The 144,179-nt window shown below is 38.6% G+C and overlaps 2 protein-coding genes, 1 long non-coding RNA gene and 1 other non-coding gene across 12 annotated transcripts; 2 read left to right on the forward strand and 2 right to left on the reverse strand.

The window, feature by feature from the left end:
* Positions 1–20,330: 20,330 nt before the first annotated feature.
* LOC132518988 (U6 spliceosomal RNA) lies at positions 20,331–20,433 on the forward strand. The gene has a single exon (XR_009540093.1). It is a non-coding gene; the product is annotated as a U6 spliceosomal RNA (small nuclear RNA).
* An 8,303-nt stretch (positions 20,434–28,736) lies between these two features.
* On the reverse strand, positions 28,737–41,875 carry LOC132517187 (uncharacterized). Its single transcript, XR_009539619.1, has 3 exons — positions 41,271–41,875; positions 29,809–29,965; positions 28,737–28,980 (listed from the first exon to the last, which is right to left on the reverse strand). It is a non-coding gene; the product is annotated as an uncharacterized LOC132517187 (long non-coding RNA).
* On the forward strand, positions 41,529–101,872 carry TCERG1 (transcription elongation regulator 1). Of its 9 annotated transcripts, XR_009539618.1 has the most exons (24): positions 41,529–41,606; positions 47,515–47,740; positions 50,077–50,229; positions 51,279–51,732; positions 52,043–52,162; positions 56,051–56,293; positions 60,503–60,565; positions 62,103–62,303; positions 63,017–63,129; positions 64,252–64,340; positions 74,548–74,708; positions 75,750–75,806; positions 76,176–76,242; positions 78,747–78,882; positions 79,696–79,785; positions 85,656–85,774; positions 90,352–90,502; positions 94,669–94,833; positions 95,095–95,277; positions 97,239–97,418; positions 98,109–98,192; positions 99,505–99,605; positions 100,425–100,518; positions 100,795–100,932. XR_009539618.1 is itself a non-coding variant. In XM_060143910.1 (23 exons), the coding sequence occupies exons 1-23, from the start codon at positions 41,548–41,550 to the stop codon at positions 100,994–100,996; spliced, it is 3,417 nt and encodes a 1,138-aa protein (XP_059999893.1). In that variant the 5' UTR covers positions 41,529–41,547; the 3' UTR covers positions 100,997–101,872. The 9 variants fall into 9 exon arrangements, 8 of the variants coding, with proteins under 8 accessions (XP_059999893.1, XP_059999894.1, XP_059999897.1 ...); XM_060143910.1 differs by lacking the exon at positions 100,425–100,518 and having other exon boundaries at positions 100,795–101,872; XM_060143911.1 differs by lacking the exons at positions 60,503–60,565; positions 100,425–100,518 and having other exon boundaries at positions 100,795–101,872.
* Positions 101,873–105,239: 3,367 nt separating this feature from the next.
* On the reverse strand, positions 105,240–106,511 carry GPR151 (G protein-coupled receptor 151). The gene has a single exon (XM_060146452.1). It carries the CDS (start codon positions 106,509–106,511, stop codon positions 105,240–105,242), a length of 1,272 nt encoding a protein of 423 aa, XP_060002435.1.
* Positions 106,512–144,179: the final 37,668 nt, after the last annotated feature.

Here is a 144,179-nt window from a genome sequence, read left to right on the forward strand (position 1 = left end):
AGCTCCAGACCTAAAACTTCCCCAGTCTCTAATCCAGCAGGAAAAAAAAAAAATGTCAACAGTTTTTGTCCCAGGAGGAGACGTGTGCAGCTTTATTGTGGTCATACGTCCATCTTTGAGACACTCTTGATGTGACAGGTTGACTGGCTTAGACCTGAGCTCTATATTCCTCCCTGAGCCGGAGGTGAGAACAGCTCCCCTTTAATCATGAATTGAGATTGAAGTTGGGGTGGGTTTTCAGGGTTGATACTTATTTTAAAATGTACCTAGGGGACTTCCCTGGTGGTGCAGTGGTTAAGAATCTGCCTGCCAATGCAGGGGACAGCGGTTTGAGCCCTGGTTCGGGAAGATCCCACATGCCACGGAGCAACTAAGCCTGTGTGTCACAACTACTGAGCCTGCGCTCTAGAGCCAGCGAGCCACAACTACTGAGCTCACACGCCACAACTACTGAGGCCCACACGCTCTAGGGCCTGTGCTCCGCAGCAGGAGAAGCCACCACAATGAGAAGCCTGCTCACTGCAACTAGAGAAAGCCCGCGCACAGCAATGAAGACCCAACGCAGCCAAAAAATAAATTCATTTAAAGAAATGTACCTAGGATTTTGTTTTTATACAGATATGGACAGGTCGACACATCAGGAGGTGACTGCTGTTGAAAAGATAGTTTGTTACTCAGAGTTCCCAAGAGGAGGGGGCATGCCACGCCATGCAGGGCCACAAAGGGGAAGCACCAGGAGTCAGACGGAGCAAGGGCAGAGCATGAGAAAAAGCCTTTACTGTGGTTTCCACAGGAAGCAATGGGCTAGGGAGGGTAAACAGCTGAATAGGTTTAGAGTTTGAATAATTTGAATAATTTTGGAGGGCTCTGGACTGCAGGGGTGGTCCCTAGTTACCTGGTACCTAGCCCTGGGTGATTTAGGGTAGGGGGATGGTGTCCGGGAAGGCAGGAGCCTAGTAAAAGGAGGTAGATATGGGGCATGGGCTCAGGATTGATTGGTTTGCATATTAAAGATGCACTCGCTGGTAAATTGTTTGCTATTTCTAGGAATTAGCTACCCCTGGGAGGGGCCGTTCTTCTCGGGGTCCACAGGGCCTCAAGATGTCAAAGCATCACAAAATATAGAAAGTTAAAGACATGATGAATACAGTATGGGGTGATAAAAAGCCACAGATATGTACTATGAAAACCAAGGTCTAACATAGGGCTGTCGTCTCATTGATTTAGCCATTCATTCATTCACTCATTCAGTTATTCACACAGCATTTACTGAGCAACTTTAATGGACCACACCCTGAACTAGGTGCAAGGGACACAGAAGTGAACAAACCAGGCATGCTTCTGCCCTCCCGATAATTAGAGCCATTGATCCAATAGTTAGAATTCTTTTTTTTAGCGCTGACTTTATTTATCTATCTATTTATCTATCTATTTATTTATTTATTTTTGGCTGCATCGGGTCTTCGTTGCTGTGCGCGGACTTTCTCTAGTTGCGGTGAGCGGGGGCTACTCTTTGTTGTGGTGCGCGGGCTTCTCGTCGCGGTGGCTTCTCTTGCTGCGGAGCATGCGCTCTCGGCGCGCGGGCTCAGTAGTTGTGGCTCTTGGGCTCTAGAGCTTAGGCTCAGTAGTTGTGGCACACGGGCTTAGTTGCTCCGCAGCATGTGGGATCTTCCCAGACCAGGGCTCGAACCCGTGTCCCCTGCACTGGCAGGCAGATTCTTAACCACTGCGCCACCAGGAAAATCCGTTAGAATTCTTAAGAATGCTTCGTTCTGTCCTACTAGGACCTATTCTACGTGATCTGGGATCCAACAATTCATTTTTAAAGGCTTTAATACACTTACTTATTTTAGGCTACAGTGAGATGTTTGGCCTGGAAGTATATCCTGGGCCACTGGGAAAAGAAATCTGATACCCATAAATAAAAGCACTACAAGCGAGGCTAATCCTTCATTACATGTACAGCATTTCAGAGATTACAAAATGTTTTAACTATTCTCATGTATTCCTCACAACATCCCCATTACAGAGATTATTATCATCTCATTTTACAGCTGGGGAAGCTGAGGTTTTAAGAAGAGGTGAAGTGATTGGCCCGAGGATTTATAATCAGCAAGTGGCCAGGCCAGGGCTAGAAACCAAGTCCAACTCTCCTTCCATTTTACTGGTACTTTCCAAACCAGGGACCGCTACCAGTGGCACACAGGCAAGAGCATCAGAGTACATGACCTCACCTGGTGAGAAGTTTATTTCTGCTCCACTTCTCCTTCAATCTTAGTTGCCCTTTAGTTCTGCCAAGGGCAAAGTCTCCTGTCTGTGCTAATATATCTTTAACACCTTTTACTTGCTAATCTCCCTCTCTCTTTAGAAACCAAGAAAGTGCAGGACTCTGTCTCAGAACCTTTGGCAGATAAATCTAGAATCTAATAACATTGTTTTGCTTTATTTATGACAAGCGATATTGGTTTTTCCATTGATGGTTGAGGTACTCAGTTTCCCTTTGAAATAAATTTATTTTTGAAGTTAAGACAAGTGTTGATTTAAAACAAATGCTAAATAAACAATATATAGATGATTTGTGGAGATGGGCAAGTTGTGAAAACGATACCCAAATTACTGCAACCTGGGAACACTGCATAGACCAAGCGAGTAGGAAGAGACACCTGGAAGGAATTAGAGGGTCTCTCTCACTTCTCTCTTTTCCAGGGTGGGAGAGGACTGGGTCAGATCCCGCTCCCCATAGAAGACATGGTCATGAGCCTGGAAGACAGTGGTTCTCAAGCCAGGGTCGACAATCCAAGATGCTGTTTCCAAATCCTTTGTGAGAAGAAAAATAAGGACGCTGTGTATGTCAGGGCAGGAATGCCAGTTGTTCTTTCTTAGGTAAGAATGTACTTTATTCTGGAATTATGTTCTTATATTGGTATGAGTACATGTGTGTTAAATGTTCATGCTTTAGTGGTTGCCTGATGATAATAGATTGCCATTGTTTCTTGTGATTGTTTCAATAGCTTTACTTGGCAAAACAAAAAGCCGGCAATCTTATCTTAACAATCTCCTCCTCTATTTTTTTTCTATATATCACTGAATCTCTGTTCTAGGAGACTTCAATTGCAGGAAACAGCTTGCCTTCTATAGTTAGAGGAAAAAGGTATTGATAGACCCACCATTATAATTGTGGTTAATAGCAATGCAAAAAAGCAAGCCATAAATCCTTGTTGAACCTAGGAGCTGCTGTTTATCATTGAAGAGATCATTCTTTCTCTCCAGTGTAACTAAATAAAGATGGGAGATTAGCGAAATAAGATAGCTGTTAAATTAAAGAGGAAAAAAGTTCAAGTTTCAAGGAGGCTGTTACAAAAACAAACAAATATACAAATAAACCAACCCCCAAACTCCTAGACCAATATGTAGCTCTCAGTGGCCTTGAAGACCATCTCACTTGAGATGGGCAAGCTGATAGCCCATTAAAGATGGCAGCCCCACCCCCTCTCATACTCTGATGATGGAAATGCAAACTGGTGTGTCAGGCTAACTCCTTGACCTAGTGATTCCTTTTCCACTCATTTGCCTGAGAAAATATCATAATTAGGCACAAGTAATTAATTACAAGGCTACTCATCAAAAACATCACTTACAGTAAATAGTGAAAAGCTAAATACAACTTAAATATCCAATCCCAGGAGATTGGTTGGGTAAGTCATGGTACATCGATAGACTAGAATAGTGGAAATATATAAAAATATGCTGTAGAAAAATACAAAATGTTGTATAAAGATGTTAAGAATATATTGTTAAACGAGAAAAGCAAAAGAGTGAAACAGGTACAGAATGTCGGATACAGAATGATTTAATTTTGACTTAAAAGATTGGTACATTTTATCTGGATGGTGACATTATGGGTGAGTTCTCTTTTCTTCTTTTAGTGTAAAGGTATTTTCTAAAAACGTCTACAGTGAAAATGTACTACTTTTACTTTAAGGGGGAAAAAAAGGTGATTTCTTTAAATCGGGCCCCACTTAACCTGTTTAAATGGGTCAGCAACCATACGCCTAAGCTTAAAGTTATGTATTTGTGGACTTGCATTTTGCAGTGCTGACGTGCTTCCCCTAGAACCAAAGGGAGACACTAAACCTCTCTGCAAACTCTTTGTAGATTCCCATCTGTGACTTGATAAATATTTGATGCAGTGGCCAGTCAACATCCCTACATTAGTGAAACTTCTGCCCAGGAGCAACTGCACAGCTCTCAGCGATGAGATCGGAATAAGTTAAAAAGAGTGTATTCATTAGCTACTTCAAAAGGTTTGGTTTTTTTAGCTGGCAACTTCACAGACTGGATTATTGGCTCTGCTGTCTACTGCGTGACAACCAAAAAACATACTATTGCAAGGAGGAGCCTGCTTCTTCCCTTAACAATATTTTCTTTCCTTTTTGTTCACAGCCCAGGAGGCAAGTGCAGCATGACTCACCCCCTCCCTTCCCCTTGGTTAAACAGCTGTGAATATCTAAAATGAGTTTAGGGTCTGCCCAGTAACTTTGATGCCCCAAACCTGGAATCTGGTCCCCCTGTCTGATATAGTTTTACATAATGAGATGGACCACTTATTCTCTCCACACATTCATGGTTACAATGGATAATTAAAAAGTCAGCACTTTTGTTCCCAAGTAGCTTGAGTTGACAAGTAGAATGGGTGAACAAAATGTAGCAGGGCAGAGAAGGGGCCCGAAAATAGCTGAAATTAATTGCAACTGTAGGGGCCTCCAGAAGGACCTGGGCAAACTCCTACTCATTCCTCAAACCTCAGTTTAAATGTCACCTCTTCTTGGAAGCCTACCAGGATCCATCTCCACTGTTTCAGGCTTGGTGTCCCTCCCCTGAGCTTCCATAACTACTGTGATTCTCCTGCAAGAGCACCTAGGCTGTATTATAGTTACATGCTGGTTTCTAGCTTCTGTAGCCAGCTGAGTTTCAGGAAGACTGTCCCGTTCACCACTGCCTAGCATAGTATCTGGCACTTTGAAAAGTGCTGAATAAACAGTTATGGAATTGAATACATTTGTCTGGAAATTACTGCTGCAGAGGACTCAGAACATTGCAGGATCATATGGCATCACATTTGAAAGTTTCCTCCATTCAGTGCTCCATGCCCTACCTGTCATAGCTCTCCAAGCAAGCAGTTGTTCAATCTCCTTGCACACTTCTAATGACAAGGAGTTCACCTCCTTCAAAATAGAGGTAGACTTTGAGTGACTTAGGAAGATGAGTAAAATAAAAGATGAGCATGACCAGTCCTGAGCTAAATCAGGAAGTAGTTAATCCAGCTTCTCATTTTTCTGCTGGACCTTTATCTCAATGGGGAGGTCAAGTAAACCCCACCCACGTGCCCACTGATAGCAGTTTAAGGCTCTGCTTTCTAAGCCAGAGGGCTGGACACTACACCAAGGAGTTCTTGAGCTCTAAGAGGAACATGGAGTGAAGCATCATCTTTACTTGGAGATCTGGAGGGAAACATTTTTATATTAAAAAATATATATATATATAAAAAATAGAGAAAAATATATGCATGATTTTAAAGAAATAACACAAGACTTAAAAGAAATTGATCAGAATCTTTTGGGCTGAGGCTTCAGACTCCTGTGGGTTAAGAATTCAATTTTGGTCTGATGGGTTACTTTGGTGGAAAAAATATGAGAAATACTCCTGGCTTCACATGTTAGCATCTTTTACCCGCTGGGAGGATTTGCATTTCCATTGGTTTCTTCTGGAGACTGGAAAGGCTTTAGAACTAAAAGGAATCACTGTATATAATGGTGGAATTTCAGGTGGCATGAATTGGGATAGAGTGACAGACATTTCCCAGAAGAGGCCTTGCATTTATAAAGCCCATTCCCTAGTACTCTGTCAGCCCTAACAGTTAGTCCCAGTTCAGGATGGGTACAGTAAATGTCCGTTTGATTCACTTTTGACATGGTTTGAGCAGCGACTTTAACCCCTCTAAAGCCTCAGTTTCCCTAGCTGTAAAATGAAATGAGAGTATTTGCCTTGTAGAGGTATTGTGAGCCTACTGTATAAAAAGTACCTAGCTCGGTGCCCAGTACATGATAAGCACTTAATGGTAGTTCTTGTCAGCATTGCTTATAAAATGAACCTGTGCTGAATTAGACCCACCCCTGAATTTGTGGACCTGGGCAAAAATATAAATGGAGAAACATATGTCTAAATATTTAATGTTATAAACAAGCTAACAACTGTTAAATAATAGTAAAATATGTCCTATCCTCCTACAGTTAAAACAAAATTGAAAATAGGTCTTTTTTGTCCTTAAACATTAAAAAAAATTTTTTTTTTTTGTGATAAGAACATATAACATGAGACCTAGAGAACAAGTTTGCTTATTTATTTATTTGGCTGCATCGGGTCTTAGCTGAGGCATGTGGGATCTTTTTTGTGGCGCATAGGCTTCTCTCTAGTTGTGGCGTGTGGGCTCAGTAGTTGCGGCACACGGGCTTAGTTGCCCCACGGCATGTGGGATCGTAGTTCCCCAACCAGGGATCGAACCTGCGTCCCCTGCATTGGAAGGTGGATTCTTAACCACTGGACCACCAGGGAAGTCCCTACAGAACAAGTTTTATATGACTGAATATCAGCAGGCTTAAAAGTTGACTGCTCTTTTTTTAAAATTTGTTTAATTTTATTTATTTATTTTTCTATACAGCAGGTTCCTATTTGTTCTCTATTTTATACATATTAGTATATACATGTCAATCCCAATCTCCCAATTCATCCCAGCCGCCACCCCCACGCTTTCCCCCCTTGGTGTCCATACGTTTGTTCTCTACATCTGTGTCTCTATTTCTGCTTTGCAAATCGCTTCATCTGTACCATTTTTCTAGGTTCCACATATATGTGTTAATATACGATATTTGTTTTTCTCTTTGTGACTTCACACTGTGTGACAGTCTCCAGGTTCATCCACGTCTCTACAAATGACCCAATTTTGTTCCTTTTATGGCTGAGTAATATTTAATTATATATATGTACCACATCTTCTTTATCCATTCATCTGTCGATGGGCATTTAAGTGCTTCTGTGACCTGGCTACTGTAAATAGTGCTGAAATGAACATTGGGGTGCATGTGTCTTTTTGAATTATGGCTTTCTCAGGGTATATGCCCAGTAATGGGATGCTGGGTCATATGGTAATTCTATTTTTACTTTTTTAAGGAACCTGCATACTCTTCTCCATAGTGCCTGTATCAATTTACATTCCCACCAACAGTGCAAGAGGGTACCCTTTCCTCCAAACCCTCTCCAACATTTGTTGTTTGTAGATTTTCTGATGATGGCCATTCTAACTGGTGAGGTGATACCTCATTGGAGTTTTGATTTGCATTTCTCTAATAATTAGTGATGTTGAGCAGCTTTTCATGTGCCTCTTGGCCATCTGTATGTCTTCTTTGGAGAAATGTCTATTTAGGTCTTCTGCCCATTTTTTAAAATAAATTAATTAAATTAATTAATTAATTTAGGCTGCATTGGGTCTTTGTTGCTGCACACGGGCTTTCTCTAGTTATGGTGAGCAGGGGCTACTTTTCATTGTGGTGCACGAGCTTCTCATTGCGGTGGCTTCTCCTGTTGTGGAGCATGGGCTGTAGGTGCATCAGGCTTCAGTAGTTGTGGCACACGGGCTCAGTAGTTGTGGCACACAGACTTAGTTGCTCCGCGGCATGTGGGATCTTCCCGGACCAGGGCTTGAACCCGTGTCCCCTGCATTGGCAGGCAGATTCTTAACCACTGCACCACCAGGGAAGTCCTTCTGCCCATTTTTTGATTGGGTTATGTTTTTAATATTGAGCTTCAAGAGCTGTTTATATATTTTGGAGATTAATCCCTTGTCCATTGATTCATTTGCAAATATTTTCTCCCATTCTGAGGGTTGTCTTTTTGTCTTATTTATAGTTTCCTTTGTTGTGCAAAAGCCTAATGAAGCAAAAGCTTCATTACATCCCATTTTTTTATCTTTGTTTTTATTTCCATTACTCGAGGAGGTGGGTCAAAAAAGATCTTGCTGTGATTTATGTAAAAATGAGTGTTCTGCCTATGTTTTCCACTAAGACTTTTATAGTATCCGGTCTTACATTTAGGTCTTTAATCCATTTTGAGTTTATTTTTGTATATAGTGTTAGGGAGTGTTCTAATTTCAATCTTTTACATGTAGCTGTCCAGTTTTCCCAACGCCACTTATTGAAGAGACTGTCTTTTCCCCATTGTATATCCTTGCCTCCTTTGTCATAGATTAGTTGATCATGGGTGCATGGGTTTATCTCTGGGCTTTCTATCCTGTTCCATTGATTTATATTTCTGTTTTTGTGCCAGTACCATATTTTCTTGATTACTGTAGCTTTGTAGTATAGTCTGAAGTCAGGGAGTCTGATTCCTCCAGCTCAGTTTCTTTCCCTCAAGATTGCTTTGGCTATTTGGGGTCTTTTGTGTCTCCATACAGATTTTAAGATTTTTTTGTTCTAGTTCTGTAAAAAATGCCATTGGTAATTTGATAGGGATTGCACTGGATCTGTAGATTGCTTTGGGTAGTATAGTCATTTTCACAATATTGGTTCTTCCAATCCAAGAACATGGTATATCTCTCCATCTGTTTGTGTCATCTTTGATTTCTTTCATCAGTGTCTTATAGTTTTCTGAGTACAGGTCTTTTGTCTCCTTAGGTAGATTTATTCCTAGGTATTTTATTCTTTTGGTTGCGATGGTGAATGGGATTGTTTCCTTAATTTCTCTTTCTGATCTTTCATTGTTAGTGTATAGAAATGCAAGAGATTTCTGTGCATTAATTTTGTATCCTGAAACTTTACCAAATTCATTGATTAGCTCAAGTATTTTCTGGTGGCATCTTTAGGATTTTCTATGTATAATATCATGTCATCTGCCAACAATGACAGTTTTACATCTTCTTTTCCAATTTGTATTCCTTTTATATCTTTTTCTTCTCTGATTGCTGTGGCTAGGACTTCCAAAACTGTATTGAATAACAGTGGCAAGAGTGGACATCCTTGTCTTGTTCCTGATCTTAGAGGAAATGCTTTCAGTTTTTTTTTTTTTTTTTTTTTTGCTTTCAGTTTTTCACCATTGAGAGTGATGCTTGCTGTGGGTTTGTCATATATGGCCTTTATTATGTTGAGGTAGGTTTCCTCTTTGCCCACTTTCTGGAGAGTTTTTATCATAAATCAGTGTTGAATTTTGTCAAAAGCTTTTTCTGCATCTATTGAGATGATCATATGGTTTTTATTCTTCAATTTGTTAATATGGTGTATCACATTGATTTATTTGCATATATTGAAGAATCCTTGCATCCCTGGGATAAATCCCACTTAATCATGGTGTATGATCCTTTTAATGTGCTGTTGGATTCTGTTTGCTAATATTTTGTTGAGGATTTTTACATCTATATTCATCAGTGATATTGGTCTTTAATTTTCTTTTTCTGTAGTATCTTTGTCTGGTTTTGGTATCAGGGTGATGGTGGCCTTGTAGAATGAGTGTGGGAATGGTCCTTCCTCTGCAATTTTTTGGAAGAGTTTGAGAAGGATGGGTGTTGACTCTTCTCTAAGTGTTGGATAGAATTCACCTGTGAAGCCATCTGGTCCTGGACTTTTGTTTGTTGGAAGATTTTTAATCACACAGTTTCAATTTCATTACTGTGATTGGTCTGTTCATATTTTCCATTTCTTCCTGGTTAAGTCTTGGAAGGTTATACCTTTCCAAGAATTTGTCCATTTCTTCCAGGTTGTCCATTTTATTGGCACAGGGTTGCTTGTAGTAGTCTCTTATGATGCTTTGTATTTCTGCAGTGTCCGTTGCAACTTCTCCTTTTTCATTTGTAATTTTATTGATTTGAGTCCTCTCCCTCTTTTTCTTGATGAGTCTGGCTAAAGGTTTATCTTCTCAAAGAACGAGCTTTTAGTTTTATTGATCTTTGCTGTTGTTTTCTTTGTTTCTATTTCATTTATTTTTGCTCTGATCTTTATAATTTCTTTCCTTCTACTAACTTTGGGTTTTGTTTGTTCTTCTTTCTCTAATTGCTTTAGGTGTAAGGTTAGATTATTTATTTGAGATTTTTCTCATTTCTTGAGGTAGGATTGTATTGCTGTAAACTTCCCTCTTAGAACTGCTTTTGCTGCATCCCATAGGTTTTGGATCATTGTGTTTTTGTTGTTATTTGTCTGTAGGTATTTTTTGATTTCCTCTTTGATTTCTTCAGTGATCTCTTGGTTATTTAGTAAGGTATTGTTTAGCCTCCATGTGTTTGTGTTTTTTACATTTTTTCCCCCTGTAATTGATTTCTAATCTCATAGCATTGTGGTCAGAAAAGATGCTTGACATGATTTCAATTTTCTTAAATTTACCGAAGCTTGATTTGTGACCCAAGATGTGATCTATCATGGAGAATGTTCTGTGTGCACTTGAGAAGAAAGTGTATTCTGCTGTTTTCGGATAGAATGTCCTATAAATATCAATTAAATCTATCCGGTCTATTGTGTCAAAAGCTCATGTTTCCTTATTAATTTTCTGTCTGGATGATCTGTCCATTGGTGTAAGTGAGGTGTTAAAGTCCCCCACTATTACTGTGTTACTGTCGATTTCCTCTTTTATAGCTGTTAGCATTCGCCTTGTGTATTGAGGTGCTCCTATGTTGGGTGCATATATATTTATAATTGTTATATCTTCTTCTTGGATTTTGATCCCTTGATCATTATGTAGTGTCCTTCCTTGTCTCTTGTAACATTCTTTATTTTAAAGTCTATTTTATCTGATATGAGTATTGCTACTCCAGCTTTCTTTTGATTTCCATTTGCAAGGAATATCTTTCTCCATCCCCTCACTTTCAGTCTGTATGTGTCCCTAGGTCTGAAGTGGGTCTCTTGTAGACAGCATATATATGGGTCTTGTTTTTGTATCCATTCAACCAGTCTTTGTCTTTTGGTTGGAGCATTTAATCCATTCACATTTAAGGTAATTATTGATATGTACGTTCCTATTACCATTTTCTTAATTGTTTTGGGTTTGTTTTTGTAGGTCCTTTTCTTCTTTTGTGTTTCCTGCTTAGAGAATTTCCTTTAGCCTTAGTTGTAGAGCTGTTTTGGTGGTGCTGAATTCTCTTAGCTGTTGCTTGTCTGTAAAGCTTTTGATTTATCTGTCGAATCTGATGAGATCCTTGCCAGGTAGAGTAATGTTGGTTGTAAGTTCTTCCCTTTCATCACTTTAAATATATTGTGCCACTCCCCTCTGACTTGTAGACTTTCTGCTGAGAATCAGCTGTTAACCTTATGGGAGTTCCCTTATATGTTATTTGTCTTTTTTCCCTTGTTGCTTTTAATAATTTTTCTTTGTCTTTAATTTTTGTCAATTTGATTACTATGTATCTCAGCATGTTTCTCCTTGGTTTTATCCTGCCTTAGACTCTCTGCGCTTGCTGGACTTGGATGGCTATTTCCTTTCCCATGTTAGGGAAGTTTTTGACTATAATATCTTCAAATATTTTCTCAGGTCCTTTCTCTCTCTCTTCTCCTTCTGGGACCCCTGTAATGTGAATGTTGGTGCGATTAATGTTGTCCCAGTGGTCTCTTAGGCTGTGTCCTTTTCTTTTCATTCTTTTTTCTTTATTCTGTTCCACAGCAGTGAATTCCACCATTCTATCTTTCAGGTCACTTATCCATTCTTCTGCCTCAGTTATTCTGCTGTTGATTCCTTTTAGTGTTTTTTTCCTTTCAGTTATTGTATTGTTCATCTCCGTTTGTTCTGTAATTCTTCTAGGTGTTTGTTCTTTAACTCTTCTAGGCCTTTGTTAAACATTTCTTGTCCTTGCAAACAGTTCTAGATCTTTGCCTCCATTCTTTTTCCGAGGTCCTGGATCATCTTCACTATCATTGCTCTGAATTCTTTTTCTGGAAGGCTGCTTATCTCCACTTCATTTAGTTGTTTTTCTGGGGTTTTATCTTGTTTCTTCAACTGGTACCTAGTCTTCTGCCTTTTCATCTTGACTATCTTTCTGTGAATGTGGTTTTTGTTCCACAGGCTGCAGGACTGTAGTTCTTCTTGTTTCTCCTTCTGCTCTCTCATGGATGTGGCTATCTAAGAGGCTTATGCAAGCTTTCTGATAGGAGGGACTGGTGGTGGGTAGAGCTGGGTGTTGCTCTTGTGGGCAGAGTTTAGTAAAACTTTAATCCTCTTGTCTGCTGATGGGTGGGGCTGAGTTCCCTCCCTGTTGGTTGTTTGGCCTGTAGGCTCCAGCACTAGAGCCTACAGGCTCTTTGGTGGGCTAATGGTGGATGCCTTCAAAGTCTGATTCTCTGGAAATTCCTTCTCCCATTGCCGGACCCCCAGGTTGGGAAGCCTGACATGAGGCTCAGAACCTTCGCTCCAGTGGGTGGACTTCTGTGGTATAATTGTTCTCTAGTTTGTCTTGACTGATCTTTAATTTTTTGCACATATCTGAGAGTTTTGTTGTTTGGCTGACAAAGGCATATGTAGTTCATACATTATGATATATGTGTACTCAGCCATAAAAAGAAATGAAATTGAGTTATTTGCAGTGAGGTGGATGGACCTAGAGACTGTCATATAGAGTGAAGTAAGTCAGAAAGAGAAAAGCAAATACTGTATGCTAACACATATATATGGAATCTTAAAGAAAAAAAAAAGGTTCTGAAGAACCTAGGGGCAGGGCAGGAATAAAGACGCACACACAGAGAATGGACTTGAGGACACGGGGAGGGGGAAGGTTAAGCTGGGATGAAGTGAGAGTGTGGCATGGACATATATACACTACCAAATGTAAAATAGATAGCTAGTGGGAAGCAGCTGCATCGCACAGGGAGGTCAGCTTGGTGCTTTGTGTCCAGCTAGAGGGGTGGGTTAGGGAGGATGGGAGGGAGACGCAAGAGGGAGGAGAAATGGGAATATATGTATATGTATAGCTGATTCACTTTGTTATACAGCAGAAACTAACACACCATTGTAAAGCAATTACACTCTAATAAAGATGTTAAAAATTTTTTTTCTTATTTTCACTTTAGCAGTATTGCTAATTATGTTGTTATAATTAGGATTTTTACATAATTTGTGTTCCAATGATAGTAATGCCAAATTAGTCAACCTTGCTTAAGTCATTGTATTTTTATTTTTAAATCAATTTTCCTATAGAGAAAATTTGCTGTTTAGTCAATAGCAACTGAAATAGTCAATAAAATTATTGTAGTAACATTTGCATTCAGAAATCAACAATGAATTTTAAACATAAAGTTCAAGTAGTGTGATGGGGTCTTATGTTAATTATTATCATAGAAATATTATAAAATATTCTAAGTTCATCATGTAAATCATCACTTGTATTGCAATTTTCACCTTCTGTAAAAGCAGTATCTAGATCCATAAAATATTGAAGTCCTTTTTTAAAAATTTCAAGTCTGAAATATTGTAAGGAAGACCAAAAATTGGTAATATGTTCTACGATTTATTCAAATCTCTATTTAATTGATACTGTACCTCGATCCATAGTAACCCAAAAATAGTCTCATTAGAAGTTAGTTTGGAGATTATTTATATGTGAATACTCTTTTAGAGTGGTGCAAATATTTTTATTTACTTGTTTTGATTTTCTTATATTTTATAAGAATGTCACATTTGTTACCTACTTCACATACTGTTTATTTCAATTTAGGGAGAATAGTTTCTCTAAATTAAAAAGAATTCATCTTAAAAAGGCAAAACAGCCAAACTTGTATCAGTTTGAGTTTTTGGAGTTCTGCAAGCTTTGGCTAATATTATTATAGCAAGCAGCAGTTCACAGATAAATGTGGGTAGTGCAAATTCAAAAATAATTTTTTGTCAAAGATCACCATTCTCTTTACTTAAGGATCATCTTTTCTCTCTTGTACAATTCTAGTGCATCTTGTCATCTTGTGTAAATTAACTTTTAATGCTTTAATGGTATTTAGTCAGCATTCCCTTTGTGTGTCTGAAAGTGGTTGTAGTGGTAAATATGACATGTTTTTCTTATCAAGATATTTCATATTTGGGCAAATATAGAAAATATCTTATGTAATCATTGAATTGCTCCAAATATGCCATACTTAGTACAGTTGAGAACGTGTCTCTGAATAAGGAATTCAAATGATGCATTGTCCATGGATCACAAAAAATGCTTGTTCCTTCCTAATGGCTATTATTGTTAGCTTGCCCTCACTAGTCTTTCAATCAATACCTGAAATTCAAAGTTATTTTTGCAGTTCAACATTTTAACAGTTAGCATGAAACCAATAAAATGTTCATTAATTTTGACTTCCTCGATTTTCATCTTTTGATAGTTTGACAGTACATGTGATGAATGTTATTTGTTCAATATGATTTGTCCCAGTGTGCACTAGTTAAATTAGTTATCATTAATGTTAAAAATTGTATGTGTAATTTCTTTTCTCACTTTTAATACTATTTTGAATTCTCTATTTTTATATGATTTTTTTAAATTAGTTTTTAATCTATCTTATATTCTTGGCCATTCTGGCATCAAATTTGAAAGTAATTTTTTCTACCAAACTAGAAAATGTCCATTGTTTTCTATCAATGTTGTACTGTTGCCACACAAGGCTTAGCTAAATATGGAACACCTATGATTATTCTTTTTTTTTACTTGAAGTATAGTTGATTTACAATGTTGTGCTAGTTTTAGGTGTACAGCACAGCGATTCAGTTACATATATATATACGTATATACATATATACATACATATACATACACACACACATATATATTCTTTTTCAGATTCTCTTCCCTTATAGGTTATTACAAAATATTGAGTCCTATGACTATTCTTTAAGAATCAGAGCAATATTTTATATCAGTATTTACATGTTTACCGGTTTCTTGGTTGATTACTATTTGCTATTCTTTTAGGTTTTTTTTTTTTTCAGTTCTAGTATTTGCATATGCTGGGGTTTTTGTTTGTTTGTTTTTGGTACAGGTAACATTTTGTATTCTTTTAGTTGAGAACCTCAGCATTTCCAGTCACAAATAGTTTCACTGGCCAAAGCTAATTGTGAAATATGTAACAATAGTAACAAAATACTTCGGTCTTTTTCAACTTAAAATATTAAAAAAGTTTCTGTGGTTTCTTTCTCTATTTGAAAAACATTTTATTTTGATGTGAAATAATTAAAATAATTAAATTTTCTGCCATGTTTATTCAATGGAAAATTCATAGCCAATAATTTGAGTCATCTTACATTTTTCCTGAAGTAGTCTCATGATTTCAGAAGGGTATGACAGACTTTTTCCAGGATACTTTCCAACAAACAGTAAAGAGCCAAAGTTTTCATATTTCTCATCCAATTTGCCAATTTTCTTGCAAGTTCTTTATCTTCTGATGGGCAGGCCAGAATTGCATGTGTTTTTTCTGAGTTGTGAATTTTATAGGAAAAGTATATTTTTCATTGTTTTCTTTTGATCAGGAAAAAAATTTCATTAGTAAAGAACATAAGGTAACAGGTGTTTCATTCAACCTTTTCGAGTCGTGGATGCTAAGAATACTTTGGTTGCATATTTTCCTTGTTTTGCTCAGTAACTAAAATACATTAAATAAAGAACTTGTCATGCCTGTTTGTGAATTGTGTGTGGGTCATGCTCAGCAAAAGTGTGTTTACTTTCAATGTCTGCAATTTAAAAAATTGAAGCAGACCACCTCTTTGAATGTATTTTACTTATATCTTTTCAGTCCTTAGTATCCTGAGCCCCACTTTCATATTTTGTGGTTCTACCCCAATCTCAACTTGTTCTCATTCTCAGTGATCTGCAGAATTAAAAGATAAAATGTAATCATATTCAAAAGATTCCAAAATTGAATATGTGTCAGCAAAAATATAATTAAAGTAAATGTTAAAATATTGAAAACTTAAAATTATTTTTCTTATTTGCTGTGTCTCACAGAATAGGGATCCCTGAGGAGAGGGACCTCCTCTCCTCAGAAAGTCACTTTTTTTCTAAAATATCCAAAATAATCTAATAAAATTAAAAAACAAAATAAAAATAATAATTAATGATCATTAAAATTTAAACAAAAATTCAAATAAAGCTTAGTTTTTACTTTAGTTTTAAAATGTAATTATATCTTATAAAATATTCTCATAAGCAAAATTATTTGCAATTCTTGCATTCAATATCCATCAGTTGCTAATGCCAAAAAGTGGTATTATGCTTCATGCCTCAAACATGTTATATCTAGGGTATGCATAAAAATGATTTAAGGATAATATTGTTTAATATTGCAAAATGTTCTCTGGCTGCCTCGTGTAACTATTGCAAATACTGCAGTAATTTGCGAGTGCATACAGGTCTAGAAACTGGAACTCGAAGAAAGGAAGAAAGTAGATGCTCAGCACTCCTGGGAAATGATACTTTATTATGCAAGAATCTATAGCATTCATGACATCTGAAAGGAAGGATTTGACAAGTGAATTAATTTGTCTTTTCTCTTACCTAAATGCTTCCACAGCTCAAATTCTCCTTACACTCCTAAGCAGTGTCCTTCCACAATGCTGGCAGCAAGACAACCAATGATTCTTCTTGACATTTGAATCAAGTCACCTTTTGCTTTCAGGACAGAGGGCAAGAGCTGTGGAGAAGCATTTCCTGTGGCCTGAATGGTGTTAGTCATCAGTGTGGATGTTTAGGGTGATGGCTGCTCTGTGTCAGCAGTGGGTACCCAATCTCATAGGTTCTTTAATAAGCTTACCTTTTCATTGTGTGTTTGCAATTTTCAGACTCTCTAATACATGAGGTCCAAGGTAGGAGCCCCTCTTGACCAGATCTGAGGGTCATCCTGAGCTCAGTAAAAGAATTCAGGGCTTCCCTGGTGGCGCAGTGGTTGAGAGTCCGCCTGCCGATGCAGGGGACACGGATTCGTGCCCCGGTCTGGGAAGATCCCACATGCCACGCAGCGGCTAGGCCCGTGAGCCATGGCCACTGAGCCTGCGCGTCCGGAGCCTGTGCTCCGCAATGGAAGAGACCACAACAGTGAGAGGCCCGCGTACCGCAACAACAACAACAAGAAAAAAGAATTCAACACTACTTATCTGTGCAACCCATATGTATAAAGTGGAAATAGCTAACCCCCACTAGTACCTGAATAAATTACCATATAAAAAGTTGGGTGTTTCTTTTTCTAGGTAACTTTTACAGTAACGTACACACACATATATTTTTAACGTTTTAAAAAATATATAAATGCTATCATACTATAAAAACTTTGTAAGCTTCTTCTCTGACTTAACATATTATATACTGCTTTCCATATTGTTATATAAAATTCAACATTGACTTCACCTTACTAAAAACCACAATGATATCACTAAATTTTTAAGCCAGTTCCTCCTTGATTGACATTTGTTTTTTCAAATTTTTATTCTAGATGGACAAGATATTCTCATGAACCTCAAAATATGAGCAGGTGGAGGAAAACTACCAATAGCTCAAGAACCACATGGTATCAGTGTCTGCGCAGGAGGGAGCCATGAGGTATCTGATAGACCTGAGAACAGAACTCTAAAACTGGCAATAGTACTCACTGAAAAGCGGGGTAGACCAATTTGAGAACAACTACTAAAACTGGGAGGGAGTTTTCTACACTTCAGTAAAGATGTGGGTGTGTGGGGTCCAAGATAAAGCCTAAAGGAGCTGGTGTGGTTTTTGGCTCTGTGAACTTCAAATTACAAAGCTCCTTTTCAGAAGAAAGTCTCACACCAGAAGAATACTTCTGAGAGTAGAATCCAAATGAAGAAGGATGGGGTAATAGAAGCAAAGGAAAAAGAAAGTCTAGATAAAAGAGCAGAGGAACTACATCTCAGAAAGTACAGGCCATTAAAAAGTTCTTGGTAAGGACACCAGAAGAAGGGAATCTAAAGTAATGAAGCCAGAAAAGTTATCCTGATTCACCCTTCCTTCATAAAAGAAAAAGTAAATCCATATAAAAATGAACAATAGAATAAGATTGTGTTCAAATCCAGCACTAAGGTAGATGTGTTAACTAACCATATTGTGGTGATCATTTTGCAACGTATAAGTGTATCACATTATTACATTGTAACCTTAAACTTACACAACATTATATATTAATTATATCTCAATAAAGCTGGAAAAAAATCCAACACTAAGTCATTATAAGAAAAAAAGAGGACTTCCCTGGTGGCACAGTGGTTAAGAATCCGTCTGCCAATGCAGGGGACATGGGTTCAAACCCTGGTCCAGGAAGATCCCACATGCCGCAGAGCAACTAAGCCCATGCGCCACAACTACTGAGCCTGCGCTCTAGAGCCCGCGAGCCACAACTACTGAGCCTGCATGCCACAACTACTGAAGCCTGTGCGCCTTGAGCCCATGTTCTGCAACAAGAGAAGCCACTGCAATGAGAAGCCCATGCACTGCAACTAAGAGTAGCCCCTGCTTGCCGCATCTAGAGGAAGCCTGCGCGCAGCAACGAAGACCCAACACAGCCAAATATAAATAAATTAATTTTAAAAAATAAAAGAAAAAGAAAGGGCAGAATAACATTCTAATAGTGAAAACATATCAGAAAGACACGCTTATAAAACAGATGAAAAATTTATTATTTCAAAATGAGATAAAAAACTAATAAAATAATATCAGAGAGGAAAGGACTATATAAATCAGAATTAGAGAAGCTCAGAAATGATGTAGGAGAACTCAGAATTAATATTAATCATTTGAGAGATGGAGACTAAAATAGAAAAAAACAGAAGAGTGAATAAATATATCAGATAACAGTAGGTGAAAAGGAGGGAATTCCAACAAATCAAAGAGATCTGTGAGAAAGTGGTAGATGTGGAAAGGTAAACAAATGAACAAACTATAATAGAAGACCCACAAAAAAAAAGCAGAGGAAATTTTAAAATAATTTAAATTTAAAAAGCAAACATTTGAGAAAAGTTTTCCTGAAGTAAAAAAGGATTTGACACTAGTACCTAGGAAAATCAATCCAGAATGACCAATGTCAAGGTATATTCTCAGAAAACTTCTGGACTTTACAAGAAAAGAAAAAACTCTTTTGGGCATCTAGTCAAAATACCAAGTCACCTAAATGGGAAAGAAATGATTGTCTTTGAACTTTATTCCAGAAGAAGTAGAGAAACAGGGACTTCCCTGGTGGTCCAGTGGTTAAGAATCCACCTTCCAATGCAGGGGATGCGGGTTCGATCCCTGGTCGGGGGACTAAGATACCACATTCCACGGGGCAACTAAGCCCGCGTGCTGCAACTACTGAGCCCACGTGCTCTAGAACCCATGCACCACAACTAGAGAGCCCCTGTGCTCTGGAGCCTGCATGCCACAACAAAAGATCCCGCACGCTGCAACGAAGATCCTACGTGCCGCAACTAAGACCTGACGCAGCCAAATAAAGAAATAAAGAGAGTAACATATTGAAGATATTCAAGGAAAGAAAACATGAGCCAACGATTTTATATCTAGTCAACATGCCACAAATGATGAACATGAAAGAACCAGAGACTACTGCTCCCATGAATTTACTGAAGAAAGGTTTTTTAGACAACCAAAATGGAAAGACATTGGCATAAGGACTGATGGTAAGCATAAAATATGTATTTACCTATAAAACTACGATGGTTATAAGAAGAGTACATGACCAGGCAAAGTAGATATTATATAATAATTAAAAGGGAAGAATGGTAAGAGGGATGAAATATAGAATATACTTGTTGCTGATGAGGATAAAAGGATATTTATTCAAATGAGATACTGCTGGATAGGGATAAGAGAGGATAGAATAAATTATTAATTAATTTTAATATTGTTGAGGAACCAATAGAAAATAACAAAAATAAGATGGGAGGATGGAGTTTATTTTAGTTTTATTATAAAAGTAACCATTAAAATAAAAATAAAACCTTCCTAAATACCAAATACATTTGAGAGAACAAATAAGTGAAACACCAGTGCTATAAAACACTTGCATTTGTATAACATAAAACAATATGAAGTGAAAACAATAATGTGCAAAAGAGTATATGCGGTATACTACTATTTGAATAAAAAAGGCAAAAATGAGGATATGTGTATATGCATGCACATATACATATATATTATTTGCTTATTTTTGCAATTAAGAAAGGGTAAACCAGAAACTTATGCGCAGGGATTGAAGAAAACTACTCTGAGTTACATTTTATATAGTTTTGACTTTTTAACTATGCTACTGTTTTACATATTCAAAAAATTAAATTAGCTCTTGCTTTGACAGCATGTATACTAAAATTGAAATGATACAGAGAAGATTAGCATGGCCCCTGAACAAGGATGACATGCAAATTTGTGAAGCATTCCATATTTTTGTCATGGATGTTAACTAAACTTTGGTAATTGTATCAATATATACATGTGCCAAATCATTATGTTGTATACCTTAAACTTACTAATCTTATATAGCAGTTATATCTCAATAAAACTGGAAAAAAATTAAGAAGCCCACTATCACAAAGAAAAAAATTAAGTCAACAAGGAAAGGAAAACTCTAACACTGAATATAAAGAGAAACAAATGAACCTATTTCGAGGTTAAAAGTTTTTTTAACAGATCTTTTTACCTTTAGTGGGCTATATTCAGGGATTAAGAAAAAAGCACTGCAAACAATCTGGAACTTTATTAGTAGATTTGTTCTTGGTAGTGGTACTGATACAGTAATTCTGATACTATTGGGTGTATTGTAAGGAGGAGCAAATGAGTAAATATATTGATGTTGGATTGAAAACCAGGTTTTCACTGTGGGAGAAAAGAGATAAAAAATATGCACTGGGAGGAAAAGAGGAAGAATCCTGTGGTGTTGGACTGGAGTTGGGGGATCAAGATAAATTTATGATTTAAAATCAAACATAATTCCTGGCTCTGTCCACTGAAAGGACCTAGACACAATGACATCCCGATAGCAATGAGCACTCTTACCACCCAGTTTTTGCTTTCTATGAACTACTTCTCACTAAAAGTAATCAAGTTATCTTGGGGAAATGGCTGATTCTAGGTCGAATCAGAGGAAAGTACAAAATGAGCTTGGGCTTTCCTCTGCTAGAGAGCAAAGAAGTGCTCAAACAATGATGGGGTTATGTCGGAAGGACAGAGACCAGCTGGAAGGGGCTCCCACCTTGAAGGGGCCAAATGTGGGACAAATTGAAAATCGAAAAGAAAATGAGTGGTAATGAAAGATCTGAGTTCATAATAATACTCAAGAAAATTAAAAAGTGAGTGTGAGGGAAGAGAAAGCTCTTTTCCTTAAGCAGTAGAATGCCACCTAATAAATGTAGAGAGGAAATGATAAAATCAAAAAAATGTGATCTTTGTAATCACATAGTTGATTCAGGCAAGGTTTACTAATGGCTGCTAAAACTTTGGGTGAAAGTTGTTGGGGAACAAGATATTCTCAAAGTACTATCCCACAGATTACTTATTAATTGTAAAGACATCTTTTCAAACTCTTTATAATGGAGCATTCTAGCAGATAGCATCTTAATCAACTGATTAAACTTAGCACGACCAATAATAGGACACAGTGGCTCCCTGTGCCTCTTGTGATGTGCTAAGAAGGACCCAACATCACCTCTGTAGAGTTTTTGCTAGAAATCTTTAACGAAATCTAATTCTGAAGAAACAACCAGATAAAAACAACTGGCCTGAAAGTGACAGGAAAGACCAAAAAAAAAAAAAAAGCAGAAGAGCTGTTTTAGAATAAAGGAGACTGGACCAAACAAACCAAAGAAAAAATGCTCTAAAGGACATTACTGAGAAAACTGAAGAATTTAGTAAGATTTTTACATTAGAGAATAATCAGTATTAAATCTACTATAATGACTGTTTGGTTATATAGGAAAATGTTCTTGTTTCTTAGGAGATAAATGCTGAAGTACTTTGGGGTGAAGCTTCATAAACTCTCTTACTTTCAAATGGTTCAGTGAAAAAAATAACCTCATATATATGAGAATATTATACAATGAACATATACAGCATTTAGCTGCATATGTTAACAATCTAGGTGAGGGGTATTTCAGTGTTCACTGTATTATTTCCTCAACTTTTCTGTAGGTGTAAAAATTTTCATAATAAAAGTTTGGGGCAGGGGAATAAACACATGGATTGGAGGTAGGTGTGCGACAGGATAGCCTGCTAGTGACCTGGAACCTGAGTGACCTGGCCTGAAAAGATGAGCTATACTGTATCGGTCAGGATCCTTTTGGCTTCATGTAACAGGATACTGGAGTCAAAGTAGCTTAAACTGTAAGGATACCTAATTAGCTCATGTAACAAGAAGTTTAAAGGTACATGGCTCTGGGGTTGGTTAATTTGTCAGCTCAAGGCTTTGTAGCCCGATTCTGCCAGTTCCTCTCTAAGTCTCTTGGCTTTACTTCATGGTTGCAAAATGGCTGCCATGGCTTCATATATCATGTCCTCACATGACATATCCAAAGTAGGCAGGAAGGGGATGGACTAGCTCCTCCTTGGGCTTTGCCTTCTTGTATCAAGGATAAAATTCTTTCCATAAGCCTCCCAAGAAGATTCCTTTTACGTCTCATTGCCCTTAACAAACCAATTCTGGTTCATCACCTTGGGTTGTTCACCTGAACAAAACTGATTGGGAGGGATGATTGTGGGATGGGCAGCCAATAGTGTTTTGCCACATGAGCCAATCAGACTCTCTTGCTCAGAAATCTGAGCCAAGAAACCCAGCCTGGGTTTGCTGTTAGTGAATGGACAGCAAACCAGAAGTTGAGCTGAGGCCATGACACACCAGGCCATGTACAAGCTAAGGTTATGACAAGAAAAATTCTATAGAGAGGGTGAGGAAGCCATTTGGTAGAGAAAGGAGAATGGCACGCATCTGCAGAGGTGGGTGGAACTGCCCTGAGGGTTAGAAACAGTTCCCTAAACTGCCTAGATCCCTGATGTTTTCTGGTTATGATTTCACTTCCAGGCTAGAGAGAATGTACCAGTTAGGACTCAGAAAAAAAGCAAACAAAAACTCTCCTAGCACAAAAGAGGAATTAGTTATCAGTGTCTTTCCTACCCAAGGCAGGAAGTACTGGAACCAGAAAGGAACCAGTCACTGAGGTGACTTCTGTCTGCCTCTTCCTCTGTGTTTCTCCGTAGTTTATTGCATTTTTTTTTGAAGTATAGTTGATTTACAGTGTTGTGTTAGTTTCAGGTGTACAGCACAATGATTTAGTTACTATTTTATTACTATTCTTTTTCAGGTTCTTTTCCATTTTAGGTTATTACAAAATATTGAGTATAGTTCCCTGTATACAGTAGGTCCTTGTTGGTTATCTATTTTATATATAGTAGTGTGTATATGTTAATCCCTACCTCCTAATTTATTCCCCATCCCCGTAGTTTATTTCATTCTTATCTCTGCAGTAGTATATCTCTGCTTCATGTTCCCCACATTATCATACATCCGCCCACATCTTCTAAATTTGCATTTAAGTTTTGTCCCCCTGAAGAACCCAGCTGGTACTCAGTCCCTGGGTCCTAGTTTCAAATTCCCAAAGGAGAGAAGCTGAGAGACCTAAGTTGGGTCAGATGTCCAATCTGCCTGGTCCATAGGCTTCAGGTCACAACACACAAGCATGGGATAGTGAGGAGCAGAACTAGGAGAAAAAGGGGTCATTGACTCAGGCTGGAAAGACACCCCAAAAGATTTCCACCATGATCCTTAAAAGAATGGCTTTCAAGATTGAGGGGTAGGGACTTCCCTGGTGGTGCAGTGGTTAAGAATCCGCCTGCCAATGCAAGGGACATGGGTTCAAGCCTTGGTCCGGGAAGATCCCACATGCTGCAGAGCAACTAAGCCCGTGTGCCACAACTACTGAGCCTGCTCGCCACAACTACTGAAGCCTGTGCGCCACAACTCCTGAGCCTGCAAGCCACAACTACTGAGCCCGTGCGCCACAACTACTGAAGCCTGCAAGCCTAGGGCCCGTGCTCCGCAACAAGAGAAGCCACCGCAATGAGAAGCCCGCACACCTCAACGAAGAGTAGCCCCCGCTCGCTGCAACTAGAGAAAAGCCCGCGTGCAGCAATGAAGACCCAACGCAGCCAAAATTAAATAAATAAATACAATTAAAAAAACAAAAAAGATTGCGGAGTGGGAATTTGCCCCTCGGGGACATTTTGCAATGTCTGAAAACATTTTTGGTCATCACAACTTAGGGGATGAGTACTACCTGTATCTAATGGGGAGAGGCCATGGATGTTGCTAAAATCCTAGAATGTTCTCACAACAAAGAATTATCTCATCCAAAGTGTCGATAGCATTAAGGTTGAGAAACTCTGCCTCCCTTTTGATTCTGGTAACTGTTCTTTCAATCAAATGGAGCATCTGTACCCAGAGAGCACACACCCAGGCTTGGTAAGTCACAGGGCTCAGTAAATATTTGTAGGGCAGAGATCAAATGAAAACACCATCCTGGGATTCTGTGGATTCTGATTCTACTGCTGATTACCTGGATTCAGGGTGCATTCTTGGTGAAGGAGCCCGCAAAGGCAGGAGATGCCGAGGTTCCTGCCCTGGGTGGGGGATTGTTAAAAAGAAAAGGGAAGATGGAATAAGCAGAAACAGATCCAAGCAGAAGACAGAACTAGAAACACACGCACAACTTGCTCTTACAAATGCTCAAAACATAAACAACAGCTGCCTAGCTGGTACCTGCTCCTCCCCAAACACCATAAGGGAGAGCCGTAAATCCTTATGTCCCAAACAGCTGTCGGTGATGACAGAGGCATCTTTTTTTCCACACTAACTTGTCTGGCAGGGAGGTACAGGCTCCAGGCCATTGGGTTTCTTTTTGGCTTAGTCAATACAACATCTGCTATCATCTCCTAAGGAGCATTGTCCCTGGAATCTTAAACAAACAAACAAAACAAAAAACCTGTAAATGACTCAGAGAGGAGAAGGCTTCAGGAATAAGGAGAAGAAAGAAATTTTAAGGCAAGACATTGCCCTGAAATTCCTGATAAACACGACGCTGCTATTTGGCAAAGGGGAATAAGTTTTCAAAAGTTTCTGGAGGAAACCCCAGAAATTAGATAACTTAGGGTCTTTGCTGCCCTCTACTGATTATGATGAAGACTAGCAGGGGGTTCGAGATGGAGAACGGTGTCAGTGGATTGCTTCATTCCTTCATTTGATTTTCAAACACACATTTACTGTGTATAAGTATACTTTGCCTATACCCTGTGCAGGTGCTGTGCTAAGCATTAGTACAACGGTAAAAAATACATGTCCCTGTTCTCCTGGGATGTACATTCTAGCAAATGAGACAGACTATGTGTAAGTCAACAAATAAGAAACATTTAAAGTTTGTTCAGATGGCTCTGAAAGCACTTAACAGGCAATTTAAGACTCGGGGGCTGGGAGGTGACACGTGAGCTGAGACTGGGAGGTTGAGACAAACTCAGCTGAGCTGAGAGCAGAGCCCAGGGCTCTGTGGGCAGATTGAGAAGTGGGTCCCTGAACCTGGCGTGGGAGCAAGGACCAGTGTGGAGGGAAGGCCAGAGGGGCGGGTAGGGGCTGGGTCATGCAGGGACCCTGCAGTCTGCGAAAGAACTTAGATTTTCTTCTGAATAAATCTGACCCAATAGAGGAAGCTGTTGAAAGGTCGCTATTTTTGTTTTTAAAAGATTATTCTGGGACTTCCCTGGTGGTCCAGCAGTTAAGATTCTGCACTCCTAGTGCAGGGGGCCCAGGTTCGATCCCTGGTCGGGGAACTAAGATCCCACATGCTGCGACTAAGCCCCTGCAACTACTGAGCCCGCATACAGCATCAAAGACCCAGCACGGCCAAAAATATAAATAAATAAAATTTAAAAGAGATTATTCTTTCAGTAGGACATTTTCGCTGTACGATTTCCATAAAGATTTTCCCAGAAGTATCAGAAGGTTTACAGGTGCGTACTTGAAAGAAATAAGTAAACATCTAGAGGATCACTCTGTCTCCTGTGTGGATCATGGAAGGTAGGGCAGGGGACAAGCCTAGGAGGCAGAGCCAGGCAGGGGCCGTGTTGGAGGTAGGCTGGACCAGAGTGGTGCCGTGGACATGGGCAGAAATGGATGGACAGAAGATGCCTTTGGGAGCTGCACCTTCAGGACCCACTGATGAGTCAGACGTGGCAGAGGATGACTGACAGCTGGCAAGGCAACGAGGGCAAGCCGATCAGCCATGACACGCGACTGAAGAAATGCGGCACCTGCAAGGCTCCGATCTGGGCTCTTTGCGGGCCGGGGGGCGAGGACCATTACTCGCCAGCCCTTGCTCTCTCCTTCTGCTTGGCCTGGGTGACTATACCTGACAGGTCTGAGGGAGGCAGCCCTCATAAAAATGGCTGTAAAGCCTTTTGCTAATACGCAGCCTCCCATAAATGTCAGGAGATGAGAATTACAGCCCCGCAGGCTCATCAAAGAGAGAGGGGGCTGCAGCTTGAGGAAGCTACAGTGACTGTAAGGGCACTAAGCTGTCTTTCTAAGCTGTATTTTAGTGTCAGGGAAGATGTGACCAGAGGAAGTGGAGTGCTAGCTGAGGCCAAAGTGGCCCAGAGCCTTTCTTGTAAGTTTAGGTATCAAATCTGTCTGCAAAGCTCCTCTTCACTCAGCCCAGTGCTTCTTCAAGGTGGAGAGGAGCATAGTCTTCACTTGTACCAATTGAGCCAGGAGGAGTGGCGATGTTAGGGAACCTGGCCTCGGGGCAGCCTCTCATTCTGGGAAGTAAACAACATACTGTTTCCCGCCTTTTCCAACCCTTGACCCACCTGTCAGCTAATTAGTACCTAGCACCTAGGAGTGTTCCCCTACTCACCAGCTGTCTGGCGGTCCTTTGATGCACCGCATATGTCTAACAGCCCTGACCCCCAACTCCCTTTCTTTCTCCCCTTTCATTTCTCTCTTTCTTTAATATGCACTCAACATACAGCTAAAAATCACTGGGATCATATGATAAGCATGGCATTGTGTTGGGGTCCTGGAAACTGGGCTAGGGAGGGTGGGTAAAGAAATATGATATGAAGACCCTATTCAGAAGAAGTTATTCATCTAGCTGGCTGCCAGCTGTATGAGTAACTTCCGGGAGCACAGACACACTGAAAAAGTAGACCAATAACAAGTAATGGTGGCTAACATCTCTTCCAAGGGCAGACTGAAAGCCAGGTACCTGCCAGGGGCATTGTCTCAAGGGGTCCTCATGATAACCTTACGAGGTGAGTACTATTGCCATTCTTGCTTTCAGATGAAGCTGAGGCTCGGGGAGGTGGTGACTTTTGCAGGGTGACAGCTAGTGAGTGATGGAACCCTTTTTTAACCCAAGTCTGCCTGATCCTGAAGCCTGTGCACTACTCTGTCTCTGGCCCATCAGTTAGGTTAACAGGAGATTACTAATAGCATGGGGGATAATCTGCATGCCACTCCATTTCTGAGGCCATGCTGCCTTTTGTTTTTCCCTAACTTCTACACACTTGTGCACACAAACACACACACGTACACCCCTTGATCCATACCCCCATCCTGACCCTAATTTTTTGGACCCTAATGGCATTTTTGACATTGAATCAAAATTATACCAACACTGTTACAGGTTCATTGAGAAAGCATTTTCAGGATCAAAGTCCAATAAATCATAAACCCCAATAAATAATCCTCCCCCAAAACACCAATACTTTTCTGGATCAGTTTTCCGTATTAGACAGTATTTTTTCATTTTTTGCTATTTTTTTATTTACTAAAGTTTCTTTTTTAAAAAATTATTTATTTATTTTTGGCTGCATCGGGTCTTCATTGCTGCACACGGGTTTTCTCTAGTTGCTGCGAGTGGGGGCTACTCTTCCCCCACTACTACTACTACTCTTCGTTGCAGTGCGCGGGCTTCTCACTGCGGTGGCTTCTCTTGTTGCGGAGCACGGGCTCTAGGCGCGCGGGCTTCAGTAGTTATGGCTCAGAGGCTCTAGAGTGCAGGTTCAGTAGTTGTGGCACGCAGGCGCACGGGTTGTGGTGCACGGGTTTAGTTGCTCCGCGGCACGTGGGATCTTCCTGGACAAGGGATTGAACCTGTGTCCCGTGCGTTGGCAGGCGGATTTTTAACCACTGCTTTACCAGGGTTATTTCTGACAGAATTAGTTCTTCATTTAAATTTCAGAGTGAAGATTTGAGTCATCCAGCAGTTCTGTCTGCATCAAATTTTATCAATTGTTATATAGTTGTGTGAAGTTTCTTCAATGACTGTTATTTCTACCAGGCTCAACTTTGCTGGCTCAAATTTTGCATATTTGCACTTTAAGATTTGATCTTCAGTCAATTTTTAGTCAATATCACATTTTACTACATGCAATGATAGCTATTTTCAGTTTCAATTTGTATTGGTTATTTTTACCAGAAATATCCATTATGAATTGGACATCAGACTAATACTTTGTATTTATTACTTAGCTAACCTATGAGAAAATTGAGAGCAGTATATGCAACAGAGAGAGCCAGGTAAAACAGAGAGAAAGATTCAGACACGAGAGATAAAGACAGCAAGAGGAGGTCAAATAATAAGAAAAAAATATTATATTTATAGAAATGGCAATAGCTAATTTTTATTGAGCACTTACTATAAGCCCTGTTCTAAACACTTTAAATGGGCTTACATTCATTTAACCCCCACAGAAACTCTGCGGAGATACAATTATTATTCCCATTTTAAGATGGGGAAACTTTGGCACAAGGAGTGGAAATAAATTGTCCCAAATTATGCAGCAGGTAAAAGGCAGATCCAGGATCCAAACCCAGGCAACCTGTGACAGAGAAGCTGCAGCAGTCCTTCGATATTGCTTGCTTACTTCTTGGTATTGCAGCATTGAAACATCCCCTGGAACAAAATGGTGGGGTGAGTCAAAATGTCCTTCTTCCATCCCATGCTTTGCTGCTACCTGAAATGCTCACCACATTGTCTGTGCCTAATACAATCACATGCTTCCTACAGGGTAGGCGGCCTGACCTCAGGGGGGAGGGGCCACTGCCCGCAGGGCTGGGTCTCCTTACCCTCTTCTGGGATTCCCAGCATCTGAGCTAATCCTGTTGAAAATTTTATCATCTGTGCTGCAGTTTTTGCTTCTTAGTCTTCCTAAACTAGACCATAAGCTCCTTGAGGGCAGGAGCTGGGTCTCGTTATACTGTTTCCATTTACAAGTGTAAAAATGTATAAGTTAGAAAGGCTATGAATGAATGTGTCATTTCACTAATAGTGAATTCCACTAAAAGTGATTTGCTTTATTATTTACTTTTTAGTATGATTACTTTGGCCTAACAAGTTCTTCTGCATAAAGGGACCTGTGACCTTTCATGTTAGTTCTGGAAACTTCCTAATTCAAATCTCATGAAGTTTTGATGTTCTGATGCAAGTAACTGGGCTGTGGGTAAACCATTTAATTTCCACATTCCTCTGTTTCTGTTTTGTTCTAAAAGTCCTACAGTATCTGGTAAACAAGGAAGTTTGAATATGATACGGAGAGTCCAAACCCAGCAAGTCTATTTAGAATTTATGTCTGTGACTATAACTATATACTTGATCTTTAAGGTTGGAGAAGTTATCCCTATGTAACCCAGGCTGCCCCAGTTAGAAATCTTAATGTGGCCTAAAATTCCCCACCTGTCCCACACTCAAATCCAATCACTCACCTAGTTTTGTTGATCCTACCTTTTAAATAGCTCCTGCTCTGGGGCAGTCGGGGGAACCAGCAATCTGTCAGGTGAGGTGCCCTGGAGGAGGTAGAGCACATGTGCATCTCGCGAGGTCAGGCATGAAAGAGGGCTGGCGGAAAACAGCGCCAGCGAAGGGAGACTGTCGGCATGGCCTTTGACATAAGGGGTGAAGTAATAGATTAGGTATGAAAGCTAGTCATTTCCCTTCAACATGTGTCGCTTTGCTGCCTTCCCTTCTCTCAAATTGTCTTCACTTAGCCATTAGCTTCAGCAACGCGGATCTTCGGGGGCTGAGGCTTGTATAACTGACCATTTTGCGTTTCAACAATCATCATAATCTCATTGAGATTTAAGAACCCTCGGGAGTTCCCTGGTGGTCTAGTGGTTAGGATTTGGCACTTTCACTGCGGTGGCCAGGGTTCAATCCCTGGTCCAGGAACTGAGATCCCTCAGGACGCACGGGTGCGGCAAAAAAATAAAAGAAAAAGGAAAAAACAAAACAAAAAAACCCCTCACTTTGTTTCCACCTGAGTGGAAGAAAGAGAATAGAAGTATGTTCCAAATGGAATATGCCAATATTTCAAGCAAGGGCTACTTGCAGAAAAGTGGACAAATAGCTAAAAGTTTCTACAGTCTTCTCCTTTGATATTACACCTGCAACCTCTCTGTTTAATTACAGGTGATTCCATCCTGTTTTACAAAATATATTTCTGAAAAGTTATATACATACATATATATACACACTTACATGTAATAAGGACGAATCTATAAAAGATTACAAATTCACAGTTACACTTAACTGTTTGTTTAGAGCTTATCTTTGATGATGTATTTGCAACATTTCATATCTCTGGTCTTTGACCAACTCAAATCAAATAACTTCTAATCAGAAAAAAAAAAAAAGCTCCTGAACCTGTCCCCTCTTCTCCAGTCTTGCTGTCATTGTCTTAGCTCAAAGTCTCATTATGGTCAATCACAACAATTTCTACTGTCTCCCTGACTGCAAACTTAACTCTTTTCTAACTCATCATACTGACTGTAGTCAGCAAATCTGATCCTGTCACTTCCCTACTTGAAACCCCTGAATAAAAACTTATTACCGGGCTTCCCTGGTGGCGCAGTGGTTGAGGGTCCGCCTGCTGATGCAGGGGACGCGGGTTCGTGCCCCGGTCCGGGAGGATCCCACATGCCGCAGAGCGGCTGGACCCGTGGGCCATGGCCGCTGAGCCTGTGCGTCCGGAGCCTGTGCTCCACACGAGAGAGGCCACAACAGTGAGAGGTCCGCGTACCGCAAAAAAACCCCACAAAACTTATTACCTATGGAATAAATATAACCTCACCCACCTTTCTAGTTCATCTCCTGCCACTCCCCTGTACATCAGTGCTTTAGTTCCTAAAATTGCTTCCAAAATGCTATCCCTTAATGCATCCTTTCCTGGTCCTTGTTTGCTTCCTCAGTTTCCATCTTCACAGTGGACTTTCCCTCCAATCAGAGCCCCTGCTTCTGTGTTTCTGCCTGAATTCCCAGCAGTATGGCATAAAGATTCAGGGCAAATGCAATAGTGTGGAATTACCTGACTACACCACTTAAACTGTATGAGTTTGGGCAACTCGATGAACCTTTCTAATTCTCAGCTAGCTCATCCGTGAAGTGGGGATAAATTGTTGCCGCATATGACTGTCATGAGGACTTAACTGGGAAGTTCCATATAAAATGCTTGCATGTGGTAATCGCTTAGTCAACACTAGTCATTTGCCATGGCTATGATTTGGTTTATCTACTTCCTCTTCTAGGCTGTGTGCTCCATGGACAGTGAGTCTTGTTTCTTTAGCAACTGTGATAGTTCCTGGCACACAGTAAGTGTTCATCAAATGTTTGCCAAATGGACAAATGAATGGATTTGCCAAATCGACAAATGAATTATCTTCTGAATTCGAAATTAGAACACTTGGTCTGATATGTTTTTGTAATGGAGAGGAGTTCATGTAACTTCTAAGATGGAGTTATTGCTACAGCAATAACAAATTATTACTTTACTTTGTCCTGAGACTGGTGTGGTGCTTAATGATACACTACAGATGTTGAGTTTTGTAAATTTTAAGAGACAGAGCTTTCAAATTGAACTGAGGAAGCACAATGTTGTCAAGACTTGGGTTCTAGTCCTGTTTTTGCCACTAACTGGATATGTGACTGTGAGAAAGTTAATAATCAAACTCTCAGGGTCTCTGCTTCCTCATCAAATTTGTGCAAAGAATGTTGGACTAGATGATCTCAAAGATTCTTTTTACCTTTCCAATTAACTCCTTTTGTAACTTCTCAAGTTGGCAATTTGGGGAAATTGTGTATGACAGTATTTAAAACAATTGCATTATAATAGAGTCTTAAATATTACTTTTACGAAAAAAAACAAAGACTAAGAATGCTCTTTAGCCAACTTGAACCCTTTCCCTTGGGTCCCAGGATTGCTTTAGGGACACACCTCTTCCTTAGACAGTACACCCATTCATTTTACTATGTGTAGGGAAAGTATTTGTTGTTTTAGCTAGCTAATTAAAGTCTGTTAAAATAAAATATCTTTTAGAGCTGTCCTTTCACCGCTTTCAATCATAACGTCTCTTAAAATAAAAAAAATCCATAACTTCCTAATTAAAAAAATAACCATTATGTGAGGATTCCTGAGATGATGTTGTTTTAATTTTGAAAAACAGAAAAACTGGGGCTTCCCTGGTGGTGCAGTGGTTGAGAGTCTGCCTGCCGATGCAGGGGACACGGGTTCGTGCCCTGGTCCGGGAAGATCCCACACGCCGCAGAGCGGCTGGGCCCGTGAGCCATGGCCCCTGAGCCTGCGCGTCCGAAGCCTGTGCTCCGCAACAGGAGAGGCCACAGCAGTGAGAGGCCTGCGTACCGCAAAAAAAAAAAAAGAAAAACAGAAAAATTTTAATAGTATGATTTTAGAGCTGGAATGAAACCCAAAAGACATAATTGTTGTTGCTAAAAGAAGGAAAGAGAAATGCCTCACCAATTTAGTAAGATAAATAGCAGTTACTTTAAACAATGCATTTGATTAACAGTTTATAATAATGAACCAAGAGATTATAAATGTGTCATTGAGTATTTTGGAACAAATCCAGAGTTTCTTGGAATTAAACTAGTAAAATGCATATATAATACAATGGACTTAGGTATAGTCACTTATGTTAATAAACCAAGGGATTGCAAATGAGTGGTTGATTATTCTAGGACAAATCCAAATGAGGGTAATCCTAGGGAATGTGATTATCATTTAATAAGTGGAAGCCTAAATAATTATATGGTATTCTATTGGGAGAAAATTGTGGAAACGAAACATAGATGGTCATCCCAGAGTACTGTACTCTACCCTGTGGCTTGCAGATCCCAGGAGGTCCATGAAATTATCTTAAAGGACTGCAAATTCATGAGCTCACTAATTATTTATTGTTTGTTGACTGAATCAGCCAGTGATGTTAATAATAAAAATGACTTCCTTTCTGTTTGCTTCCTATAGAGCGGAACAGAAAAGAACACACCTCTTTTTAAATCTCCTCTTAGCTAGAGAAGTAGGCTTAGCTATATATGCAAGGAAGAGGTTCTTGGGTGGGACAGAGAGTTTCCCAATGCAAGAGTAGGCAAAGATGCTCTAAGTGGAAAGTATATCTCTATTTGGAATAGTGAATTTTCAGACTATCATGACCCAATCCCACTAAAGATTCAAATCAAATAACTTACTGCCCTTGTTCTGCTTCCAATCACATTGAACTGCTTTCTGATAATTTTGCTTGCTCTGTAATTCTGCCCACAGAGAGGATAGGAATGTCTGGCTCATCGACAGGTGTAATTCTCTGTAAATAAATTGGCATTCTGATTTATCAAATTGGATCTTTGGTTCTAGTCTTTTTTTTAAAATAAATATATTTATTTATTTATTATTGGCTGTGTTGGGTCTTCGTTGCTGCATGTGGGCTTTCTCTAGTTGTGGTGAGCACGGGCTACTCTTCATTGTGGAGTGCGGGCTTCTCATTGTGGTGGCTTCTCTTGTGGAACACGGACTCTAGGTGCGCAGGCTTCAGTAGTTGTGGCACATGGGCTCAGTAGTTGTGGCTTGTGGGCTGTAGAGTGCAGGCTCAGTAGTTGTGGTGCACGGGCTTAGCTGCTTCACAGCATGTGGGATCTTCCTGGATGAGGGATTGAACCCGTGTCCCCTGCATTGGCAGGTGGATTCTTAACCACTGTGCCATCAGGGAAGTCCCTGGTTCTAGTCTTATTTTGCCAAGAAAATATATTTGGAGAACAGTAAAGCTAGGAGTACAATCCTTAACCACACGTATTTCCCAAGGTCAAGGGTACCTTGGGTGCTCTCTTGGCACTCAGGTAACTGAGCCTTTACTAGGGACATTTCTGTGCACTGCTTGCCCTGATCATTGGATGAGCATCTTGTCCAACCCTCTCATTTTATAGATGGATAATAAGGCATACATCACAATATGGCTGTGGTTTCCACCCTCTGCACTTGACATCATTGAGAGTTAGCTATCTGGAAGCTGAAAACATATTTTAAAAACTTTTTATTTTGAAATAATTTTGGATTTACAGAAGAGTTGCAAAGCTAATACCGAAATCCTCTGCACCCAGCTTCCCTTAGTGTCAACATAACCATGGTACATTTATCAAAACTAAGAGGTACAGGGGACTTCCCTTGTGGCACAGTGGTTAAGAATCTGCCTGCCAATGCAAGAGACACAGGTTTGAGCCCTGGTCTGCAAAGATCCCACAAGCTGTGGAGCAGCTAAGCCCATGCGCCACAACTACTGAGCCTACGCTCTAGAGCCCACGAGCCACAACTACTGAGCCCACGTGCCACAACTACTGAGCCCGCATGCCACAACTACTGAAGCCCGTGCACCTAGAGCCTGTGCTCTGCAACAAGAGAAGCCACGGCAATGAGAAGCCTGTGCACCGCAATGAAGAGTAGCCCCTGCTCGCAGCAACTAGAGAAAGCCCACACGCAGCAAAGAAGACCCAACGCAGACAAAAATAAAACAAACAAACAAACAAACCTAAGAGGTACAATACTAACTAAACTACACACTGTATTAAGATTTCCATGGCTTTTCCCGCTAGTGTCCTTTTTTGGTTCCGGGATGCAAGCCAAGATCCCACATTGCAGTTAGTTGTCATGTTTCCTTTGTTGCCTTAAACAGTTTTTCTGTCTTTACCTGTCTTTCATGACTTAGACACTTTTGAAGAATAGTGATCAGGTGTTTTGTAAAATGTTCTTCAATTTGAGTTTGTTTAATGTTTCCTCAAGTTTAGATGGAGGTTACAGATTTTGCGGAAGAATAGCACAGAGGTGAAGAGCCCTTCTCATCATGTCATATTAGGGGTGCATGCTGTCACTGAAGATGTTAATCTCCATCACTTGGTTAAGATGATGTCTGTTGGGTTTCTCCACTGCAAATGTAAGCTGTATCTGGTGGTCACTAAGTCTAACTTACACTCAAGGAGAGGGGACTTAACTCCACCTTCTGAAGGGAGGACTACCAAAGAACTTGTGGACATATGTTAAAACCACCACAGTGATTTATAAATTCGGGGTGGAGATACTTTGAGTAATGCAATATCCTGTTTCTCCTTAAAGTTTCACCCACTAATTTTAGCACTCATCAGTAGATCTTGCCTGCAGCAATGATTACTGTGGTGTTCTAATGGTAATTTTCTGTTTTCCTCATTCCTTTCATGTTTATTTGCAAACAAGGTTGTAAATGGATATCTATTTGTACCCCAGTGTGTTTTGTGACCTGGTGTCTTTTTATCTGGCTCCTCAATTTGGTCAACTTGGATAAGTCCTTCTCTTGAGGATATCTTTTCTTCTAAAAGACAGATTCACAAGTTTCTTTTCCCCTTCCTTTTGTAGTCATCAGATTTTCTACAAGTTTTGGCATTAAAAAAAAAAGCATACAGCATTGTTGGCTTTCCAACAAAAGGTCAAACGAGTTAATTATATCTCAATTTTTAAGAAGTCAAACATGAGATCTTTGTTACCTTAATCTCCCTTATGAAGATGTTTTTACTCTTTACGTGTGTTGGGGTACCTCATATCATCTCCTTTACTTTCTCATCGACTGTCCAACTAAAAACTAACAATGTAAGCAGACACATTTTGCTGTGTATCAGTTTAAGTACTTTTAGGCAGCTTCCTATAGTTGAATGTTTCAAGGGCTTAGAATATTTTCTCTATGAATGGATGATTTCAATATTAAAAAAGTAGAGAGGATAGTATCATAAACCCTCATCTCCCCATCACCCAGCTTCAACAGTTATCAAGGTATAGTCAACCTTTTTTCATCTATAACCTGCTGCCCTCCCCTCACATTCTCTCCCTGACCTTGCTGCTCCCCATTCTTGTTTATTTTGAAGCTAATCCCAGACATTATTTTATCCGAAAGTCTTTAGTAGGTATTAGAATTTTTTTTTTTGGTGTCAACTAGAAATGATAATCATTAACTAATTTGCTCATTGACTTATTTATTAAATGGCACTGAGCTATATTCAGGAGAACCTGATTAAAAAACATGAATGCATTCCTACTCTCTTGGAGTCTGTATTCAACTGCACATTGAAGTTACAATCTGAGCCACCTTAGTAAATTTCTTAGTTACGTAACTTCTCTTTGTCTCAGTTTCTTGATATGTGAAAGAGACAGTGATGTTACCTTACTTAGATGATTGTTGTGAAAAGAAAATGGATAACGTATGAAAATTCTAGCATCAAAAATTATTGATTGTAGCTAATTGAAATGGATTGAATAACTGAAAACCCGTGTGTCCGTAATAATACTTAAAGAAGTCAGAAAAAGGAATCTGTTCCCAGTTGAGATGACTATCAAACCATCATTTTATTTTGAAAGTTAATAAATGAAGGGGAAGAACTAAGCATTTATCCACTTTTAGCATAGAAACTGTATTTGGGGGCCATAGCCCCTGTTGTTGAAGGAAATCTCTAATTTACAGAAGAATTGTTAACTAGTAAATGTAGAAAGTAACATGTAATTAGAAAATCATTATTTTGCTTGCCCTAAGGAAAGTATTGATTCAGGAAAAGATAAAATCATTAAACCATTAGGTCATGGTGGATAGGTAGGGTGACCATTTGTTCAATTTTGCTGGAGATGGTCTTGGTTTATGACTGTTGTCCAAAAGTAATCATTAATAGTGCAGATAACATTCTGATTACAATGTAAGGATTGAGCTGTCATAACCTTAACCCAATGTCAGTGATTAAGGGTGGGAAATTTAGATATTCATGTGTCTCCTGGTATGATGTAACTGAAATACACAGTACTACTTATGAAGTCCTCTTGATAAAAATGTTCAATTTATATCTGATCAAGTCTTCAGCTCTAACTTCCAACTTATAAAAAATACAAAGGTTAGAGGAATCAATCAGACAGATCCAAAAGGTGGAACTGGCCTGGGATCTTCAGCAAGTCAGTGTCATGAAAAAACGGACTGTTCTAGGTTAAAAGGGTCTTAAGTGACATAGCAACCAGATGCATTGTATGGTTCTGAATTGGATCCTGATTGGATCAGAACAAACCAGTTGAAAAGGACATTTTAGCGACAGTTGGGGAAATTTGAATATGGATTTGGTATTACTGCTAATTATGTTAGAAGTGAAAATGTTATTTTTGATCTGTAGAAAACTATGGGATTTTTAAAAAGAGATAAATACTGATGTATTGAAGGATGGAATGTCATGATGTTTATAATTTACTTTAAAATACTTCAGAATTAAAAACAATAAAGTGAGTTGACAGGAAAAGAAATAAGGTAAAATATGTAAAACACATTATACCCATAATGCTCAATGTTACGATAGGTAGTAACAAGTGCTTGGAATGTTACAAAGGCATCTTGTGTGCTATAGGAGAATATGATAGGGGAAATTACCTAGATGGGGGTGGCTAGCGGTCAGATTTTCTCTCTGAAGAATGCTTCCTGGAGGAAGTAATTGTGTAAGTTGAGACCTGAAAGGAAGTGTGGTAGGTGAGATGGCCCCCAGTGATCCCACCTCCTGGTATTCAGCTCTTGTGCAATGCGCTCCCCTTAAGTGTGGGCTGGATGTACTGACTTGCTTTAATGAATAGAGTATGGGCAGAAGTGATGGAATTTCACTCTAATATTAGGTTACAAAATGTCTGTGGCTTCCATCTTGGGTATTCTCTCTCTGTCTCTCTCTCTTCCTCTCTTTCTTAGATTGCTCATGCTGGGAGAAGCAAACTGCCATGTTGTCATCAGCCCCATGAAGAGACCCATGTGGTATGTCCTCAGTCTAACAACCCATGAGGAAGTGACATATGCCAACAATCATGTGAGTGAACTCAGAAGCAGATTCTATCAATACAACCTTGGGTGAGTCTTACCCCTGAGCCTCAGTGTCCCCATATGTAAAATGGGGACAGTATGCCTGCCCTGCAGGGGATTAAAAATAGTGTATGCAAAGTACCTACCATGGGCTTAAGATAAGTGTTCAAAAATGGTAGTTATTAAGAAAAAAAAAACTGACTCAGCATTGGAAACACTTCTCAAGAGTCACTTCTGAAGAGTGACTTCATAACAAAGACTTAGAGCCCTGATGATATTAATCAGTTTTGAGCCAACACTGCCTCTTCAGTTCACTTTGATATACTAAACGTTAGGATCTATAACTCAGTTGCTGCCAATTGGGCAAAGATGGTATTTGTTTTTCTGTTCTGTACAGCTATGCCCATCTGTAGTATCTTAAGAGTTATCAAGCTTTGACTACAGGAAGTCTATCTGGTTTCTTAAAAGATGCACTGAATTTCTTTAATTCTTTTTTTACATTGATTTAATCAAATGGTTCACTGAAGACACAGCTCATATTTGCATTATGTTTTTAATAACTATTGAGTGCAAAATACCTGAATTTCAAGGACATGTTTATGTGAGTAAACTATAGTAGTGAGTAAACTATAATAGTGAGTAAACTATAGTTTACTATAGTAAACTATAGTACTATGTTTATGTGAGTAAACTATTTATAGAATAAAACAATGAAATGATTTTATATCTATCTATATCTATCTAATTATATTTATCAAATTATATCTATCTCTATATCTAATACGTGTGATACGTCTACATATGTATATATGTCTGCCCCACAAGGCATTCTTCCATCCATTCAAACTGACAGTTTGTTGTCATCTTTTATAATATGCCAGTGACTATCTTTCTGTAAGGTATCCATTTTGAGGTGGGTTTTCTTTGTTTCGTTTTGTTTTCCAGCAGTGGGGATTAGTCTGTCTTGAGCCATCTATATAAGTATTATTTTTGGAATAGTTTGCCAGGACTTGGAGATGCATGCTGATGTTGAAAAAGGGATCTAACCATTCACTCTCATTCAAGCTCCAGTTTGTTCAAATGTTACGTATTTAGTGACATTTTAACCATACTTTCCTTTTTCCAAACGATCATGGTCAGAACTGTGTTCAGCCTTTATCACATTTTATCATACTTCGTTGATTTTGAATATTTAACTGGCATTCAGTATAGCATGGTACTTATTGAAATACTGTAATTCACATACAATAAAATTCACTCTTTAAAGTGTACCATTCAACAGGTTTTAGTATAGTCACCAAATTGTGCAATCATCACCGCTATCTAATTTTAGAATATTTTTATCATCCAAAAAGAAATCCCATACCCATTAGCAGTCACTCCCCACCCCCATCCTGGAAATCTACTTTCCATCTCTATGGACTTGCCTATTCTGGCTACTTCATTAAATGGAATCATATTGAGGCAGGAGGTAGATGGGCCCCCCCCCAGGGTTAGCAATTGGAGTTCGTTCCCTGTGAACAGAAACTCCAAAATATCAACAGCAGGACAATTGAGAGAGGAGGCTGGGCCCTGCCCAGATAAAAGATAAGAGACCACACATTTCTCATTTTTGAAGTCAAGGAGACCTTCTTGACTAGAAAGCTCCTTGGAGGTCAAAAGGGGAATGATATCAAGTATACCCATAGGCCTCTTTGCTGGAATCCATCTTGACTGAGAGATGCACGCACACACATGGGAAGATCCTGAGATATACCAAATACGGACTCTGAACCAGGCAAGTCAAAATGATTGGCCAAAGAAAACCCAGAAGAAATACCCCACATAAGTGATTGTAAACTACCACGAGGGCACAACTCTATCAGCCAAGATTGAGGCAGGACATAGTTGGCCACCCACCCTGCCCAGGGTAAGCAACTGGAGTTCGTTCCCTGTGGACAGAAACTCCAGTTGTTTACCCTGCAGGGGGGCCCACCTATCTCTTGCCTCAATATGATATGTAGCCTTTGGTGTCTGGCTTCTTTCACCTAGCATAACGTTTTCAAGGTTCATCCATGTTGTAGCATGTATCAGTACTTAATTATTTTTTATGGCTGAATAATATCCCTTTGTATAAATATACCATATTTTTAAATCGATTCACCAATTGCTTGGACATTTTAGCTATTATGAATAATGCTGCTATGAATATTTTTGTACAAGTTTTTGTGTACATGTATGTTTTCAGTTTTTCTTGGATCACGGTGTTTAGCAATGGGGCTTTGCTGACATACTGTCTCAGGTTTAAGGCCAGGCTCTGCCATTTATTAGCTGTGTAAACTGGGCCAAGTTACTTAACTTCTCTCTGCCTCAGTCTCATCTATAAACTGTGGCTATTCATAGTACTCACCTCTTATAAGGCCTTTTTATGAGGCCTAAAACAGATAATACATGGAAAGTAATTAGGACAGTGCTTGGTATATATGCTTAGGTCTGAGTAAAATATATCTATTATTAGTTTAATATTTTGAGTTCCTTAATGGTAGAATTCATCTTCATCATGACTTTGAAACTCCAGTACCTAAAGTTTTGTTTTGTTTTGTTTTTTTAATAAAAAGACAAATAAATATTCAGAATTCCTTCTGGGTATCAGGGTATGCTAATTTCAGACAAGTGTATTTTGAAATTGAAGGACAGATGGTTTAAACTGTAAATTGCCTGAGGCTTGCCTCCTGCAACTTACTTAATACAGCAACTTACAACACTTCTTAGCCTGCGACTAATTATTTAATACAATTTGAGGTATTCTTGTAGTTAGTAATATATTATTTAATAACACGGGTATAATCCAGTGGTGCCTTAAGACTCCTGATTCTGAAAAGCTGGGAAATGGCTCATTTCCTCAGCAACTCTGTGATTGGTTTACCGGCGACCCAGGTCGATTTTTGATTGGCTCACGCAATGGAAATGGTCTCCACCCGAGCCAATATGTCCAGTATGAGGCCAATATGGCTCCACAACTGACTTTTCTGGAAGCCGGCAGACACGTGGCTACCGCAGGCCCAGGAGTACGTGGGAGGACCCAGTTTCACTTACCGCGAGAGGGCGCCGGCAGTTCCCCGTTGCTGAAGTCTCGTTTACCATAAAGCCTCCGAGCGACCAATCAACTGGCTGTCTCCATACCGCTTTCAAAGTCGGCGGGCCCTTTCACCAATAATAAGGCAGATACCATCCTCAGCTCGAGGATTGATAGAAAGTCTGACCAGTCATTTCACAGATCTCTGCTATCTCCGCCTCTCTCGCGCGAGATTGACGATCCGCCCGGCCAATAGGGAACGCTGAGGCGGCGGGTGGAAGAACGCGGCCCTCTGTAATGGCGGAGCGTGGCGGGGACGGGGGGGACGGTGAGCGATTCAACCCGGGGGAGCTCAGGTAAGGGCGCTGCTCTACCTTACATCTTGGCGCTCCGGCGTCCCAGGGGCTCGGCCCGCCGCGCGGAGGGCCGGGGTGGAGGGTGGGCCGAAGACGCGCGGCGGCTGGGGGCCAGGACCGCATGGGATTGGAGAAGGGGGAAGGGAAGGCAGCTTGAATGAGGGAGCCGGGCCGGGGCTGGGTCGCGGCCTCCTGCACGTTCTCGGGGCGCTTCCTGCGGTTTTCGCGGGGCCCCGGCCCCCTTCGCGGCTTGCGGCCCTTGGGCCGGACCCGGCGTTCCCGCTTTGGGGCCCCGCCTCAGGCGCGGGCCGCCTCAGCCTTGCTCCCGGCGCGACGCCGGCGGGGGCCCAGTTTTCCTCCCGGAAGCCTTCCACGCCTCAGCCAACTCCCCGGCTCGGTCTTCTCCACGCCCTCCGCCGCCCTTTGGGGTCCCCACGTCTGCCCTGTTCCTTCTTCCCCACGTTGCTTGCTTTTCATTAACTTCGTGCGGCCTTCCTTTCTCGTAGCCTTTGGTTTCTTACCCCGTATTTGTGAGTAGTAACAATAGCAGCAGCCGTTTGTTAGGTGCTTCCAGGGGCCAGAGGACCCTTTCCTTAGACTTGTCTCTTGTGATCCTCACACCCATCCTTTGGAGTAGTTGCTGTTCTCATTTTGCAGGCCCCAGTGCAAGAGCCAGCTTCAGTTAAGTGACTTGCCCATCTTACAGGTGAGGAAACTGAGCCTCGTAGATGTTGGGGAAGTAGAACCGGCTCGGTTTGGTGGAATCGTGGCTCCAGGAAGTGGCTTGAACCCAGGCAGCCAGACTCGGTGCACTCTTCCATTCCTCTTCCTTCTGTTTGTCTGCTCACGCCATCGCCCTAAGGATGGCAGTGACCTTTCTTGCCTTGGTTTTTCCCTGCCTCTGGAATTTGTAATTGTCTTGGACAGAAAAATCTTTAGTCAGTGGTTTTTAAGGAAAACGAGGTACTGAGCTTTGCGTGTATTTGATACTTTTTTTTTTAATGTTTCTGGGTGGGAAAAATGTCATGTCAGATGTTCAGCTCCCATTCTGAATTGTGCCACTGTCAGTCTTTGAGAATGAAAAAGCGCAGAATAAGTTATGAGGACTCTAGTATTGTCTAGAGCACCAGATGAAATTGTATAAGAAAAACGGGTATTGTTACTTAAGTTTTCAGGGAAAAAGAAAAGGTCATGTTTTTTAGATTCTGAATGGTCACAAAAATTCTTACTCTGGTAGGAATAAAGTCTTATTTCAGGGATGTATCTCAAATCCTTTAAACCCCACGTGTACACTTCAGTAATGAGTGATCAAAGTGCATTGCCAGGGTCGTTCAGTTTTCGTGATGAAAGGTTCATTCCTGATTCTGACCTTAAGAGAAGGTTACTAGTCTTACAGGTTTATTTGGGAACATTACTTTGCGTTTTAGAGAGTATTTTTCTTCAGTTTTACAATGAGTAGCCTTTTAGACTTTAATAGTAGTCTAGACATTGTTGCAAAACTGATTTGAATAGGACTTTAAATTAGGTGTTCTGTTGGAAATGTTTTATACCTTAGCCTGTTGGGTTGGAAATTCCTTCCAGAGCATATTGTAGACTTTTATTTTAACATTTGTCATGGTTTAAGAGAAATTAGTTGTTTTTGTGGCCTCTGACGGCAGAAATTGGGACTTAATTTTTGTATTTGTATTCTGAACGCATGTCATGGTGTGTCACTATCATAGTGCCTGAAGAATAAGGTGTTCAGTGTATATATATTGTAAATAAATGAATAGAGGAGATTTAGAGATGGTCCGTGTAGTGGACCCACATTAATTAAGTGTGTGCAGTGTGAGAGTCACTGACCTAGGTGCTGGCAGTAGAGTCTTGAACCAGACTAAAAACCTTTTTCCTCAGGGACCTTCCATGCTAATTAAGATTGATCTAAATTCCAAACTAACCACATCAAATGAGGAAATCAGCCTGCAAATGTGAAGAGACTTACACAGGGTCACCGAGGTATTGGCAGGGTCTGGATTAAAACCTAGGTCTCCTCACTTAGTCTTCCTTTTAATTTGCCTGCCATATATCAGCATTTAAAAAATTTTTGCTCTTCCTGTTATATTAAAGTATTTGCAGACTTGTCTTCACCATTGGGAAGATTGCATATCTGGATTTAGTACTTCTAGGGAAATACATTTGTTCTTGTAAAAAAATTTTTTGGGTTTCTGTTCACGCAAGTAGGCTTCTGTTTTCCTAAAGATTGAAAGTGGTAGGAATGCAAATAACCTACAATAGACAGAATTTATTTGGAGTTCCAAATGCCTTTCTATTCCTTTATGGTTGAGGGTCATTAAGATTTAGAGTTATATTTGTATAGATCCTTTACCCAAGGCCTATATTTACTTATTAATGCTTTATGACTTATGATAAGGTACTTGGCAGTCTAAATTTCCTCAGCTGTATAATGGGAATAAGAATATGTTGGTGTTACCACTGACTAACTACCATAAACAAGTTCTTTTTCTGTGCCATAGTTTCCTCTGTAAAAATGGTGCCAAACTTATCTCATTGGGTTGTTGTTAGGATTGAAAGACTTAGTACAAATAATGTCCCTATAACCGTACCAGGTATATAGGAAGTACCCAGGGTTCACTATCATTATTAAAACAATAATTGAACACTACCATCCTGGACACTGAGATGCATCACTACAATAAGGAGAAACTATGTACTAGTGGGTAGAGATAATACAAAAGTAAACAAATAAGTGAGATGTTTTTTCATAGTATTTACCATAATTGTAAACTCAAATTGGGTAATGAAATAGAGAGGGGCTGGGAGAGACTAGGGTGAGAAAGGAGTTTAAGGTGAACTTTGAGCTGAGACTGAAGAGTGAGTCAGTTATATAAAGATCTGGGGAAAAGCATGCCAGGCAGAGGGAACAACTGCAGAGGCTTCAGGGTAATCAGGTAGTTGATCAGAAAGACTAGAGTCTGTAGAGAGGTCAGCAAGGGCCAGGTTATGTAGAGCCTGCTAATAATAATTATAGTAATAGTTAACACTACTAATATTAAAACCGTTTAACAGTAATTTTAGTATTTTACTAAATTATTAGTATTTTACTAATACTCTTACTATACTGATGTTACAGCAACAGCAATAATAGCTAATACTTAACGTGCTGGGTGCTGTTCCAAGTTCTTTATTAGCTCATTTAATCCTCAGTGCAGGTCTGGTGAGGTTGTTGTGATGAAGCAGTGTATATAAAGAGCTCAGCACATGTGCTATACATATCTGACATCAGAAAATGGCAACTTGAGGCTGTCGATAGAGGAAATTATGCGAATTTTGCCACCATTTTCATGGCAGACTTTGAAAGCCATCTAGTCAAATTGGCCACCGAGTGCTTTTCAGGTAGAGCACTATGCTAGGTTTGTGGGGGAATGAAAGTAATGATAGTTAAAATAGTTTACTGTGTACCAGGTACTATCCTAAATGTTTCATGGCGATTATCTCATTGAACAGAGAGGTTTTATTTCTATTCCCCCCCCACCCCGCTCCCCGCTCATTTACATGTGAGTATATTCAGGCTCAGAAAAAATGTGAGCAGCCTGACAACAAAAGGCAGAGCCCTGATTTGACTCTTCATGCTTTTAGAACCTAAAATGCTTAACTTCAAGTTATAACTAGGAAGTGTGAAATTCTAAAGAGAGAAGTAGTATAGATTTTTTGAAAAGGAAGAGGCAGATTCAGGAAATCTTAGATTAAGATACATTGTTAACTGAAGGCTGAAATGGAATATCTTTTCTTGGTGGTTAAGTTTTTTCCTGCCCTAAAGGTTAAGACATTGCTTCAATAACAGTGACCATCTGTCTTTTGGGAGTGCATATAATTTGAAAAAGACTGATTATTCTTTTTGCAATCACTTTTAAACTCATACTTTCTAACATTGAGTGTAGGATCATTTGCAGATTTGGTGAAATATATTTGGTATGGTAGTTCTGGATGTGTTTACAATCCTAGTGCTCTCCTAGAAGGCAAATTGGTTCTTTATTAGGATTTTTTGTGTCAGAATTGAATTACGATGTGGAAAACTTAGAGAACATTGAAACGGGGGTAGTCTTAAGCACAGGATTGAAAAGTGTAGGAAAGTTGGAAGAGCCTGGTGAGGAGAGAGTATAAGAATGATTACCATCAAATGTACATGAGGAATATAATTGTTAATCTTCTCTTGAGCACTGAAATGTAAATTTCATGTATAATGGAGAGATTTATCATAGCTACTGGGAAGACTGTGATAGGTGCTCAGTAAATTGACTGGCAAATTATAGTAAAGATTTTTTTAACATTCTATATACCCTATTTGTAAGATACAGTTACCTAGGTGTTCAATGGTACATTCAGCAAATACTTATTGAGCCTTACTATGGGCAGGCATAACTATGTGCTGGGGATATAAAGGTGAACAGGACAGACAGTTGTTGCTCAAAAGGGGCTTAGATAGAAAGCATGGTATAGCATTTAAGAGCCATTCACCTGTGTTTGAATTCTGGCTTTACCACTGAACCAGCTGTGTGGCCTTGGGCAAGTTATCTTACTTTTGTGCACCTTAATCTGTAAAATGAGTTTGATAAAATCTATCTCAGGGTTGCTGTGATGATTAAATAACTTAAAAAGAGCTTATGATTACTGCCTGGCACATAGTAAGCACTTGTTAGAGTTAATAATTTTTTTAAAACACTTATGAGAGGAGATAGATAATGCCATCTTACGTGATATTGCTTATGTGCTTGAGTGCCATGGAGAAAATAGGGTGTTTAGCTAGAGATTGAAGGGTGGGGTGGGGTGCAGTGTACAGAGGGCTTTCCCTTTAGTTAGAGAATACTAATGATCTCTTAAGCTGCTCCCCTCCCCTGCTATAAAAACCTTGTATTTGGAAGTAATTTCAAACTTCCAAAAAGTTGCAAAAACAAATAGTATGCTTAGTGTTAATATTTTACCTGTTCTGCTTTATTACTTGTCACATACATGCTCTCTGTTTCTCTGAGCCATTTGAGGGTAAGATACACACACACACACACACACCCCATGGCCCTTTACCCCTAAATACACACACACACACACACACACACACACACACACACACACACACACACACACACACACACACACACACACACACACACACACACACACACACACACACACACACACACACACACACGGCTCTTTACCCCTAAATACTTGAGTATTTATTTTCTGAGGGTAGAGATCTTTTCTTACTTAACTACAGCACAGGCATCAATGTAAATTTGCGTTGATAAAATACTTTAATCTGTTGTCCGTATTCCAGTGTTGTCTATTAATCCATTATGTCCTTTATAGCATTTCTTCTCTCTAGTTTAGGATCCTGTCTAGAGTTGGTATTGTGTTGTCTCTTTGGCCTCTTTAATCTAGAACATTTCCACAGCCTTCCTTTGTCTTTTTTGTATAACATCAACATTTCTGAAGAGTATACTCCCTGCTGCCCCCTTTCTAATAGAACATTCTTCATTTTGTGTTTGTCGAATAGCTCCTTATTAGATTGAGGTTATGCATTCTTGCCTGGAATAGGTGATGTTGTGTCCCTCTCAGTCACATTAGGTCAGTTTCTCTGTTGCATAGGTGTTTTGTTCATCCTTCTTTGCAACTGTAAGAAACATGCGGGAAGATACTTTAAGACTATCCAAATAACCTCCCTCATCTAAATTTCCTCCTAGATTTGGTGTCCATTGATCATTCTTACTGATGCACTCTATTGCAGTGTACAATATGACTTTCCAACTCTACTTGCTCTTAAGGGCTTTAAAAATTTGATGTAATTAGAGATTAGTAGCTACATTTTTGTTACGTTGAGAAAGAAAAATTTATTCATGGCTTTCCCACACAGGATGGCTCAACAGCAGGCCTTGAGGTTCCGAGGCCCAGCTCCCCCACCAAATGCAGTGATGCGAGGCCCACCACCTCTCATGCGACCTCCTCCACCTTTTGGTATGATGCGAGGCCCTCCTCCACCACCTCGGCCCCCATTTGGACGTCCTCCTTTTGATCCTAATATGCCACCAATGCCTCCCCCAGGAGGGATTCCTCCACCTATGGGCCCTCCACACCTCCAGGTAAAGAATATAGAGGTAGCTGTTTCTTTGTTGGCATTAGTGTCAATATTATATATGGGTTTTGCCTTTAAAACCTGTGTTCTTGGTTTTATAGGAAAATGGGAACTAAAGAGAACATCCTTTTATTAATGTGTTGCTCTAAAAGCACTGGTAACAATAATTAGTATGGAAATTCAGACTGGAAATGTATATGGTGATAGAAAAATGTGTTAAGTTAGGATTGAATAGGGTAGTTCTAACCTGCCTTAGTCTCTGAAAATTGTCTTTAGTAATCCATCTTCTTTATGGGAAATGAAGTTTGAAATCTTACGTATAGAGTAGGGGAAATTTGTTTTCAGTTATACATATTGCAGGTAAACTTAAATATATATGTATGTATATTCCTGAGCAGTTCTCCCCAGAAATGATGCCTAGTATAGAATCTAGAAAGTGACAACAAACACATTTTGTAAGCACAATATTTGGATTTTTTTTTCCTTCCCCAGAAAAAAAATACGGTTATCTTACAATTTTAGAAATAGAATTGTTGTGGGATTTCTTTAAATAAAAACTTTTGTGGTGTTTTAACCTGAGGCATATATCCCTCTTTAGTGTAAATAGACCCAGTTATTGTCTGAAATGAGGTTATGAAGGTATCAACTCTCAAAAATATCTACTTTTGAGATTATATTCTTTTTGACTGAGTATGTTTCTATGTTTTCTTAGTTTATTCAGCCTGTACCATTCTGAAACGAAATAAATACAGTAGTATCATCTCCCTTCTGTTAGCTTGGATAATCAAGAATGAACTTACTAAAAATAGAAAGAGATAATGAGCTACTGTTTAAATGATGTTAACTCTGTTTCAATAGGGTTATATTTATGGAAGAAACACCAGGTTTTAATACTTTGCTTAGTAATTTTGTTGCCTTCCTAGTAATGAGCAGCCCCCCTTTCCCCCACCCCCTTAAACAAATTGTTAAATGGTTTTATGTTTTCTTCAGGATTAGAATAGGAAGTCACTTTTTGACCTACTGACTGGTATAACTTGTTACATGTGAATTTATTCTACTTTGTGCCTTTAATAGTTAAAGTCCTTGCAGAATATTATAAAATGTAATGGATTAATGTAACCCTCTAATGGAAGCATATCAGATGTTATAATGGGATACTTTCTAATGTTATGATGCTTTTCTTGGTCTTGATGGATGATTGTGTGGTTTTACAGTAAATCCAAGTGATTTCCAGCTCCTGGTGCACGAGATATATTTGGGGTAGATATTTTATAGAACATGGGCCCGTGTGCTGATGCTTGAAAGACAGCGAGCTGAATCCAGAAAGACTGGAATATGGAAAAGAAAACATTTTTAGGAAAATGAAATACAGTTGCACATTATTAGCATAATGTCAATTCCATTATCCAGATTAAGATGCTTTGGATAATTGAATTCTCATGTTACTTGTAGATTATAGAGGAAATCTTTTAATCCCTGTTCAAAATCTGTTTTCAAAGTGGCAGACCTCTTTTCTGGTTTGGTGAGTAAGATATAGCAGTTACAGTTAAATTGTTTGGTTCAGGATCTTTGCTTGGGTCAGCAGTCGTTGAAGGAATTATCAGATAGTGTTGAATCAGTAATGAATGGTTCCAGGAGTTGTTTTTTTTTTAACTATAATATATACCATTTAAATTCTCATTTAAATTAGCCATTTTCCTGGCTAATTTTTTTTTTTTCTTGTAGGAAAAGAGAACAAAGGGTTAGGTATATCTGGTTTTTCCTTTTTAGTTATTGCTATGTTATTTGTAAATAAGAATCAGTTTTTTTCTTTTGAAAGTAATCTAGTGCCCAATGTATGAAATAGGCAGTTAGGGTATAAAGAACAAAGCAAAACTCACCCATAATGCTATAACCCAGAGATGACTATTGTTAGTACTTTTTTGTTTTTTTGGTTTTTTTTTTTGCGGTACGTGGGCCTCTCACTGCTGTGGCCTCTCCCGTAGGAGAGCACAGGCTCCGGACACGCAGGCTCAGCGGCCATGGCTCACGGGCCCAGCTGCTCCACGGCATGTGGGATCTTCCCGGACCGGGGCACAAACTCGTGTCCCCTGCATCAGCAGGCGGACTCTCAACCACTGCGCCACCAGGGAAGCCCTATTAGTATTTTGATGTACTTCTTTCTAGTCTATTTAGTAATCATTTTTATTACAGAGAAACTTCTCTTACATAACCTAGATAAATGTATCTGAATTGACTATAAAACTAGTTTCTCTTACAGTGCTTTACTTTTGGGTAGAATTTAGTAATAATTTGAAGGAAAAAAGATAAACACAAGTGACATTACTTCTTGTGAATTAACAGAGACCACCTTTCATGCCTCCACCCATGGGAACCATGCCTCCTCCACCGGGTATGATGTTTCCACCAGGAATGCCTCCTGTGACTGCTCCTGGTACTCCAGCGCTGCCTCCTACTGAGGAGATATGGGTTGAAAATAAAACTCCAGATGGGAAGGTAAATTATAAAATGTATTTAGGTTGTTAGCTTCTTAGTAACAGAAGAGTAAAACAGGAGTTCTGGCAGATTGAGATCAGTGACTATGTCTTTGCCAATTAGGAATGAGCCTTGGGTAAGCCAGGGTGGGGCAGGAGTCCTGGAAAGCCTCACTGGATTGGACTTATGCACAGACATAAGGTGGCCTGGAGCACTTACATAGGTTTGCCTATGATTCTGGAAGCCTGTATTTTAAGTATGTGCCTTGGGTCCCCAAAACAGCCCTCAGGTTTAGTGTTTGCTAGGAGAACTCACGAGACTCAGCATGTAGTTGTATTTGCAGCTAAGACTAATTACAGAGAAAAGATACAAAGCAAAACCAGCAAAGAGAAGGAGGTGCATGGGCTGCAGTCTGGAGCAACCACACACAAGCTTTCCGGAGTCCTTTCAATGGAATTGTATAGAATGTGTTTAATTCCTGCGACTTGGCATTGTGAACACACAGGTGAAGTGTTGTCTGCTGGGAAAGCTCTCCTGAGCTGAGGAGTCGAGGGTTTTCATTGGGGACTGGTCCTATATCTGGCAACATCTGCCCAGCACATACCACATTCCAGACTCCCAGAAGGAAGGCATGTATTCAGCATAAACTGCATTGTTTGCATAAACAGTTTAAACATAATGAGCCATTCTTATCAGTTAGGGAATGATGGGAACCCTCCTGAAATCTAAGTTTCCAGATGCCAGCCAAGGACCAACATTGTGGGCAGGGCTTTCTAAGGATAGCAGTCTCAGGCCCGCTGTGTTAACTTTGTGCACAAAATATAACCTTGGTTCTCCTTTTTTGGTGTGTGTTAAAAATATAGTGTGCTCATTATAGAAAACGGGGGGGGAAGGAAAAAAGGAGTGAAAAAGTACCTTTAGTCTCATCATATACAAACAGCCAATTTTGGTGTACTTTCTGTTTTGTAAGGTTTTTTTAAATACTGTTTAAGACAAAATATAGTTGTATTATTGTTTATAAATGATAGTTGACAGATTCGTTGATACTGATGATTTTGCTTTCTCTGCAGGTTTATTATTACAATGCTCGGACACGTGAATCTGCATGGACCAAGCCAGATGGAGTTAAGGTCATTCAGCAGTCAGAACTGACACCTATGCTTGCAGCCCAGGCCCAGGTTCAGGCCCAGGCCCAGGCCCAGGCCCAGGCGCAGGCACAGGCACAGGCACAGGCACAGGCACAAGCTCAAGCTCAAGCTCAAGCTCAAGCTCAAGCGCAGGCCCAGGCACAAGCGCAGGCGCAGGCACAGGCACAGGCTCAGGCTCAGGCTCAGGCTCAGGCCCAGGCCCAGGCCCAGGCCCAGGCCCAGGTGCAGGCGCAAGTGCAAGCACAAGCAGTGGGAGCTTCCACCCCTACGACCAGTAGCCCAGCACCTGCGGTATCCACTTCAACGTCATCATCAACCCCATCCTCTACCACTTCTACCACAACAACTGCCTCTTCAGTTTCGCAGACAGTATCAAGTGAGTACTAGTCAGCATGTGTTTTCATTTAGGGGCTAGAGAAATGGACAAGTGGGAATGCATTCCAAAATGATCCTAGTGTTTTAGGTATTATCCTTGATGTTATTTAAAATATGTTTTTGACATTAAGACTTTTGGCTAAAAAGAACAGAAATTTACCTTAGTAGAAGAAATTATTTGCCCAGTTGAAATTCATGAAGCTAAACTGGGGAAGTGTAGAGTTAGCTATTCAACTTGGCCAACAGTAATGCTGGGTGATGTGGGGTTTGCAGAATAAGTGTAAGTCTTGGCCCCTGCCCCTATCTTGCAGAGTTTCCAGTTTTTCTAATTGAGGAGGCAAGAATAATGCATGTGAAACAATTAGAGAATAGCGTGCAAAGTTATGCAGCGAAAATAGAAGATATAAGAATTCAAGAAAACGGAGAGACAAGTGAGTGGACTACATGGGTATTGAGGTTTATCATAAAGGATGTGTGATAGGATTTGAATAGGTTCAAAGTTTCAGAGAGGTGTTTCAGGTAGTGGGAAACGTAGGTCAGGAAATGAGGATAAATGTAGTTTATGAATTGTTAGGTGGGAGGATTTATATTGGTTAATATATTGAATAAGAGACCAGGTTATGAAGAGTTTTAAGAACAAGGCAAATGGATGAGGCAGGCAGGCACTAGGCGGTCTATATGAATGCAGTATTCTGGAAGATTTTTATGGCACTCGTTCTCTGGGTAGTGTTGAAATCAGGGAAACTTAGGAACTTTTCAGTAACCTTGTTTAGAGGTAGATGGGTCCCAGAATGGGATGCAGGCAGATGAAATGTGGAATTGTGTTAGAAGCAGTTCGAAAGGTAAGAGAATTTTCAGGTATGAAGACACAGAGGCCCAAAGGTTACATCTTTTTTATAAAGATGAGAGACAGTTAATAGATTTCAGGGATGAGGAGAGAAGAATATTAATTTGCTTGAAAGATTGTCATTAATATTTATGCTACTAGTTCTGGATTTTATTTTGTTCTTTTTTTTTTGATATAAGTATGCTGCTGCTTTTTCTACAGGCTGAGATTGAGCCCCCAAATATTTACATAATTTTATTTATTGGATTATTTATTATGATACTGGCATGAAGATACATAATTATCCCTACAAGGCGATTATAATTTAGATTATTTTGCTACCTGGATAATGGGAGAGAATTAAAAAAAAAAAAACTGTCTCTCTTCTCTCCCCCAGTAGCTTCAGGGACTAGGGAATTATTAGTGTATATTACCTTGTAAGAAATATGTACATGAGAGAAATTTAGTCATCCTACTGAATTTAAATTCAAATTTGATTTTATTTTACTGATGTGCGTAGTAACCGAAGAAGTAAGGTACATGTGATATGGAGACAGTTTTTTTAAAGGCCCTATTTGATATTTTTTAGAGGGCTTGGGAGAAAATGTACTTAATAGGAAGATGTAAATAATGCTTTACCAGGTCTCTTGTAGTTAAGTTGAATTCTGAAAATACAGATTAACAGTGATACTAGCTAGTTGGTTGAAGGTCTTTGCCTTTTTATAGGCAAATGCTTCTAAAACCTGTGGGGCAAGGCAGAAAACAGTCAGTTTTTATGGGGTACTTGTGGTGATGGGAGAAGGAGATTAATTAAAAGCAGTGTGGTTCTATGTGGAGGCTCTGTGTTGCTTCTGTTTTATTCCCTGCCTCTTCGGAAGGAAAAATAGTAGTACTTTGTTTTAAGGGAGGTGGGTAGCGAAAAACTTTTAACTGTTCTCTTTGTATTTCATTTCCATATCGGAGTGGTCTATCAGTAGGCCCATAGGTATCTTGTCCATTACCAACCATTCTATTCAGAATTCCTGTTTTTCATTTTTTGTACTACCCTTCAGTGATAGGGAGGCCTTTATTCTAAGAACAGAATAGCAAAATCTTGTTCTTTTTACAGCCTTTAAACATCAGTTTTGATGTTGTCTTTCTGAGTATTCCTGATAGCTGTTTTTATTTCGCTTGATTGAGTGTCAGGAAGTGTTATCAGTCTTAATATTTCTCCATCTCTTAGAGATAGTCACTTGTCTTTTTTAGTTAAGATCTGAGGCTGGATTAGTAGTATATTTTGAGATCAAGTGTTACACTAGTTATTTTAGCAAATGGAGTTAGTAGGAATTTACCTGCTCTAAAGTCCTAGCTACCATTCTCCCAGCTTCCCAGTTAATTCTTTTGTTGCCTTTGTCCCTTTTCTCTCATGACGCATGGCAACTAATCAAATTCAGAAAATCCTGTGTCAGCAAGAGGAATAGGTTGAGTGAATACTTTTTGCCATCTCCATTTCGTGTTCCTTTCCCCCTGATATTTGATGCCTTTGTAACTCATTTTATTTTCCTGACTCAGTACTTTGTATTGTGAGTTTAGCAAATATTACTAAATACTATTACCATGATTTTTTTAAAAATGTAATTCTGTGAACTGCAGTATAAACCTGTGGGTAAATTAAACTAAAAATTAAGGAATTTATATTTTAACCTCAGTTGAGCATAAACTCATTTTATCCTATGCAAGTTTTGTGAAAAATGCTGATGAAATCCTCCTCCTCAGGGAAGTTGGGAAGAATAACTTGATATATATTCAGCCATTGCAGTAGATTACAAATGCTAAATGGTATATGTATGGGACTGGGCAAATGTTGCATGTAATTTGTATTTTTCATACTGTTATAAAATTATATTAATATGATACTGTACCCTAAGGCTAGGTCTATGCTAGACCACCAATTCATTCCTGGGCCCCTGAAGATACTTGTTTGGCCCTGCTGTCTATTTAGCCAAGGTGAGTCCCTCATTAACAAGTATGAAATTGCTGACATCTTCCCAGCCTAAGTGAGTTTTTCATTGTTAGGAGCTGAAGGAAAGACAGTGAGAAATTTTTTCAGTTGGATTATTGGGTGGTTTGCATTAAACAGTGTGCTTTTCCTTAGAATAAAATTGGCATAAAGATTAGGAAAGCACTCTTTTATTTAATTTGATAAATTTCATTCTTATTCCAGTATAGGTAAAGTTTGGCATTTTTCTTTATATCAAGATAAAGATGAAGTATTACCAATGAATTATGAAAATGAATTTTGTTTTGGAACTAGATGGGATGTGAATAAATAACAAAAAATGTTTTGTAATATTTGAGAACTGAAACTTAAAAAAAAGGAAATATGAATTTTATATATTTTGGGGGTCACAAAGTGTGATTACTAGGGATAAAATGTTTTATTTTTGATATTTAAAAATAACATATTAGCAGAACCAAATTATCCTGAATTTCACATTTTGCTGGTCTCTCACACTGGAAACCTGAGTTATTTTTTTTTCTTTTTTTACCTTTTTATTTTGAAATAATTATAGAGAAACCCAAGTCGTTTTTGACTCCATTTGTTCATATCCAGTCAGTCATTAGTTATTGCATACCTTTTTCTCTCTGTTCTTCCTTGCTTGGACAACTCCAGATACGTTGAAATTGATTTTCCCACCTCTGTTCTTCCTTTTCTTCCTATGCATCCGCCAGGTTAATTCATCAAATGAACAGTGATTGTTACTCTTCCATACAGAAGCCTTCATTCTACCTCCCCCACATCCCTTTTACATTCATGAAGTCACATAAATAACGTGTGAATGCATTCTTATAAAAAAAAATCAAACTCTAACGAAGCATGTGTAGTAAAAAGTAAAAGGTGTACACATACGTTTTGGTGTTCATCCTTTTAGATCATTTCTCTACGTTTACATAAGTTCTTCCCTTTCCCTACCCAGTCAAGTGCTGACTCCTTAGTCGTCTGTTCAAGGCCTCCCACTTTATGCCTCTGGCCTGCCTTTCCAGCTGTAACTCACTGGTTCTGTTGGTATGCCTAGTGTTTTACTAGTTGACTGCTTGTCTTCTGTTTTCTAAACAATACCTTGTTGTCCCCTACTCTTTGCTTTTACTCACTTTTCTCACCACTTGCTTATTTACTCCTTTCACTTTGTCATTTTCCTTGTTGAAATTCTAATCTTTCAAGGCCTATCACCACAGTATAAAATTTTCTGTACTGTCTCACAGTAAGAAATGGTCTTTGGGTCTTGAGTTACACTCCTATACATTTATCCCATTTCACTTTGTGTTTTAGTTATTGTTTATGTTTCATTTAACTATTTTCAAGCTTCTTGGAAGACAGAGACCTTGTTATAAATTCCTTGCAGTGCATGGAATGGGCCCTAAATACTTACATACTGAATGAGTGAATGATGAATGAATATAGTAAAATGGTTTATGAAGGAGTGATACATATTTCTGTTTTATCTTTTATCAGCACCCACAACACAAGATCAGACCCCAAGTTCTGCTGTTTCAGTTGCCACGCCTACAGTTAGTGTTTCAACTCCTGCTCCTACAGCCACACCTGTGCAAACTGTTCCTCAGCCACACCCCCAGGCGTTACCTCCTGCTGTTCCTCATTCAGTACCTCAGCCAGCAGCAGCAATACCTGCTTTTCCACCAGTAATGGTACCTCCATTTCGTGTTCCCCTTCCTGGCATGCCAATTCCACTTCCAGGTAAACCAATAGATAATAATAGTTTTTCCAGCTATGTTTTCATATTGTCAGTTAGTTTGTTCTCATGTGTCTGTTGCATTTGAAATTTGCCTTGAATCTCACTTGTTTGAAACATTTTTGAAAGATTCATGGCTAACTGCAGTATTTTTCTCTTCAGTTTTGGTAAATGTCCTTTTCTGTTGTTGTTTACATGTCTTAAAATTAGAGCCACATTTAAAGCTACACTCATTTTGGATAATGGCCCCAATGAATTAAAAATGATCATCTTTTTGTGTAAATATGTTCTAAATGCAATATTTTAAGGGACTAAGTGTATGAAGTTAAGAAATCACAGGTCACAATAGGTAAAACAAGTTAAGTGATTTCTATATCATGCATTGGTCTAAGCACTTTACATGGAACAATTCGTTTAGTTTTCACAACCGTCTTATGAGGTAGATACACACACAGGTTAAGTTACTTGCCCGTGGTCACATAGCTAATAAGTGATGGTGTTGGGGTTTGAGTCTGGGCACTCCAGATCCAAAAATCATGCTCGTAATAATTACGTTATACTGAGAAGAAAATGTGAGTCACTTAACTTAAAAAAATTCATCTAAAACAGAAAGCATAAGTTTCCCTTGTAACAATTGTGAAGTATAACAGGCACCATTTTAACGTTTAATTATGGTGAGTTCATGTGTTTTATTTTTTTAGGGGAAATCATTTCAACTAGAGAAGGAATTAAAAGATTGTGGAGTAGAATTTTTCCCACAGGGATTGAACAGTGGTAGTGTTTGACATTGTAATTTGAGTGTGTTTGCTGTTGTCAAACATATTTACTCCTTAATCCATGGTCCGTTCTCCTAGAATTATAGTTGAAAATGTTGACGCCTTAGAGAGGTCAAGCTCACAAGGCTAGTTTGTAGCAAAGATGAATAGAACCTAGGCCTCTTGTCTTCTAATTTCACACTCCTTTCACTATGGTTGCTGCTTTATTGTACTAGTTTTTGTGTAAGAATAGGGTTGTGATACAGCTATTTCTTAGATTTGCACACATTTTAATTATCACACTATTTCCTTGTAACTACTTCGAAAAGAACACTTTCATATATTACACCTTAGCAAGAAAGAAACCAAAAATTTAAGAATTAGTGGGTTTTTTGGAAAACCTTTTTACATGTTGTTGATGTAGTGTTAGATAATTAAATGACCAGTATGTGATGTTTAAGAAACTGAAATCACTTAAAAGTAAGAAGAAAATAAAAAATGTTGTCTCTAATACTAGGGATTACCCTTTTTCAAAATTAAATTTAAGATTAAGCAGCTGATACTTTCCTCTTTGGATATACTCTTTGTAGAAAATTAAGTGATGAATGGATAAAAGCTTGATATTCGTCATAACCTCTTCCAATCTTGGTCTGCTTTAGGGTCAGGGACAGTGTTAAGACCAGATCCTGAATTCTGAGCGATCGTAAGGAGCTGAGATTGTTAATTCTGTAGAGAGAAGATTGAGAGGTAGCATAATAACATATATGAGGTATTGGAAAGGCTGTTGTCTAAAAGAACTTTGGTTTTGCTTTAGAGGTTCTTAATAGGACCAGTGGGTGAAAGAGTAGCAAAATTTATTTCTGTAGAAAGTGGAATTTTGTCACAGTAAAATCCCTTCAGTTATAGCTGTCTTTGGATGTCTTGGTCTTCTCTGGTCCTCATCCCACCGTTAAATTTTAGAACAGGTGGTAACCGTTTGTGTTACCAGATGAGGTAGTACCTATGAAGTTTGGCAGTAAAAGGCATTTAATAAATGGGAGCCACTAATAATACTTTGTAGGTCAGTTGGAAGAGAACCTGAGTTAGATAATCTGTAAAATTTTATGCAAGATACCAGAGATTCTTTGGAGAGGGAACTAATGTTTTATAGAAAGTAATATTTGTTTTATATAGTAAGGCATCTTAGAATTTGTTCATTTTCTCATTTCCCCTTTTAATTCAGTCATCTAAGGTACTTTAGTTAAAAAAAAAAAGAATGGAAAAGAAGACTTGTTTTTCTCCTCCCCAAATCTTTGGTTTTATGTATAATGCCATCTATCTCTGTTTTTCCTTTTTTATATCAATTCAACAGTAAGGTAAAGCAGGAGGAATTTGGATGTAATTTATCTTGGAGCCTTATATTCTATTTGAAATAGCAATGTATGATGCTAATGAGGATGATTAAAGAAGGGATAGTGAAGATGAAGAAAAGGAGTGGAAGAGTTAGGTAAAATATAGGAGTAAGAGGTGGAGTTGGGGATAGTGAATTGGATTAGGATTACAGGATTTCTACTTCTTAGTCTGTAAAATCTTATTTGGAATTTTAAGAAGCTTATGGTCAGTGACATCAGGATTATCCAGAATACTAAATGGAATTTTCTAATTTCCTGGTAGAATATAATTTGAGGGTAGAGTTGTAGGAAAATTGAACAAATGCTCCTTTTTAAAAGAAGGTTAAAAATTTAGATGTTTGGTTATTTTGTACGTCTTCATGATATGCATATAGTCACCCTTAGAAAACCTTAAGTTGGTCTTTTTAACATGAGAAGAAACAAATATGTCCTTTTATTATGGCCTATAATGTTGATAGTCAAATACAAGAGTTCTGTGTTGGCCCAGCTGATATTTAGCAATGGCAGTTAGGCCTGAATATGAGTATATTTGACTTTCTTTTGTTTAAGTTGTATAGTTGAAATTACTTATTAGGAGATGGTTTTGGAGAACAGTCTTTGAAAGTAAAGTTCAGAGTCTAAGAATTGAATTTCTAGTGCTGACTTAGTAGGCTCAGTGATCCTGCAGATAGCAGTATTTATACTAATTTAAACCTAATATATGCTGTAACTTCCTTAATCAAATGAATTTTTCCATTGCTTTCTTTAAACATTATGGAAAATAAAACTATACATAAACTTTATTCAGCATACTTTTTTGATCCAGTGCGTTTTAGTTTCATTGTTAATAGAAAGTTTAGCTTTAATATTTTTATTTAAAATAGTAATTAAGAAATTAAGGCACTTTTCAAAAATTGGCAGTATTTTGTGTGTGTGTGCACGTGAACATAGGTATGTTATTTACAAATGCAGGGGTTGAATTTAATTTTTGTCTCTGAATTAGGAAAATTTTATTTTTATGTACTTTAGTGGGGAAAAGAATTTATTACTTTTAATTTTTATCGGTACCAAAATAGGTTTAGTGTTTTGTTTTAGCCAAAACAAATAGAAAATAAAATTTAACTTCCCAACCCTTTGCCTTCAGCCTTTTCCTTTAAAAGTTTTAAAAAACTCTTAATTTTGATTTTCCTCAATTAATCAGTCTTAGTTTTCCAGCTTTTCGTTTCATTCCCTTTTTATCACCATTGTAATGCATCATGATGAGTCTTCATCCTTCTAAGAACTGTACGTAATTTGCATTCTTTAATACAAGTGCTACTCCTTTAGCTGGCTTAAACGATTGAGGTTTCTAAAGTAATCAGCCCAGGTAGTCATTAATGATACTAAAGGGGCTGTCTTCTTCTTAATTTGTTAGCCTGCCCCCACAGTGTTCCAAGCCCGTGGCATTCCATACAGCAGGCACTACACATGGATATTTTGTCAGTTGAATGCTACCCTCCTCTTCATCTTTGCCCTTTTATTTAAAGTATTATTTGCAGTGGTATATTGGGATCTGTCTTATACTTTATTTTCTTCCTTTTCCTCCCACCCCTCTTTGTCCTATCTTACTCTTTTTCTACTTCTGCATGGTTATGCTCCATGCCTCTGCTTTTGCATGTAGTTCCCACTTAGCAGCAGCACAGAGAAAGTGTCTTGTTAGTGTCATGCTGCGTCTGCCTTTCACTGGTGTCTTAAGCAGCATGGGTTTGATGTCCTGTGGGAAAATGTCCCACATGAAAACATGAAAACTTGTTATGCATACGTAATGAAGGGGCTTTCCTTTGTTGAATTTAAACTCTTGAGACTCCTTCAAATATTATCAGCTGGTTTGATAAAAAGGTAATTGATGCTATAATTTAGAATTAGTTCTCATTGGATTTGGCACCACTTCCCACAAAATGTCAAACAAAAAGAAATTCTACTCCATCCTTGGTCTTTTTCGTTGGAAATAACATTCTAAATTGTAGTGGTAAATTATTTCCCTGAATCCCAGTGGTAGCCGACATACAATGGCAGCTTTCCAACGTATGCTTGCTTATCCATTTTACAGGTGTAGCAATGATGCAAATAGTCAGCTGCCCGTATGTAAAGACAGTCGCTACCACCAAGACCGGTAATTTTTAAAACCATCTTAGTTTGTTTTGTCTGTAAGTTGGCATGGTAGTGAATGTTGTTGTTTATCCTTTTATTTATTTATTTTGCCCAAGTGAGTGGATTTTTTTATATTTTTCTTTTTAATGAGCAGTATAAATGCAGTTGTCATATTTGGCCAACACTTAATTTTCCCAATTGCCTGTAGTATTAGCTTCGTTGGTTCACAAAAGCAAATAAGGTCAAATCACTTTATATCTTAATTTTTGTAATAAGTGTAAACAACTTCATTCTCATATTCATAACATTTAATTTTATTTTTTGACGTGTGTTTTTAAGTTAAATATAAAAAAATCATTTCCATGTGTAAAGTGATGTGATTATGCTTGCATGCTAGTGAGTATATGTGTGTGAATATTTGTGTGTATAGTATAAATTTGCATTTTAAAGTTACTGAAGTTATCTACCTGAAACTTAAATTCTGGTATAGGATTTGAGTTTTTTTTTTTTTTCAATTTTGATTCACGTTTTTGATTATTTATAATACCAGCTTGTTTAGTTGTCTGGTGAAAAATATAGATCTTGGCTTGTCTTTTAAAAAAAAAAAAAAAAAGAAACATTGCTCTCTTTCCGGAAAAGAATAAACTGTCAAAGAGTTTACAGGGATATCTCACTTAATCACTTAGTATATTAAAGTTGATGTGATAGTAAACTCAGTCATGTACTTTATTTTTACTTATTTATTTTTTCAATCATTTACCTTAAAATAGAATTTTATTCATATCCTTTTTAGGTACCTTAGAACAAGAAAACAATTTTGCCTCAGGAAATACGCTTAGTAAATGTGCTTGTTGCCTTGATTTCATTAGAATTTGAGGAAATTCTTTTTTTTTTTTCAAATAAATTTTATTTATTTATTTTTGGCTGTGCTGGGTCTTTGTTGCTGTGCACAGGCTTTCTCTAGTTGCACGAGCGGGGGCCCCCCTTTCGCTGCAGTGCACGGGCTTCTCACCGTGGCGGGTCCTTCCTTGCAGAGCACAGGCTCCAGGCACACGGGCCTCAGCATTTGTGGCATGCGGGCTCAGTAGTTGCGGCGCATGGGCCCAGCTGCTCCTCGGCATGTGGGGTCCTCCCAGACCAGGGATCGAACCCGCGTCCCCTGCATTGGCAGGCGGATTCCTAACCACTACGCCACCAGGGAAGCCCAGGAAATTCTTTATAAAAATATATTTCTATTAATAAGTAGAGAATGTACCATTATTTTTATAATTTATTATGTTATATTTTATTAAGATTTCACTTATAGGTGTGACCCAAATTTCTGACTGTTCTTAAGGTACTTCTTGGGTTCAGTTTCTGAATCTAATTGAATTTAGGCATTAGAAGTAAACCAGGGATATAGATTTAAGTAATTAAATCATAATTTATATGATTTTTTTTGTTTCAACTGGCTCATTCATTATTAATGTTTAGTAGAAAGATTTAGCTCATATTTCAAAGTTTTATTTTATATCACAATTTGATACTTGGATCTAATTTTTTTATTCTTTTTCTTCTAGGTGTATTGCCAGGAATGGCCCCTCCTATTGTACCCATGATACACCCCCAGGTTGCTATTGCAGCTTCACCTGCTACCTTAGCTGGAGCAACAGCAGTTTCTGAGTGGACTGAATATAAAACAGCAGATGGGAAGACATATTATTATAATAATAGAACATTAGAATCAACCTGGGAAAAACCCCAAGAGCTAAAGGAAAAAGGTATAGTTTTAATGACTTGGTGGGACATAGTATAAATAGAAATGCTATTTGAAATTCTGAGTTAATTCCTTTTTTAAAACGTTTGAGGGATTTTTTAGTTACATAGTGTTGGATTATTTATTTCCTCTGAATTGTTAAATATGTATTCATTTAAAAAGCCAGTTCTTCTACTTACATGTTTGTCCATCACGAGAAGTTAAATTATATGTACACACTAATATATATTTTTTACTCTGGTCAGGAATTGCATAATTATTCTACTGAATAATTATCATTATCCTTATTGAGATTGATAGTAATGGTCAGGAAGGAATGTGTTTATTGTATGTGTTCTGAAGAAAAACTTTAGGCTGTTGGAATCTTGGAGGAAGAGGACTCATAATTTTCTATTTCACAAGTCCCTGTTTGTGTTTTTTAGTATGTTATCACTTTCAGCAAAATGAATGATTGCTACAAATGATATATGAATGACCTGAAAGACTTTATGTCCCTCTGAAATCAGTAGTTCTTTTCTACTGACAGTTTCCTGATTGGTATAGCAAGGTATTTGAAGTTGAACATTATATTAGATGCAAATCAATGATATTACAAGGAAGAACATTTTATTTTTGTGGTTCATAACTAGAAATGGAATATCTTAACTGCCTAGTCTCTGAAAGTTCATCAGAAGTTACTTCAGAACCACTGTGTGATGTTATCTCAATTTTTAATAGAAAAATTAGAGGAGAAGATTAAAGAGCCAATTAAAGAACCTTCTGAAGAACCTCTGCCAATGGAAACGGAGGAGGAGGATCCTAAAGAAGAGCCAATAAAGGAGATAAAAGAGGTAAAGGGCCATTACCTGTTTACCTGGGAGCCACCATTGATTGTTGGGTACAGTTTACTTGTAACTGAAAATCCATTTGCTGTAGTTTTATTTTTTACAAATTTATTTTATTTTTGGCTGCATTTGGTCTTCTTTGCTGTGCGCAGGCTTTCTCTAGTTGAGGCGAGTGGCAGCTACTCTTCATTGCGGTGCGCAGGCTTCTCATTGCAGTGGCTTCTATTGTTCCGGAGCACGGGCCCTAGGTGCATAGGCTTCAGTAGTTGCAGCATGCATGGTCAGTAGTTGTGGCTCGCGGGCTGTAGAGCGCAGGCTCAATAGTTGTGGCACACGGGCTTAGTTGCTCCGTGGCATGTGAGATCTTCCCGGACCAGGGCTCGAACCTGAGTCCCCTGCAGTGGCAGGCAGATTCTTAACCACTGTGCCACCAGGGAAACCCATTTGCTGTAGTTTTAGATAATTGCTGAAAATCTGACCTCTGCAATTTTAGGGTTCTTTGAAATTTCTAATTCAGTTTTTCCTTTGAAAGTTTCATTAAATTACTTCTTATACTAAACCAAGACCCCCTTAGAAAGAAAGGACCTTGGACCAGAGCTGATGTCCCCTCCTGACTTACAGACTGGTACATGTTATAATTAGAAGTACAACTTCATATTGGGGAATGATCGTTGTATTTTATTTGTCCTCTCGTGGCATGGAATAATCTCTGTACAGCACTAAAAGAGCTCTGCTTTTTGGAAGCTTTTTTTATTCAATGAGGGACCAATGGTAGTCTTGTCTTATCAGTAAGGAATTTCGCAGAAAAAAGAAACAACCTTAGATGAAGTGGTCTCCTGTCATCTTCTATACCCTTCTCCTTATTTCTACTCTTAAACAGATGGTTAGTGAGTCTGTAAGATAGGACCTGCTGCTGATCGGGTCTACTGTTGTGCAATTCGGCTCTGTCTAGGGGGCGAGGATTGAGAACTTATTTAGAAATTCTGACTCAGAGTCTCTCCTCTGTATGCTAGCAACACACCTATGTTGGTTGTACTTTAAGGTATTTGCAATCTTTCTTGTATTTGTGGGATATTCAGGTATAGTTTTGTAATATTAATTTAATGGGAGTAATATCATTTCCCATAGGAGCCCAAAGAAGAGGAGATGACTGAGGAAGAAAAGGCTGCCCAGAAGGCAAAACCAGTGGCTACTACTCCTATTCCTGGTACTCCATGGTATGTACTTGACCTAAGCTGTTTGATTGATTGCCATGCTTGATTATTACATTATTATCCAATAGTAAGAAAAAGTACTTTAAAAAAGCATGTGTCAAATACCTGTTTGCTTATTTATTTATTTATTTTGGCTGCGTTGGGTCTTCTTTGCCGTGCATGGGCTTTCTCTCTAGTTGGGGTGAGCAGGGGCCACTCTTCGCTGCGGTGTGCGGGCCTCTCATTGCGGTGGCTTCTCTTGTTGCTGAGCACAGGCTCTAGGCGTGCGGGCTTCAGTAGTTGTGGCACGTGGGCTCAGCAGTTGTGGCTTGCGGGCTCTAGAGCGCAGGCTGAGTAGTTGTGACGCACGGGCTTAGTGTCTCTGCGGCATGTGGGATCTTCCCGGACCACGGCTCGAACCCATGTCCCCTGCATTGGCAGGTGGATTCTTAACCACTGCGCCACCAGGGAAGTCCTCAAATACCTGTTTTTATCTACTGAATATTTTTTGGTTCTTGTTCATTGTATTTTGGGTGCTCAAAATTCAACTGCTGCAGTGTCTTCCTCCCTTCATGGAACTCTCCATTAATATTTATTGTTTAAAATTATAGATTTGAACCACTAAGATCCTGAATCTACTTTTTTATTGTTTAAAATGTTTTAAAATTGCTTTTGTATATATCTCCTCATATGTGATTATGTTTACAGAACTTCGTAAAATTATGTCTTTTTATCTTAGCATTGAATAGTCTATTTTTTTTCTTTTCTTCTTATGTTTGGTTTTCCCTTTTCTTCCTCTCCCCACATGAGGGTTTTCTCTCCTGTTCCTATTCTAACTTATTTAATCCATGTACAGTCTACACATGGCAATGAGTTGGCTTGTTTCTTAAGTCTTATAATCTACAGATTCCCCTCCAACTTGTTTTCCTTGCTTTTTCCTCCTTGTTTTTATATTGAAAAAAATAAATGTGTGTGTTCTGTAGAGTCCCACAGTCTGGATTTTATTATTGCATTCTCATGGTACTCTTTAATAGAATCCTCCATTCCTGAATTTCCTGCAAGTTAGCAGGCAGTTACAGAGATGTGCCGGATTCATGTGTGATCTTTATCTCATATATTTCCTATTTCAGACCTAGATTCAGCCATTTTCCAAGGAGCCCTGGTTTCTTTTTGTGAGAAGTGGCATTTTTACACCATGTGGGATCTAAGGATAGTTGTTACTACTGAATTAGTCATTATTTTTAGACCTCTTTGGTAGACAGAGGTGGAAGATACATACGTTTAAAGATACATCTTAAGTTCACACCATTACTTGCAGTTCAAGTCTACTACAAGATTTTTACTGATTCTCATCATCTATCTTAATTCAGTACCTCCTTTTCTTCTGAAAACCATCTTTGAGTGATAGCAACATAATTATTCATTTGCTTTTCTCACAGGCAAGATCAGTACTATCACCAACAGTGTGATTACTGAAGACAGTTTAAGCTTTTTTTTTCCAGTTATTTTTATGTTTAGGGTATATTACTCTAGGGATGTATAGTCAAATCATTGTGTTTTAAAAGCATTTTGGAATAGTTGTTTGTTTTATTTTGTTTTTTTGTTTTTTGCGGTACGCGGGCCTCTCACTGCCGTGGCCTCTCCCGTTGCGGAGCACAGGCTCCGGACGCGCAGGCTCAGCGGCCATGGCTCACGGGCCCAGCCGCTCCGCTGCATGCGGAATCCTCCCGGACCGGGGCACGAACCCGCATCCCCTGCATTGGCAGGCGGACTCTCAACCACTGCGCCACCAGGGAAGCACTGGAATAGTTGTTTTTTATGTAGTTATTCTACCAACTTGGTACACAGGTTCCCTTTCAAAAATAATTATGCAAAATATTTACCCAGTTCTAGAATCAAAGTTATGAAAACAATTTGTTTAAAAGAATGCATTTTTTGGGCTTCCCTGGTGGCGCAGTGGTTGAGAGTCCGCCTGCCGATGCAGGGGATACGGGTTCATGCCCCGGTCCGGGAAGATCCCACATGCCGCGGAGCGGCTGGGCCCGTGAGCCATGGCTGCTGAGCCTGCGCGTCTGGAGCCTGTGCTCCGCAACGGGAGAGGCCACAATGGTGAGAGGCCCGCGTACCGCAAAAAAAAAAAGAATGTATTTCTAGATTGTGGTTTCTCTGAGAATTGTACATGAAAAGCCGGTAACCAGCTCCAAACCCTACCAGTCTGGAGTTTGTGGACGTTACCAGTTTTCAGACTTGGGTCTTTTCTCAGATTATTAAAATTTTCTTTTGGAATTTGTTTAAGTAATGCTTTTTTTCATCTGTTTCTTTTCCTCTTTCTGGAACATTTGTAACTTGCTTGTTGAGTATCTTGTACTTATTCTAAATCTCTTACTTTTTCTCTTACGCTTTATATCTATAATTCCTGTACTTTGCTTTGTTATTTTCTCATTGATCTGATATGATATTAGATGAAAGCATACAAAAGAAAGCATACAATATAAAGCAATTATATGAAGTAAAAAATTACAGAATTCCACTGTCACCAAGCCCTTCCTCGTTAGTAAAAGTTTGGTACATATGCTTTCTGCACCTTTTGCTATATTGTGTTTTATGCACATGTGTGTGGAGATGTGTGTGTGTTATACATTCACATTACAGTGTCTTTAGAAAGTATATTATTTCTGAATTTTTTAGTAAATATGTCCTAGACATTTTGCAATTTTAGTACATGTAAATCTATTTGTGATAGCGTAGTTTTCTGTTGTATGAAAATAGGTAATTTGCCTACAAATGGGTGATTAGGTGGTCTTCTGTTTTTGTATTGTTTGTGTTTTTTTGTTTGTTTTGCCCTGGCATTACGAAAGTTGCTGTTTAGGGCATCCTTTATACATACATATTTCTTTGTGAACACATGCAAGTATTTCTGTTGGATTTATTTCTAGAAGTGAAATTGTTGAATCAAGTGATAAAGCTATTTAAAATTTTGGTGAATATTGCTAAATAGACCTCAGAAAGGGTTTTTTTTGTGGGAAGAAGGGGGTGTACCAGTTAATATTCCCAGCAACAGCCTGAGCGTACCAGTTTTCTCTCACTCTCACCAGTGTAGGGATATTCCTTTTAAATCTTTAGTATCCTGATAAGAAAAGAAATCTTGTATGTTTCCAGAATGTTGGTATAATTGAACCTATTTTATGTCTGTTGGCTGTGCATTGCCTCTTTGCAGTTTTTGCTCATCTTTTTATGGACTTGTCTTTTTCTTATTGGTATGTGGGAGCTTTGTATGTATACTGCTTTTAACTCTGACATAAAGAACTCGCACACCTCAATAATATGGAAAACAATCCAACAAAAAAGTAGTCAAAAGACATGAACATGTACTTTACAAGCAGTACGTGTGAAGGAAGCTCCTTGTCATTAGTACTCAGAGAAATGTAAATTAAAACCACACCTATGGGCTTCCCTGGTGGCACAGTGGTTGAGAGTCCACCTGCCGATGCAGGGGACACGGGTTCATGCCCCCGTCTGGGAAGATCCCACGTGCCGTGGAGCGGCTGGGCCCGTGAGCTGTGGCCGCTGAGCCTGCGCGTCCAGAGCCTGTGCTCCGCAACGGAGAGGCCACAACAGTGAGAGACCCGCGTACTGCAAAAAACCCCACAAAAAACCACACCTATTAGAATGGCTAAAAGTTTTGAAAACTGGGCATGCCAAATGTTTTAGAGGATGGTGAGCAGCTGAAACTCTCATACACTGCTGATGGGAATTTCAAAATGGTAGGACCACTTTGCAGAGCAGTTGGGCAGTTTCCTAGGAAGAATATATAATAAATAATTCAGCCATTCCACTTCTATTTATTCGAGAGAAACAAAAACATATGTCTATACTTTTACAGGAATGTTCGTAACAGTTTTATTTGTAATTTATTTGGGCTGTTTCCAATTTTTGGCTATTACAAATAAGCAAGTATCTAGGAGTGGAAAAATAGAAAACTAGAAACACCCCAAATGTGCATCAACAGGTGTATGGATAAACAAATTGTGGCATGCTACTCAGCAATAAAAAGGAACAACTATAGATGCACTCAACAACATAGATGAATATCGAAGTCATTATTGCTAGGTGAAATCTTTTGTGGAAATTATTTTTGTCATGGAATCCAACCAAAAACTAAGGCTTACTGATCCTAGGGAATACAGAATACTTCTAGTTTTGATCTTTCTTTATAATTAATTTAAAGGCAGGAGTTGGGGGGGGGGTGAGTGTAATACATTTTCATCCAATTATTCAGTGCAGAATCCTCTTCAAGAATTTCCATTAGAACCATCCTCAGACACTTAAGCGATCTTGTTAGATGTTTAACTTTATTGGGAAAAAACTAAGTCTAAATTTTCAATACCAATTTCTGAAACACTGATCCATATTAATAGCAATAACTACTTTGAGGTGGAGGTGCTATTCTACTAACTCATGTTGGCTTCAAAATACCTAGGTGTGCTAATACAGCTCCAATGGTATTAGCGGTAAATGTGGAGTGAGAAGCTGTCAGGACATTTCAGCATTAATAGAAAAACTATGGACAAAGAATTCTTGTGTCGCAAAACTACCCTGTGCTAATAATATGCATGTTAAAGTGATTAGGGGTGAAGTGTACTGATAATCTGCATTTTTTAATGTATCAAGAAAAGTAAGACTGGCAGATGCATTGATGGAAGGATAGATAAGTGATAAAGCATATATGATAAAATGTTAAATGTAAAATCTAGGTGGTCAGTATCTAGTATTCATTGTTCTAGAAACATTCTTTCGATATTTCTGTATGTTTCAATTTTTTCATAATATTGGGGGTAAAAAACTATGGAAACAAAAGAAACCCTAGAAAAGCAGCAGTTGATTGATATAAATGTATATATAAATAAAAATAAAGTCCCTGTGCCACTATAGGTAAATACAAAAGTTTAAATACTATAAGTTCAGAGATAAATTTTTCATAAGTTAAAACCCAACACAGATTACAGACAAATAAAACATGGCAAATACAGGCAGCCCTCAATTTGCACTTTGTACGGGACTGTAAAAAATTTATGGCAGGCTAAATCTTTGTGATGCAATCTTAGTAAGCAATGGAAAAAGTTACAGTTCTCAATGACCTTAAAAATTTTTGTCAAAACATTAAAAACTCTCTTAGAACCAGAAACTAAAGCTTACTGATCTAGGAAATATAAAATGCTTCTAATTTTGACCTCTCTTTATTCTTAAAACAACAACAACAAAAAGTCAGATTGATGCTCTGAAATACCAGGAAAAGAATTCTAGTATAGTTAAGGAAAACATGGAACTTCATGTTTTTTACATTTAGCTTCTTATCTCTAAAGAAATAATAATTTGAAGAGCAACATCTAAAGATATCAAAAAAATAAACTAATAAAGTGTGATTATCCAAATGAAGTAGCATACTTGCTTAGCTGAACAATTTGTTTAACTTAGAGTTACCACTTACCCATCTTATAAGAAATAGAAAATAAATTAGGGAATTAAGGTTACACTGATAGTACATTCCTTCATCGACAGAACTTGGAAGATAATTTGGACAAGTGGTTATCTTTCGTGTATTCAGATGGACTGTAAAAACACTAGGACCATGTAGTTGCATGTTTGGAGAAGGAATGGGGTGCTTCCTAAGGCACAACCTAGAAGCTGTAAATAAAAAGATAAATAAATTTGACCTCATAAAATATAAAATTTATATGTGATATGGTTTCATATATTAATTTTGTAGACTTGACTCTTGCTAAATGCATTTATTACTGTTTTGTAGATTCTCTGGGATTTTCTACATAAATAATCGTATCACCTGCAGATGGGAGCACATTTATTTCTTATTCTCTGATCTTTAATGCCACTTATTTTTCTCTTCTTATTGCTAGGACTATCATATCAGAGCAATGCTAAATAAAAGAGGTGAACATCCCTGCCTTATTCGCCATGTAGAATGAGAAAATTCAATCTTTTTTAAAATTTTACTTTAATATAAATTTATTTATTTTTGGCTGTGTTGGGTCTTCGTTGCTGCACGTGAGCTTTCTCTAGTTGCGGTGAGCGGGGCTACTCTTCATTGTGGTGCACGTGCTTCTCATTGCAGTGGCTTCTCTTGCTGCAGAGCATGGGCTCTAGGCTCGCGGACTTCAGTAGTTGTGGTACACGGGCTCAGTAGTTGTGGCTCGCGAGCTCCAGAGCACAGGCTCAGTAGTTGCGGCACACGGGCTTAGTTGCTCCGTGGCATGTGGGATCTTCCCGGACCAGGGTTCAAACCCATGTCTCCTGCATATTGGCAGGCGGATTCTTAACCACTGCACCACCAGGGAATTCCGAAAATTCAGTCTTTTACATCAGATATAATACTAGCTATATGGTTTCTTTTTTAATTTGCTACTGTTTTTATCATAAATCTGCATCTTTCAAAATGAGTTTTTCTCCTTCATTCTTTTAATATGGTGAATTACACTGAGTTTTGAATGTTAAACTAGCTTTGCATTTCTGGAATAAACCTTGTCATGGTAGATTAATCTTTTTAGTATATTGTTGGATTTGATTTGCTACTGTTTGATTAAGTATGTTTGCATCTATACTCCTGTGGGATATGGATCTGTAAGTTTCTTTTGTAATGTTTTTGTTAGGTTTTGGTATTAGGCTTATGCTGGTTTCATAAAAATGAGTTGGGTGGTGATTGGTGATTTCCATTCCTCTGTTTACTGAAAGTTTATAAGATGATAGTACTTTTTCCTTAAGGTTTTATAGAATTAACAAGTAAACCATCTGGGATCAGAGTTTTTTTGGAGGGGAAGGTTTTTGATAACAAATTAAACTTCTTTAATAGTTATAGGACTATTCAGTTATTTTTGTTGTTTCTTCTGTCAGCTTTGGTAAGTTTTTCAAGAAATTTGCTTATTTTATCTAGGTTGAATTTGTTCTAATTATTCTCTTAATATCCTTTATTTTTTAAAATATTTTCTTTATTTTTTCTTTTGGCTGCATTGGGTCTTCCTTGTGGCACATGGGCTTCTCTCTAGTTGTGGCTAGCAGGTTTTCTCTCTGTAGTTGCACCATGCAGGCTCAGTTGCCCCACAGCATGTGGGATCTTAGTTCCCCGACCAGGGCTCCATCTTGTGTCCCCTGCATTGGAAGGCAGATTCTTTACCACTGGACTATCAGGGAAGTCCCCTCTTAATATCCTTTAAATGTCTTTGTTCTTAATTATTCTCTTAATATCCTTTAATGTGTATGATCTGTGGTGATAACGCCTTTTTCTTTCCACATAGTGGTGATGTGTTCTTTTTTTTGGATCAGTCAAACCAGAGGTTTGCCAATTTTGTGGTCTTTCGTAAAGACCACCAGCTTTGGGGTGGTTGGGCCCCTCCCCCCTTTTCCCGCTCTTATTTCCTTTTTTGTAATTACTTTGGGTTTACTTTATGCTTTTTCTAGCTTCTTATGATGTCCTCTTAGGTCATTAGTATTAGTTCTTTTCTAATATAATCATTTAAAGCTTAACATAGTTTCCTTTTAAGCACTACTTTAGCACCACTCTACAGATTTTGATATGTTGTATTTTCGTTACCATTCAGTTCTTACTATTATGAAATTTACTTTTTGATTTTGTCTTTGACTCATGTATTATTTAGAAGTCTGTCATTTCATTTCCTTAATTCGGGATTTTTCTAGATATTTCACTGTTACTGATTTAATTGTGGTCAAAGAATGCATTTTCTTTGGTTTTGATACTTTAAAATTCACTGTCTTTTTTTTTTATTGTTCAGCAGATGGCCTTTAGTACTCTTAGTTTTGGGGTTTGGTTTGTCTGTCAGTTGTTGAGAGAAAGTTCTATTAATCTTTTACAATAGTGGGATTGCGTATTCCTCTCTAATTGGTCCGTTCTTCATCTATTTTTAAGCTCTGTAAATAGGCTTATATACATTTTACAGTTGTTATGTGTTCCTGATTGTCTTTTTTTTATCATTATGAAATGACCCTATTTATCTCATAATACCCTTTGTCTTCATCTGTTATTAAAATAGCCATGCCTGCCTTAATGTTGTGTGCATCTTTTTCCATCCATTTACTTTCACCCTTTCTATGATTTTATGTTTAAAGTTTGTCTCTTAAGACAGCTTATAGTAGTGTCTTGTGTTTTTATTCACTGTCAATTCTGATGCAATTCATGAAATAAATGAAAGAGAAATATGAAATCAGAAATAACAGAATATAATAACAGAAATTAAAGCCACATTAGAAATAGTAAAAAGGTGAACAGGCTCTGCTTGGTACATAGTCAAGAACAAGAAGAAACATTTGAGAAGGCTGAGAAAAATAAACAGAAAGAACAACCACATGAATGTAACTTTTGGTTGGATTTAGATCTATTATTTTTTCTGTCTTCTTTATTTTTGTTCCTCTGTTCCCCCTTTACTACTTGCATTTGAATTATTTGAACATTTTCCAACATTCCATTTAATAATTTATCTGTTGGCTTTCTGGTGATATCTCTTTGCATTAACTTTTGTTGTTCTGCGGATTACAGTATACATACCTAACCATTATAGCCTACTTAGAGTTATTATTGTACCACTTCACATAAAATATGGAAACCTTGCTACCATATAGGTTCGTTTTGAGTAATTTTTCATACATATTTTGAAGAACTTAAGAGGAAAAAATATCTTTGATATTTACCATTTCTGTTGTTTTCCCTTCATTACTAAAGATCCAGGGGTTGTTTTTTTGAAGAATCATTTCCATTCAGAAAAACTTTCTTATAGGGCAATTCTGATGGAGATGAAATCTCTTAGTTTCCCTTCATTGGGGAATGTCTTCTTTTCCCTTGTTCCTGAAGGATATTTTTGCTGTATATGGAGTTCTAGGTTTGCATTTCCTTTTTCCAGGGCTTCAAGGATGTTGTTTTACTGTATTTTTGCCTCTGATTTCTGGTAATTAATTCACGATCATTGGACTTGTTTCCCTGTTTGTTTTGTGCCATATTTTTCTTAGCTGCTATCAAGGATTTTTCTATTTGATTTTCACCTGTTTGATTATGTGTATCTAAAAATGATTTTCTGGAAGTTTATCCTGTTTGGGGTTCACTGAGCTTCCTTAGTATTTATGTCTTTTACCAAATTTGGAGATTTTTGGGAGCCATTTTGTCTTCAAATTTTTTCCGCCCCAATAGTCTCTTCTTCTGGGATCCCAAAGACGTGTCTGTTAGGCATTTTGATACAGTCCCATAGGTTTCTGAGACACTCCTCATTCTTTTTTTTCACAGTTTCTCTGCTGAGAACTTCTGTCTTCATTCATTTCAAGTTTTTGCTTATCTTTGTTTTTGTTTTTCTAACTGCTGCTGTAAAGTCTTTGATTATTTCAACAATAGAAGCTTTGTTTGATAATTTCAACATCTAGGTCACCTTGATGGCAGCTGTGGATTAACTTTTGATTATCTGGTCATAAAGACCTGGTTTCTCTTAGAGTTTTAGCTGCCTGTGCTACTATCACTGTGCAACTAGGGGCCACCTCAGGGCAGAGGTTTGAGAGAGGAGGGGAAATTTATACCCTTGCTTCTCTAAATTTTGACTCCATATGTCTGTTTATTTTTTTAAAAAAACCTTACAGAGTTCTCATGTACTTGTCTTTTCTACGTTGTTGCTGAGTTTCTAGTTGTAATTAATAGGAACAGTGGGCTGTAGTGGGCTACAGTGCCATACACGATAGGGACTTCTCTTTATTTTTTAATATTTGATATAGTCAGATATTAAAGCCTTCATAAATGATTGCATTTGAGTTTGTAATCTGGTTTGGTAAGAAACATTAAGAAGTATTATGTAATACGTAGGGTACCATGGTCTGTTCTTCAGCTTCAGAACTGCTTAATAGCATTATTTTTTGCTAGTAAATTCATCTTTTGTGATAGGTTAAAATTGAGTGTGCCAGACTTAAGTTCCTGAGAACTCTAAATTCTGATCACAAATTGCTTTGCTTTTCCTGGTTTTCTCCATAAGTATGTTGAGCTGCTATTTTACCCATAGCCAGTCAGCTCTGTTCTGTTCTAAAAATCATATTTTGCTCTCTATAAGTAACTAATAATATGAGTGTGTCCTTCCCCACCACCACCTCCCCTTTTGGTTGGATGGTAGTAAAAGACCTAACTATAAAATAATGTTCCATAACATAAGAAAATAATGTTTGAATCAATTCATAGGTGTGTTGTTTGGACTGGTGATGAGAGGGTCTTCTTTTATAATCCTACCACCCGTCTTTCTATGTGGGACCGACCTGATGATCTGATTGGAAGGGCGGATGTTGACAAAATTATTCAGGAGCCCCCTCATAAAAAAGGAATGGAAGAAGTGAAGAAACTAAGTAAGTTTTAAATTAGGAGTTACCCTCTAATTTTAATATTCTTTTAATATTTTTATGGAAAATGTGAGGCAATTTAGAAATCCTCTCTTTTCAAGGAATATAAGAAAAGGAATATTTGAGAAATGGAAAATAGACTGCTCTTCTAGGTTGAGTTCAATAATTTAAAAAATAGACAATTTGGGTAAAATTATGTTTTGTAAAATATTATATATATTTTTTTAACTTCTTGTCCTTTTCAGGCTTGTCAGTCCAAGATATGTAGGTACTGCTCATGCTTGCTCCATGCTTATTAAAATGCTCCTCAGTGAGCCTTTTAGCACCTTTTGTGATTAGTAATATATATTTTGAAATAATCAAACTGTACAGAGTATTTTTAAAATAAAGTTTACTAAAGTTTTGTAAAATAAAAATGCAAAGGTCTTTTAAACTTGATGAAATATAGGGAAGGTAAGCCTTATTCCTGAGACTAGGGAGACTCCTGCACCTTATTAAGAGACAATCTTTTAATCTACTTTATGTTCAGATAGCATTTCAGTATATATGATATATAATAAATAGAAATATTTGTACATATTTTTATTGCATGTGTTTTATTGGTAATTTGCCATTGTATTGATATGGTTGTGTTTTTAAAGAACCCCCTTGTGTAGTATAGAAGCATGATAAATGAGTCATTTAATAATTCAATTGAAACAAATCCTGGTATGTCATTTAATAATAATTGAGAAATCTTCGTAGATTATGTATACGTGGTACTAACATTTTCTGCTTACTAGTGAAACTTCATCTACCCGGTGCAGAAGATACAAGGATTTGATTCATTTATTTGATAAATACATGTGTTAATAAAGATTTCAAAATGAATCAAAGATTTAATGTAAAGGGAAGATGAATAGAGGAGGTTTAGAATTATCACGCTTTGTTTAATGTTTTATAAAGAAGTGTTATGAGATAGATATATAAACAGTAATTTTTTAAAAGAAAAGATTGTGTACCATGTGCATATACTATTCATAATATTTGAAATTTTTTTTTTGCCAGGGCACCCAACCCCGACAATGCTATCCATCCAAAAGTGGCAGTTCTCTATGAGCGCAAGTGAGTGAACTATAAGTTGCAGCTTTAAAAAAAATGCTGCTAACACCAGTGTTCCAGTAGTGGTTAGTGGAAGGATTCATACCTAAATATTTAAATTTTTGCTTACTGATTTTATTTTATTTTATTTTTTGCGGCACGCGGGCCTCTCACTGCTGTGGCCTCTCCCGTTGCGGAGCACAGGCTCCGGACACGCAGACTCAGTGGCCATGGCTCACGGGCCCAGCCGCTCCGTGGCATATGGGATCCTCCCGGACCAGGGCACGAACCCGTATCCCCTGCATTGGCAGGTGGACTCTCAACCACTGCGCCACCAGGGAAGCCCCTGCTTGCTTATTTTTATTCTGATAGTTTAATTAAATTTTCTTATAGTTAAAGAAGAACAAGAATTAATGGAAGAAATGAATGAAGATGAACCTGTTAAAGCCAAAAAACGCAAGTAAGTAATACTTACTGTTTATGTAATTTAGGTAGATTTTTACCTTTTAAAAGCTGTGATTAGGTGCAGTCAGTTCATGATTGGGACAGGTAATGTGTTTGTTAGGAGACAGAAGTCATGATTGCTCTCTTTAGGCCTGTTATTAAAAAGCTTTGCTTCAGGATGTAGAAATGGTGTCCCTTCTGTTGCTAGATGTGCAAAAGATTTGGTTATTTAAATATGTATTATGAAGTCAAATGACATTTTAGGAGTTAGTTGATAAATTATTTTCAGACATTCATCATGCCTGAATTTTATAAAAATGTTACCTCCTTAATGTAGACCCCAACAGACACCATTCCAAAAATCTGATAAATGTAGACCCAGATTTCTCTCTCTTTATATACTGGTCACTTCACTAGTCCTTGTGTCCGTGGTCATTACTTGGAGGGAACCCATAAGCTTATTAGAAAGTGCTCTGAGAGAAAGAGAGTGGTATAAGTGGAAGTATTAGCTTGACCAGTGCTTGGTAAAATGAATGTTACTAACTATGGGGGGTGAAAGGGTGGGGTAGAAGGTGTTTGTGTATGGGCCGGGGAGGCATGGGACCATTATTTAGCAGCAAAAAGGAAAGTTTGAAGACGTTACTATGGACTGGTTTATCATAGTCCTTATCTGAAAAGGACAGATTGAATGCAGCCAAATTACGGCAAAGAAATCAGTAAGACAACCCCTGTCAAGGGTGGTTCTTTTTTAAAAAATTTTCTTTATTGGCAACAATGTTAAAGAAAGTAAGATATTAAAGAGTCACTCATAATTGATCACAGTAACAACAGCTGTTTGAATTTTTACAGTTGACTTTTTTAGTTCTTGACCAAATGTATAAGTATTTTTATTGGTTGTAATCAACTGAATTTGTGTTCTTTTTTTAAAAAATGTAGAATGAGATGTTTGTTTTCTTAATTATTATAAATGACTGTATTCATTCTGTTTATGTACCATAATTTTGGATGTTCCTACAATGTTAAACTTTTAGGTTGTTTTTAATTGTTTGTTCTTATAGACAACTCTGTAAGGTTTTTAACTGCTTTTATCAGGAGAATGTCAAAGAAGTCCTTTATGTGGATTGCCCGAGCTTCTCTATTTAGGTACAAAGCTAAAAGCCTATTTTTCCTGGCTTAGTTTTTCTTTATTTCTTTTATTGAGATAGATAGTGATAGTTTGTATTGTGACATTTTCATTTAGTATAATTCTATAAAGGTTATTTGTTTTCATTAGTTGTATTTCTTGGTTGTCTTTTAACTCTTTATTTAAATAGTTCTTAAGTGAATTATTATAAGAGGGTATATTGTTTGGCAAATTGCTTTTACCTGTTTGTTTTGTGCATATCTTAGGTCACAGACTATCTCGCTAAGTTCCTGCAGGTCACGGACTATATCTTCTATTTTTGATTCATTCCCTAAATTGCCAGTTACCTCTCACTATATTTGTGGGCTGGCCTTATTAGTTCCATTCATCTCCTGGGCTACCTTCATTTTCCTATATAGCATGCTTTTGAATTTCCTGATGTTCTGTTTTCCTAATTCTCTTAAGTTTATGCAGGAAATATGAACCAATTTTATTTTTATACTTAGCAGATCGAATTTAAGAAGGAAGATCTGCTTAAACACACCTGAATGTTACTGAATTACTTTTTTTGATTATTCACATGAATGGTCCTTCTTCATAGGGCAGAGGTTTGAGAGTTGACTCAATTTCATGTTTACAATCTCACTTGAGTACCGTACAGCAGCAGGGTTGCCCTTAGCCCTGAGGTGCATTTTTGGAGAAACAAGAAGTAGTTTAGTCATTGATGAACAGTTCTAATTCCACCTAACTACTCCGGGGCCTATGTTGCTCTCTGGGACCTGTCCTTCAACTTAAATCTCAACTTATCACCCAGAAAGTGAGTAAAAAAAATGTCAGGTAGGTAAGGTATATATCTCACATATCCACTTGGCCAGGTTTGCAGATATTTTATTTTCAAAATAAATACTTGAGATTACTAAGACTTATACCAATTTTTATTAGATTAAAAATTGTATGCATTTATAATGTAAAACATTTTGGAAAATATTGTTTTTCCTATATCATTTCAAGAACTAAAAACTATATTCTGTGCTGTTTGATTCTAACACATAGAGTTTTAATGCAATATTAGATAAGTTTTTTGTTTTTGTTTTTAAGTAAGGTAGTTCATTTTGTGTATCAGCTAGTGTCAGGGAGAGACAGCACATTAAAGGTATTTTTCATTCCTAACAATGCAGCCACTGTAACATCATTAGAAGCTCATTGTAACTTTATTATTATTATTTTAGTGAAAGTTGCTTATCCCTTAGAGTTTATTTGAAACCCTCAATATAATTCTTTTTTGCCAAAAATATGCTGCTCAGTAGTGAGTCTTGGATATTCCAGTGATTTTAAGATTTTAATAAGATTCCTTATTAATATTTTGTCAGTTGATGCCTATATTTTCTTTTTTATAGGAGAGACGATAATAAAGACATTGATTCAGAGAAAGAAGCTGCCATGGAAGCTGAAATTAAAGCTGCCCGAGAAAGGGCCATTGTCCCTCTGGAGGCCCGAATGAAGCAGTTCAAGGACATGCTGCTAGAGAGAGGGGTCAGAAAACAATCTTTGGGGGAGATATTTCTGTTTTGTATAAGTAATATAAATATGTCTTGCTAAAAGGTCAAATCTAAGGTTAGTGCTCATGTTGTGGGGGGCGGATAAGGGAAGCCTGTCAAATCACTGTACTCTTTCAAACAGCCTTTTTCCTGGCTAATGATATCATGTTTAACTAGATGCCATTTTACTGTCCTTTTAAGTACAAATAACATTTAACATTTATTGGGTCATTAAATTTTGGTGAGTAATATAAGACGAATATTAACATTACAGAATGGCGGACTACACGGAATAGGTAAGGTGTATGTGATTCTTTTAATATCTACAGAATGGCTTTTGGTTAAAGGAGAACTGGTACTTTATGATATTACTGTTAAGCTTAATTGAGAAGGGATTTCAACCTTTTGATTATATTCACAGATTCATTTGAGTAAGTAAAATTGTTCAACTTTAAATCCCAACATTGTTCACAAGGTTGGAGCAAGCTTGGGAAATCAAAATGCAAATCTTCAAGGCTTTTTCTGATGTACTGATTTTTAAAATGTCACACAGTAGTGGTTATTTTAATGAGTAATTAAGTGTGTGTTATTTCTATATAATATAGAAATGTTCAGAGCCAATTAGTGTGGAAGTGTGCTATTGCTAGCCTCCCACTGCTTGTCATTTATTAGTGATGGAAACGGCAGTATGGCTTTTATTATGTGTCCTTTTTAAGCAGATGTCCTGTAGATTTCAAGCAAAATTATATGACCTTTCTGTTTTTAGAGCCAACTTAATTATGAGGCAATACATTTTTTTATTTTAAAGGTGTCTGCTTTTTCAACATGGGAGAAGGAGTTACACAAGATAGTTTTTGATCCTCGGTACTTATTGCTTAATCCAAAAGAGAGAAAACAGGTAAAAGGAAAATAACAGTATTTAAGTAATGTATATCCCTTGCCAGCACAATTTTTTAAATTAATTAATTAATATAAATTTATTTATTTATTTATGGCTGTTTTGGGTCTTTGTTGCGGTGCACCGACTTCTCATTGTGGTGGCTTCTCTTGTTGTGGAGCACGGGCTCTAGGCACGCAGGCTTCACTAGTTGTGGCACGCAGGCTCAGTAGTTGTGGCTCACGGGCTCTAGAGCACAGGCTCAGTAGTTGTGGCGCATGGGCCTCGGTGCTCCGTGGCATGTGGGATCTTCCCGGACCAGGGCTCAAACCCGTGTCCCCTGCATTGGCAGGCGGATTCTTAACCACTGCACCACCAGGGAAGTCCCCAGTATAATTTTTAAATTGTAAGGAATAAAGTACAATCCTTTATTTTTCTAACATAGTACTTTAAGAACAGTTTCATACCTTAGAACATAGTGATCCTTTGTGTGGACATTTCTGCCTCAGAAATACTTGGATTCTTTTGCCATTGTGGACATGGCTTTGCCTCATGCACATTTTGTCCTTATGCTTCATACATACTGATGTTATACCAAGGTTTCAGGGTCATTTCACATGCATTTATTAACTTAGTTTTTACTGGTCAAATGATGCAAATTTAATGTAGAAAAATAGCAAAATACAGATGAGTAAAAAGGAATAAAACCTACCTCCAATCATTTCCAGCTGATAGGCCCATTGTTGAACACTTGACCCTTCCCAACTGTTATGTGCTAATATACATATACATATATATGTGTCTGTATTGTAGATAGACAAGACTCAGCGTGTTTTTATCTCACACATGCTACCCACACAAATTCCACATCTATTAAGTGGCAACTGTTAAAATGTCTTTTCATCGTAAACTTAGAGTAATAATGGACGCTTCAAGGTCTCTACTGAACTAATAAGAATTATAAGAACTAGAGTTAACTTGTTACTGAGCTGCCATTTATTTCCACGATGATTCAGTGACACATACCATCTCATAGTGATTGCTGCTTCCTCTAAAGTGTTGCACACTTCCAACTTACATAATTCCTGAATTACCTGGACCACCCTGACAGTCATTTCTGTGAAATGGTGAGTATGTCGAACCACTTGCCATAGTGCTGTTGAGCTACACAATTTCATTTGGTAGAAGTAGTGTCCATCTTCCATATTTATAGTTTAATGGTTGTAATAATTCTCTGCACAGTTTGTACCATTATGCATGTAGGTCTAATCATAGACATTTTATGAAGAGATGAAATTTACAGTGTACCAAACATGTATTTTAGACTCATAATAGGAAGACATGACTTTCCATATGTATTTGCATCTGTGTTTCATGCACTGTAGTCTTTTTTATTTTAAACTATTTGTGTGTGATGGTCTCATTTTCACCTCAGTTGATGGCCCTATCAAAACCTATAAATTAGCTTGATTCTTTACTTTTCCCCACTGTGCATTTCAAGTCTTATCAGCAAAATCTACCTCCAAAACCTTTTCTAAATTATTTACCATTTATTTACCTCTTATTTACCATTTCCCTTGCTATACCCTAATTCAAGGTACCATGGTCATCTGTGTGGCCCCTAATTGATCTCCTTGCCTCCTTCCATTCTTGCTCTCCTCTGTAGTCAAGTTCTTTTTCCACACAGCAGCCAGACTAATTTTAAAGTTTGACAAATTAAGGCACTGTTCCCTTGCTTAAAAAATGTGCATTGCATACTATTTCATTTAGGATAAAATTGAAACTCTTTTTCATGACCTATAAGATTCTACATACACTGATGTCTGCATACTTCTCAAGCCTCTTTTTTTATGTTCATTTATTCTAGCCACGCTGGCCTTGATATGCCTTGGCCAATACAGGCATATTCTGGTACTTATTAGTCCCTTTTCCTGGAATGTTCTTCCCCTAGGTGTTTGCATAGCTGACTAAATCATTACATTCAGATACTTGACCAGGTGCCTTCTGATTAACCTCTTTGCCTTCTTTACTTTCTTTGTAGCACTCAGAATTCTATCTAAAATTATCTTAACCATCTGTCTTTTCCTACCACAGAGGGCAGGAACTTTGTTTTGTTGATTGCTCTGTATGTGGTGCCTGGAACAGTGCTTTAACCTGAATATCCCTGAAGACTTAACTTTAAAACTTTTATGACTTTTACTCTTCATGGCACTGAGTGTTGCAGTTTCTGAGTTAAATTACAAGTGCATATTGAGAACTAAAATTCTTTTTTAATTTTGAAGGCATTTTATAAGCTGGTGGTATTATTAACTCCTTAATAGAGTTACAGTTAAAAAGAGAAAAAGTATCAAGCATTATTCTGTTTTAAATAAAAACTCAAAGGTTCTCATACTTTTTGAGTAGAAATCTTTTTTTAAAACTGGAGTGTAAGGAATGAGGGAACGTAAAGCCGATTGTATTGGGAGGCATGGCACAAATAATTAGGAGAAACTTGGAAGCATACCAGAATTTCTAATTTTCTATGAGATGTTCATCTCAGAGAGTGAATCCTAACCTTGGTGTGGGATATCCTAGAGGAGAGGATATGAAGTTTTTCCCGGCTTCTGAAAGGAAACTTAATATAAATTCACTTGGCTTTTATTTATAATTTAGTACTTTTACAAGTAAGAACTGTATACTGAGATAGGAGAGGGGTTGGAAACAACACTCTTCCCCACTTCTGTTAACCTGCAGATACTTTCATGAGCTACTACAGTGCTATATTTAGAAGGTTTTGAAAATGACCTACATGCCTAGCAGGGGACTGCTGAGATAATTGTATATATTTCTATATAGCTTTTAAAGATTTGTGGATATATATGAACTTACCTGGAAAGAGGTCTGAAGTGTTTAAGTATTTATTTATTTATTTATTTGTTTGGTTGCGCTGGGTCTTTGTTGTGGCAGGGAGGCTCCTTAGTTGTGGCATGCGTGTGGGATCTAGTTCCCTGATCAGGGATCGAACCCAAGGTCTTAAGTATTAAAAAAAAAACAACTTCTTCTGTTTTACCTTTTTCCAAGACGTGCATGCACATTTTTAAGGAGCCACAGATATGTGGCTCCATAAGATATGTTTGGAAAAATATTAGAGTGTTTTATCTTCCAGAAGACATTTCTTTCAGAGCCTTCTGACTTTCTTCAGTCTGGACTGGTTGCCCTCAACACTTGATGTACAGCTGTCATTTTTGAGGATGACAGCTCTTGATCATCATCCTGGGGATTTCCTTCATCTCTCTTTTTTTGTGGAGGGGGAAGTTTACCTGTCTCCTGCATTGTATGTCGTTTCTTTCTTGGTTTACTCTCTTTTAATGCATTCTATCTCTGTAGTAGCTTCCTGAGAGAATGTGCATGGGAAATAAATTTTTGAGGCCTTATATATTTGAAAACACTTTTATTGTACCCTTATTTGGAATTGTTTGGCTTGCTAAGGAATTTGAAGTTGGAAATCTTGTTCCTTCAGGATTTTGAAGGCATTGCTCTGCATATAGTTTTCACTGTTATTTTTGGAACTTCTGTTTATTACTTGTTCCCTTGTATGTGGACCTTCTTATTTTTTCTGTAACATGTAGGATCTTCTCTTAGTCTTCAGTGTTCTGAAATTTCATGGTGATTGTGTATGGCTTTGTGCTAGGCACTTGGTGGCCCTTCCAATGTAGAAACTTTTATCTTTCAGTTCTTAGATTTTCTTGCATTGCTTTTTTGATTTCCTTCCAGCTGCTTTATTTTTCCATTCTGGGCCAGAGCATTTGTGCTCTGGGCTGGTCCTCAGAGTTTCGTATCTTTTCTCTCTTGTTTTCTATCTCTGTCTTTTTAAAAAACTTTCTGGATGATTTTCTCAACTTTATTGTCTAATAACCCTTCAGTTAGATTTTTTATTTTCTTTGTCATGCTTTAGGAGTTCTTTTTTTGTTGAGTTTTCTTGTTTCATGGTTGCAATGTCTTAATTTTATGATATAATTTAGGATTTTTGTCTTATTTTTCATTTTCCTGTATAGTCTCTCTTTCCCCTAAGTTTTTTCTGTCTTGGTCTCTTTTATAATTTTTTTTTTTTTTTTTTTGCTGTACGCGGGCCTCTCACTGTTGTGGCCTCTCCCGTTGCGGAGCACAGGCTCTGGACGCGCAGGCTCAGCGGCCATGGCTCACGGGCCCAGCCGCTCCGCAACATGTGGGATCTTCTCAGACCGGGGCACGAATCCGCGTCCCCTGCATCGGCAGGCGGACTCTCAACCACTGCGCCACCAGGGAAGCCCTCTTGGTCTCTTTTTTTCATGTTGGAGAGTATCCTTAGATGTTTTTGTGGACCCTAACTGCTGATGATTAAGACCAAGGCACTAAGGTGCTATTTGGGCACTCTTAGCATCTGGTGGGCTCTCATGATTGTTGGCTTTACTGTAGAACAGTGGTTCTCAACCAGGGCATTTTTGCCCTAGGGGACATTTTTGTTTGTCACAACTGAGGGAGTGCTGCTGGCATCTTTTGGCCAGCGATGCTGCTGAACATGATCTGGTGCAAAATGTCAAAAGTGCTGAGGTTGAACCCCCCCGCCCCCAGCCACCCCGCTGTAAGGTGATTTAGGCTAGTTTGTTGCGATCCTGCAGAGCAAGTAATTTTTAGGCTGGTTAGATCCTGGATAAGGACTTTTAGTCTCCTTGCTCTTGCTGCATTGGTTCTGAAAGAACTGTGTCTTGATATGTGGTAAGTAACTGCTTAATTCCCTGTTTTCTCAATCTGGTACGCCTCATTCTTAATTTATGTTCCCCCAGACCAGAGAGAGTGTTTTGCCTTTTAGAACAAGGGTCAGCAAATTTTTAACATAAAGGGTTAGATAATAAATATTTTAGGTTTTGTGGGCCACGTGGTCTCCGTCATGATTGTGTAACTCTACTGTTGTAGTGTGAGAAGACCCACAGATTTATGTAAAGGAATGAGCATGACTGTGTTCAAATAAAGCTTTATGGACACTGAAATTTAAATTTCATTTAATTTTCGTGTATCATGAAGTTTTCTCTTACTTTCCCCAACCATATAAAAATATCAAAACTATTCTTGTGCTGTAAAGAAAGAGGCAACAGGCCAGATTTGGCTAGCAGATTGCGATTTGGTAACCCTTACTCTAGAGAATAACCCCTTGCCTTACTGAGTTTCAGGAGTGGCAGTGCCCCAGATACATAAAGTTGGCAACGAGGATCTAGTGGTTAAACTGCTTCTTAAAAAGCTTTATTGTAGCATTACCCTATCCTCACTTCATGGGTATCTGGTGCTATCAATTCTGGAGCTGTTTGAGGATTCTCTAATTTACAAAATTGGTTACTTTGTTTTCTTGACTGCTGGTTTAGGGCCAGCTTTCTTGTATCTGCCAAATCCTTTATCACCTCTCCATGTGCTTTTCATCTTCCAGAGTTGCTGTTTCTTTTTTCCACATTTCTCTGTTCTTACTGGTTTGTGACTTCAAAAGTTCATCACCTTGACTATACATTATTAAGTGGGAAAAAATATATAGAATATGTGTAAAGCAAGATTACATTCTGGGTGAAAATAATTATGTCTTAAAGAGAAGCGGGGGCTTCCCTGGTGGCGCAGTGGTTGGGAATCTGCCTGCCGATGCAGGGGGCGCGGGTTCGTGCCCCGGTCCAGGAGGATCCCACATGCTGCGGAGCGGCTGGGCCTGTGGCCCGTGTGGCCACTGAGCCTGCGTGTCCGGAGCCTGTGCTCTGCAGCGGGAGGGGCCACAGCGGTGAGAGGCCCGCATACCGCAAAAAAAAAAAAAAGAGAGAAGCAAAGATTCTACACTTTGGTATTTAGATTACCTATATGAAAGACTAACTTGTCAAATTGGTTTACTTTTGTAATAGGTATTTGATCAGTATGTAAAGACCAGGGCAGAGGAAGAACGCAGGGAAAAGAAAAACAAAATAATGCAAGCCAAGGAAGATTTCAAAAAAATGATGGAAGAAGCAAAATTTAATCCAAGGTATATGGTTTATTACTATCAAATATCGAAGTATGTATATATTTTCTCCTAGATCAGTTGAATATATATATGTGTGTGTACACACATGCGCACACACACACACACACACACATCTTTTGGACTTCTGGACATGAAGAACTTCTTGTTTCATTATTGGTTTCTGCCTTTCTAAGAATCTTCGTTCTTTGGAGGGAATCCCTGGTGCTCTGTGAGGCATTGGTTTTCAAGAAAGGGTACCTTTGTTTTAAAAGCTTCCCTCTGAGAATAAGTTTCCTTCTCTGGAAACTGGTAAATGATTAAAAATCTGTCCCTGTCTTCTTTAAGTTTTACACATAATGAATTGCAGAGTGGGAACATTATTTTGATTGAATTGAAGTGGTGAAGGACCTTTCATTTCAAAAATTTCGAAGTGTCTAGATTATTGTCTTGTCTGACATTTTCATTTAATTGTTAATATATATTGAATATATGTAAAGGGCTAAAGAAAAGGAGACATTTTAAACTTATGTGCTTATTAGCATTATAATAATAATGGCATCAGTTATTGGATATTTTAGATAGATGTATGAACTTACACATATATGCAGTTAAAGTACATGCATATGTGTATGTATATTATCTCATTCAGTCTTCAAAACAACCAGTGTGATTCAGGTGCTCATATCCTACCTATTTTACAGATAAGGAAAGTAAGATATATGCAAATTAGGTAACTTCCCTGAGTGAATGTGGGATTTCAGCTGGGTTCCAGTATTACACAGAATAGTCAAGACAGGGAGAATCACTTTCTTGTAGAGATATTAAGTTGCTTTGAGTATACAAGAACATGGAGAATCTCTAAAACTATGGGGTAGAATCATGGAGTCTCTGGGTTAAATGGCACTTGTTATAAAAGTTTATCTTGTTTAAACAGTTACTTTTGTCAGTGGAGACAGGGAAGAGTATTGTTGTTTGGAAAAGTGTATTTGGTACACTTTTTCAGAAGTGTATATTTGAAAAATGAAGGGAAACTTAATGGTGTTATTAATACAGATTTCATAAAAGCAAGCTGAGTATTTGTGACCATAAAGAATGTAATATTCTTCAGAGGTTAACAGAGTTTCAGACTTTCCAGGGGGTCTTGGGCTTTTTCTTAATCAAAAGGGTAAGTTCATGGGTCAGTGCAATTGCGACTGGGTTATAAAAGACGTTTTGGAAGGCAGTTGAGGAAATTGGAACATGAATTGGTATTATATAATATTAGAGATTAGTAATTTTCTTGGATATTGTGGTTATGGAAGAAAAAGTATTTAGCCTCAGGAGATGTATGCTGAAACGTTTATAGATGGAGTCTCATGATGTCTACAGGTTATTTTCAAATGATTCAGCAAAATATACCTATAAAAACCCTTTATGGGTCTGGGAATAATTGAGACTCCAATGAGATTTCTCTTTTGTGGATTTGACAAATTAAGTCTTGCTGTATCACAGTACCCTACTGATATTCTTATGGGGCAGATAGAATTGTTGAAGTGATCTTTACTATGCAGGTTATTTCAGAAAGTAAAACCATCAGGCACATAACTGGAAGTCTTAGCAGTTGGGGCATTGTGCTGTATTGCTAAGTTGATGCATTTTAATACTAGCATAGAGATTAGGACCAATTTTAGTAAGTAGTAGAAAACAAAGAGGAAAAACTTAAAGTTGAGAAAATACCGTCCATAGAGCTACTTTGAATTGGGAAAAGACCACTAACTGTTCTTCAGTACAGTTCATAGATATAAAGCACTGGAGTTTATTCCAAGGGAAGGAATGGCTGGGGAGAATTACCTAACTTTAGTGCCTGTTTCTTCTATGTCTTTTTTCTTTTCTAATGGAAATTTCAGGTATACCTCCTATGGTCAACTGCGAGTCACTATACTCTTTCCCATCCCCTACCACCAACCAACTATCCACCTCACTTTTTTCCTGCCAAAAATTCTCTACCTTATCTGTTATAAAATAGCATTTTTGGAATTAAAAGATGAGTCATATGAAAACATCTGTATGGGAATCTAAAACGTCATTTTAGTCTCTTCTGGTAAAAAAAATAGATATATTTTACATATTTTTTAACCTATTCTAAATAATATAAGTATGTATAAAATAATTGAATTCTCACTTTTATACATTGATTTTACATTTTAAAAAGTTTATTTAATCATAGTAATAATTGCTTTTTTTGTCTTAAAATTATAAAGCAAGGTATACTTAATTTATCATGAAAAGAAAATAGGTTTAATGGACTACATATTATCCCTTTTCTAGGGTATGCATTTTTATTTTACCATATAATTTTAATATGGTTACATATCCATTGTATGTATATGTGTGGTTACATACCCAGTTTTGCAATGTATCCTTTTGTTAAAAATGTTGAATTAATGAAGTTAGATATTTTGAGTAATACCAGTTGCATATAAAAAGATTGTTAGAATCTGGCTTTGGTTAGCAAAGCTTAAAAATAGCAAATGTTAGGGCTTCCCCGGTGGCACTGTGGTTGAGAGTCCACCTGCTAGTGCAGGGGACACGGGTTCGAGCCCTGGTCCGGGAGGATTCCACATGCTGCGGAGCGGCTGGGCCCGTGTGCCACAACTGCTGAGCCTGCGCTCTGGAGCCCGCGGGCCACAACTACTGAGCCCACGTGCCGCAACTACTGAGGCCCGTGTGCCTAGAGCCTGTGCTCTGCAACAGGGGAAGCCACCACAGTGGGAAGCCCGTGCACCGCAACGAAGAGTAGCCCCCCTGCTTGCCACAACTAGAGAAAGCCCGCGCACAGCAGCCAACACAGCCAAAAATAAATAAATAAAATAAATTTATAAAAAAAAATAGCAAATGTTAGCAGTGAGTAGTACGCTTATTCTTCAGTTGATGTTTTAAACTCCAAATTCTAAAGTTAACCAGCCAGTTTTTTCTTGATAATTAAAGTAGTAATTTAATCTTTGTGTTAATACCTAAGCAGAGGTGTTTTATTTTTGAATTGAGATAAGTAGTTTTATAGGGGAGAGTAAGCTTTATTTTTCACCTCTAAAAATGTGCTAAATATGGGAGTGTTTATTATAAGAGTGAATTCTTATTATGTAAGGTGAAATATATTCAAATATATGAAAGCATTATAAATGCCTTTTATTCATGAAGAAATTTTTTAATACTTAGTTTCATTAGCCCTCATAGACCTTAATTTTCCATATCTCTGCTGGAACTCCCTAATTGTTCATCTATTAAGATCATGTCTTTGAACATATTTTTTAATTCTTCCAATATAATTATAATAGTTTTTTTTTTTTTTTTTTTTTTGCGGTACACGGGCCTCTCACCGTTGTGGCCTCTCCCGTTGCGGAGCACAGGCTCCGGACGCGCAGGCTCAGCGGCCATGGCTCACGGGCCCAGCCGCTCCACGGCATGTGGGATCCTCCCGGACCAGGGGCACGAACCTGCGTCCCTTGCATCGGCAGGCGGACTCTCAACCACTGCGCCACCAGGGAAGGCCAATTATAATAGTTTTAAAGGATTTGTCTGTACCTAAAACAACATCTGGGCATCCTGGGATAATTTCTATTGGCTTAAAAATAATTTTTCATATGGATCCCATGTTTCTTTGTATGTTTAGTGATTTTTAATTGAATACTGGAAATTGTGGATAATAGGTAGAGACTTGAATCTGTTATCTTTCTCTCAAGAGTGTGTATTCTTATTTTAGCAGGCCAGTCACTTTAATTTTAGGTTTGAGTTTCTGCTTTGTTAGTATGGATCTCAGTAAATGGAAGGAGTTTTTGTCAAACTTCCGACTTTGTCTCCCTTGTGGATCTTTTGTGGGCTTTGTTGTCTTAATATTGTTCTTTTTCCAGCACTATTCAGTGTCTGGTATCTCTTTTTTGCTCTTAAGCATGTAGCAGTTTGGTACCGGGAGTGGTCTTTCTGCTGTTTTATAGCTTGGCCTTGGCTATCTACTTATTCATGAGAGATTTCGAAATGGTGTTCTTCTGGGGTAGTACCCTCTTTCTATAGCTTATTCCTCTGCCATTTTAGCACCGAAACTCCGATCTCTGCTGCTTCTAGCTCATTGGGACCACTGTACTCTGCTTGGACTCTACCTCTTTGCATTTTGGGAAATTGTCCTGAGGCACAGTGCCACGGGGCTTCTTACCTCAGTCTTACTCTACCTGTTGTCCACTGCTTGAAATCAGTTGCCTCATATATTTTGTCTGGATTTATAGTTGCTTATGGAAGGAGAGCTAATTCAATAAGAGTTACTCCACCATGGATGGAAGCAAGAATTCAGCCTCATCTTAGGGTGGAAATAGATGGACTCTTTAAGTCTCTTGAAGTACACAAATTCTTTGCTCTCAGATGTCTATCCCCCTAACACTATGCTGATAGTATACAGATCTCTAACCACATTTTCACTCTTTAGCCCTTTCACTCCTTTCTGTAGGCAGATTTGGGACTCATTGTCTTGTTGGCACATATTCTTACTGGGAAGATGGTATCGTCTGCTATACCTTTCTACAAGTAGAAAAAGCTCTACCAAAGTTAGCACACTTGCCATTTTGTTACAGAGCTACTTTTAGTGAATTTGCAGCCAAGCATGCTAAAGATTCAAGATTCAAAGCAATTGAAAAGATGAAAGATCGAGAAGCCTTGTTTAATGAATTTGTGGCAGCTGCAAGGAAAAAAGAGAAAGAAGATTCGAAGACCAGAGGTGAGAAGGTAAGATGGTTTTAGTTCCAGTGGTGTGATTGAGGGAGTGTGAATGGGAAGGGACTGAACTGGGGCTGCGTTTCTAATCTCATTCATGGGCATACATAACAGGACCCACATTTATTGTTTAGCTTTTTAAGTTAACTTTTACAGTTGTTTATATTATCACTTCACTTCAATAATGCATACATTTTAGTAGTGTCACTAAGCTGCATAGATTTTCTTTAAATTTTATTAATACTAGGATGCCCAATAAACCCAGAAGTGGTTATTAGGCCTATCTATTCACTGGTGCCTACCTGCTAAGATTTCAAGGTTCTTTATAGGTAGTAACATTTAAGTTTTTCAAAAAGCTTCTTTATATTTTTTGCCCTCTAAAAGATAGCATTTTGGTGACTTTCTAATCTTTTAGTAAACATAGCTTACATATGAATTATTGCTTATCAGAATTAAAGGTCAGCTATTAAAGATTAATGAATTCCAAATGTCATTTGACAGTGGTGTCAGGAGTGGAGAGGAGCTCACCACTGAGGAGGCAGACTGGTAGGGAGGTGGCACCAGTGGTGCGTAAACCATCAAAACATGCAGCCACTGTCCTTAGTGACCCTGTGTGCTTTGTGAATAGAGAAAAAGAACCTCTGAAGCTTTATCATTCTTGACATTTAAAATTGCCTCTTATTCTAGAAAGTTAAAATATTACAGAGTCTATTAAGAAATGTTGTTATGGAAGTAACACCAATCTTATTGGGAGGAAGCCTCTTTCATTGAAAATAGCAACAGTATTAGGTGAAATAACTTTTGTCAGAAATAACTGAAATTTCCTGATTATCTGATTTATTATGCTTCAAGGTAGATTTTTCGAGAATTATTTCACTGTTGACTATCTTTGGTAAATGATTATGCTTCTTAGAGGAAATGTGCAAGGTTGAGCTCTGCATAAACATTTTGACTGTTGAATTAGAATCATGTCAATGAATTGTTTGCTACTTTTGACTTTTAGTAAGAACCTATTTTTTTTAAAGAAAACCAAGTAAATAAATGATACTGTATGATTGCTTTTAAACAAACTGAATGTTTTTCTCTTTGCATTTGTAACTAAAGTTCTTTTTCTGAACACTTTTTTTGGTAATTATTTTATGTATTCTGTTTTATAACAAGTGGGTAGACTTTACAGTTTTGTGCTGTGTGGCCTGTCAATCAGTTTGGTTTGACAGCTGTCAATCACTGCTATGCAAAGTATTATGGGATTCTCTAGTGAGGAAAGAATTGATATCTCTCTGTGTGGTCACTTTAGCCTCCCACAGTTCCGGTACATTACATTTTTTTTAAGTCTTTTTCCTTATGAAGTAATGAGAGTTGTGCCCAGGATGTGTTAATTAAAATAAAAAATTAAATAGACATTACATCTAAATGAACTTAATATATTCAGCTTTACTTTCTTTTGATTGTAAAATTTGAATTCTCTAAATTAAAGGTTTATCTTTGTACTATTACATTGAAAAAAAAGGAAATTACCGAAGTAAAACTTTCTCAGCCAGTTTAAAGAATACAAAATCAATTACTAACTAGCTTATGAAAGCAGAAATCTTTATAAAGGTTTAAATGTACTTTTTATACTTACATTTTGAGAAGTATCTGGTTAGTGAAGTTTTATCATTTCATGACTTTCACTGTGTATTTATTCTTATGAAGTGTATTGGCAGTACGTTTTTTAAAAATGGCATTTTAGCTGTGTGTAATTGAATAATAAACTGGTATATTGGAGTTTCTTTGTTCTTAAGATTCCTAACTGGTCTTTGTAACATTGAGAGAGTTGAATCAATAGCTGAATAGTAAAAATTTAAAGGTAATTACTTGCTGAGTCAAAAACCTGTGAAGGGCACTGACTTTTGGTGAAATCCTTTTTTCCCTTTAGTAGGCATTTTCACGCTAAAGGGTGCAATCATCATTTTCATGTAGCTTTTCACTGGTAGTTTTATAAAAAATGCCCCCAAAGCTGTTTTACTGGATTATTTTGTTTACCAAAGTAGCTACCCTCTAGTTTTTGTTTATTTGATTATAATTTATTATTATAACCAATTTTTATTAAATTGTGTTTCAAATAATTTATTTTTTGGAACAACAGATTTGAAGTTGCATATAATGGAGTTAATCCTCTTATGAAGTTGGCATTTTTCTCTCTTCCCTCTCTTTTGAATTAGCTGCTGAGCAATTTTTGTTTCAGTACATTTGGCTGAGGAAACTATTTCTCCCTTTTTAACTAAACAGCTTAGTTGGTAAGGTACTTCCATTTTTGGAGAGAAGAAAATATGGACAGTAGGACCTTGAATTGTTGCTAATGGAAATTGACATTTATGCAGTTGTTAAATAATTCTTCTCATATAAAAAGCAGCTTCAAAAAAAAAAAAGCTTCAGTAAGCCATTTGTAGCCTGTCATGGTAATATCCACAGTGAAAGAAGTTAAATTTTATTTAAAGTTCACTTTGTTTATACATCATATATTTTTTAAACTATATGATAATTATTTATAGGCTTCATGTCTAATGTTTGAAATATTTTTAAGTTAATGTGAATTCTTATGGCTTAGAAAGATTCCTATTTGATGCAGCTTACATGTTTTATTTAACGTAAATTTTGCCTTCTAGTTATCCCATGCATCTGGGAATTTGGTGTTCATTGTGTCAGATACAAAGTTAGACAGATGAACAGAAAAGTTGTGTTACATCGCTACCTCAAGTATAGTTTCTTTATTGCCATCTAGAAATATTGGGCTTATGAGTTATTTCTCATTAATCCTAACGGTCAAGAGCCAAGTTAGGTGAGTGAAGAAATCCACAGCTGAATAGCTCATATTTTTAAAAGTTCTCTAATGCAGAAGCTCCGTTTTTATAACCTTACAAGTGTTTTCTAGAAAGGACATCTACCTCCCTTTTAATCCTCTATTAGGAGAAATGAGGTTACAGCGAGAAGTGAGAGAGTTGGAATAGGCAGAAGGAATGATTCATTTATTTTGTGCCCACACAGAAATTCTGATTCCATTTCTAATTTCTCACTCCCTTGGTCAGGTAGGAAGGCAGCATGTTTAATTCCTATGGGGAGGAGAGGTTCTTGACCTGGTCAGAATCCTCTGTTGAAATGACTTTAGCTGCCTCGGATGTCTTCCCTGGTAGCAGTACATAATAATTTAAATGAGACTGAATTTTAGAGGAGGTCCTCAAAGTGCATAAAGACAAATGCCTGGTTTATTCTTATAAAAATATTATTTTAAAAAAAATATTATTAAAGTAAAATTTTTCTCTTATTAAAGTAAAATTTTTAACAATTCTAACAAATTTTTCCAGTTTTAAGAATTTGGAAGAGACGTTCTAAGTATTGTATACGTTGACACTAAAAGGTTAATATTATTTAATACCTTTAGTATAATGTTACTAGCTTGGTACTTGATTTGTTAAGAACGTTAATTTCATTGACACATATTCTGGTGAAGGCATACATGTTTAATGGCTAAAGAGCACAGGAAATCTGAATATAGTGTTTTTTTTAGAAATGACTAATTATGACCATAGAAATTCTATAATTTTCTTATATATAAAGGTAAAAACATTGCTCTTTTTCAAAACCAAAATATAAAAGTTTATATTTTGTTTGTTTTTACACATTTGACAGTATAGTTTCAGATTTGTAATGAATAAAACTTGCTCTTTGTGCTCAACTGTTTCTAAATTCCCCTATTAATTTTAACAAACAGTTTTATTCATCTGCTTTTTAAAATATTCTTGCTATCTTGATGTTAAAGTATTTTTGCCATTAGTTCATAAGCCTGAATCTTATGGCAAATTCATATTCTTCATAAAAACATGACAGTTCTGAGATCAGAAGTTATAAACAACCTAAAAAAGTTATTTCTATATTTGAATAATTTCATTGAAGGATATGATTTATTTTGAATTTGGTAGATTTTAAATGAGAGCCTATATGTGTATTGATTTTTATATTTCTCATAAAAGAGCAATTCTGATATTCTTTTTTACTAAAATTCTGCTCTAACTGCATTAAAAAAGTTATTCTCATCTTTAAGGTAAGTGAACTTTTTTTCTAGTTGTAAACATTTATATGAGAGGAATTTCTTACGGCATATTGTTTTCCTCCCACCTCACACCTGTTTTGAAATACAGATAAAATCAGATTTCTTTGAACTATTATCTAATCATCACTTGGACAGTCAGTCTCGATGGAGCAAAGTAAAAGACAAAGTAGAAAGTGATCCACGTTACAAAGCAGTGGATAGTTCATCAATGAGAGAAGACCTTTTCAAACAGTACATTGAAAAAATAGCCAAGGTAACCATTGTGTTTACTCATATAGTAACCATGGAATAGTAAAATTCTTAATTGCAGTGTAAAGCCATTTGCTACTGTTTTGGGTTTAGAATTTTTCTTGTTGGTATTCCTAATACTCTCTAGTAGTTGACTTTGAAATGAGTATTTAGGTATATTGGTTAAAAACTAGGTTTGAAATTTTGTATTTGGCCAACTAGTTATTCTGTGGAGGCATATTTTGATGGAGTTAGTAAGAAGGTTAATGTAATTTCACTTTTACAGAATTTAGACTCAGAAAAAGAAAAGGAGCTTGAAAGGCAAGCCCGCATTGAGGCAAGCCTCCGAGAAAGAGAAAGAGAGGTGCAGAAGGCTCGTTCAGAACAAACAAAAGAAATAGATCGAGAGAGAGAACAGCACAAACGAGAAGAAGCTATCCAGAATTTCAAGGCTCTTCTGTCTGATATGGTATTACTCTTTTGCTTTTTTCTCTGAAGTACTGGATGTTAGAAATCTATTACATTACCTTATTAGTGGACATTTTAATATTCTTTAAGTTGACTCAGAGATATAATTTAGTAAGTTACCTATGAAGTATTTTAAAATTGAGTACTTGGTATTAACACCATTAGAATAGGAAAACCCTAGTTATTTAAAATTTTCAGAGGTTTGATGTTTTGTATAAAAATTCATGGTCTTTTAGTCTCAAAGCTTTTTAAAAAATTATCCTTGATGAAGTCATCTTAAATCATCACACACTTGCATGTCATAGTAATAAAGTGTGCTGAACATGAGTTCATCTTTAGATGATTTGGGTCATCATTGTGATGATCAGTTATTGTACATGTAGATGGTATGGAATGTAGGACTGGAGGTTTACTGACCCCTGGGATTTTTTTGAAAATCCTCCTGTATTATCCAGGGTTGTTGAGGTAGGTAGGGTTTTTTGTCCCTACACCGAATGCCCCCAGACCACTCTGCTGTTCTATTTGTTTTTTCTTCTTCTCTTCATCACTGTCTCTCCTCCTGTTTCTTTTCTTTCTTTCAAGAAAGCTCTTCTCATCACTCCTGTTGCTTCTTCTGATTTCTTCCCTTGCTTCTGCTGATCTGTTTTCAATGACTTTTTTCTGTTCTCTGGGCAATTACAGTTGTTTCTTGTTTTCTGTCTCTGCCTCTGCTTCCCCCAAATTCATCCTCTTTATTGCAGTCACAGAAGTCTTTGTAAAAAGCAAATCTGATGATTTTGTCACTCTGCCTGTTACTTGAAGAAGGTAAAGGTCCTTCCTACTTCTGGAAGTTCCCTACATTTCAAATTCAGGCTCCTTAGCATAATATAAGAAACTGTTCATTCCTTGACTCCCTACCTTCATATTACCTTATCCTCTGGTTTCCTCTCTTGCCCCCTAAGCTGTAGCCTTGCTGAACTTACCTTTAATGAACCATACTTAGTTTAATGAATGCTACCATTACACATGCCAATCCCTCCACCTATAATGTTTTTTTATTATTATTATTATTTTTTGCGGTACGCGGGCCTCTCACTGTTGTGGCCTCTCCTGTTGCGGAGCACAGGCTCTGGATGCGCAGGCTCAGCGGCCATGGCTCACGGGCCCAGCCGCTCCGTGGCATGTGGGATCTTCCTGGACCAGGGCACAAACCCGTGTCCCCTGCATCAGCAGGTGGACTCTCAACCACTGCGCCACCAGGGAAGCCCTATAATGCTTTTAAATTTCCCACCACAGTGGCAAACTTTGTCATTCTTGAGGAGCACACTCAAGTATCTCTCTGTAAGGCTGATCCTGACCCATCTGGGCAGATTTGATCTCACTGTTGCCATTTACCAAACTTGTGCTCAGCATATGCCTTTGCAGCACTTATTACATGTTAGTGCAGTTCTTTATCTTCCCTACAAAAAGTAAGCCCTTTGAAGGAAGACATAACTGTGTTATTTATTTAGTATTCCCAGTGCCAAGTTCAGTGTTCACCTGACATAGTTTTAGGTGCTTGATAAATGTTGTTAAGTCCCAGATTGAGCTCAAGAAAAAATTTTTTTATCTGGTGAGCTGCTTGTGCTGTGAGATGGTATATTTCCTCTTTTATTTATATCCATTTCTACTACTAACAGAAGTTGGTAAGATGTTCAGTAGGTACCTAGATACTTAAAGTTCTTAGGGACCATGGTTGATGGGAGATATCTTCTCTTCATCCTTGCCACCTCTAAACCCATACTACATAACTTAGGTGAGCTCTGGGAGGTGAGATTTCTGGCTTAAAGAAGTAGATGTTCAGTGACTGCTTGACTAAGATGGAGTCATCAGAAACTTCTTTTATTAAGTGTATTGTTCCTAAACCAAATAAATGAGTCTTTTATTGATGAAATAATGAAAAGGTAAGTCTGTTTGGTGATAGATACCATTCTCTATTTTTAGGTACGTTCTTCAGATGTGTCCTGGTCTGATACTCGGAGGACTCTTCGGAAAGATCACCGCTGGGAATCTGGATCCTTGTTGGAAAGAGAGGAGAAAGAGAAGCTTTTTAATGAACACATTGAAGCACTTACCAAAAAGAAGAGGGAGCACTTTAGGCAACTTTTGGATGAAACTTCTGCAGTAAGCGGCTCTTACTTTTCTACTTTAATCTAGGTGAATCTTTGTTAATAATTCCCAAAGTAAAACATTGATATGACTTTTAATGTCATTCTCTTTAGACCCATTACTGGAGTTCATGGGTTTTATGACACTTTCTTCTCTGATTTTTTTGTTTGTTTGCTTAAGTAAAATGTTGATGGTACTTTCACTGTTGAGAAGTTACTTCCTTTTGCAGTTTTTAAGTTCGTATATGCTCCCTTAGTAATTCCATATGTCCTTAGCTGTGTGTGATCATTGATGCTTCCTGATGATAGAGTTAATAGATTCCTTCTTTTGCTCCATTTTCAATTTGGTACCGTGGCCCTCTTGTTTGGCAGTTTGTACCCTCTGTTCAGGTTTTGCTCCTATTATCTGATCTCTCTTTGGTGATGGTTTCTTCAGAAGTTACGATGTTGCCCATGGAGATACAGGGTTTGCAGGTGATTGTCTTAGGTCATCTTGAAAGTATGGCCATGAACATAACTCTTGTGGCAAGCCAACAAAAAGAAATTGCATTAAAGCTGCTTCCCTGTCCCTAACTTAGTCCAGTTATGCTTGGGCATTACAAGAGATTGCAGGTCAGTGTAATGTTATGTACCATATGTGCTCCAGTTTGATCCCCTCGATAAAAGTGAGTTCTATTTATGTTTTTTATTCACTTGTCTTTCAAAGATTACCTTAACATCCACGTGGAAAGAAGTAAAAAAAATCATTAAGGAAGATCCTCGGTGCATTAAGTTCTCCTCCAGTGACAGGGTAAGAAAATTTTGTCTGAGATTTGCTTTCAGTTTATAAATATTAATTGGGTGCTTAATCAGCAGCATTAATATCTTGACTGAAATGAAGTTGATGGTTTTAAGTGAATAACTTTTAAGTGTATGAGAAATAAATCTGAATTTCAAGTTTATATTTTCTTTCTTGTACAGTATATTAACAAGACAGCACAAGAGGAACTTTAAAAATTTAATCCTTGGGGTTAAGCCTGTGTTTTGGGATCTTCTAAGAGACTAATGAAGCTATAGTTTTTATTTATTGTATAGTCAGGTCCCACTAGATAGATATTATTCAGCCTGGCAGTTGGTACCAGGCTATCAAAGTGCTTGACTCTTAAAGCCACGCTAGCAGAAAAACATAACATGATCTCTAGTTCTTATATGCTCCAGAGACTTTGGAGTAGGGGAACCTCAGATGTGTGAGGTTTGTAGAAGCTGAGCTCTCTTCTGGTGCACTCTGGCTCCTGTGTAGGAGAAGAACTCACCAAGGGTCTGAAATAGTGAATGATGTCAAGGAAAGTGTAGCTTATTCCAGTCCATTTTGTCCCTCAGCCTTCATATGTTCCTTCTTCCCATCATTCTGTCCTGGTTGGTTTCTCTAGGTCTAGAGTCCAAATAGCCCATGATCTAATATTCTTCCCCCTCCTACTCCATTAGGTGGAATTTTAGATGTGTGGACCGCAAAATACACGTGGTTGGAAAAGAGTGGTAGATGGATAGCTGAGAGAACCAGTCTCAGTCTCTAACTTTTCTGATTTTTAGAATTGATAATAAGGTCTTTTTTTTTTTTTTTTAAAGCTCAGAGTTTATACTTTGCTATTCCCTTACCAAGCTCCCTTACTGAGCTAAACGCTCAGTTGAACTTTAAAGTTCTGAGCATTATCTTATAAATTATGCCACATTATTTTTGTGCTTGAAGATATAAATACAGTCTTTAGGAATGCACATTTAACCCTTAATTTCCTTATTTTTAAGAGTGTCTACCCCTTGAGGTTGTTATGAAGGGTAAAGGAGATATCTTATAAAACCCTCAGCACAGTGTAGCACATAGCAAGCCCTGAAGTTTTAGCTACTACTAATATATTATATGGTTTCTCATTCTTGCTTTTTCCCTTAAAAATGTACACTGCAGATTTTCCTTTTTAATGAATGTTACATGGATAAAACATACCTTATTTCCTTTCTCTTTTGAATTATTTTATGTCATGACTTACAGGTTACTTGTTTAATAAATAATTGATACTAATTTTGGAATTAGTAGAATTTTCCCCCCTAATCTTATTGTCTTTTTGCAGAAAAAACAAAGAGAGTTTGAAGAATACATCAGAGACAAATACATCACAGCCAAAGCTGACTTCAGGACGCTTTTGAAAGAGACCAAATTTATAACATATAGGTGTGTGCAGTGAAATGTTTCATATCAGCAGTCATTGTCTTTACTAGTCCTTACTCTGATGGCCAAAGCATACTTTGCATTCACACACATGTTGACATTATTAATTTTTAGGAATAAGAAGAAGGCAACTTTATCAAAGATTGAATACAGCCCATATCTACCCTTACCTTTTTTCTTTCTTTTTTCTCTTTTTTTTTTCAAAGAAAGGGCCCAGATGTTAATTCTTATTTTGTGTTACCCACCCATCCAGTTTTTAAACATACTTTTGTTTTCACTTCACTGCTTTTTTAGAAGTATTTCCAAATATATAAGAATTGTATTTCATGAAGAGACTTAAAAAAATCTTTCACTATCAATTATCTTTGCCTCCTCTGAAGACTATTCAGTGTTCATTCTAAAGCTTGAAATCATCTTATTTGAGCTCAGCAAAAACATTTTTTCTCAGAGGAAAGCAGTTTGCTGGATACTTTTAAATTAAAACTTTAAATTATAAAATCAGAGCTTTAAAACAAATTTTCTCTGTAACATACCCAGTAGTTCCCCACCCCCAGCAAGTTGTCATCGGGAGAAAAATTTTACATTGCTTAGCAATCAGTATGCAGGAAACCATTTTTGTTTCATGCTCCAGCTTTTCTTCTTTTAAGAGAAAAATTTGAAATATCTTAATGAAGGGTATGTGCACGGGAGGATAGATAGTGCTGAGGGTGTGGTTTTTAGGTATTTTGTGATTGGATTTTTTGGTCAGGATCCTTAATGTTTTGCATCAGCTTGGGCTTTTAAATTAGATGTGAAGTAAGACTTCTTTCTACATTTTTATAGTTAATTTAGTGAAAGATGTGAAAGTGAAAGCTTGTGAAAGATGCTGGGATTGGCAGCCCCGCAGACTGAAGTCCTCTGTTCATCCACAGAACAGGTACAGCACGGGCAAGATTTACCCACCCACCCTCAGCCCTGATCTGGAGGGACCACCAGTAGGGGTGGGAGGGTAATTCAGCTTCTGAGGCCCTTTCACTCCTTGGAGTCTTTGCTGAGGCGACTTACAAAGGTGACCACTGCAGTGAATTTTTCTTAAAAAAAAAAAAAAAAAAAAATGGAAACACAATTAGGAACTAGATGGACATTTCCAGCTCATTTCTGAAAGACCTATGAACAGCAGTCAGTAATTCTTGGACTTCTTTTCTTATTTCAGATCCAAAAAGCTAATCCAGGAATCTGATCAGCACCTGAAAGATGTAGAAAAAATTTTGCAGAATGACAAACGGTATCTAGTACTAGACTGTGTGCCAGAGGAGAGGCGCAAACTGATTGTGGCATATGTGGATGACCTGGATCGCCGGGGTCCACCCCCACCTCCCACAGCATCAGAGCCCACAAGACGATCAACAAAATAATTCTGAATACTCTTCCACAGGGGTGTCTGTTAATTCAAAACGCTTGCATGAGCCAATTTTCAGGTTTTTACATGTATGTGCATTAGTCAAACTATTGCAAAACCATCTGATGAACAGAAGGAGAAGCATCCGTGAACAGTTTCTGAACAGAGAACACTTTGGAAATATTTATGCTTTTCTTTGTGTGGCATGACTGACTTGCATCCTCAAATATAGGCTGTCTCTAGTAAATCTAAAATCTTGAAGCTAAAAAATTATCCTTCTATGAGGTGTGGAAGTCAGTGACTTTTGGTGACGTTCTTTCTAGCAGTGTTATAATACATGCAAGACGTAAGAGCATTTGTGGTTTGAACTTGCAAGATGCAGATACCACAGACTCCAAAAAAACCTAAGTTGGGGTTTGTTTTGTTTTGATTTTGTTTTTTAAAGCGGGTAAAAGACAAAACACTGAAAATTGAATTCTTATCTTCCAGAGGCTAAGATTATTATAATGGACATACTTTTACCTTTGTCTCTAAAGAACACTTTAGTTTTATTTGTTCACTTATGTGCTTTGATTATCCCCTTTGAATTATAGGCCAAGTCTTGTTGTTTAGCCTAAGAGAAGATTTATTTAGTAATTTCTTCTCAGGTATGGAACCACGGTCATAACTAACATGTTGACCAGACTAGGACTGCTGGTTAAAAACATTTTATTCACCATTAAGTGATCTTTATCAATATTCTGGATTAGACAACAAATTACCTTTCTTGGGTGTTCCCTGTAAACTGTACTCCTATTTGAATGTTAAATTTTTGTTTCTAAAGTTTAATTTTAAGATGTTTGAATGTTCAGTTTATGTATTTGAACTACAATAAACCAACCCTTTTTATATACATGGATTGTATATGATTATTGTTATATAATTTATAAATACTTCTTTTAAACCTGTTCTTAAAAGCAGCAGCAAATGTAATTTGGCACAAAGAAAGTTTAAATTTTGAAAATCTCATCATTTTAAAAGGCTTGAATATAATAAATTGCCTGCATCATAAAAGGGAAGGAGTTTGAAGAACCATTTTGGTGCTCAGTCTCTTAGCAGTATCTTATTGCTTCATAGCAAGAAGATGCTGATTTTTGTCTGTTTTCTTGTTTTTGTCTTTTATATTAACATATTGATGATGAATGCCTTTTTGGACTCCTTTCAATGTGTCATGCACATCATACCGTGAAACTTACCTTTGATTCCCAAGTGCTCTTTCTAGCTTTACCTCCCCAGTTTAAAAAGATCCCTCTATTTCATTCCTTCATAGATTTCTAGTTTGAGTTACCACATAAATAAAATGTTTAAGAAAAATATATGTTAACAGGATAAATTGTTTTCCCTGTTACCTCACACCTGCTATGATTGCAACAAAACCTAAAAAAAGCGACAACGATATTTGTATTTGTTGTATGCGTACGGACCCAGACATGCATCACACACATACAAAAATACAGTCATATCTCTGTGACTTAGTGCTTAGCTTAAATATATGATGAAGCACCACAGAGATGATGTGAGTTCTATATGTAGAAACCTGGAGTGGGTTATCTGACTGAAGTCTAACCTATAAAATTGGTAATTAACAGGATTTTTTTTTTAATAAATCCATTGAGTGATTTTGAAGCTTGTCAGAAGTGAAACAAAATGCGTGCCCAAAGGAACACAACTATTATAGAATAGGACTGTCCTACAAAGGTGAAGTTTCTAGAATGCTTTATTTTGTTATTCTGAATTCCACATATATTGTTTGCATACTCACTATGTTCCATTTCTCACCATAGAAAAGTGTGAAGAAAATGGTTTAGTGATACCTATTTTAATTTCCTACTTTTGCTGTAAAGTATTTGGGATTAATGTTTCACGTAAGGTGTAAATCAAACTTTTCTATGCAGATTTCTTAAAGGGAGTGAGGACTTTGTATATTAGGTTCTTTTTTTTTTACTTGAAGTATAGTTGATTTACAGTGTCATGTTAGTTTCAGGTAACAGCAGAGTGATTCAGTTATACATATGTATATACTTTTTCAGGTTCTTTTCCCTTATTTAACCTTATAAGATATTGAGTATAGTTTCCTGTGCTATACAGTAGGCCCTTGTTTATCTGTTTTATATACAGTAGTGTGTGTATATTAATCCCAAACTCCTAATTTATCCCCCCATACCCCCCATTAGGTTCTTAATGACAGGGTCATTGTAATTACATTGTGTTTCAGTATTTTCGTTTTGATCTGGAGCTTATCAGCAAGCTCTTTAAAAATACATGGTTTGTTGGCGTGCTGATACCTGTGCAAGTGTTAAGGTCTGACCTCCCTGTAAAGCCCCCTTGTGCAATGATGATTTCGAAAGCAGCATTCAAAACAAAGACAGCTTTAAGTCTCCAAAACTATCTGAAGTAAAACATAATTGTTTTTATTTGTTTACAAGTTAAAATGTCACACAGTGAAAGCTTACATCGTGCATTTACTATAGATAATGAACATAGAAATCTTTAATTCAAATAGTTCATCACAGTTTTAAAGGTAATCCAATTACATAACTATTGTTTCACAAGACAGTATTTTAGGTACTTGGATTAACTGTATGTGCTCTTGTGAGCCTTAAAATGAAATATGTTATGAACCAAGGCAAAAAGCCTTACCTTCTGTGTTAAAAAAGCAAATCATGACCATTTATAAAGAATAAACCAAAAAACCCACAGACTGTACATTAAAAAAAATTCCATCCACAGCATATTTTTATATTTTCTCCACTGCTTGCCCTAAATGCAGTTTTTTTGTTTTTTTTTCAGAGAGAACCCCTCAGTGAAAATATCCCAGAATTCCATTAGAGTAACCAAGAATCATGGATAAATGTCTTTATTATATTTAATAGGGGAAGAAATGTTATCATCATCATTGCTTTATTGGGTATGCTTTACCATGCTGTAAATTGAACAGTTATTGCTTGTTATTCAAATTATACTGGTAATACGTTTTGGAACACAGAATTTAATTTTATTGCTTTTTCTGCATTGCCTTGTTTTCTATTACCCAGATTCTCTGTCTTGTGTCCATTGAATTTTCTCTTCTCCATGCTAACTCTCTCTTTCTCTCTTCCTCCCTCCCTTTCTTCCTCTCTCTCTTTTCCCCCACTCCCTACCCCCACCCCACCTTGGGTTACTCTTGATAGTCTTTGTAACTTAAAAACCCAGAGGTATTTTAAAAGTTGGGCACAGTTCATGTTCAGTGTTAGGGCTATGTTTAATGCTCATTTAACAAAAAAGATGATCATCTTTATATTTGAGGGTTACATTCACCAATTAATACCTTTATCATTAGCCATAATGGTATGGTTAACCATAACATAGCTTATAGTTTATCTTGAGAGAAAGAAGATTTTGGGAGAAACATTGATTTCAGCTTGTAGAAGATTGTCTCCTGCTACTCTTTGGAAGAGGAGTTAATTGGGAAGAGAATTAAGGGTGGTTATTAAGTTCTTTCTCAAAATCAGAATATAGAATATCATGATAGGCTGCTAAAATCCCCAGACTTAGAAACTGAACACTCACAGAGGTGCTTTAAAAAGATCAGTGAAGCAGATTTTAGTATAAGGCAAAGTCTGAATTTACTTAAACTTAGCCAAAATAAGCCATGGTTTGAAATTAGCCCAGAATTGGAATAAGGTGATGTTCCTTATTCTTCAACCTTCAGTCATGGAAATTCTGTATGGATTTTCATCAAGTAAATGAACATTTCTTAAGCAAATGAAGATAACTCATTAAAATTTGTGTGTTAAAAATCTCAAGTAGAAGTAGATTTTGAGCTCTGGTTATGTGCAGTAAGGTTTGATAGGTGAAGTTAGAGTTAGCAGGTTCAGGAAGAAACTAAACGTAAAGAGATTGAACCTTTGACAGATAAGCTCCACTCCAGCCAGTACATGGCTGGTCCTAAGGACTACCCATTAAAACAGCCATTGTGGACAAGTGACAAAACAGCTGGCCTTTCTAATCACTTGTGACAGAAACATCTTCAAACAACACAGTTCTTTGGATAACCAGGTTATAACATAGTTACTCTAATACGGTGTCCTACTTACCAAATTGCACATTTTGGAAATGCAGACTGCGAAGCATTTTTGTAATTCCTAATGGTAATTTTATTATGTTATGGCAAAGTCAACAATACTGATTAGCAGCATTACAAATAAATAACAGTAATCGCAATTTGTTTTGCTTTGAAACTATTTATCACCATCTCCTGTCTCTTGATCTTCGTGTTCCCAGGGGATAGGGTCATTGTCCTGTACACAAGGGACTGTGTCTCTCTCATGCCAAAACTGCTCTACATCAGGGAGAATGGGAATCTCTGCCTTCTCAGCCTTCTCTTTGCTGGATGAGGGAGAGCCAGTTTTCTCTCTCTCTGGGATGGATGATGGGGATTCTGGAGATGGAACATTGTCACGAAGGGCCTGTGAGTTACCAGCGGGTGTTTCCTGAGACTCTGAAGCAGTTGGATGTTTTTTTGTTATCATCCATTTCCATAAGCCTTTTAAGCCTTCCTTGAACTCCTCTGACATCACTAGAAAAATGAGAGGATTTGCTGAAGAGATGGAAAACATTAGGACTTGAGACAGGGCTATAAAACCTTGCGGTGGGGCCGGGCCTCCGGCCTTCAGATGCCACATCCACAGCCACGCTATCCATTCAGGGAGCCACAGAATAGCGGAGGTGATGGCAATGCTCAGCAACATCACTGTGAGTTGCTTTGAGTGCATCTGGCTTCGAAGATTTTGAGTCTTAGTTCCTCGTTTCTGACATTGGCCATAAGCTCTCCAGAAATAAAAGCCGGCAAAGAGTGATGGAAAGCAAAATACCAGGAGAGGGTAGAGCTTACCAAACGTTGACATGAACTCTTCGGCCATAGCGGGTACATCCATGAGGCACATTTCCACACCTGCGTGATGCCTGGTGGTGCTAAAGAACCATTCTGGCAGGGGTAGCAGGCTAGCCACAGCCCAGATGGCTGCCAGCACCGACCAGATGGTGCAGTTGTGGATATTTTCTTGCTTGGCTGGGTCACAAGCATACATGAAGCATACTTTGGCCACTGCAACGATTGTCAGGCTCTTGGCTGCCATGCATGTGTGGATGAACCAGTCAGAGGACTTGCAGACAAACCAGCCTAGATCCCAAACACCTTTGGAGTATGCTGTAGCTCGGACAGGTGCAGAAAACATCAGGAGAGAGAGATCAGCCAGGCTGAGATTCAGAATCAGGGAGTGGATCATGGATGGCTTTCCTTTCCAAGCACTGTGGAGGAGGATGCCAATCACACACAGATTCCCCACGAAGCCCACCAGGCAGACAGCCACCAAGAGAGCTGGGACTATGGTCCTCCAGTCCTTGGAGTCAGAGGGCAGGTACCCACCGGCAAAGTGGAGGTGAGCAAAGGACCCGTTCATGGTGCTGGAGTTGGAGTCTGCCAAGGCAGCTGTCAGCATACCCCTTTCCATCCAGCTTCTACTTGCAGAAGTTAGCTTCTATTTGCCTTTCTGCCTTGGCTCTTTTGTGTAGGAAGTAAATACGTCATCGTCAGTGTCAACTGACACCTCTGGACCCTCCTCTTGCTTATTTCCTGAGAGCAGACTGTGGAAGAAGTTTGACTCTTCTCCACTCGTTGCTGCGTGTGCTATTTCTTGCCTGCCCTGAGTGACAAGCAGCAGGAGAGCATGGTTGCTGCTCATTAGCAAGTCTAATATCAGATTGTCAGCTCTTTGGAGTAAAAAACTCCCCAATATACCCATCAATGATAAATGAGGAGAACATACATGTAAGTGAGTTATGTTCCTGGGGGGTCACTAGAGCCAGTTAAGGCAATTATTTTCAACTAGCTGTTTCTAAAGCTAGACCTCCGTCTGTAATACAGCAAACACCACATCTGAATAACCAAGTCCTTTACACTTAGGCACGTATTAGAATCACCTGCGTGGCTTGAGCCAGCGGGTCTGGGGAAGGGCCCTAAAATTTGCATTTCTAACAAGTTCCCAGGGGATGATGATGATGCGGGTTGGGGGAACCACATTTTTAAAAGAAGAACCAACACTGCTTTTCCCCTCCCTTCTGCAGGGATGAGCTTCCTCTTCTTTTACCAAACCCTCACCACCACTTCAGCCCCATCAACGGCTGGCTGAGGTCAAACACACAGAGCTAGATAATGAAAAAAAGCTACTGGTGAGAAGTCCTATTAAAAAAATCTAATTATGGATTACTCTAAGTTTAGTCTATTGCGAATTTCTTAGAGGTATTTCGGAGCACTGCATTAGAACGAGTTTACATACTAATAAGACTCTTAAACAAGTGATGGTGATTAAAGCAACCAAATGATGAATTAGGCTTCTTTTCAGAGAGAATTCCTAAAGGATTTACTGACAAGTGAAATAAAAGGAAAATAATTTCTATGCAGAAGACATTTACGAGATTTTAAAGAAAATGACATTTTAAAGTTGGGAAAAGAAAATCATCTTGGATAAAATGATTCTAGAACCAGTCTTGAAATTTTATAATGGGCAGTGGAAGGATACTCTGGAGGAGGTCAGAGGAGCTGGAATTGTTCAGGGAAAAGGGTTTGTGGAATTGAAAGGATTTTGTGTCCTACTCTGTGCTGAATCAGAAATGCTTAGTGTCATATAATGGAAAGTGTGCTGAGCTCAGAGTCTGACGACTGAGCTCTGGTTCTAACTGCTTTCACCAGTTTTTCTCTGGAAACTAAGGATTACATTTAAAATCTCCCCAAAGACCCGGAACTCAACAAATAAGTATTGACTCAATAAAAACGTAGTGAATATTAGGAAAGCTGTCCGTGGTGCTGGGTTACCTTTTCTGTTTTCTTTCCCTTTCCCTGTAGGAAGTAGCTGTATCTATGAAACAGTAAACGGGGGTAATGTCTTGTCCCAGCAATTCATGGTAACCCCCAGTTACTGCTGTGGACAATGAAATATCCTTAAGCCTCAATAGAACCACTTTTGAGGGTGAAGAGGCCCACACCATCTTCTAGGAAGGCAAACGGTGGTGGGGGGGCAGTATGCAGAGAAACACGTTGAGTACTACTTAGAGCACATGAATGTTTTGTGAATTATAGGCTACAGCAGAGCCAGTCCTACCTGATGTATGTGGAAGAGATGCGTTCAGGACCAGAAAACAAATACTGCTTTACATTAGGGCTTATAAACTTGGCATGCTCAAGGCTCCTGAAGATACAGAAGACAAAAATCTAAATGATTCAAGGAGGTTTTAACAGCATGAAAGTTTGATTCTAACTTTTTGTTTTGAAATAATTGCAAACTTATAGGGGAAAAAAAGCAAGAATAGTACAAAGAATTATCCTATACACTTCATTCTGATTTTCTAATTATTAACAGTTTGTGTGCACACTGTACACACACACACACACACACTTGCATATATATACACACATAAACATACGTATTGTTTTCTGAACCATTTGAGAATTGGAAATGAATTTTTGAGTTTTCTTCCTGGATTATCATTAGATATAAAAATCAAAATGAGACTATGTGCTTGTAGCAAAAAGGAATTCTCTCCTTTGGCAACCCTCATTAACCAATCCAAGTTTCTGTTTGTCTTTTGATATATCAGCACTTGTGCATCTAGGTATTTGACAAATGTAATATGTAGCTTGTACCTGCTCTTTGTTTTAACATCATTTCCATTTAAAGGATAAGTGTAACTTAGCCAACCTAAAAGAAGAATTACATCATATGAACTTTTGTTATTTACATTATGAATTCAAGTTATTTTGATCTTTCTTGATAGCATATTCATTTAAAATACAGGATTAAATTATATGCGTGGTGGACATTTGTTAGGTTTCCTTATTTTTTTTTATTTTGGGGAGTTGCCTCCTTCTTATTTGATAGAAGGGATCCTGGGGAAAAATGATACAGGTGAGGTGGATGGAGAAGTACAATACAGAAAAAAGACTGAGAGTGTTTGGGATGAAAACTGGAAACAGCCCCTTACCCTCACCCCAAAATGCTGGAAAGAACTCAACTATCCACCAGTTGGTGAATGGATAAAGAAACGGATGTATTCATACAATGGACTACTATTTAGCAATATAAAGGAATAAATACTGCAACATGGAGGAACCTCACAAATACTATGCCAGTGGAAAGAAGCCAGACACAAAGATGACGTATTGTGAGATTCCATTTATATGAAATGTCCAGAAAAGGCAAATCTATAGAGATGGAAAGTAGAATAGTGGTTCCCTGGAGCTAGGGGTGAGAAATGGGAGTGACTGCAAATGGGCACAAAGGACCTTTTTTGGGGTGAGGAAAATGTTCTCAATTGGGATCGTGGGGATGGTTATAGAACTCTGTAAATGTACTGAAAACCTTGAATTGTACACTGAAAACGAATGATTTTTATGGTATGTAAATCATACCTCAATAAAACTGTTGGGTTTTTTTTTAAGTTATTTGGGATGGAGAAAAGGTAAAGAGCAGATGTTTTTGCTCTTAGAATGCTGAGTAGCCTCCAGTATGAGGGGATATTCCATTCTGAAACTGTGATTAATATATATATATGGAGCCAGGGAGAGATTGTGACCTAGAAGGACCAAGCCAAAGGACAGTACTAGGTGGGAAAGGGCAGTGGGGAGAAGGGAGACCCAGAATGCTGGGATTCAGAACTTGCTGCCCCTGTTGCCTGGCTCCCCCAGCTTGGAAATGGGCTTTCATCATAGCCTTCCCCCTCTGCTTCCACACTCCTGCCGAGACACTAGCAGCAGGGCAGATGTCACATCCAAATATCTCAGCTGGGTTCCAGGCTACTTTTCCTTTCCCTGACAGGGACGCCACCCACAGTGATGATGCCAAGAGGTAACCCTTGGAAACTGAGAAACAGTAACAAAACAATGGAAAATCTGAGCCTTTTTTTTTTTTTTAATTTTAAGTTACAAGGGACCTCAGACAACTTAATCCTCAAAAGAACCCAGGCAAAGCAAATGAGTGGCCAAGATTGTTAAGTGGCTTCTGATAAAAGCAGAACTAGGTGTGAGCTCTTAAACTAGAGTAAACTAGTTTACTTAAACTAGAGTAAAGTAGGTAAAGTTTATCCTATAGCTCAGTTCCAGGGAAGGGGAGATAATGAAAACAATCATTTATTGAGTGAGTCCTCAGTGCCAACTTCTGTGCTAAGCTTTCTATGCCCTGAGTCTTCACGATAGCTCCTGGAGATACTATTACTATCCCCTTCTTACAGATGATGACCCTGGGGCATGAAGAGGTGAATAACTCACCCGTGGGAATGTAGATCACACAGCTAGTAGATGAGAGAGTTGGTATAGAGACCCCCATGGGTCTGAGCCCCAAGTCGGGGTTCCAGAGCTGGTGTTCGTAAGCTGTGTGCTGTCCTGCCCCACTAAGGACGTTGTAGGATGCTCACTGTTCTCTACGCATTGCGATTATGAAATTGGTCACTTCAACAAGCATGTATCGAGCCCTTTGGCACTGGGAATATAAAGTCCACGTATTTTTCTTTTCTGCTTTTCTGGGGACCTGGCATTGTGAGTCTAGGACAGGAGCTGGGGACCTGATATACTTTGGTCTAGGCAGTAAGTTGGGAACCTGGAACACCCTGGGTCTAAGAGGAGCTGGGTGCTTCTGACACTTGGGTCCAAGAGAGGATCCCAGCTACATAGGTATATGGGATTCCTGGGTCTAGAGTGGGAGCTGGCTGGCTGGGATCCCTCGGTCCTGTAGGGGTCCCCCAGTCCTGAATGGGAATTGGAAGCCTGGATGATGCCTGGGTCCAGGAGAGAAGCTGAGGGCCTAGGATCAGAGCTTGGACCTTATGTGAAGCAGGTGTGGGGTGTGGAATTAGAGTCTGGGATCCCTTGGTCCTAGGAGGGAACCAAAGGCCCTAGACCCTTGAGTTCTGGAGGGGAGATGTTCCATGAGTCCTGGAAGAGAAATAGGGGCTCTAAATCCATCAGTGGAGAGAGAAGAAGGGGATCCCTGGGTTTCCTCTCGCTCTCGGGCCACCCCACCCCTGGAAGCACCTGTCTCCAATGCCTCAAGCAGGCATGTGCCTGGCTCACCCACCCAGGCTCCTGGGGCACTAACCCAGATCTCGTGTATTTTTCTTTCAGTGAATATTTGCTGAGCCACTTCCTCTGGGCCAAACACAATGCCAAGCCCTGGGAACCCACTGTGGTAGAAGGGTCCCTTTTCTAGAGGAGTTACCATGTAGTTGGAGAGGTGAACAAGCAAGAAGTTGCAATGACTGCGCTACAAGATACAAGCTGATGATGCCTGCACGAGGGGCGCCTGGAGCGAACACACCAGTAAACAGCTGCTTCTCATCAGAGAAGTTACTTAGCATGGCTGGCTTTCGGGTTCTAAGAGTAACCTCCTTCCACCTGTGGATTTTCAGGTTCTGAAGGTTGCAGGCGGAGCTCAGGGAGGAGCAGAGTGGGTCAGGTGGGGCTTCTTGACCAGCTGCACTTTGTTGGCTTGTAGAGCATGCTCAGTTCCGTCTCCGTGGGCAGTAGAGAACAGAGCTCTCAGACGTGCACGCACTTTACCACCCTGCGCTCCCACTTCCAAGGTCAGTAATACACAGTTGGTGGTTCCTTCTTGGACAACAGTCTTGCTTTGCTGAAGCTTCCTTTCTCCAGTCCTCTGACGGTGCTCCTTTCTGGACCACAGTTCCTTGTTTTTGTGGAGTATCTTTTGCTGTGCGGCCTTCCTGAGTGACCTGTCCCAGTATTTCGTGTCCGGCGTCTTGGAGTGTCGTTCCAGGCTGCGGGTGCAAAGCTGAGTGACACTCCATCTCTAAGGAAAGTGTTGGGTAAGTCTGGCTGGGTCTGAGTGGCCGCTCCTACAAGACAGCCCCTTCCCTCTCCCTCCTGCTTCTGCCGTTGGTTAGGTAGCTCTTAAGTCCACTGTGGGGAAGATGATGGAAGTAGATGGATTGTGCTGTTAGTTACAAAGCGGGCAAGTCTGGAAACATAGGTCATTATCTTGTCATGTTATTTAACATCAATAACCATTTATTATGTGTTAGCACACGTTTCCACACTGGATGCCGGCCTATTTCACATTCCACAGACTGGGAGTCAGGAGATCTGAACCCTTCCTTACAAAATGAGACTGTTAGATCTGCAAGGGACCCTTTTGGATTGCTCGTGTCACAACTTCATTTTCCAGATTGGGAGACAGATGCTCAGAAAGTGTTAAGTGACCTGTTCTAGGTCACTTGGTTCCTTGGTAGCTGGGCACCTGCTGGGATCCAGGAATCTCAGCTGCTAGGTGGTTGCCTTTTGTTCTTCATACTGTCTTGGACTTTTTCCTGCTGGGTTTTTTGCCTTTGCTAATAACTTGTGTTTTGACTTTATGGAGGATAAAATTTGGATGTAGATGTGAAGCCCCTTTGGAAAGCAAGAAGATGGTGAGAACATAAGGTGGTTGCATTGCACCGGCTTCTGTAGAACTTAAACTTTCGTTTCTTGAAAAAAACAAATTTCTTGTCCTATCAAAACACAGCTGTGGTTAATATGATGATGTATTTTCTTTTACGTTTTTTTTTGGTTCCAAGAGTTTGTTTGCTTTTTACATTGTTAGAATGCAAATTGTAATTGAAGCTCTGATTTTTGTTGTAATGTAATGAGAGGCACTGATTGTCCAAAATGACCCTAGAGAGAACTGTCTCAGGGTTGATTTCACCACAGTGAAGATGACAGTCTGCTTTTTGAAGAGGCCATAGTCCTCGGAGAACAGCAAGTAAAGGATTAACATATATATATGGGCCCAGAATGGTTAAAATCATACTTTGGATGCATGTTTATTCAGGGTACAGTTTGCTGTGTGTTCTTACTGAACGACGTGTCCCGTCATTTAGAGGAAAATCTAGTTGTTAAAAAAAAAACCCAAAATTTGGGCTTCCCTGGTGGCGCAGTGGTTGAGAGTCTGCCTGCCGATGCAGGGGACACGGGTTTGTGCCCCGGTCCGGGAGGATCCCACATGCCGTGGAGCGGCTGGGCCCGTGAGCCATGACCGCTGAGCCTGCGTGTCCGGAGCCTGTGCTCCGCAACGGGAGAGGCCACAACAGTGAGAGGCCCGCGTACCGCAAAAAAAACCAAAAATCAAAAAACAAAAATTTATTGCTATATCCACCTTGTACAGTGAATTTTTTTCACACTTTTTTTTAAAGAAAGATCTTTATTGACATATAATTCACATACCATACGCTTCACCTATTGAATGTACAATTCAGTGGTTTTTGGTATTTTACTCTTTTCACATTGTTGCCCATCCTAAGTGGCTAGTGTAGATGTGACGCTGTCTTCAGCACTGCCTAGAGTTGTTTCCATGACTACTGAATCCAGCAGGTGGTGTGGCATCGTTGCACACGTCTCAGACATCCCAGGACTAGATGGGCAGGGGAGGGAATGCGCTGTGTTCAGAGATCTCACGCTAACGCAGTTTCCCGGGGGCCTATTAGAAAGGAGAGTACACCACCATCCCCAAGTCCCCGACTTTGCCCTCCTTTTTAAAATGGGAGAGGCAGCTCTTGTGTCTGTAGGTCTTGCCCTTCATGTTTACTCTTGGGAGGAAAAAAAGTAAAAAAAATTTTTTTAAATAATCCTCAATAATATCATATTCCAAATCCTGGAAAGAAAAAATGTTTGGATGGAAAGGAAGGAGGGGTTGAATTTGATTTCAAATGTTTCAACCTGGGTACAAAACACTGTGAATCAGCTTTTCTGCTCAGTGCATTAAAACAAAACCTTTTAACACTTTTCAGTCCCTCACAAATCCTTGTTGAAAGTTCAGGAAATTCTTCCAAAAGTTTAAAACTTTCCACTGTATGCATTATTTTAGCCCTTATTCAGTAGTTGTAATTGAGAAGTTGAGATATGGAAGTTTGATTTATTCTTGTAACGTCTATAATGTTTACCTTCATAAAAATTTTTAATATTAGGTAAAAGAGGTGATAATGTTATCATTTTGTAGAAGAAACTGAAGCACCCCAGAGGTTTTGACTTTCTGGTAGTTACAAAACTTGTTAGTTACTGAACTGAGAGAGACCCTGGATTCCTGATTCTAGTTCCAGTTCTTCCCACCAGATCAGGCTCCCAACGGGACATCAGTATATTGAAAGATGTTTTCAGGTGTTCTGTTTTAGTTTCTTGTTGCTGCTACTGAAATTACCATGAATTTACCACCTTGAAACAACACATGCAATAGTCCTGGAGATTGAGAGTCCTAAAATAAAGGTCACAGCTGGCCTGCATTCTTTCAGGAGGCTTTAGGGGAGACTTTTCCAGCTTCTAGAGGTCACCCACAGTTCCTGGCTCCTCACCCTTTCCTTCATCTGCAAAGCCAGCAGCATATCATCTTCATCTTTCTCTCTCTCTTTCTCTAACTTCTGTTTTCGTCGCATATCCTTCTCTGACTCTGGCTTCTGACCCTACCACTTCCTCCTTATATAAAGGACCTTTGTGATTACACTGGGCCCACTGCATAATCCAGGATAATTTCTCCATCTCCAAATCCTTACCTTAATCATATCTGCAAAGTTCCTTTGGTCAGGTAAGGTGAATAGTCACAGGTTCCTGGGATTAGGAACAGATGTCTTTTGGGAAGTTATTTTTCTCTGCTCCATGTATCCTAAAAAAGTTTGGTGGTAGTAAATTTGGTATATGCTGTGTTAAATAGGACTTCTTGCACTTTAAAAAATATATAGCCAAATAAAAAATAATAACCAAAGCTTACACTTGTTGAGACGTTACTATTTGTGAAGCACTTTGCTAAATTTTGCATGTATTATCTCATTTCATTCTCATGACAATACTAAGGAGTTCTGTTCCCATTTATCAAATGAAGAAACTAGGGTTGGATGAATTGGGAGATTAGGATTTTGACATATATACACTACCCTGTGCAAAATAGGTAGCTAGTGAGAACCTGCTGTATAGCACAGGGAGCTCAGCTGGGTGCTCTGTGATGACCTAGAGGGGTGGGATGGGGGGATGGGAGGGAGGTCCAAGAGGGAGGAGATATATGTATGCATATAGCTGATTCACTTCCTTGTACAGCAGATATTAACACAGCATTGTAAAGCAGATATACTCCAATAAAACAAACAAACAAACAAAAAAAGTGAAGGAACTTGCTCAAGTTCACATTGCTAAATCAGTGGCACAGCTGGGATTCAAACTCAGATCTATTTCATGCTAGAGCATGAGTCTTGGAGTTTTCTTTTTTTTTTTAAACATCTTTATTGGAGTATAATTGCTTTACAATGGTATGTTAGTTTCTGCTGTATAACAAAGTGAATCAGCTATACATATAGGTATATCCCCATATTTCCCCCCTCTTGCATCTCCCTCCCACCCTCCCTATCCCACCCCTCTAGCTGGTCACAAAGCACCGAGCTGATCTCCCTGTGCTATGCAGCTGCTTCCCACTAGCTATCTATTTTATATTTAGTTGTGTATATATGTCCATGCCACTCTCTCACTTCGTCGCAGCTTACCCTTCCCCCTTCCCATGTCCTCAAGTCCATTCTCTGTGTCTGCATCTTTATTCTTGTCCTGCCCCTAGGTTCTTCAGAACCTTTTTTTTTTTTTTTTAGATTCCATATATATGTGTTAGCATACGGTGTTTGTTTGCCTCTTTCTGACTTACTTCACTCTGTATGACAGACTCTAGATCCATCCACCTCACTACATATAACTCAATTTCGTTTCTTTTTATGGCTGAGTAATATTCCACTGTATATATGTACCACATCTTCTTTATCCATTCATCTGTCGATGGACACTTAGGTTGCTTCCATGTCCTGGCTATTGTAAATAGAGCTGCAATGGACACTGTGGTACATGACTGTTTTTGAATTATGGTTTTCTCAGGGTATATGCCCAGTAGTGGGGTTGCCGGGTCGTATGGTAGTTCTATTTTTAGTTTTTTAGCGAGCCTCCATACTGTTCTCCATAGTGGCTGTATCAACTTACATTCCCACCAACGATGCAAGAGGGTTCCCTTTTCTCCACACCCTCTCCAGCATTTATTGTTTGTAGATTTTTTGATGATGGCCATTCTGACTGGTGTGAAGTGATTCCCCATTGTAGTTGTGATTTGCATTTCTCTAATAATTAGTGATGTTGATCATCCTTTCATGTGTTTGTTGTCAGTCTTCATATATTCTCTGGAGAAATGACAGTTTAGGTCTTCTGCCCATTTTTTGGATTGGGTTTGTTCTTCTGATGTTGAGCTACATGAGCTGCTTGTATATTTTGGAGATTAATGCTTTGTCAGTTGCTTCGTTTGCAAATATTTTCTCCCATTCTGAAGGTTGTCTTTTCGTCTTGTTTATGTTTTCCTTTGCTCTGCAAAAGCTTTTAAGTTTCATTAAGTCCCATTTGTTTATTTTTGTTTTTATCTCCATTTCTCTAGGAGGTGGGTCTAAAAAGATCTTGCTGTGATTTATGTCATAGAGTGTCGTGCCTATGTTTTCCTCTAAGAGTTTTATAGTGCCTGGCCTTACATTTAGGTCTTTAATCCATTTTTAGTTTGTTTTTGTGTATGGTGTTAGGGAGTGTTCTAATTTCATTCTTTTACATGTAGCTGTCCAGTTTTCCCAGCACTACTTATTGAAGGGGCTGTCTTTTCTCCACTGTATATTCTTGCCTCCTTTATCAAAGATAAGGTGACCATATGTGTGTGGGTTTATCTCTGGGCTTTCTATCCTGTTCCATTGATCTATATTTCTGTTTTTGTGACAGTACCATACTATCTTGCTTACTGTAGCTTTGTAGTATAGTCTGAAGTCAGGGGGTCAGATTCCTCCAGTTCCATTTTTCTTTCTCAAGATTGCTTTAGCTATTCAGGGTCTGTTGTTTTTCCACGCAAACTGAAAACTTTTGTTCTAGTTCTGTGAAAAATGCCACTGGTAGTTTGATAGTGATTGCACTGAATCTGTAGAGATAGCTTTGGGTAGTTTAGTAATTTTCACAGTGTTGATTCTTCCAATCCAAGAACATGGTATACCTCTCCATCTAGTTGTATCATCCTTAATTTCTTCCATCAGTGTCTTATAGTTTTCTGCATATAGGTCTATTTTCTCCTTAGGTAGGTTTATTCCTAGAAATTTTATTATTTTTGTTGCAATGGTAAATGGGAGTGTTTCCTTAATTTCTCTTTCATATTTTTCATCATTAGTGTATAGTAATGCAAGAGATTTCTGTGTATTAATTTTGTATGCTGCTACTTTACCAGATTCATTGATTAGCTCTAGTAGTTTTCTGGTAGCATCTTTACGCTTCCCTATGTATAGTATCATGTCATCTGCAAACAGTGACAGCTTTACTTCTTCTTTTCTGATTTGGATTCCTTTTATTCCTTTTTCATCTCTGACTGCTGTGGCTAAAACTTCCAAAACTAAGTTGAATAATAGTGGTGAGAGTGGGCAACCTTGTCTTGTTCCTGATCTTAGTGGAAATAGTTTCAGTTTTTCACCATTGAGAATGATGTTGGCTGTGGGTTTGTTATATATGACCTTTATTATGTTGAGGTAAATTCCCTGTATGCCTACTTTCTGGAGGGTTTTTATCATAAATGGGTGTTGAATTTTGTTGAAAGCTTTCTCTGCATCTATTGAGATGATCATATGATTTTTCTCCTTCTGTTTGTTAATATGGTGTATCACATTGATTGATTTGCGTATATTGAAGAATCCTTGCATTCCTGGGGTAAACCCCACTTGATCATGGTGTATGATCTTTTTAATGTGCTGTTGGATTCTGTTTGCTAGTATTTTGTTGGGGATCTTTGCATCTATGTTCATCAGTGATATTGGCATGTAGTTTTCTTTCTTTGTGACATCTTTGTCTGGTTTTGGCATCAGGGTAATTAATGGTGACCTCGTAGAATGAGTTTGGGAGTGTTCTTCACTCTGCTACATTTTGGAAGAGTTTGAGAAGGATAGGTGTTATCTCTTCTCTAAATGTTTGATAGAATTCACCTGTGAAGCCATCTGGTCCTGCACTTTTGTTTTTTGGAAGATTTTTAATCACAGTTTCAATTTCAGTGCTTGTGATTGGTCTGTTCATATTTTATATTTCTTCCTGGTTCAGTCTCAGCAGGTTGTGCATTTCTAAGAATTTGTCCATTTCTTCCAGGTTGTCCATTTTATTGGCATAGAGTTGTTTGTAGTAATCTCTCACGATCCTTTGTATTTCTGCAGTGTCAGTTTTTACTTCTCCCTTTTCATTTCTAATTCTATTGATTTGAGTCTTCTCCCTTTTTTTCTTGATGAGTCTGGCTAATGGTTTATCAATTTTGTTTATCTTTTCAAAGAAACAGCTTTTAGTTTTATTGATCTTTGCTATCGTTTCCTTCATTTCTTTTTTATTTATTTCTGATCTGATCTTTATGATTTCTTTCCTTCTGCTAACTTTGGCGTTTTTTTGGTTCTCTTTCTCTAATTGCTTTAGATGTAAGGTTAGGTTGTTTATTTGAGATGTTTCTTGTTTCTTAAGGTAGGATGTATTGCTATAAACTTCCCTCTTAGAACTGCTTTTGCTGCATCCCATAGGTTTTGGGTCGTCGTGTTTTCATTGTCATTTCTTTCTAGGTATTTTTTGATTTCCTCTTTGATTTCTTCAGTGATCTCTTGGTTATTAAGTAATGTGTTGTTTAGCCTCCATGTGTGTGTATTTTTTACAGATTTTTTCCTGTAATTGATATCTAGTCTCATAACATTGTGGTCGTAAAAGATACTTAATATGATTTCAGTTTTCTTAAATGTACCAAGGCTTGGTTTGTCACCCAAGATATGATCTATCCTGCAGAATGTTCCATGAGAACTTGAGAAGAAAGTGTATTCTGTTGTTTTTGGTTGGAATGTCCTATAAATATCAATTAAATCCATCTTGTTTAATGTGTCATTTAAAGCTTGTGTTTCCTTATTTATTTTCATTTTGGATGATCTGTCCATTGGTGAAAGTGGGGTGTTAAAGTCTCCTACTATGATTGTGTTACTATTTCCCCTTTTATGGCTGTTAGGATTTGCCTTATGTTTATAAATATTTATAAATATAAACATTTACAATTGTTATATCTTCTTCTTGGACTGATCCCTGGATCATTATATAGTGTCCTTCTTTGTCTCTTGTAATAGTCTTTATTTTAAAGCCTATTTTGTTTGATATAAGAATTGCTACTCCAGCTTTCTTTTGATTTCCATTTGCATGGAATATCTTTTTCCATTCCCTCACTTTCAGTCTGTATGTGTCCCTAGGCCTGAAGTGGGTTTCTTGTAGACAGCATATATAAGGATCTTGTTTTTGTATCCATTCAGCCAGCCTATGTCTTTTGGTTGGAGCATTTAATCCATTTACATATAAGGTAATTATTGATATGTATGCTCCTATTACCATTTTCTTAATTGTTTTGGGTTTGTTTTTGTGGGTCTTTTTCTTCTCTTGTGTTTCCCACCTAGAGAAGTTTCTGTAGCATTTGTTGTAAAGCTGGTTTGGTGGTGCTGACTTCTCTTAGCTTTTGCTTCTCTTTAAAGATTTTAATTTCTCTGTCGAATCTGAATGAGATCCTTGCTGGGTACGGTAATCTTGCTTGTAGGGTTTTCCATTTCATCACTTTAAATAAGTCCTGCACTGCCTTTTGGCTTGCACAATTTCTGCTGCAAGATCAGCTGTTAACCTTATGGGAATTTCCTTGTATGTTATTTGTTGCTTTTCCCTTGTTGCTTTTAATATTTTTTCTTTGTATCTAATTTTTGATAGTTTGATTAATATGCGTTTTGGAGTGTTTCTCCTTGGTTTTATCCTTTATGGTACTCTCTGTTCTTCCTGGATTTGAGTATTTCCTTTCCCATATTAGGGAAGTTTTCAACTATAATCTCTTCAAATATTTTCTCAGTTCCTTTCTTTTTCTCTTCTTCTTCTGGGACCTCTATAATTTGAATGTTGCTGCGTTTAATATTGTCCCAGAGGTCTCTGAGGCTGTCCTCAATTCTTTTCATTCTTTTTTCTTTATTATGCTCTGCAGTAGTTATTTCCACTATTTTATCTTCCAGGTCGCTTATCCATTCTTCTGCTTCAGTTATCCTGCTATTGATTCCTTCTAGAGAATTTTTAATTTCATTTATTGTGTTGTTCATCATTGTTTGTTTGCTCTTTAGTTCTTCTAGGTCCTTGTTAAACATTTCTTGTATTTTCTCCATTCTATTTCCAAGATTTTGGATCACCTTTACTATCATTACTCTGAATTCTTTTTCAGGTAGACTGCCTATTTCCTCTTCATTTGTTTGGTCTGGTGGGTTTTTACTTTGCTCCTTCATCTGCTGCATATTTCTGTGTCTTCTCATTTTGCTTAACTTACTGTTTTTGGGGTCTCCTTTTCACAGGCTGCAGGTTCGTAGTTCCTGTTGTTTTTGGTGTCTGCCCCCAGTGGGTAAGGTTGGTTCAGTGGGTTGTGTAGGCTTCCTGGTGGAGGGGACTGGTGCCTGTGTTCTGGTGGATGAGGCTGGATCTTGTGTTTCTGGTGGTAGGACTGCGTCTGGTGGTGTGTTTTGGTTTGTCTGTGAACTTATTATGATCTTAGGCAGACTCTCTGCTAATGGGTGGGGTTGTGTTCCTGTCTTGCTAGTTGTTTGGCATGGGGTGTCTAGCACTGGAGCTTGCTGGTCGTTGAGTGGAGCTGGGTCTTAGTGCTGAGACAGAGGTCTCTGGGAGAGCTCTCACCGATTGATATTATGTGGGGCTGGGACGTCTCTGGTGGTCCAATGTCCTGAACTCGGCTCTCCCACCTCAGAGGCTCAGACCTGACACCTGGCCAGAGCACCAAGACCCTGTCAGCCACATGGCTTACATGTAAATGGGTTAAATTCTCCAATCCAAAGGCACAGGGTGGCCAGCCTTCTGTGCTCTGTGCAGTCCTCCAGCTGGACAGTCCTCTGGGCCTGGTCGATATGGAGAGCCTGTTTTGGATCCAGGTCCAGCTGCCTTCCCTAGCATCTAAAAGAAATAGCCGACACCCTCATCCTCCCTTATCCCTGCTGTAACTCGTCACGATCCTGGAGTGCCCCAGTCTTGGAGTTTTATAATATTAATATTGTAATATGTAAAGCAGGGGGTTTAGGATGCAGAAATTTCCAGATTAATTTACCCAGAGTCATGGTATCTTACCAGGCTAGTGTTCTTCAGAACACTTTATGAAATGTTAAGCTTGTTGGCCTTTATATCAATGCTGTAGAACTTTGTGTGATGATGGAAATGTTCTGTATCTGCGTTGTCAAGTATGGGAGCCACTAGCCACATATGGCTGTTCAACACTTGAAATGTGATTAGGACAACTGAGGGACTGAATTTTAAATTTTATTTGATTTAAATTATTTAAGTAGAAATAATCACATGTGGCTAATGGTTTCCAAATTGGACAGCCCCGTTCTTTATTCTTCTGTATCTGATGTTTAAGTTTAGCCAGGCCCATGTAGTTACTTTACTTTTGAGCATAATATTGTATTTGGTAATTCCTTGGTATCAAATGTCATTTGAAGAATGGTTGTTGATAGCTTCAGGAAATGCTTCCGAAAAGGAGGTGCCTTTGGGTTGGGAGATAATAGTAAGACAGGATTTCAGGTGTCATGGGCAGAGCCAGTGGAGATTTGTAGACCACTGAGTCCTAGTCTTTGATGGAACTTTGTGGGGTGTTGGTTAGTTGACAGTCTCCCCTAAAGATGGATGTCCTAGTGAAAGAACTCTTCAATCATTCAACAAAAGATATGAAGATAGTCTAGAAATTGTGGGAGAATCAAGGAAGTAGGAAGGGCCTGTCAAATCTTTGAAGAAATTCTGGGGAAACAGCATGCACTTTGGTGAAAAGATCATCTGTAATGTTATATAAGACTATATCATTGGAAACGTTGTAAAGAAAGTACCATGTTAATGTTACGGCCAATGATGTTCACACTTACTTTAGCTGTGGAAAACATTTTTTCAGATGAAATCGTAGGTAGAAGTCCAATAACTGTGACGGATGAAAGGGGAGCTGTCCTGTGTGAAGCAAGTGTTGGGTGGAATCGTGGTCCTATTTTCCGAGGCCCCCTCTTTTACTGCTGTAGCCGTTGAGGTACCTCCCTGAAACTCTAGGGGGTATAAGTCATTGACAAAGTCCAGAAAAGGGTTTAAAAGCTAAGAGGCAGGAGTGTTCCTGGGTTTCTGAGGGAAGGCTGCATGGAAAGGAGAGACATGATACTTCCCAGATATCTCTATATGCATACTTTCAAATACATTTTGTACACATATATAATTTTGAAAGGTTACCATTAGATGCTATTGTAAATTTGCTTTTTCTTCTATTATGTCATAAGTAACTCTCTGTTATCACCTGATCTGCATCTTTAAAATGGTGCTTGAGGGTTCTCTTTTATTCTTGTATGGGACAGGGCATAGGTTGGGGAGAAAGGGGAATCCTTAGGATCTCATGTCACTGACCTAAGCCAGGCCCTTCCCAAGATCCTTGGGTATATTCTTTACTCAGAACCAGCCAATTATTTTTTAGAAAGAGCTATTCCTGTGCATAAATGCCAAATGACACTGGAGATCAGTGAATTGGCTTTAAATCTTGCTACCGTCGTTTGCATTACCTGTGTTATGTGGGCACAGGAATTACATGGATAATTGAATCAGGTTGAGGCTTTGAGTTCTTCATGTCATCTCTATTTCAAGGTCTTGTCCCACCCAATCTTGAGCATTCCACTGCATGAAGTAATGGATTCAAGTTTACATGGCTAGTGAGTGATAGGCCTAAAATTTGAACCCAGGTAATCTGGCTTTGGCATTTGAACTCCAACTCATTAACCCATCTCCAAAATAGGCTTTCTTTCCAATAATGGTAACAGTAGATAATGAGTTATCAAAGGGAGGCCCCTGGTGAATAGGACAAATGTAATAAACACTGTCTCTCTTTCTCATATGAAGTCGTTATTTCTCCCATCATATTGACCAGAACCTAGATATCTCCTCCATGGGGTCCCCTCTCGACAGCAGCCCTGCTTTACTGTAAAAATAACTCAGTGGTTTGGTGAACACCCTTCCATATATGTCTTTATCCAAATTTACAAATAAACTGTATACATGTATGTGATTTAAAATGGCATCCTACTAGATTCCATCATACAGGAATACACTCTTTCTTACTGTGTGCCATGTGCAATACCATTGCTTTAGAGACTTTTTTGCCAGAGGTGTGTGTGGAGGTGACCTACGATGAGACAGCGCTCTGTTCAAGGTGCAATTAATAAATATTATAAATTACCCAATAATAATTTGGCTTTAGAATTAATATTCAATCTGTTTCTTGGAATCAGACAAGGTCTTAATTTTCTTGTTTTTCATAAACAAACACAGCTGATTGTCATGAAGCCTCTACTAAGGCCAAAGAGTTTTCATTTTTATTTGATTTTGGCCTACTTAATCATGGCTATTGCTGGATCACTTGTGCTCTGTTTGAGACTTATGCTTCTGGTCACCACCTGCAATTTAATTCTTCCAATTCCCATCTATTTTTAATAATATGTTCATGTAATCATGCAGTTCCACAGCTCTACCAACGCTGCTTGCCTAACCTGAACTACTGATGGGCAGGCAGTGCCCCTTGTGGGCAGCTCAAAACACTAGTTCAGCTGATGGAGAAAAGAATGATTGTGGTGTTTGTTCTAAAGGAAATTTTTTGGGTTTTTTTGTTTTTGTTTTTTTCCCATTTGCAGCAAAATGGATAGACCTAGAGATTATCATACTAACTGAAGTAGGCCAAAGACAAATATATGATATCACTTATGTGGAATCTAAAAAAAAAAAGAGATACAAATGAACTTATTTACAAAACAGAAATAGACCCACAGATATAGAATACAAACATGATTACCAAAGGGGAAAGGAGGGGAGGGATAAATGAGGAGTTTGGGGTTAACATAGACACACTACTATATATAAAACAGATAACCAACAAGGACCTACTGTATAGTGCAGGGAACTCTACTCAATATTTTGTAATAACCTATAAGGGAAAAGAATCTGAAAAAGAATAGATATATATCTGAATCACTTTGCTGACACTAACACAACATTGTAAATCAACTATATACTTCAACAACAACAAAAAAGGTAGTTTCTGGGCATCAGTGACTAACATACAAAATAAAAGTTGAATGAAGGTCAGGGACGTTTGTTGAATGGGACGTGGATGAAAAGTACTTTTAGGATAAGCATGTTTGAGTATAGACGGAGGAAAATGAACACAGAAATAAGAAATGGTTAAAGATGCCCATGAGAGGAGGTGTGCAATCTTCTTCTAAACTGTGGAAGGAGGACCAGCAACGTGGGTACTGCTTGGGAGCTTGTTAGAAATGCAGAATCCCAGGTCCCACTCCAGACCCTCGAATCGGAATCTGCATTTAACAAGAACTGCAGATGATTCATCTGCATGGTAAAGTGTGAGAAACGCTGGTGTACAGCATGGCAGAAGTGCTTGGCCCGTGGGCTTAAGACTAGGTAGAATTGGGTTGGAATGCCAATTCTGCCACTTACTACCGGGGTGAACTTGAGCAGGTAACATTTCTGTGCCTCAGTTTCCTCATCTGTAAACGAGGAATAATACCAGTACATCCCTCACAGGATTATTGTTAGGCAATGGTCACCACCACCATCACCAGCATCATCGCTAATGTTTAATGAGGGCTCACCACACTCCAGGCACTGTCCTCAGCACTTTTTAAGAATTCATGAATGGGCTGGGGAAGGCTACATGCCGGGCAAATGGTAAGCCTCATCAAATCTTAAAAAATGATGGGCTGTGATTATTATAATCACTCTAAATCATGGCCTTTAGCAAGTGGGATGGAATGGAATTCCTCACCTGAAGAAGTGAAGACTGTAGGTTTGGTGAGTGGACGTGGATCCTGGGACGGCTGGAGCCTTGAAGCACTGAACTATGAACACTTGACCCACACTTTTCATCAGTGATGCAAAAAGGATTGTTTAAGGTCAAACCAGTTTTCTGAGAGTTTGCTTAATCTAGGAAGCAGCAGGAAAACTGTTTAAAACAGTGGTTCTCAAACTTTTTGGTCTTAGAGGACCCCTTTACCATTATTGAGGATCCCACAGAGCTTTTTGTTTATGTGATTATATCTATCGAAATTGACCCTATTCGAAACTAAAGCTGAGAACATTTTAAAATATCAATTTAAAAGAAATAATAACCCACTGCATGTTAATATTAAGCAATACTTTTATAAGAAATAACTATACTTTCTAAAACAAAAAAATTTAGTTCCCTGATGGCCTAGTTGTTAGGATTCTGGGCTTTCACTGCCTGGGCCTGGGTTCAACGGGAACTGAGATCCTGCAAGCCGCGTGGTGTGGCCAAAAAGAGAAAATAAAAAATTAGTGAGAAGAGTGGTATTTTTCCACGTTTTTGCAAATCTCCTTAAAGCCTGGCTTCATAGAATAGAGCTGGATTCTCTTGGTCTGCTTCTGCATTCAGTATGTGGACGTATCACTCACCATGTGGCCTCTAGAAGAGTCCACTGTATACATACAGGAGCAAATGAGAGTGAAAAAGGCACATAATATTTTAGTATTACTAAGAATTGGGTTTGATCTTGTAGACCCCCTGAAAATGTCTCAGGGACTCCCAGGAAACTGGGGATTTAAAAGATGAAAGTACATTCATTGCAAGCAAATATATGTAGTTGAAATATTTATTTTCTACATTAATTAATTGCTTAATAGGGCAAAGCTCTGCTGGGATCCCACGCTGTACTTGAAATGCATGAAACAGAATTTCTGTAAGAATGATAACTCTCCATTTTTGCTAATTCGGATTGGTCATACACACCTGTGGGTTTTATCATATTTCCATGGGAGTCTTTGATTGGGTGCCCTTAGCAATTACCCCTAGACTTCCAATTCAGCTGCAAAAATTGTAACTTTTTGTATTCTTTGGCTGTTCCTGCTGCTAGTTAGGAATTGGTGATTAACTTACGGGGTATGATCAAAGCATTGCTTTCTTGTCATATTTTATCTTTTAGAGAGAAGAAAATAGTGGTAAAAAGTAGAGTAGGAATCTCTTTAATTGAATATATGACTTTCCAAATAGAACTGTTGAAGTACATCAAATTGCAGTGGGCTATAAAATCTCTGCACGCAGATTGGGGATGCCCTGTGAGGAGGTGATTTCCCCTGCTTGGAGGGTTGCATTTGGCAGCAGCTCAGTGACAAAGAGCCTCTTGTTTTGTTTTGACCCCTGTGATGGCTACTGTGAGCAATGAGTTGTGACATTAGTTTAACATCACAATCTTTGGGATGATTAAGTGCAGTGTAGCTCACGGAAACTTCGGGATGAAATTAATGCGCCTTAATCATATTCAGGAATATAGTGGGAAATGATTGCATACGCCACTTTTGGAAAAAATTAAAGCTTTGTTATGTAAATGAAGTAATTCTGAATTCTCTTCACAAATAAATCCAAACTGAAATAAGCGATTTGTATTTGATGAATGCACAGGCATTCCTGTGCACCTTTCAAATGGTGCTCTGTGAAAAAACCAAATTCAGTTTGCATTTTTTGAATACATATCATCTGATGTTGGGAGGAGGCCAGGAATTTTTGTTTTGGTTTTGGTAAAGAATTTTGTTTTTTGAGTGGCTGACCTACCGAATTATTCCAATCAACAGGCTGGAATAATTTGGTAGTTTTGTGCAGCTGCATGGAATCGTCAGCAGAGGGCGAGAGACTAACATACCTTGCCGATGCTAACACCAAGGAGGTGTAGCGTGTATGAATTCAGACACCTAGATGGTACGGGTGGTGGAGACTTTAGTGAGCTGGAGAGGGGTTCCAGGTCTGAAAGCACAGACTTGCACTCAGTTCTCTAATGGTTGTCTTGTGAAAGAAAGCCCTCGTGTTGCCAGGTCTGATTTTTCAGGAGAGAAAACATTTCAGATTTCTCTCTGAAATTTTCTGATTTAAAAAGATTGCTTAATTTCTTTTAAAGCATCATTCAGGGGAAAAAAAAAAAATCTGTAGGATCCCAGGATTATAAATGGCCCAGTCTTGTTTGTCTCTTTTTCTAAAAGGACATTTCCATAGTATTTCTTTAAAAGTGGGGAGAGTGAAGTCTAGACAACAAAGGTAGAGTGGCTTTAATATTTCAGGAGGAAGTTGTGCAGTCTCAACTGGATTAAAATTTCAAGACGACAAGAAGCTTTTGTTTTGGAATCCTGATAGGAATTGACCTGCTTGTTAGACAAGAATTCTCCTTCCAGTAATAAATTACTCTGAGTATCTATAATAAAAATATTTTAAATAAGTATTTATAGTAAGCCTACTGCTGTAGGAATGACCACACACTCCAGGTTTTGTGGGATTGTTGGACTTCTAAATATTCTGCCTTGTTTCCCTATAACTATTTCCACACTTGTGAGGATGGTGTCTTACTTTTAATTTGAAAGACGGAGTACTCTTTGGCTGGTGACCCACAGCCCGCCCTCAAGTTCTACTATGAGAGAGAGCCTCCTAAGAGGTCTGTCTGCATTTTTCTGGTCTTCATCCATGTTCTTCTTGTAATTTTTCTACGCAAGGCTACCAGAGTCATCTTTTGAAAACTCCAATTTGATTAAGTTTTTCCTGCTTCCGCATTCTTCCTTTACTTTTTTTTTAAACATCTTTATTGGAGTATAATTGCTTTACAATGGTGTGTTAAGTCCTGCTTTATAACAAAGTGAATCAGTTATGCATATACATATATCTCCATATCTCCTCCCTCTTGCTTCTCCCTCCCACCCCTCTAGGTGGTCACAAAGCACCAAGCTGATCTCCCTGAGCTATACCGCTGCTTCTCACTAGCTATCTATTTTACATTTGGTAGTGTATATATGTCCATGCCACTCTCTCATTTCGTCCCAGCTTACCCTTCCCCCTCCCCGTGTCCTCAAGTCCATTCTCTACGTCTGCATCTTTATTCCTGTCTTGCCCCTAGGTTCTTCAGAACCATTTTTTTTTTTTTTTTTTTTTTTTTAGTTTCCATTTATATGTGTTAGCATACGGTATTTGTTTTTCTCTTTCTGACTTACTTCACTCTGTATGACAGATTCTAGGTCCATCCACTTCACTACAAATAACTCAATTTTGTTTCTTTTTATGACTGAGTAATATTCCATTGTATATATGTGCCACATCTTTTTTTTTCTTTTTTTTGTGATGCCATTTATTTTATTTTACTTTCTTAAACATCTTTATTGGAGTAAAATTACTTTACAATGGTGTGTTAGTTTCTGCTGTATAACAAGGTGAATCCATTATACATATACATATGTCCCCATATCTCTTCCCTCTTGCATCTCCCTCCCTCCCACCCTCCCTCTCCCACCCCTCTAGGTGGTCACAAAGCAACATGCTGATCTCCCTGTGCTATGTGGCTGCTTCCCACTAGCTATCTATTTTACATTTGGTAGTGTATATATGTCCATGCCACTCTCTCACTTTGTCCCAGCTTACCCTTCCCTGTCCCCGTATCCTCAAGTCCATTCCCTAGTACATCTGCATCTTTATTCCCATGTTGCCCCTAGGTTCTTCAGAACATTTTTTTTTTTAAGATTCCATACATATGTGTTAGCATATGGTATTTGTTTTTCTCTTTCTGACTTACTTCACACTGTATGACAGACTCTAGGTCCATCCACCTCACTATAAATAACTCAATTTCGTTCCTTTTTATGGCCGAGTAATATTCCATTGTATATATGTGCCACATCTTCTTGATCCATGCATCTGTTGATGGACACTTAGGTTGCTTCCGTGTCTTGGCTATTGTAAATAGTGCTGCAATGAACATTTTGGTACATGACTCTTTTTGAATTATGGTTTTCTCAGGGTATATGCCAGTAGTGGGATTGCTGGGTCATACGGTTTTTCTATTTTTAGTTTTTTAAGGAACCTCCATACTGTTCTCCATGGTGGCTGTATCAATTTACATTCCCACCAACAGAGCAAGAGGGTTCCCTTTTCTCCACACCCTCTCCATCATTTACTGTTTGTAGATTTTTTGATGATGGCCATTCTGACTGGTGTGAGATGATATCTCATTGTAGTTTTGATGTGCATTTCTCTAATGATTAATGATGTTGAGCATTCTTTCATGTGTTTGTTGGTGATCTGTATATCTTCCTTGGAGAAACGTCTATTTAGGTCTTCTGCCCATTGTTGGATTGGGTTGTTCATTTGTTTTTATATTGAGCTGCATGAGCTGCTTGTAAATTTTGGAGATTAATCCTTTGTCAGTTGCTTTGTTTGCAAATATTTTCTCCCATTCTGAAGGTTGTCTTATCATCTTGTTTATGTTTTCCTTTGCTGTGCAAAAGCTTTTAAGTTTCATTAGGTCCCATTTGTTTATTTTTGTTTTTACTTCCATTTCTATAGGAGATGGGTCAAAAAAGATCTTGCTGTGATTTATGTCATAGAATGTTCTGCCTATGTTGTCCTCTAAGCGTTTGATAGTGTCTGGCCTTACATTAGGTCTTTAATCCATTTTGAGTTTATTTTTGTGTATGGTGTTAGGGATTGTTCTAATTTCATTCTTTTACATGTAGCTCTCCAGTTTTCCGAGCACCACTTATTGAAGGCTGTCTTTTCTCCACTGTATATTCTTGCCTCCTTTATCAAAGATAAGGTGACCATATGTGCATGGGTTTATCTCTGGACTTCCTATCCTCTTCCCTTGATCTATGTTTCTATTTTTGTGCCAATACCACACTGTCTTGATTACTCTAGCTTTGTAGTATAGTCTGAGGTCAGGGAGGCTGATTCCTCCAGCTCCGTTTTTCGTTCTCAAGATTGCTTTTGCTATTTTGGGTCTTTTGTGTTTCCAAACAAATTGTGCAATTTTTTGTTCTAGTTCTGTGAAAAATGCCAGTGATAGTTTGATTGCATTGAATCTGTAGATTGCTTTGGGTAGTAGAGTCATTTTCACAATGTTGATTCTTCCAATCCAAGAACATGGTATATCTCTCCATCTATTTGTATCATCTTTAATTTCTTTCATCAGTGTCTTATAATTTTCTGCCTACAGGTCTTTTATCTCCTTAGGTAGGTTTATTCCTATATATTTTATTCTTTTTGTTGCAATGGTAAATGGGAGTGTTCTCTTAATTTCACTTTCATATTTTTCATCATTAATGTATAGGAATGCAAGAGATGTCTGTACATTAATTTTGTATCCTGCTACTTTACCAAATTCATTGATTAGCTCTAGTAGTTTTCTGGTAGCATCTTTAGGATTCTCTATGTATAGTATCATGTCATCTGCAAACAGTGACAGCTTTACTTCTTCTTTTCTGATTTGGATTCCTTTTATTTCTTTTTCATCTCTGATTGCTGTGGCTAAAACTTCCAAAACTAAGTTGAATAATAGTGGTGAGAGTGGGCAACCTTGTCTTGTTCCTGATCTTAGTGGAAATGGTTTCAGTTTTTCACCATTCAGGATGATGTTGGCTGTGGGTTTTTCATATATGGCCTTTACTATATTGAGGAAAGTTCCCTCTATGCCTACTTTCTGGAGGGTTTTTATCATAAATGGGTGTTGAATTTTGTTGAAAGCTTTCTCTGCATCTATTGAGATGATCATATGGTTTTTCTCCTTTTATTTGTTAATATGGTGTATCACATTGATTGATTTGTGTATATTAAAGAATCCTTGAATTCCTGGGGTAAACCCCACTTGATCATGGTGTATGATCTTTTTAATGTGCTGTTGGATTCTGTTTGCTAGTATTTTGTTGAGGATTTTTGCATCTATGTTCATCAGTGATATTGGCATGTAGTTTTCTTTCTTTGTGACATCTTTGTCTGGTTTTGGTATCAGGGTGATGGTGGTCTCGTAGAATGAGTTTGGGAGTGTTCCTCCCTCTGCTATATTTTAGAAGAGTTTGAGAAGGATGGGTGTTATCTCTTCTCTAAATGTTTGATAGAATTCGCCTGTGAAGCCATCTGGTCCTGGGCTTTTGTTTGTTGGAAGATTTTTAATCACAGTTTCAATTTCAGTGCTTGTGATTGGTCTGTTCATATTTTCTATTTCTTCCTGGTTCAGTCTCGGCAGGTTGTGCGTTTCTAAGAATTTGTCCATTTCTTCCAGGTTGTCCATTTTATTGGCATAGAGTCGCTTGTAGTAATCTCTCATGATCCTTTGTATTTCTGCAAGTTCAGTAGTTACTTCTCCCTTTTCATTTCTAATTCTATTGATTTGAGTCTTCTCCCTTTTTTCTTGATGAGTCTGGCTAATGGCTTATCAATTTTGTTTATCTTTTCAAAAAACAGCTTTTAGTTTTATTGATCTTTGCTATCGTTTCCTTCATTTCTTTTTTATTTATTTCTGATCTGATCTTTATGATTTCTTTCCTTCTGCTAACTTTGGGGTTTTTTTGTTCTTCTTTCTCTAATTGCTTTAGGTGTAAGGTTAGGTTGTTTATTTGAGGTGTTTCTTGTTTCTTAAGGTAGGATGTATTGCTATAAACTTCCCTCTCAGAACTGCTTTTGCTGCATCCCATAGGTTTTGGGTCATCGTGTTTTCATTGTCATTTCTTTCTAGGTATTTTTTGATTTCCTCTTTGATTTCTTCAGTGATCTCTTGGTTATTAAGTAGTGTGTTGTTTAGCCTCCATGTATGTGTATTTTTTTACAGATTTTTTCCTATAATTGATATCTAGTCTCATAGCGTTGTGGTCAGAAAAGAGGTACAATTTCAATTTTCTTAAATGTACCAAGGCTTGCTTTGTGACCCAAGATATGATCTATCCTGGAGAATGTTCCATGAGCACTTGAGAGGAAAGTGTATTCTGTTGTTTTTGGTTGGAATGTCCTATAAATATCAATTAAATCCATCTTGTTTAATGTGTCATTTAAAGCTTGTGTTTCTGTATTTATTTTCATTTTGGATGATCTGTCCATTGGTGAAAGTGGGGTGTTAAAGTCCCATACTACAGTTGTGTTACTGTCGATTTGCCATTTTATGGCTGTTAGCATTTGCCTTATGTACTGTAGTGCTCCTATGTTGGGTGCATAAATATTTATAATTGTTATATGTTCTTCTTGCGTTGATCCCTGGATCATTATGTAGTGTCCTCTTTGTCTCTTTTAATAGTCTTTGTTTTAAAGTCTATTTTGTCTGATATGAGAATTGCTACTCCAGCTTTCTTTTGATTTCCATTTGCATGGAATATCTTTTTCCATCCCCTCACTTTCAGTCTGTATGTGTCTCTAGGTCTGAAGTGGGTCTCTCATAGACAGCATATATACGGGTCTTGTTTTTGTAGCCATTTGGCCAGTCTATTTCTTTTGGTTGCAGCATTTAATCCATTTATATTTAAGGTAATTATCGATATGTGTGTTCCTATTAGCATTTTCTTAATTGTTTTGGGTTTGTTATTGTAGGTCTTTTCCTTCTCTTGTGTTTCCTGCCTAGGGAAGTTCCTTTAGCATTTGTTGTAAAGCTGGTTTTGTGGTGCTGAATTCTCTTAGCTTTTACTCATCTGTAAAGATTTTAATTTCTTTGTCGAATCTGAATGAGATCCTTGCTGGGTAGAGTAATCTTGGTTGTAGGTTTTTCTCCTTCATCACTTTAAATATGTCCTGTCACTCCCTTCTGGCTTGCAGAGTTTCTGCTGAAAGATCAGCTGTTAACCTCATGGGGATTCCCTTGTGTGTTATTTGTCTCTTTTCCCTTGCTGCTTTTAACATTTTTTCTTTGTATTTAATTTTTGATAGTTTGACTAATATGTGTCTTGGCATGTTTCTCCTTGGATTTATCCTGTATGGTATTCGCTGTGCTTCCTGGACTTGATTAACTATTTCCTTTCCCATATTAGGGAAGTTTTCAACTATAATCTCTTCAAGTATTTTCTCAATCCCTTTCTTTTTCTCTTCTTTTTCTGGGTCCCCTATAATTCGAATGTTGGTGCGTTTAATATTGTCCCAGAGGTCTCTGAGACTGTCCTCAGTTCTTTTCATTCTTTTTTCTTTATTCTCCTCTGCAGTAGTTATTTCCATTATTTTATCTTCCAGGTCACTTATCCGTTCTTCTGCCATTGATCCCTTCTAGAGAATTTTTAATTTCATTTATTGCTTTTTTCATCACTGTTTGTTTACTCTTTCATTCTTCTAGGTCCTTGTTAAACGTTTCTTGTATTTTCTCCATTCTATTTCCAAGATTTTGGATCATCTTTACTCTCATTATTCTGAATTCTTTTTCAGGTAGACTGCCTATTTCCTCTTCATTTTGTTAGTTCTGGTGGGTTTTTGCCCTGCTCCTTCATCTGTTGTGTGTTTCTCTGTCTTCTCATTTTGCTTCACTTACTGTGTTTGGGGTCTCCTTTTCACAGGCTGCAGGTTCGTAGTTCCCGTTGTTTTCGGTGTCTGTCCTCAGTGGCTAAGGTTGGTTCAGTGGGTTGTGTAGGCTTCCTGGTGGAGGGGACTGGTGCCTGTGTTCTGGTGGATGAGGCTGGATCTTGTCGTTCTGGTGGGCAGGTCCACGTCTGGTGGTGTGTTTTGGAGTGTCTGTGGCCTTATTATGATTTTAGGCAGCCTCTGTGCTAATGCATGAGGTTGTGTTCCTGTGTTGCTAGTTGTTTGGCATAGGGTATCCAGCACTGTAGCTTGCTGGTCGTTGAATGGAGCTGGGTGTTGGTGTTGAGATGGAGATCTCTGGGAGATTTTCACCATTTGATACTATGTGGAGCTGGGAGGTCTCTTGTGGACAGTGTCCTGAACTTGGCTCTCCCACCTCAGAGGCACAGCCCTGAGGCCTGGCTGGAGCACAAGACCCTGTCATCCACACGGCTTGTGATCAGTGTGGTCAATCTTGTGACATCACTGTTGAGAAATCTTTACTTTCAAACTGAGATTTGCAGTGGATGGGATTTTTGCCTTCCCCAAATTGTTGAAGGTTACAATTTTTGTTTTTGGAAACCCCACCACCTCCTCAGTTCTATTATTATTTTTGCAAGAAAAGTATAAAGAGAGTTGGAGTGGAGGTGAGATTTGTGATTGGGAAAGCCCTGGGCACCCTCCTTCTCTGTCTTCCTCCTCTTCCTCTCTGATTAGTTCCTATCCAGCAGCAGGCACATCTTCTTTATCCATTCATCTGTCAATGGACACTTAGGTTGCTACTACGTCCTGGCTATTGTAAATAGAGCTGAAGTGAACATTGTGGTACGTGACTCTTCTTGAATTATGGTTTTCTCAGGGTATATCCCCAGTAGTGGGATTGCTGGGTCGTATGGTATTTCTATTTTATTTTTTTAGGGAACCTCCATACTGTTCTCCGTAGTGGCTGTATCAATTTACATTCCCACCAACTGTGCAAGAGAGTTCCCTTTTTTCCACACCCTCTCCAGCATTTATTGTTTGTAGAATTTTTGCTGATGGCCATTCTGACCGGTATGAGGTGATACCTCACTGTAGTTTTGATTTGCATTTCCCTAATGATTAGTGATGTTGAGCATCCTTTCATGTGTGTGTTGGCAATCTGTATATCTTCTTTGGAGAAATGTCTATTTAGGTCTTCTGCCCATTTTTGGATTGGGTTTTTTTTTTTTTTTTTTTTTTGATATTGAGCTACGTGAGCTGCTTGTAAATTTTGGAGATTAATGCTTCATCAGTTCCTTCATTTGCATTCTGAGTGTTGTCTTTTTGTCTTGTTTTTGTTTTCCTTTGCTGTGCAAAAGGTTTTAAGTTTCATTAGGTTCCACTTGTTTATTTTTGTTTTTATTTCCATTTCTCTAGGAGGTCTTCCTTGTACTCTTATAATCCTCCAGGGGCCTCTTAGTGTTCCTTATGTTAAAGATAGACCTCTCCATGCCTGTTTCTCCTGATTTATCTCAACCATCTCCTCCTCTTTGCACTCCAGCCACCCTGGCCTTGCAGTTACCATGTTCCTTCACCTCACAGCTTTGGAACAAATCTATTTTAAACCTCCCAAGAGAGCTTTGCTTAAAGTTATAGTTGAAATCACAGGCAACGAGTTCTGTGGAACCGGATGAGAAGCACTGAGTAAAGGTTGTGTAGACATAAGAGTTTCGAGTTACGGTTATTCTTTATCTTTTATTTAGAGACCTAAAGGAAAAGGATAGGGAATATTGACAAACTGGGAACCATAATATTTGAGTTAAATATGTACTGATTATCTTATCAGTAAAAAGTTGCATTTCTAAGTGTTTACTTAAAAAGGGCAAAGAAACTTCCCAGTAATATTCAGTGATTGGGTTGAATAGTTATCTTCCAAGGATTGTAGACCTGTAACTTTGAAGCTGCTTATAAGTAAAACAGCATTTGTTAACATGTTTGTTGAAGAATATTGTTCACCAAATTTGTAATATTAACCACTGATCATTAGTTTACTGATCTTCTATAATTAATCCAAAAAATGTATTTACAAATAAAATCAAACAGAACCCCAAACTCCTATTCACCTCCCTGCTTCCAGTGGTTTAGATCAGCAAGGTCCAATAGCCCTTTGTATGGTGATGGAAATGTTCTCTCTTTGTACTGTCCCATATGAAATGTGGCTGGTGAAACTGAGGAACTGGATAGTTCATTTTATTTAATTTTAGTTAAAATTGCCACATGTGGATATTGGCTACTGCTATGGTCTGAGTGTTTGTGTTCCTCCAAAATTCATATGTTGAAATCTTAACCCCCAAGGTGACGTGTTAGGAGGTGGAGCATTTGGGAGCTGATTAGGTCATGAGGGCAGAGCCCTCATTCATGGAATTAGCACCCTTCTCAAGGAGACCCCACAGAGCTCCCTAAGCCCCATCTGCCATGTGGGGGTCGAATGAGAAGGTTGTGACCAGGAAGAGGGCTCTCACCTGACAATGCTGGCACCCTGATCTTGGACTTCTAGCCTCCAGAACTGTTAGAAGCACATTTCTGTTTTTTATAAGCCACCCAGTCTGTGGGATTTTGTTATAGCAGCCCGGATGGATCAAGACAGCTAACAGATATAGATTACTTGGTTATTATATATCTGGAAGACTATCCTTCTTCAGAATTTATATTTGCAAATAAAAATACCTGGGTGATTCTAACAGTTGAATTTCAAAGTACCATGTGAACTCTTTGTTTTTTCATAGGATCTATGAATACGCAGGGTCCCACTGCCTGGGATATTATTTTTTCCCTTTTTTCCCAGTTAACTCCTTCTCATTCTTCAGATCTTGTTCAACAACTGCTTCCTCTGGGAAACCTTCCTGATATTTCTCATGCCTCCTTTTAACAGCACTGGTCCCTGTTCTTCACTAGAGCCAACGTGTGTGTTGGAGAGAATGATGCAGAGGTGAAGGAGAGACTGATCACTCCAGACACACTGAAACAGCCTAAGGAGTGGCAACTGCTTTGGGAAGTCGGGAGGCAGGGGATCCAGATCCCGTGTTGGGGACTGGCCTTAAATAGGAGGAGGGCAGTTAGTTGTCTGCTGTGGAAGAGGGCAGGTGGCAGATGGGTGCAGACACAGGGAGCATTTGCTGTTTGGAGGTGGCCACTCCTGTTTTCTTGATAGCAGCCAGTAAATAGCAGGGGACAGAGTGTGGAAGGTTTGAGAATTAGGACAAATTAAGACCTGTTACTCTGAAACAGCAGAATTGGTGGGTCTGCCCAGGCCAGGCTTCACAGGTGTGGGCATAGAGGAAGCTGATGGTTGGGCTCTTCAGGGTTGTGCTTTGGCCAAGTCTGCAGGTAAATGAGGACAGATCTGTCGAAATCAGAGAGGGTCGCTCTCCATTCGTGCCCCATTGTGATACATCTGGGAGTCCTTGCTGATGTTGCTAAAAATGTGAAGCTGGTGAATGTGAATTGAATATGGACTTAAAATCTTAGTGACGTGCCCCATGTCCTCCTACACCTGGCTAATTAGCTTCCCGTCCCTCTGTTATTTGGGGACCAGCAGAATTTGTAAGTCAGCCTTTCATCCTGGGCTCTTTGCTGACACAGGATGGAGTCGTATGGCGTCACTCTTATCACACGGGAGAATGCCGAAACAGCATCACCTCTGTCACTTCCGTACAGCTCCCTCCCAACTTATAAATACTGATCTCGAAAGAGAAAACAATTCTCCGACAGGGAAGGTGATTGAACCTAACCCTTGCCTCTGGAGTCTGATGATTCAGTGACTACAGAGCCCCACAAATATCTCATCTGGTGTTTGTTTTTATTGGGAGGGAACCAGGCTTATGGCCTGCTGGAGGGTTTGGGGCAGTCATTCCACAGGTGAAATGTCTCTGATGGGGGTGCCCAGGTAAGAGTCCTCTGGTGGGGTGGTTGCTATGATGACCCAGCCCTTCTGGGGCTGCAGCAGGCTAGCCTGGTAAAAAGCAGCTCTGGAGCAGCTGAGGCCCTGGGCTCTGCCAGCTGCTGCTTCCTCAGACTCTTTCTTTTTTTAATTTAACATGGATGTTTCCCCCTTATTTAAAAATCAGTTTTTAGGTGTACAAACACATGAACGAATTCTAAAGAATCAAGTATGAACGAGCCCTGTTTTCCTTGGACTTCTCTCTGTAACTGCACTCCTTTCCTCCTCTCCCCAGAGATGAATAACTGAAATTAGCTTAGTGTGTATCTTTGCAGACAGTTGGATTTGCCTACTCTCTGACTTAGGATTAGATTTGGCTGTGTATGATAGGGAAACCTCAAATAAGAATAGCTTAAAATAAAACAGAAGTTTCTTTCTCACATGCCAGGGTTGGCATGGTGGCTTCAGGTTGTTTTCAGGGATCCAGGCGCCAGTCTGCCCTCCTCTTTCCATTGTCTCCATCCTCAAGGTCACCTCCTGGTCCATGATGGTGGCAAAGCACTAACCATTCTGTCCACATCCCAGACCAGACATAGAAGGAAGGAGGTCTTTCACTTCTGAGTCATCTCATTGACCAGAATTTAGTCATAATGCTATGCTTAGATGCAAGAGATCCTGGGAACTGTAGTCTTTTGGCTGAATTAATTGCTACAAACCAATAAAATCATGGTTCTATTATTAAATAGCAAGTAGACTGGGCAACTAGCAATCTCTGTCATGCAAACGTGTATATAAAATTACATGGCATTAGTTTTACATCTTCCCCACATATAATATTTCAACTTGTTTTTTTCCCAGTATAATATGTTTTAGAGATCTTAGCATGTTAGTACATATCTACTGCATTTCAGTCTCCGCTGCATAGTATTCCATATTGTGAAAATATTGTAATTTGTTCAGCTACTTCTCCGCGGGTAATCATTTAAGTTATTTCCAGCTTTTCACTTACAAACAGTACTGTGATGGATACCCTTGGACAGTGTTTCTTGTGCACACTTGGCTGCTATCTTAGTCTGTTCAGGCTACTGTAATAAAATACCACAGACTGGGTGGCTTATAAACAACAGAAATGTCTCTCACACAGTTCTGGAGTCTGGAAGTCCAAGATCTGGGTGCCCGCATGACCATGTGAGGGCTCTCTTCCAGGTTTGCAGACTGATAACTTCTTGCTGTGTCCTCACAGGCTGGAAGGGGGCTAGGGAGCTCCATGGGTCTATATTATAAGACCACTAATCCAATTCTTGAGGACTCCACCCTCATGACCTAATCACCCCCAAAGGTCCCACCACTTAATACCATCACATTGAATGTTAGGATTCCAACGTGAATTATTTTGGGGGGTACTTAAACCTTCAGACCATAGCAGGTGTCATATTCCAGAAGAGATATTCGAGAAGTGAAACTGGTGGGTTGAAGTTTATGCTCATTCAAAATGTATCAGATACGGCCAAATTTGCCTCTAAACTGGCTCTATGATTTTATACCCTTTCCATCTGTGGATGAGGGTTCTGTCTCACCTACCTTTGCCTATATTGACGTTCTATTACTGTAAAATTTTGAGCACCTTATATTGGATCCAAAGAGATGCCTGCTGAGACTAATGAGTTTGCCACTAATTTGATTCATAAATTAGTTTTTATCTAAAACTTCAAATGTCCTGTCTATTAAGTAATTTTACCGCCAACTTTGTTTCTCATTTTGAATGGAACTGTTTTACGGCCATATGTTGGCCATCAGAGGAACAGGATTTGTGTCAATCAGAGAGAAGACCTTTGTGTACTAGGGGCCTATTACTAAGAGCTGACATTGACTGAGCACTGACTGACTATATGCTTGACACACTTATGTCCAAAGATCTTCCCATTATTGATCTTCTCCTGACACATGAAGAAGGTTAAGTAAATTGTCCAGGATTGTACACACAGAAGGTGGTAGAGTTGGGATTCAGACCGGGCTAAGATCTCTTATTCATTCTGAAATATTGCACATGCCTGTGGTAGATTAATATTTTAAACACATGATTGTTATTGAGTACCTCCACATGCAAAGCACTCTGATAACGAGCAGTGTGGATGTTGGGAGTAGGGAGTGAATGGAGAAAGCTTAGGAAGATCTTATGTACAGCCCCGTCATCACCTTCAAGGCCCAGCTCCAGGCCAGAGGGAGAGCGTGTAAGACTCCACTAGTTGTTGCTGGAACGCTTCTGTCAGTCATGACCTTGTATTTTGTGATGAACACGATTTGCTATGTGAGTTTCTGGGGTGGGGAGGATGCCTTTGCATAGGAAGAGGTAGGTTGGGCAATCTATGGCAAACCCTAGTTGAAGCCACTGTCTTCCAGACCTTTCTTCTCATCTCCGTCCTTCTGCCTTTGTCCCACATGGCACACAGAGTGATCTTTTAGAAATGAAAATCAGATAGTATCACTGTGCTCTAACCACACTGATCTTCTTGCTGGAATATGCCAGAACACTTTCCCACTTGAACATCTTGACACTTGCTTTTTTCTCTGGAATGCTCTTCCTGGAGATCTTCTCTTGGCAGGCTTCTGTTCTCCTGCAGGTGTTGGCTTATTTGTCCTCTCAGGGAAGCGCTCCCTCACTTGCTCTGTGATCCCGGTGGGAGCCACCCAGTCCCTCCCCCGCTGTACTCTAGTCTCTAAGGGCACTCCCTGGGAAGTTCTTGTGCCTCACGAGGAGCCCGGGTGAGACCTCCACCAGGCAGAGCCCTTGTCACACTGCATCCCCGCCTGGAACAGCATCTGGAACAATAGATGGCCATTTTGTGAAGGATGAAAGCTGGGGCTCCGGCAGATCAATGTTCAGTTTACCTGTAAGTTGGTTCCTTTTTGGAATCTGCCTTTTCCTTTACCATGTACAGGGAAATGAATATGTAATAAGCAAATGTTATGTGGCACACATCGTGCTAACTACTTGACTTACAGGATCTAGATCTGTTCCTCTAAAGCTCATGCCCTTCTCACTGCCCAAGAACTTGAGGTTGCTAGCAGTTTTTTTTGTTTGTTTTTTTCCCCCCTGGGACATAACACAGTTGGGTTCTTTAAAGATCCATAAGCAATTAAGTCTGTCAGCTATTTTTACCTTTTAAAGTCAAAGCAAGCAAAGCAGTCACATGTTTTCTCGGTATTGTCAGACTGGGCCGCACAGCATCTGCCCTGCTCAGCTCCCAGTCTGTCCCATTTCACCACTAAATAAATTTTCCTAGGCTGGCTTGGCGGGAGATCACACATGTGATGTCGTTGTATTTAAAAAGTGGGTAATTCATTTGTTAAATGAATACAGCAATTATTAATTTCAATTTATCCTGTTTACTGGGAACAGCTGTTCATTAACATTTATTTAACTGCTAATTTTAGAGCCGAGCTAATTACCTCAAACACACAGCGCTGTGGTATCCTGTATGGAGACGTGCTCTCACTGCCCTGCGTGCCAGCATATAAAAATAGCGAGAAAAAAAAAAAATAGCGAGCTCTCCAGGGTGTTGTTTTTCAGGTGGCCAGGTGAGGGCTCTCCTCAATTGGAGTTCAGACCTTATGCCACGGTGCTGATCTCAGGGCCTAAACGCTACCACCTGCTCTAATGCCAGAGAAGCAAATTGTTTGGGGGGTTGGGAGGGGCGGTGGTGAGGTCGGCCATAAAAAGGATGAAATGGGAAGGTCTAAGACCTCACACAGGCTCACTGGTCTATATTTGTTTCTGTGCTTTTGATCAACGTAGAGTTACTAGAAAACTTTCTTTTTTCTGTTCTATCTATCTAGATATATTCTTCTTCATATTCTTTTCCATTATGGTTTATTCCAGGACACTGAATGTAGTTCCCCGTGCTTTACAGCAAGACCTTGTTGTCCATCTATTCTCTATGTGATAGTTTGCATCTGCTAACCCCCAACTCCCAGTCCATCCCTCGCCCAGCCCCCTCCCCCTTGGCAACCACAAGTCTGTTCTCTATGTCTGTGGGTCTGTTTCTGCTTGAGAAATCTTTCTTTATGGTAAAAAAGACTATTTCAAGCATGGTGATAAGGGCCATCGACCCTCAGCCTGAAATTCCAGGAGACAGTAAGGAAGGGTGGAGATTGTAGTAAAGTAGAGGGGTCGGCATCTGCTTCCCAGAGGAGCCAGCTGTCAGTTGGGGATGTGGTCTCCAAATGGTTAGTTCTTCTACTTTTTCAAAAGAAACCAGATATATAGATTTTTACATGAAATCTCCCAAATTTTAGAGGTTAGCTCAAATGTTAAAAGAATGCACAGTGTGTAATATCAATGAAAGAATACAGCTGTGGCTTGAGGGCTACCCATTTGTAACTTCTGCATTCAGGGTTTCCTGGGATCTGTGGGTAATACTCAGGTGGCTGGTGAATAGACTTGCCTTCTGAGGTTAAGTCTAATTTATTTGGTTTTCAATCATTTCTTTGGTCCACAAAATTCTGTCTCACTAAAAGTATTTTAAGGAAAATTCTTAACCTGTCTGTGCTTCGTTTTCCTAGTTTTTAAAATGAAGGTGTTGGGTTTTATTTTCTGTGAAGTCTAAATCTAACTTTTACGATTTGCAACTTTAATGCGATTTAAAACTATGCAAGAAACACGAGCTTTATAGGGGGCATTAAAATATTAAAACAATTTTCACATAGGAGCCATTTTGCTTTGAATCCTTTTCTTCCCACCTCTCCCATCACGTTTATAGGTAAATTCCTTTTGCTATAAACCAGAGGATCTCAATCTTTAGTGTGTGTTGAAGGATTCTTGAGGCCCTTGTTAAAATGCAGATGCCCAGAGACTCTGAGTGTATATGTTTGCCATCTGGTGGTAGGCACCCCCAACAGTTCTGAGGCAGAGGCTCCCTGGAGCACACTTTGAGAATTTGTGCTACATGTTGTGTCTTGGCACTCAGCATCTGTCTCCATCACCTTCTGTGTCCCCATACCCCTCATCACAGGGGCTAGAAGGCTAAGAACCACATTCTCCTGACTCTTTGGCCACTAGGATTCTGGGTGCAGTTTAGATTTTGGTAAGGAGACGCCCTTGCGATCTTGAAGGTAGAAGAGAGGCAAAGACCATCCTTTTCCTTTTTTTTCTTTCCCCTTGAGATTTTGTGCTGCTGATATATGTGAATGTTGGCAGTAGCTGGACTTCTCAGTCACTGTTTACCTAGCTTCACCGTCTGGAGAAGCTGTGGCTTCAGCAGTGGTGGTAGCTGTGGAAACAACCATAGCCTGACACCTCACTGGCAGTAATAGTCCCTGTCCTCTGGATCATGGCTACGGGAGTTATAATTTTGAAGTCAGAACCCGTTTCAGTCAGCGTAGGCGCGGTGCTGCTGTGGTAACAAACAACCTCGAAATCTTAAGTGTTTTGTTTTTTTTTCCTTACAATCAAGCTTTATTTCTTGTTTCTGCTATGTGCTGGCTGTGGATTGCTGAGAGGCTGTGCTTCCTGTCTCCTCATGCTAGGATCCACACTGATGCAGCAGCTATCAGCTCTGTCTTTGCTGGGTACTGGGGCAGAGGGGTGGTAAGGTGTAGGGATATTGTGCTAGCAATTAAATGCTCTGACCTGGAAGCAGTACATGTCACTTACTCTCAAAATCCAATGGTCATAACTAGTCACAAGTCCCACCTAACCACAGAGGGGCTAGGAAGTGTTCCCAGAAGGTGGAAAGCTGGAAAGACTAGGTGAACAGTTCTTATACTCCTACAGGAACCTAGAGGCAACCTTTTGAATTCCGTTCAGCTAACACTTCCGCCGATTTTGCAAGCATCTAATCCCTGATTTAAATCTCATTCTTCTCAAGATATCTAGAGTGGTTTTTGCTTCCTGCACTAAACTCCGACCAGTAAATAAATATTACCTTAGACATTCTCCCTCCTTCCCCACCCCGTGTGTATGTATGTATGTGTGATATATATATAGTCAATCACACAATCTTGAATTTGTATTTAACACACTATATTAAATTATGTTCTTTGAAAATGTCTATTCATATGGTGTTCTTACTCGCGGAGGCCCTACCTTAACTTTCTCTATTAGTTAAATGCTATTCTCTGTGTTCTTACAACTGTGGGGTATATGCAATCCGTCAAAACTCTGCATTTCCAGAGACCCTCCTCTCTGTCCCTGACACCTTCAGCAACCTGTGAGGTCAACCTTCCCACATCACTCTACAGAGATGCTTCAGTCTGTGGCCAGCCAGCATAGTATTCTAGTTAGAGGATGGCCTCTGGAGCTAGGCTGACTAGGTTTGAATCCCAGCTCAACCATTTCCTGGTAGTATGACCCAGGGAAATTTCTTAACCTCACATCCCATTTTTTTTCTCATATATAAACTGGAGTTGTTTGGAATATAAAGCTTTTAATATGGTGACTGGTCCCGGTTCAGTAAAACTTAGCCAATTATGCATTGTCCAATGTTTCAAAGATTTGAGACTTACATGGTCTGATAGATGGGTTTTGGGGGGCACACAGACCTAACATAGGTAACGTTTAACTCACACAGGTATACGTTCTTTCAATTCTTTTTTAAAGACTTTTTTGATGTGGACCATTTTTAAAGTCTTTTTTTTTTTTAATTTGTCACAATACTGCTCGTGTTTTTTTTTTTTTGTTTTTTTTTTTTCAGTACGCGGAGCATAGGCTCCGGACGCGCAGGCTCAGCGGCCATGGCTCACGGGCCCAGCCGCTCCGCGGCATGTGGGATCTTCCCGGACTGGGGCACGAACCC

The sequence above is a fragment of the Lagenorhynchus albirostris genome, chromosome 3 (assembly GCF_949774975.1).
Source record: "Lagenorhynchus albirostris chromosome 3, mLagAlb1.1, whole genome shotgun sequence".
Classification (NCBI taxonomy): Eukaryota; Metazoa; Chordata; class Mammalia; order Artiodactyla; family Delphinidae; genus Lagenorhynchus; species Lagenorhynchus albirostris.

Bases quoted from the DNA above. Each gene is read 5' to 3' on its own strand.
- TCERG1 (XM_060143910.1), top strand. From the start codon at position 41,548: ATGGCGGAGCGTGGCGGGGACGGGGGGGACGGTGAGCGATTCAACCCG. The intron at 52,163-56,050 runs GTGAGTGGACTA...ATCTTTTATCAG, and splicing joins TCAAGAAAACGGAGAGACAA to CACCCACAACACAAGATCAG. The intron at 78,883-79,695 runs GTCAGAAAACAA...TTTATTTTAAAG, and splicing joins ACATGCTGCTAGAGAGAGGG to GTGTCTGCTTTTTCAACATG.
- GPR151 (XM_060146452.1), bottom strand. From the start codon at position 106,511: ATGGAAAGGGGTATGCTGACAGCTGCCTTGGCAGACTCCAACTCCAGC.